The 115,370-nt window shown below is 41.4% G+C and overlaps 1 protein-coding gene and 1 long non-coding RNA gene across 4 annotated transcripts; one reads left to right on the top strand and one right to left on the bottom strand.

Annotated features, from left to right (window-relative positions):
• Positions 1-14,436: 14,436 nt before the first annotated feature.
• sun1b (Sad1 and UNC84 domain containing 1b) lies at positions 14,437-97,794 on the bottom strand. 3 transcript variants are annotated; one of them, XM_059979033.1, is made up of 23 exons: positions 97,343-97,771; positions 87,899-87,978; positions 65,380-65,580; positions 64,046-64,245; positions 51,421-51,450; positions 50,725-50,916; positions 44,393-44,512; positions 43,815-43,898; positions 43,574-43,690; positions 43,296-43,394; positions 42,867-42,960; positions 42,688-42,746; positions 40,949-41,097; positions 40,425-40,685; positions 33,119-33,205; positions 30,095-30,138; positions 29,864-30,005; positions 29,224-29,475; positions 26,619-26,703; positions 20,260-20,375; positions 16,633-16,800; positions 16,191-16,283; positions 14,437-15,291 (listed from the first exon to the last, which is right to left on the bottom strand). In XM_059979033.1, the coding sequence occupies exons 2-23, from the start codon at positions 87,973-87,975 to the stop codon at positions 15,175-15,177; spliced, it is 2,787 nt and encodes a 928-aa protein (XP_059835016.1). In that variant the 5' UTR covers positions 87,976-87,978; positions 97,343-97,771; the 3' UTR covers positions 14,437-15,174. The 3 variants fall into 3 exon arrangements, with proteins under 3 accessions (XP_059835016.1, XP_059835017.1, XP_059835018.1); XM_059979034.1 differs by having other exon boundaries at positions 97,356-97,771; XM_059979035.1 differs by lacking the exons at positions 14,437-15,291; positions 16,191-16,283; positions 16,633-16,800; positions 20,260-20,375 and adding an exon at positions 21,169-25,324 and having other exon boundaries at positions 97,343-97,794.
• LOC132399085 (uncharacterized) lies at positions 96,543-113,078 on the top strand. The gene is made up of 2 exons (XR_009513864.1): positions 96,543-97,218; positions 106,904-113,078. It is a non-coding gene; the product is annotated as an uncharacterized LOC132399085 (long non-coding RNA).
• The last annotated feature ends 2,292 nt before the right edge of the window (positions 113,079-115,370 follow it).

The following is a 115,370-nucleotide window of genomic DNA, read 5'->3' as shown; positions in this document are numbered from 1 at the left end:
TTTTACTGATCTAAGAGACAATTACTGATAACTGCAGGATAGAAGCTGCTTTCCAGCTATTGTAACTTCTGCCCAATGGCAGAGACCTTCCTGAGGCACAACCTCCTGAAGATGGCCTCGGTGATGGTGAGGGTTGTGCCCATGATGGAACTGAGTTTACAAGACCCTGCAGCCTCTTGCAATCCTGTTCATTCAAGGCACCATACCAGGCTATGATACAACCGCTCAGAAAGCTCTGCACTGTAGAAACTTGCAAAAGATTTAAAGTTATGTTGCTAACAGCAATAAAGATTTTGTCATTCGAGCACTGGAGTCTGAGTAGTGACCTCATAGAGGTGTATAAAATCTTAAAGGGTACAGATAGTCCAGAGATTCCCAAACTTTTTCATGCCAGGGACCAATACCATCAAGCAAGGGGCCCATGGACCCCAGGTTGGGAACCCCTAATAGGGTTCTTCCCAGGGTTGGGGAATCAAGAACCAGAGACATAGGTATAAGGTGAGAGGGGAGAGATTAAATAGGAACCTGAGGGGCAACTTTTATACACAGGGGTGGTATGTATATAGAGTAGCGGTAGGGGCATTAGAGTTCAATTCTGGCACTGTAAGGGGTTTTTACATTGACACATGGTTTTCCTCCCATAGTCCAAAGACATACTGATTAGTAGGTTAATTGGTCATTGTAAATTGTCCTTGGATCAATCTAGTGTTAATATGCTTGGCAGTGTGGCTCATTGGGCTGGAAAGGCCTGTGCCACGTTGTATCTCTAAATTATAAAAATATATAGAACGAACTGCCAGAGGAAGTGGTTGAAGAGGGTAGAATAATTTTTGAAAGGCAGTTGGGTGGTATATGGATAGTGCTTGGAGGAAAATATAGGGGAAAGTGAAAGGTTTTTTTTAATCAGAGGAGTCTGTGGAATGCACTGCCAGGGATGATGATAAAGTTCCAGTTTGAGCTTACTGTCATGCAACCATGCACATGTATACTGCTAAGCAAAACTTCTGTCCCTTCCTCAGGGACAAAAGTGCCAAACACATTATATATACCACAGTCAGCACATAAAACAATATGAACACAATAATATTAACAGAGAATAATAAAAAAAATCTGTAGATGGACAAGCTAACAAAGAGTGTATGCAACATATCGTTAAATATACAGAAGTATTACTGGCGCTGGGTGGTAGCAGGGTGTTTCAAAGTCTCACAGCCTGGGGCAAGAAGCTAGTTCCTAGACTAACAGTCCTAGTTATGTTACCACAATACCTCTGCCAGACAAGGTCAAAGAGATTGTGGGATGGATGGGACAATGTTGAGTGCTCTGTAAACTCAGGGCTTCTGGTGTATGTCCTGGGTGGTGGTGGAGAGATACCCCAGCAAATCTCTCAGCAGTCCTCACAATTGTTGCAGGGCGTTGCAGTCAAATGCTTGGCTATTCCCATCCATTAGAACGTTAGAAAGATTTTGACAAAAATAGGCCATTCAGCCCAACAAATCTTGCCAAATTCCTAGTCACATAGTGTGTTGAAAAAACCATCGAGTTTAGGTTTGGAAGTCTCTAAGGTACTTCTCTAAACTACGCAACTAGGTAGTTATTTTGTTCCATGTGTCCACAACTCACTGTATAAAGAGATGCTTCCTGATGTTAGTCTGAAATCTCCCAATAATCAGTCTCAACCTCATGTCCTTGATGACAAATTAATTTTGAAGTAGCAGGTGGCATCCACCTTACTTATACCCCAAATGACTTTGAACACTTCTATCATGTCCCTTCCAATTCCGCATCTACTTAGCCTAATAAGTATAGAATTCTTTCGATCTTTCTTCACAGCTCATACCCTGCAGAGCTGAATGAGTCACATCACCCTTCTCTGAACTGTCTCCAAAATATGGAGACCAAAATTGTGCACAGTACTCAAGGTGTGGCCTCACAAGCGCATTATACAGCTTAGGGAGAATGTCTTGAGACTTGAACTCCACTGAGTGCACTATATAGACCTACATTCTTTTAGCTTTCCCAATCACTTCTAAGCACTGTCCAGATGTTGATAATGATGAGTCTACCAGGACACCCAAATCCTTCTCATGCAGTGCACTTTCTAACTCAAGATCCCCCATTGTATATTTATATCTAATATTTCTGCTTCCTGTATGTAACATTTTACATTTACTTACATTAAATTTTACCTGCCATTTATCTGTTCACATCTGGATTTTGTTCAGATCTAACTGTATTTATTCTGCTGCCTGAATGTTAACAGCTTGTCCTCCTAATTTTGTGTCATCTGCAAACTTTACTAGTTTATTTGTTATATAAGTATCCAAATCATTGATGTAATTTAAAAACAGCAGTGGCCCCAAAACAGATCCCTGTGGACCCCACCTTTAACATCTTCTAAGTGTTAAAAAGATCCTCTCACCTTAACTCACTGTTTTCTATTTTTGAGTCAATTCAGCACCCATTCACAAACCTTACCCTGAATCCCTACCTCCTGCAATTTGATCATTAATCTCAAATGAGCTACTTTGTCAAAAACTTCTGAAAGTCTAAGTAAATATTAACCAGTCTATTGTTATGTGTTTTAGCTGTCTCTTCATAGAACTCCAGCATATTAGTAAAGCATGATTTCTGAACCCATGCTGGCTCTCTGCTAACATGCCTGTTCTTATCACTGCTTTTCCAACTCATTCTTTATTATTGTCTCCATTACCTTGCCTGCAATATATGTTAAGCTTACTGGTCTATAGTTACCATTCTTATATACTGGGACAACATTAGCCCATTTCCAGTCCTGAGAGATTTCACCAGTCTTCAATGACTTTTGAAAAATACATGTTAGGGTTTGTATATATAATTACAGACCTCTTTAAGTCCCCTTCAATATATGTCTGGCCCTGGGGATTTATTAACTTTCAGCCTTTTCAGCTGAAGCAGCACCTTTCTTCTAGACGGTGATGCAGCTAGTCACGACACTGTCGATGGCGCTCTGGTATGATGTCATTAGACTGGGAGTGGGGAATCTTGCCGCTATGCTTTCTTGACCAAAGTCGTGGTGTTGAGGGAAAAGGTGAGATCACCAATGATGTGCACTCCAAGAAGCTTGGTTCTGCTGACTCTCTCCACGAAGGAGCCATTGATACGCACTAGGGAGTGCTCAGCCTGAACCTTCCTGAAGTCAACAATCACCTTTTCAGTCTTGTCCACCTTGTCATTCAAGTTGTTGTGTTTGTACCGGTCCACAAGCCACTCTACCTCCTGTCTGTATGCTGACTCATTTTTGTTGCTGATAAGGCCAACCACTGTTGCATCAGCAGCAAAATTAATGATGTGGTTAGAGCTGGAACTAGCAGTACAGTTGTGCGTCAGTAGACTGAAAAGCAGTGGGCTGAGCACGCAACCCTGGGGGCACCAGTACTCAGCAAGACTGAACTAGAGCTGGTCCTCTCAACACAGACTGTCTGAGGTTTCTCCATCAAGAAGTCCACATTCAGTTACACATGGAGGGGTTGAGAGTTTGCCCACCAACTTCTGAGGAATGATTGTACTGATTGCCAAACTGAAGTCGATGAACAGTTCAGTATTCTGACACAGGAGACATTATTCTCCATGTGGGACAGGACTGAGTAGAAGGCAGAGGCTATTCCAGTATCAGTGGACTGATTTGGGTGACATGAAAACTGGTAGGGATCCAATGTAGAGGGAAGGCAAGATTTAATGCAGTTCACGGCCAGCCACCCAAAGCATTTTATTATTGAGGTCAGTGCCACTGGATGGTAGAAGTTAAGACAGGTTACCTTTGGCCTCTAGAAGAAGATAAACTGGCAGTAGATTTGCTAACTGGTTCTCTGTCATCCCAGCAGGAGAATATGATATATATTACCCAGCACCTATGCTCTGACCACAAGATGGTTAGCCACACCAAGGTTGATAAGTCACAAAGCTAAAACCCTAAAGCCCTCATCAACACAGAATGCTGTTCTTCTGAATTGCCTCGTCCCCATGCACCACAGCAGGAGATGTCACATAACCTGCCATCTAGTGGTCTTGACAAAAGTTATGAACACAAGGAAAAATGCTGCATCCAGCAGTCGTGGAGCATACAGATCTTGGACCTCCAGAGAATGTCCACAGATGTGTGATTGATAAGTTTGTGGCCTAAGGTAGAAGGAGATGTTATACAGCTCTCGTTAAGTGCACATGCAGCTCAACTATTTGGGTAATTATGCAGAAATTTTGAAGTTAATAACTCGTCGCCCTCCACCTTGGGCCACGAACTTATCAATCACCCCTGATGAGTATGCTCCACGACTGCTGGACTAAATGTGTAAATGTAGGACAAGTAAATGTGCTAGGTTTTCTAAAATTGACTCCTACTATCTTAGGCCACAAACTTATCAAGCACCCCTCGTATGTATAACACATGTCCTATCACAAAGGAAAAAATCTGTAGATGTTGGAAATCCAAGCGACATGCCTAAAATGCTGGAGGAACTCAACAAGTCAGACAATATGTCCTCCCCTAGAATGGTGAGTGGGTTTCCTCTGGGTGCTCAGGTTTCCCCCCACAGCACAAATACGTACCAGTTGGTAAGTTAATTGGTCATTGTAAATTGTCCCATGATTAGGCTATGGTTAAATTGGTGGGGGTGCTGGTAGTGTGGCTCAAAGTGCTGGAAGGTCCTGTTCTGCCCTTTATCTCTAAATAAATAAATATGCAGCCTTGGGATTCAACAGTATGTTTGTAGTCTTCTGCTGCTGTAGTCCATCCACTTCGAGTGTCAGTGTTGTGCAGTGACAGATGCTCTTCTGCACACCACTGTTGTAACATATGGTTACTTGAGTTATTGTTCCCTTCCTGTAACCTTGAACCTGTCTGGCCATTCTCCTCTGACCTCTCTCATTAATATGGCATTTTTACCCACAGAACTGCTGCTCACTAGATGTTTTTTGTGTTTTGCACCATTCTCTGTAAACTCTAGACTGTTCCACACAAAAATCCCAGATCAGCAGTTTCTGAGATTCTCAAAACACCCCATCCAGCACCAGGATTCATTCCAGAGTCAGTCAGTCAAATGACATTTCTTCCCCATTCTGATTTGGTCTGAATCTCTTGACCACGTCTGCATGCATTTATGCATTGAGTTGCAACTACATGATTGGCTGATTAGATACTTGCATTAACAAAAACAGGTGTACCTAATAAAGTGGCCACTGAGTACAGGTACACATTAATTTCATAGCTGCCCTTTCAGCCTCCTGGAGATGCAAGAGACTGCAGATGCTGGAATCTGGATCAACAATCTGGTGGAGAAACTCAGTGAGTCAAAGCAGCATAGACCTAATATTTATCAAAATAAAAACTTCAAAAACAATTACTTTCCCCAAGCAGTAAGGCTGATCATCACCTCCACCCACTAACTTGGGGCAGCACGGTAGCGTAGTGGGAGCACAGCACTTTACAGTACAGGTGACTGGTTTCAGTTCCCACTGCTGCCCATCAGGAGCTTGTACATTCTCCCCGTGATTGCATGGGTTTTCTCTGGGTGATCCAGTTTCCTTCCACAGTCCAAAGACATTCTGCTTGGTAGGTTAATTGGTTATTGTAAATTGTACCAGGATTAGGCTGGGGTTGAATCGGGTTTTGCTGGATGCCGTGGCTCGAAGGGCTGGGAGCTATTCCACACTGTATCACAATAATGAAACTCATTCCCCACCACCACTACTTTATCATTTCCAGTCAGTCACCTTATGTACAGACACTCCTGTGCCTAGCATCACTTCATGGACTTAAAATCTATGTATATAAGCTTTCGTATGTATTTATATTTATTGTTTTTTTAATTGTGTTCTTTATGTCTATTTTTGTGCTGCATCAGATCTCGAGTAACAATTATTTTGTTCTCCTTTACACTTGTGTACTGGAAATTATATTAAACAATCTTAATATGTTGTGGTGTCTGTGACCTCTCATCTCATGGAGAATTACAGGTTCAAGTCACATTACATAGAGTCATAGAGCAATACAACACAGATACTGGCTCTTTGACCTAGCTAATCCCAATTTCCTGATTTTGGCCAATTTCTCTCCAAGCACCACTGCTTCCATTTACCCATCCTATACTTCAAGTGATACTATTATACTTGCCTCAACCACTTCTTTGGGCAGCTCGTTCCATATACTCCTTGCCCTTTGCATGAAAAAGTCATCCCTTCACCATATTCAATTCTTACCATATAACAATAACAATCACAGCACGGAAACAGGCCATCTTGGCCCTCCTAGTCCGTGCCGAACCCTTAATCTCACTGCACACCCAGAATCTATGCCCCCTGGGTTTTCAACTCCACAAACCTTCAACCACTGATTTATGGATACCAAAAAAAAAACATTGGAAGAACTTAGCAAGCCAAGAATCATGAAGGTAATGAATAAAAAAAAATCCAGATGGATATTCCATTGCAAAGCTAGGGAATGGAGAGGGGTGGGAGGGAAAGATTCTATAGATGGTGTTTTGGATGAAACATTAGACCTATGGCCATAATTAATACAATCGACTCTTCTTGGTGCACAAATATATCAGTACAGTCCCAATTCTGCTCACCAGACCTGGAATATCTAGCAGTAAAGTGTCATCCTTTTTACCTACCACAGGAGTTCTCTGGGGTCATTCTGGTAGCAGTTTACATTCCACCTCAGGCCAATGTCAAGCAGGCTTTAGATGATCTGAGCAATGGGATCAATATGCACGAAACTACACACCCTAACAACTTCACCATCGTTTTGGGAGATTTTAACCAGGCCAATCTGAAAAAAAAATCACTAAGCAACCACCACCAACATATCACTTGCAAAACCAGAGGAAACAACACACTGGACCATTGCTACACCACCATCACGAATATCTACCATGCTATTTCACGCCCTCACTTTGTAAAGTCTGATCACCTGGCTGTACTACTCCTGAAGACTGAAGACTGCAGCACCAGCAGCGAGGACCGAGAAGGTATGGACAAAGGAAGCACAGGAGCGCCTACAGGATTGCTTTGAACTGGCGGACTGGACTGTATTCAGGGATTCATCTTCGAACCTGGATGAGTAAGCTGCAGTTATTACCAACTCCTTTAAAACCTGTGTGGATGTGTGCGTGCCTAAAAAGACTTACTATACATTCCCAAACCAAAAGCCGTGGATAAACCAAGTGGTACATTGTCTGCTGAAGGCTAGATCTGTGGCATTCAAGTCCGGCGACCAAGGCCTGTACCAGAAAAGCAGGTATGATTTGCAGAGGGCTATTTCAAGGTCAAAGAGACAATTTCAAACGAGGTTGGAGATAACATAAGATGCACGGCAACTTTGGTAGGGACAGCAAAACATTACCTCCTACAAAGCGAAACCCAGTAGCATGAATGGTAGCGATGCTTCACTACCAGATGAACTGTGTGGCTTGGCATAGCTCAAATACCATCAGCAAATAAATTTGCTGACAACTATTGCTCATAGAATTTAAGGTGGTGACGAGAGGGCATACAGGAGTGGGATATGCCAACTAGTGGGATGATGGTTCAGCAAAAATCTGGCACTCAAAGTCAGTAAGGAAGAAATGATTGTGGACTTCAGAAAGGGTAAGACGAAGGAACACATACCAATCCTCATTGAGGGATCAGGTGGAGAGAGTGAGCAGCTTCAAGTTCCTGGTGTCAAGATCTTTGAGGATCTAACCTGGTCCCAACATATCGATGTAGTTATAAAGAAGGCAAGACAGTGGCTACACATTATTAGGAGAGTTTTAAGGGATTTGGCATGTCAACAAATACACACAATAACTTCTATAGTTGTACCATGGAGAGCATTCTGACAGGCTGTATCATTGTCTGGTATGAAGAGGCAACTGCACAGGACCAAAAGAAGCTGCAGAAAGTTGTAAATCTAGTCAGCTCCATCTTGGGTACTAGCCTAAAAAGTACCTGGGACATCTTCAGGGAGCGGTGTCTCAGAAAGGCAGCGTCCATTGTTAACGACCTCCAGCACACAGAGCGTGCCCTTTTCTCACCATTACCATCAGGTAGGAGGTACAGAAGCCTGAAGGCACACACTCAGTGATTCAGGAACAGCTTTTTCCCTTCTGCTATCTGATTCCTAAATGGACATTGAATCTTTGGACACTACCTCACTTTTTTTTAAAAATATACAGTATTTCCATTTTTGCACATTTTAAAATCTATTCATGTAATTGATTTACTTTATTTTTTTTCTCGGCTGGATTATGTGTTGCATTGCTTCTGCTAAGTTAACAAATTTCACGTCACATGCCGGTGATAATAAAACTGATTCTGAAAGGTTTCATCGCATCATTTTGAAGAACAGATGTATCCTCGGGACACAAGAGTGTAAATTTTGTTATAGCTGTAGAAGTTTTATGAGCCCACAGATGAAGTACCTCATGTCGATTTATTTTACTTTCTCCCTGTGACTGCATGGGTTTCCAGCATCTCCTCCAGTTTTCTCCCACATTCCAAAGTCATCTGATTAGGGTTATTGGGTTCTGGGAATGCTTTGTTGGCAATGGAAGCATGCCAACGCTTGTAACCTGTCCAACACAATCCTTGCTGATTTGACTTGATGAAAACAACACATTTCACTGATGAAGTCTTGGTCTGAAATGTTGACACTGTTCCATGTATGCTACCTGAACTACTGAGTTCCTCCAGTATTTTGTGTATTGCTTTGATTTCCAGCATCTGCAGATTTTTTGTTTATAACACGTTTCAGTGTGTGTTTCAATGTAGACGGCAAATAAAGTTAATCTTTATGACATTTGATTAGAGCATATTTTACAGCTTACATCTTTTACAGGTACTATCAATGCTTTTATCACTATTATAAATCTTTATCATATGTCACTGTTTACAGTAGCATCAATCTATCAATTCTTAAATTCCAGGAGTTGCTCAATAAATGTTTTTCTCAACACCCTGGTTAATTTTTTTCCCCCCATTGCTATGCTGGAGGTATTTCATTTTAGCTGTTCTGCAAGAGCACTCTGCTCTGCTTTTAGCCTGTTTGTGTTTGAGCTAAAGATAAGGGGGCTATGTTGTTCAACTTAGGAATGTTGTGTCAGCCAGTCAGCAAGGTGGAATTGGGAGACGGTTCCAGAGAACGCTGGGCAAAGTTTTTTGTGAGGGACACTGGTGTGGGTCGAGGATATTTTGGTGGGAGTTGGGAGAAGGTAGGAGGGAAGGTGGCTGAGGATGCCTTCCTTGTTGCACAAGGTGCTTTGTGCAGGCGAATGGCTTCAAGGAGTAAGGACCAATACTCCTGCGGGGGAGCCCGTTTATTCGAGGTAGATTTCAAGTGGCATTTGGAAGGTGGTGTGTGCTTTCATGCAGACTGTGTTTCCAGTGCTGGAGTTAAACACAGTTTCAAGTTGAGCTCCATTTGCATATTTGGACTGGGTTAACTGTAATAGGCACTTTTAATTATTTTTCCTTTCTTTTTCCTAGTAACTGCTTTGATAAGCTGACATTTGTAAATATACTTTATAATTGTATGCCGTGTATGATCTGTTATTTTTTGCTGATGGCTAATTACACAGGGGCAGTATTTACACAGTAGTCAGGGCACTCCAACTTCCAGCTTTGGCGAGACCCAACCCTACAAATACAGAGTTTGGGAAAGGCAATTTTCTTACCACTGCATCCAGCGACTAAGGAGCCACATCTCTAGAAGTGCCTAGTAAAAAGGGGTTACATGATATTAGCAATACCTGCTCTTTGTTCTCAATCTCTACTGCTATGATTCTGATAACCATTGAGACCCCACCCCACTCCAGTAGTATCATCTTCTCACACATGCCAGGCTTGTTAGCACATTGGAAAACTTGCCTTGGATTAATTTGTACCTGTACTGTCTTCAGAAATCAGGAATTGATTCTTGCTGTAACACAGCAAATACTCGCTTGTTAAGAATCCACTGAAGGGCAAGGTGCAACACTTGCATAGCCCTCCAATCAACCACATGAAACCATGGGAGCAGGCAGATGGTGCCTTCACCAGGCAATCTCTGAAGAGTACTGATAATGGCTGGGATCACCCATCTTGTAAAAGACTTCATATTCAATGCCCTGACTACTGAATGACAGTGTCTAAGATTTACCAGAAATTTCATATTAGAAATATCATCCCTGTGGGATTTGAAGTTTACAGCTCATCTCCACTCTGGTAATCCAGAAGATAATGACAAAGGATTATGCTGGACATAAATGGAAAAATAAAACCTTAAGAGGAAAAAATACAGATAGAACTCAAGGACCAACTTAATTTCCATGTATTAGGAACTGGCTGTGGTGTGTTGGTACAACATGCAAAAAAACATTCAATTATAAAGATGACGAATCATATAATAATTAACTTATTTTTAATAAATTAGAGGTTAAAATATGGCAAAGGAATAAAATGCAGAAAAAAATTGCCAAGAGCAATCATGGTAAAGATGATCACCCACATCAAACGACACAGCACATGATAATGATCTTATATAGTATAAAATCATGAGGGACATAAATAAGATCAATACAATCTTTTTTCCCCATAATTAATGGGCATGGTTTAAGGTGAGAGGGGAAAGATTTAATAGAAACCCGAGGGGCAATGTTTGCACCAAGAGGGTAATCAGTATATAGAATAATTTACTCGAAAAAAATGCATTTGAAAGCTACTTGGACAGGTACACGCATAAGAAAAGGATTCCAAATGGGACTAGCTTATAGGGAATCTTGGTCAACATGAACCAGTTAGACCAAAGGGTCCTTTTCCATGACCTATGGTTGTCTGGAGGACAGAATGGTGAATATAGATTAAAATTATTACAGAAATAGCATTTTCATAACAAAAAAAAGTATGAAATTTGTGGGTGTTCATACATGATTATGCAGTTGGTCTCAACAAGCAAGCTATATATTTGAGCACATGGCCCAATACAGATTGGACTACTTGAGAGACAGCCAGTGATCTCCTGACCCAAAGTATTAAAAAAAGAGAGTATGTGTAGACATTGGAGCAAGAAATAAACAACTAATTGAAGTTTTTTTCGGGAGGAACTTGAATTTTGGTGGCATGGTAGTGTAATGGTTAGCATAGTTTACAACTCTAGCCATTGAGGTGCGAATTGTACCAGTCTGTAAAATGTTTGCACTTCTCCCCGTGACCGCATGGGTTTCCTCCCACATTCCAAAACGCATGTGTTAGTAGATTAGCAAGTTGCAGACATGCTATGTTGGTGCCTAAGGTGTAGCAACATTTGCAGCCTGCCCCAAGCCAGCACAATTTCCGCTGATTTGATGCATAAAGAATTTCACTGTATGTTTTGATGTACACGTGACAAATAAAGCCAATCTTTACCTTTATCATCTTTAACTGCTGCTTCCTTTTATTTATAAAATCAGAAACTAGAATGAGATCAAACAAAGATAATGGCCAGGCAACAATATAGTGTTATTTATGACTTTCAAACTTGGTTAAACTTCACCACAAATCTGCAGGACTTATGTCTAAAGTTGATTCAGCATTTTTTTTTCACCTTTCTCCTGCAGTCTGTTTAAAGGAGTAAATATCACAGTAATCCAGAGATGGGAGGATTCAACAGTCCAAGTTTACCGAGTCCAGTAGTAACCTGCTTCACAGAAGGGAAGACATCTAGGTCCATGGAGAATAAACAGCCATTTATGCAATAACTCTGGCATTAGTACATTTTCTTCAAGCATTGTGTAATCTCAAACACACTGTCTGGTAGTATCTGAATTGCTGCTCATACTTGGGTCCACGCCAACCTTTGGCGAATGCAATTAGGGGGACAGATATTTCAGATATGGAAGATGCAACTTATCCGGGTCTCAGGAGTCCCAAGATGCCAACAAATTGTTCTTTACCAAAAATTCACAATCAAAGTGGAACTTGAAGGAAAATCTCAACAAATGAGGGTGCTTCATCTTGCTTGCAAGGTCTCAGCTTCAACATAGAGCTGGAATGTGCTGTGTTCCTTAAGTTCTCAAATGTTTGATTCACTTGTGCAGTGGCAATTAGAAATTGTTTGTTATTTGGAAACAGACTAGACTTCATGCAGGGAAGCTTGCTGAATCACCCTGGGCATTTAGTTGTCCATCTTCTCTGAAGCAGGGACATCAATTCAATGAAGTTACACACAGGTCAAAGGACTTTGAAATGACCAGAGGCAGCGTCTGGCTACTTCTCTCTCCCCCCACAATCTCCTACCTTCCTTTCCAGTCCTGATGAAGAGTCTCAGCCCAAAATGTTGTCTGCTTGCTCCTCTCCATAGACACCGCCTAAGCTGAGTCCCCCATTATTTTATGTTGCTCTGGATTTCCAGTATCCATAGAATCTCTTATTTATACCACTATCCCTTTCAGCTTTCGTTGGACTTGCGTGACTTGGTGCACAAGCTTTCCAAGCACAGATCCAATTTTACCGGTAGCAAATAGCATTTGTATAAAATAGCTTTCAGGTACATCCTTATCCACAAGAATCTTGTAAACAACAATCAGAAAAGATATAATTTAGATGTGATTATATATTCTTGTACAAATCTTAGGCAAAAAGGATCAAGTTTCGTTTCAGTAGGTAACAACACAATTCAATGATCTGTATTATGGTAAAATGGACTGTTAAAGGTTCAACAGTGCTTACAGAAGTGGTGAGAATTGTGTGCATCTCAAAAGCAATCTTAGTCAAAGCTGGTTTTGGGAACACAGGAATGTACAAGTCCCAAGATAACTGCCTGGTCTACTTACTGAACATAATTAAAACATTGTGCTCCATTGATTTCTTGCAGAGATTTTCCCTAGTGACCTCCAAACTATACGCAAGGTGCTAGATATAACACCTAATTTTGCTCACACCAGCAAGCAGAGTTATTGAAAAACAACAGCCAAGGGCTCCTGCCATTTATCTCCAAGTAGAAAAGTACCAAAGCTCTTCTTACATTGTTTTTGAGTAGGCTGTTCCCTTCATCTCTCTGATGCACAAAATCTCACAGTACAGAATGCAGCCTATGCCAACTTGCTCATCCAAAGTATCCAGTTAGTCCCACTTTTGTCGTAGCCTTGCAATTCTTTTAAATCACCAATTCTGTGTTCTAAGTTATTGCAGAATCAGATTCTGCTACAGCCTTTCAAGGAGTGTGCTCAGTCACATTACAAACATTTCCTTAGTTCATTTGCCAATCATAGTGTCTTTTGGTTACTCTTCTGTCAGTTTCTTTATCTAAACCATTTAACTTTTGAACATCCCTGTCTCACTTCAATAAAAATCTCAGTTTCTTCAATCATTGTACAGAAACAATAGGGTCCAGTACTAGTGGACAGTCACAAGCCATGCAACCAACATCAGTAATTAATAATACACCAAGAGTGGGAAAAACTTATTTTTAAAAATTAAATTATTCCAACAATTCTACATCAGCTGAGCTCTGTCTGCAGTGTGGTCACTAGTGCTATCCACTTTTTATGTGCAGTTTTCATAATGGATAATAATATCTAATAGATACTTTGGTCATTATAAAAAGTACATGTAGTTTTAAGGCATATCAATTCACAATGTGGAAATAAGTCAAATTTGAACATTCTATCTGAACTATTTACTTAAATGATTCTCCTATTTGTATCCTCTCTGCCACTTTCTGATTCAAGTCATATCCATTTGTGCTATACAACCATGGTGCCTAAGCTCCATCTGGCTTACTGCAAAATTTATCCTCCTACTCAAGACATCATGAAAGAATATAACAAACTGGAGCATACACAAGTTAAACAGATGCTCAAACCTTCACTACTTACAATAGACTCAATCTTGACCATAACTCTACCTTCCTGCCTAATTCTGAAACATTCCATCTCCCTTGAGTCACAAAATCTATTTCAGACTTGAACCGATTCAATAAGTCACACTCACAGCTCTCGTGTAGAGAAGTTCTAGGAATCACAACCCTCAGAAGAGATTTATTGCTAATTGCAAAAGTATACCTCCAAGTATTAAAATATTTAAACCTCCTCAATCTTTTATTGTTCAATAATATTCTTCCAAACTCCACTCAGTTTCGGACCAACCTGCCTAATTGATCTACATTTTCTATGGACCCTCATGAAAATATAACACAAAAAACCTACCGTAAAAGAAAACTTATATTCATTGAACCTGTGCTGCTTATTCCTTAATCTTTTCCTGCATTCTTGAAGAATATTCCCAATTATTAGTAGAAATAGTCTTTGCTTTCACTTCTCTTTCAGGCAGCATACCAGGTGACAACTTTGAATTTTACTTAAGAGTTTATCCTCATTTTCAACCTCAATTTAGATTGTGCAGCCACCTAGAGCTGGCAACTAGTGGAAAGTTATTTGATCCAAGTAGAAATTCTGCACAGAAGTCTGTCTACTCTTTATTATGCATCTCAAGTACATGCAGCCTCTCAAAAAAAAATTAAATTCTTTATTTAAACATCTGAATAGCATCGCCAGTTTAGCGACAACTAAGGAAATAAAAACACCGAGACCAAGTGAAAAAATTTACAAAAATACATTGCACAAAGTCCTGTGTTGCTCTTGAAAAATAAATATAATTATTCACAAAGTTTCTCTCCCTAAATCCCCAATTCTGCTTTACAGGCAGAAGTATGACCAGTCTCTCATAGTTTACAAAGAGTGCATTTCATACTCCAAGTCTTTCAACATAGGCCACAAATTTTATGCCAATAGTTAAATATATGATTATATTGGTTAATATGTTTATATCTTTGAACTTTTCTCTTTACAAATACAAGGACTTTTGTGCAATATACAAATAAACATTATCCAATATCTAATAAAAATGGTCTGTACATCAATTTCCTTGCACCACCCCTTTCCGAATAGAAAGGCATTAGATACTCCAGTTACGCAACATGAACATCAGACATTCACCAAAATAAAATCGAGACAAAGAAATGCTCTAAAAATGATGATAAAGCCATTAACAGTTCAGCTGGCAGTTTTTTGAAAACATCTGATAGTAGGCGAGTCAACAATATATGTTATTCATGCCACAGTTCCCAAGAACAAACTCATGTCCAGAGTTAGCCCCAACCTTTCCAGTATATACAGCTGTAATATTAGCACAATCCACATTTCACTGATTTGAAGGGTTGCCGTGTACTCTGAACCGATAGAGACAGGTATACTCCGGATGTCCCCAGTTGGAGAATATTCGGATTTCAATTATTTGGTATTTCTTCAAGCTTTTCTCCTGGCGTGGAAAGAGGGAATAACAATACAGGAATAGTAACGTAGCAGACATCTACGTGATCATACATTAATAGCAACTTGGATTTACATAGCATCTTTTTATGTTGAAATACCCCAAGGTATTTCATAAGTAGCAGGAGTAGGAGTAGGCAACTGTGGCCAACAAGGGAGGTTAAGAACTGCATAAAAGCCAAGGAAAGGGCGTACTCGCAAAAGTGAGTGGGAAGGGGGATGATTGGCAAGCTTTTAAAATCCAACAAAAGGTGCAATAAGGGAAAAGATAAAATATGAGGTCAAACTAGCCAATAATATAAAGCAAGTCTGTAGGTATATTTACGGTGCAAGTTGATCGTTTCCTGATCACTCAGAGCATCAAAGGATATGGTGAGAAGGCAGGTGTATTGAGTTGAGTGGGATCCGGTATCAGCCATGACGGAATGGCAGAGCAGACTCGATGGACTGAATGGCCTAATTCTGCACCTATGTTTTATGGTCCAAGTCAGTTATCAAACAAAATATGACACCTAGTGATATGAAGTGTTACAAAAGATTACTAAAATCTTGGTCCAAGATAGTCTCAGGGGAAAGAGACAATTTGAGGAAGGAGATCCAAAATTTCAAATCTGGGTAGGGAAACATTTAAATTCTTAATATAAAACAGACATTCAATTATCTGATTACGTCTTACCACTGAGTGCAGATAGATAGCATTCTACTAGTTATAGTAATTTAAATCTTGAAAAGCCGCCAATACACTTGTTAAAATCCTCACAAACCAAGTTAATGGGGGTAAACCATGAACTACGGAACTGCAAACTCAATTTAAAAGACATGGAAGAAAAATTTAAAATTATTAAATCTAATGGAAGTAATGAAAGGTGAAATTTGAAACTAAGTTACCCTGACTAAGAAGGTTTGTATTGCCTCTCCATCTTGATTATATGTGTATTTCCCAAACATCATGCCTTCCTCTTGGTACTCATCCTCAAGCCCCTACAAAAAAAGAACACAAGATCAAAATACTCACCGAACAAAAAGAAGGCATTTCATCGCAACATTCTGAAGGCTTAAGATATTGCGACGAATGCCCATATTCTTTGGGGAAAAGTTACATTGGACTATATAATGCAACTTTTTTCACCTGGGTTTAAGGAGTCAGCACATAAACCACTTCAGAACAAAATGACAACCATCAGAACTATGTGAGCCTTCAATTCTCGACTCCTCTCCAATTACCAATCCAATGGTAGGTCAGTCTTCACAGTGACCATGGCTGACTTGAGATCACAGGCAACATTGACAGTGATGCTTTCTATCCACTGAAGGTCAGACTTGAACTTACATAAACACTGAAGTCTTTGGGTGCACTGCTAATATTGCCCGCTGGTGAAAGAGACTTTGGTATGTGCTCCAGAGTGAAAGCAGAAGGGTAGATCTCCACAGACAGGCGAATAACTAGATAACCCTGAGATCCTTTGAATGCCCAGCAGTTTCCAGGATAAACATCGGGCTGCAAAACAGGATTAAGAAACACTCAAAACACTGCAGTCTCCATTTCTTTCAACACTAGAAAACAAAGGTTTTTAAATTCTCAACTAATCCAACTAACATTCTGAAAATCTTTCAATTTCCATTAGACTTTTGCAGCACAACAAACATATTGACAAAAAATGTATTAGTTAGTTCAAGTGACAGTCAGATTTCTATCCTACATTGGTTCACCTCATCATAGTCTGTTAATTAGTATACAGGTTGAATATCCCTTAGCCAAAATTCCAAAACTTCTATTTTTTTTTGACAAGATGTCACCAATGGGAACTTTCACAAGGCTCTGGAAAGGCTCCCAGGTGAGACACAGGTTTCTGTGCCCCACAGACAGCTCTGAGAAGTGATCTCACATATGTAATGAATGGATATGAAAAATAAAAAACACTGCATAAAAGAGAAAGTGAATTATCTATCGATTGTGTATTGAAAGAGTGGATCTGTCAGCAGAGTGAACAATGTGGGCCAACTCCAGCACATTCTCAGACTGTGTTGGTCATAGATGAAACCAATGCATTTCACTGTATATTTCAATGTACATTTGACAAATGAAGTTTCTTTATATGCAGTTAAGGATTCCACCAGCAGGGGGAGATAGTTAACAAATGTTAAACCCAGGAAGACACTGTTGAACTCCACCAGACCCAAGCCCGGCTGCAAAAGGAGGAAGGATTGGCAGGGGCGACCAACCACATCCTGTAAAAATCCTAGAGCTACAGAAACTCCAAACACCTCATTCTTGGGGGAGAAAGGCCAAGAAGATGGGCAACTATAAAGACTGACCCAGGCCAGAGGACTCTGTGGGCACCCTACGCTCACCAAGTGGAATGCAAGTGGTCTGGGCAGGAAGGTTTATAACACAAGCAGCATGATAAACAAGCAGCAAAAGATGATGTTCCAAAAAGAAAATCAGCAATTACTAAGCCTCGTCATTATTCTTAGGTGCTCAGTTCTTCCACAAGGCAAACTTGAGGCAGATTTTTTTTGGAATGGATATTAAAATCTTCTGAATCCTGTTTTTTTATTAAAAATAGAGAGCTACAGTATGGTAACAGGTCCTTCTGGCCCAAGAAAACCGTGTTGCCCAATTACACCCATGTGACCAATAAACCTACCAACTCCGACTTCTTTGGAACTGTGCGCTCTAATCTATTCTTGCATGGATAACTTTTCGAGAATGGGGGTTTAATCTAGAAAGGGGGCAGAACACTTTACAGTGCCCATAATCAGGGCCATGGTTCAAGTCCCACCACAGTGTGTAAGGAGCTTGTACATTCTCCCATTACTATGTTGGTTTTCTTTGGGTACTCACGTCATCCCACATCCCAGAGAGGTTCAGGATAGGGTATTTGTGGGCGTGTTATGTTGGCACTGGAAAAAATGTAATATTTGCAGGTTGCCCCCAGTACATCCTTGAAATGTTGGTTTATTGACACAAACAACACATTTCACTATATTTATCTGTGAATATATGACAAATAAAGCTAATCTAATCTTTAAACATCATAATTATCAAAGGCATTCATATCAGGAGACAAGGCTATTAAGGTAAAATTATCACTTCAATTCTCTACACTAGCTCAACAGTAGCAGAGACTGTAGAAATGATCTAATGGGTAAAGTTGAAAGAACAGGCCAAGTCTCCCACTATGCAATTACCTCAACAGTAAATTGTGCATTTATTTTAACACCAGATGAGATTAGACTAAACCACAGATAAAAATATAAAAATGGAAGAAGCTGGAAATCAAAGCAATATACACCAAGTGCAGGAGGAACTCAGAGGGTCAGACGGCATCTATGGAAACGAAAGAACAGCTGACATTTTGGACTAAGACCCTTCTTCAGGACTGGAAAGGAAGGGGGAAGAAGCCAGATTAAGGCCGGGGGGTGGGGTGTGGAAAGGGGAGTACAAGTTGAGAGGTGAGACCAGGTAGAGGGGGTGGTGGGACCAAATTAACCTGGCCACAATCAGGCCACTTCCAGGGAGGAGAAGCAACACCCCATAACCCATCTAGGTAGTCCAGTAATTTATCCCCCATCCCCTTCCCTCTTCTACTCTCCACTCTGGACACTTATCTCTTCTCCTCTGCCTGTCACCTCCGTCCTTCCTTTTCTCCCATGGTACACTCTCCTCTCCCAACAGATTCCTTCACCAGCCCTTTACCTTTCCCACCCACGAAGCTTTGCCTTTCACCTTCTAGTTTGTCCTCCTTCCCCTCCCGCCCACCTTATTACTCTGGCGTTTTCCCCCTTCCTTCCAAGTCCTGAAGAAAGGCCTTGGCCTGAAGCTCGACTGTTTGTTTATTTCCATGCCTGCCTGACCTGCTGAGATCCTTCAGCATTTTGTGTGCATTGAAATAGTTACAAGTATCAAGCTCATTAACAGTCTCTCCTCAGAATGGCACACCCTGTCGATGGAAACCAAGGCCTTAAAACTGGAATTTTAAAGGGAAAAGTGTGAAGTGCTGGGAGTGTGAGGTGAAGTGCAGTGTTTCTTGGTAAGAATAGTGTACTTTGCTTGCATAATTTTAGAATGCCATTGGATGATTAGATTGTGACAAAAAGATCATATACAATGCCTACTGTTGGGCTGCTTTTGTGGACAGAGAAACAATTAAGGTTTTAGAACAATGACTTTGCATTAGAACCACAGACAGTGCCTCATCCAACAAACACTTGCAACATTTTGCACTTCAATTTCAAATTTAGAGCCACAGTATCCAATTTGCTGAAAATCAATGATCTTGGAATAACAGACTCAACAAGCTAGTATAATCTTTAATGTTTTACAGAGACCCTGGAAATTGCATTGCATTACGGCAAAGTACAATTCCAGGAGGAGTAAAGTTTTTCAATCACCTTGAAGAAGTTTGGTTCCTCTCTCCAAATGCAATGTTAGCATTCATTTTGAGAGGGCTAGAAAATAGAAGTATGCAATGCCCCTCAGCTTTGTAGGCATTGGTCAGACCGCATTCAGAGTACTGTGAGCAGCTTGCGCCCCATATCTACATAACAATGTGCAGAGGTTGGAGTGGGTCCAAGCAGGTTCATACGAATGATCCCGGGATTGAAAGGAACCTATCAGGAATACTGGATGACTCCTGGGCCTATGCACACTGGTTTAGAAGAATGAAGGGAGAATATTGTCAAAAACTATCAAATATTTAATATCAAATAGGCAAAGATAAACTGGATATGCAGAAGACACTTCTAAATGTGGGAGAATGTAGGATCAGAAGGCAAGGACTTCTCTTTAGAACACAGATGAGAAGGAATTTCTTTGCCCAGGGGCTGGTAAATCTGTGAATGTGTGAGATTCTCCAGATGCTGGAAATCCAGAATAAGAGACAAAATGCTAGAGAAACTCTACAGATCAGGCAGCATCTACGGAAAGCCTGTACTTAATTGGCAACCAACCTACCTGAATAACCACTCTAGGAGACTGAGAGAAATACCAAAGTGGAACTCCAAAGAGACTCATCACAGCAGTTGCAGTCTCATAAGTTTCAGAACAGCGGGTGCTCAAGATGCTGCCACCTGGAACAAAAGCAAATGCAGCTATCACTGAGGAACGCCACAATGGAAATACTACTTTGGAAAGGATTATTAACCTGTTATAGCAACCACTCCTCGAGCACACCTATTTATTGCAAGACTAGGAGAGAAGTCTCTTAAGTGGGTTCCAGAATCCTCCATCCCGGAGGCCTTGCTTAATCATCGAGTATATTCCACCAAAACTCAGATTTTAGGACTCAAGGGATAGAGGGATTGGGCAAGAAAGTGGGCAGAATGCAGGTCAAGTCATAAGGAACCCAATTCCAGTTTTTTTCTTTTAGGATCAAATATACAATGAAACCAACTGCAGACAGCCAATGAACAATGCATCAAAGGCATTAAAGAAAAAACACTATGGTTGTCCCTTAGGTACATTGGTAATGCTGATGGATATTTCACAACCGCAAAAAAAAAGATCTTTTATGATTTTCATCATGGTGGTTTAATTACTTTAAGAGCAACCCGAGGATGTTTGTGGCTCAATCCCGTGATTAAAATAGCCACATATGTATATTATCCAGAAAGACTGACTGGCTGCATCACTGCCTGGCAGGAAACACCACTGTCTTTGGATGGAAAATCCTACAAAAAAAAGTAGTGGATACAGCCCAGACCATTACAGATAAAGCCCTCCCTACCACTGAGCATGTAAACTCAGTGACGTTACAGGAAAGCAACATCCAACAGGGCAGTATTCACTGAGCTTGGCAATTAGCTTGCAGACGTTTCATCACTGGCTCACATATCTTTGGCTCTTAGGGCTACATAGATGGTGAAAGAGCCAAAGAAACTCATACCAATAGAATTCAAAGGTCAACTGAAGGAGTAGCCAATCAGAACTGTGTAAATGAATGGTGGGGGGAGGGGGGTTTATAACAATGATCACTCCCAGAGAAACTCCAACAACTGTGCACTGAGGATATCACTTCAACGGGTGATGAAGTGTCTGCCAGCTAAATGCCAAGCTCGGCAAACACTGCAAAATCAAACGCCTCAACTCAAACTACCAATATTCACCACAATCCTAGAAAACAGTGCTTTCCAAGTTATGCCAAGTGTCTATTAACAGCTCTTCTTTGGGAAATTTTAATCTCTTTTCCAGGTCAATCAATCAATGCCATCACAAATTCAGTGAAGTACAGTCCTAGACATCTCTTCGGAGAAATCCATCCCGTTCACACTTGTGTGCCCTTTGGACGAACCATTTATTCCAGTTTGATATTCCACACCTTACAATACAATGCCTGGCAGTTTCACTGCTCAGATAGTTGGTACATATCCCACTGTAACAGAATTGTCACACATTCAATATGAATACAGCAGCCAGAGTAAAACACTTCCTAAGTTGTATAAAGTTACACTTCAATAGGTTTGTAGTCATTACTATTTTCTACAGAATCTATTTATTTGGGATTGCCATGCATTATAGTTCTCTAGTAGTGTCAAGTGTCCAAAGTCGGCAAGACAAGAAGTACCTGTGCTATTCTTAATTTGTCAAGTCTATTTATCATCTATGCTTCTCCAAAATAGATTAGTAACTAAAATATCTCATCTTCTACACTACAACTGAAAAGTTTCATGACATACATCAAAAATAATAAACCCTGATTCAGATTTGCTTTTGTACTAAGTGCATTTTGTTGCAGAATGAAAGGAATTTGAACTGTAGAGTTACATCACTTCCTTTCATCAAGGGGTGAATCTGTTCAGGAAAGATCCCACAGAGAAGTCAGAAACCACAAGCAGCAATTTCATCATTTGTTAGTTTTAAATCTCTATACTTGCACAACCCTTGCACATGCCAGTCTCAAGTATATGGACTTGGTGTGCACTTCCATTTGAAAGAAGCCTAAAGCAAAGCTTGACAGAAAGTCAAACAGGGTAGATTCACATTTTTCAAACAACATACTGTAGAAGGCTGTTCAGCCCATCAAGTCTAGGCCAACTCAGAGCAATCCCATTTTCCCCACTTTCTCTACCACCCCCCCCCCCCACAAACTTTCTCTCTCTCTTTCACACAGGCACACACACAGTCACCAAATATCTACACTAGACAGAATTTGTAATTGTTAATTAAACTATTAGCAAGTCACTGGGTTGCAAGAGAACCATAAGACATAGGAGCAGAATTTGACCATTTGGCCCATCAAAGCCATTCCATCATGGCTGATTTATTATCCCTCACAAATCCATTCTCCTGCCTTCTTCCTGTAACTTTTGGCCCCTTGACTAATCAAAAGCCTTTCAACCTCCACTTTAAATATACTCAATGACTTGGCTTCCACAGCCCATCAGCAGTAATGAATTTCAGATTCACCTCCCTCTGGCTAAAGAAATTCCTCTTCATCTCTCTACTAAATGGACATCTGAGGCTGTGCCCTCTGATCCTAGACTCCCCCACTATAGAAAACATCCTCTCTGTGTCCACTCTAAACTTTTCAATATTTGAGGAACAGGGCACCTGAGAGGAAACCAGTATGCAAACACCACAACCAGCTGTGTACACAACTTGTCCGCCAGGTGGAAACTGTTTATTCTGGTTTCCAGTATGTAGCTGACGATCGTGCAAACTGGTATTATCTGTGGCATTTAAAATCTGTCCATATTTATCTAATAATTCACATTCAGGTGCACAAATATGAACTGCAATGATTTCTTTAAAGAGATATTAAGCTCTATTTCACTGTAATCAGTAACGGAATTTGAGAAGGTATTAGTTTGACCTAGAAAAGGGGTTGAAATTTCCCAGAAACAAAAGAGCTGTTAATAAGCATTTACACAAGCTTGGACAGCACCTTTAAATGGTCAGACGCAGATTCAAAGAGAAACAGAACTCAACTTTATACCCAGGAACCATGTATAGTGTTACGGAAAGTAACAGATCTGCAAGTTCAGAGTATTATTAGTATAGCAATTCATTTACCGTAAATTCTGGTGTATAAGCCAAGAATTTGACCCTAAATTTTGGTCCTAAAATTAGGGGGTCAGCTTATACAGAGGGTGCCAACTTTGGAAAGATGAATACATGGAAGACAGGTTGTATTTATTGGCTGTTTTTGAGTCAAATTCGTTCCACTGTCATCGCAGGAATTCTTTGAATGGTTTGTTTCAACTCACATCTAGTGGCTGGAGCTCGGACATCAAACCACTAGGGATGACTGCAATGTCTGTAGTTTCAGCTTTTGATGCTACTTTTGTCTCACCTGAGAAGTGTGCTTTGAACATGTCCCAGGCAAGTAGCGATTTTTCCTTCCTGAAACCTTCAGGATGTCGATGCCATACCTCTTTAACCTACTTCAAGCAACCCGCTTCGCCCACCCAGCAGTGTTCTTGAACGTAAACAACACCCCGCGGGAATTTTCTGAGCAAACTTTGTTTTTAAGTCTCAACACAAGATCACGTCTATTCATAAATCAGGTGCACCAACTTCATGTAACTTTGAAGTGCTCGCTAACCTCACTTTGTTTTTCGTCCCATTTCAACGCTTGAACTCGAATCATTTCTCTGGTAACAATGAATCCAGATGATCGTTGGTGATTCACCCACTCCAAAACTTTTTTTTCCAGTTCTGGCCACAGGCATGTTTTCCTGTGATTTGCACATTTCGTCTTTGGCATTTCCTTCAGCCTGTCTTCTGCCTTTCTCCACTCTCTCACTTGTTTCTCATTTACACTAAACTTCTTAGCAGCTGCAGAATTATTCGTTCCTTTAGCAAAATCAACAACCTTCAGCTTGAAGCCATCATATCCTATTCGTTTTAATCTTTGTACATGGTGGTCACAAACTCAATACTGAGTATGCATACTGATCCCACCACCCCGTGTTGTTTTAACGAGATTACGATGGGTGCTAAATGGTTTCACGTGGGTTACATTTCAGAGGATTCTTTTCCATTGGAAACGTAATCCAAAATTTCCCTCCCTGATTTATTTATTAAGAATTTGTTTATAACGCTCTACAATGTGTAGGCCTGTTTTCTTAGCAGGTACTGATTCACAAAATTTTCAGGTTCCGGATCTGGCAAAGCTGAGTACCGGCATGTGAGATCTTGTGATCTTTTCTGGTTAAATCAAAAACCTCTACAAAAAGGGTCGGCTTATACAAAGGTAACATGAAAAGGTGACTTTTTTAACCTTGAAAATTGGGGGGGGGGGGGGGGGGGTCCAGCTTATACACCGGAATTTACGGTATGCAGTTAAAAATTATACCACATTCCTGGTTGATGCAACACAAAGCTGATTATGAACTTGGCATTGCAACAGGACCTTTGCATATTGTTTACAGGAAGTTCTAACTATAATGAACATAATTGTCTGTTTCAACCTTCAAAAAGGTCACCCTTGTTCTTTAATAAAAATCTGTAGGAAACAATGTCAATAGGTTTTGTACTGATACATGGGTGAAAGTGTCAATGGTTGCTGTCATTCCATACTGAAACTGACATTTCTGAAATACTGTACACACTGTAAGTGCAGAAATCCAGAATCTGCAGATTCAGTTTCATTTATCATAAATACATCAAAGCAAACAGCAAAATACACCATATACATTAACAACCACTGCAGAGTTTTCCAGTGTAATCTTTAGACATTCCCCACTGACAAAAATTCTCCGTTATTTATGTAATAGACTTACTGTAAAACACCCTGAAAAATTAACCTTGCCACTTAGATATTTGTAATGGAGTACTAACCTATAATTATTACTAAGCACCTATGCCTTTACAAATCTAATTGTGTGTGTGTGTGTGCTTCATGACAAATAGCAAAGAAAAAATCGTAGTTTAAAAAAATTATGTGGAATACTTAGCTGTTGGAATTTCAAGAGCATATGTCAATCCATTTGGTTCTTACACCAACCAGCAAAACCCTCATCGCTGTAGTAACACACACACACAAAATGCTGGAGGAACTTAGTGGGTCAGGCAGCATCTATGGAAAAGATTAAACTGTTGACATTCTTCAGGACTGGAAAGGAAAGGGGACTCCAGAGTAAAAAGATGCAGTGGAAGGGGTGGATAGCTAGAAGATGATAGGTGAAGCCAGGTGAGTTTGAAAGATACAGGCCAGGAGAAGAAGGAATCTGATAGAAGAGAGTGGAACGTAGGAGAAAGGGAAGGAGGAGAGGACCTAGAGGAAGGTGACAGGCAGTGAGAAGAGTCAAGAGACTAGAGTGAGGAATAGAAGAGGGGAGGAAACACTTTTTTTCTTATATAACTGGAATGAAAAATCAATGTTCATGTCATCAGATAAGAGGCTATCCAGATGGAATACAAGCTGTTGCTCTTCCACCCTGAGGGTGGCCTCATTTTGGCACAAGAGGCATCCATGGTGGAACACATCGGAATAGAAATAGGATTCTGAATTAAAACGTGTTGCTAAACTATTGTGATTAAAATTAATTTCTACAGTTTAGCAACATTACGACCACTTTGCACTACAATAGTCTTTGTTCGAACTGTGATATTTCTTGTAAATATTTCATAAATTAATATTCAATATTTTGTGAATTAGGTTTATCTGATGGTGCTACAAGTACATACATGTGCATAAGACAGTACACTTGACTTTGAAACTTGCACATTTTATATCTGAATTTGCAGTGCTCAAGCATATTATTTTACAGGATACAACACACACAAAATGCTGGTGGAACACAGCAGGCCAGGCAGCATCTATAGGGGGAAGCGTTGTTGACGTTTTGGGCTGAAACCCTTTGTCAGGACTGTTCCACCAGCATTTTGTGTGTGTTGTTTGAATTTCTAGCATTTGCAGATTTCCTCATGTTTTATTTTTACAGGATGCTCTTATTACCCCAGAACTGATGCCTTACAACCAATGAAAAGAGGATTGCCTACTCCAGAGAGACTTCTTAAAAAAACTAAGATCAGCAGCAAGCACGGTCACTTTCCCATTGACAGCAAAATCTGGACAACTTACTCAAATAAATATGCTTCACAAAGTCCAACCCAATGCCTCATTATGACAGGCGGAAACAGGAAAGGGCACCGACCATGGCTCCGGTGAAGCTGTAAAAGGCAATCTCCTGTAGCGGATGCAATGGATTATAGAAACACTGATGAACTCCAATCATACCATTGACATTGGACAATGGAGACATGAGGTCATCAATGGTCTATGCTCCACTGGGAGACAAGGGTGCAAGAAGAATTCAAATAAATGGACACATTTCACATATTGTCCCCAAAATAAAACTGTCCCTTACCTCCAGATTCCAAAGCAAAGTCCACCATTCCAGTCCGATCTTCACTGTACAGTCTTAAAGCATTACCCACGATAACATGTACTTGCTGCAAGAGAAACCAGGAGATTTAAAAAAAATAGTAACCCACATTCTGAAAAACCTGCAAATTTTATGGAAATTTACCATACTTTGGCTCAAATATACTGAATGAAGTAAAACTTAATTACACAAAAATAAACTTCACCAAATCCCTTAAAGAAAATCCAAAGTTTAAAATACACAAGGACATTTAAAGTTAAACCACAAGAATACAAATTGTAAATAACTTGCTCCAGCAAAACCAGTCTTCAGAACACTTTCTTTATCAAATGATATAATGTCAGCACAAAATTATTTGGACTGAATATATTAGCAACATGGAAAGCTTTAACTCAAAACTCCCACTGTTACTATCTTAAAAATATATTTGAGACGCAATATAAAATTATACACGGCCATATCATCGAAAATTAGGATCCCATTTTAAGGATACAAAGTTTTAAGGAAAAAGATAAATTGCTGAAATGATTAGAAATAATACCTTTTAACATAGAAAACACTCAAGGTACAAAACAGGAGCACAAGTAAACAAACTGTGAGACTGAGCCACAAGACTATGTTAGGGCACTTTTTTTAAGGACCATCTGAAAATGAGTAGTGGAATGTTCTAGGAAGAGAATTCTGGGATTAGGCAGGAGGGAACAACTGCCAATTGAATAATTAAAATCTAGGATGCCAGAATTTGAAGTACAAGAAGTTGTAAGGCTGAAGCTGACTGACAGAGAATCTGAAAATAAAATTCAGAAATGCTGGAATTAAATTCTAGCAGGCAGTTCTAGTTTCCAAAGGAGCACCTACAGATAGTGAAAGAAGACTTTCAGAATTAACTATTTTTCAGACTGCTGAGCACTTTTTGAAGTTTAGCACTTACTCTAATGTAATGTTTTATTCATATAGAACAATCTTTCACAAACAACATGCAAATTATCGGTACTTTAATGGATTGGAGAAGAGATCAAAATGCTGGTCAACGAAAAAAAAGTAAAATACTCTTTAAAAGACACTGGAAAATGGTTGATGCATCTTAGTTTGAATTGACCCTCAGGCCAAAAGTATGACATATTCAGATTCACATGGCTGGGAAATGGGACGTTAAAAAAAATTGAAAAGAGAACACTAAAGTCTTCAAACTGATTTGTTTGTTCAAAAAGCCAGTGAAACGTAGAAGAGGTGATGAGATTCTATATGAATGGAAGGGGTGCATTGCTTTGGATTAGTTAGATTGTGCAAAAGGAGAATACAGGAGAAAATTTAGCTCTCTAAGAAACTATGGAATAGAATTTGACTGCAGAGATGGAAGCCAAAAAATAGCAGTATGTAGAGAAAGTTCAGGGAGAGCTGCCATGCATTGTACAAAGCCTTGCAATGTTTCTTAGATATTACGAAATTCAAATATTTTTAAATAAGTTCCCAATATTTTGAGAGAAGTTTGGAACAATGAATGTAGTTCTACATGGACCAGGGCTGCCCCGAGAATGGAAATTAGAAACATAGAACACTACAGCACAAAAACAGGCCCTTCGACCTACCTAGTACAGGCGAACAATTATTCTGCCTAGTCCCATTGACTTGCACCCAAGCGATAGACCCCACAGCCCCATACCCGTCATCCAAGTACCTATTCAAATTTCTCAAATGTTGAAATCACACCTGCATTTTGCCAGCAATTCGCTCCACCATTCTGCAGAAATTCCCACTCAGTCTCCTTAAACAATTCACCTTGCACTTTAACCTATGACCTCTAGAGCTAGCCTCACGCCGCCTCAGTGGAAAAAGGCTGTTTGTATTTATCCTATCTAGAGCCCTGAATTACTCTTATCAAATCTCCCCTCATTCTACTACACGCTAGGGAATAAAGAGATAACCTATTCAACCCTTCCCTATAACTGCAGTCCTCATGCCCCGGCAAAATTCTCTCTGTACTCTTTCAATTTAATTGATATCTTTCCTGTAGGTAGATTATTGTCGTTATTTATTGGGGAAGGAGATCGTGTAATCAATAGTAAATGAGCTTTAAAACAATCCAATGGGAGAGAATAAAAACCTGTATTGCGGGGATATGCAAACTGACTATTATTGGAGTATAAAAGTTGCATTATTTGCTGTATAACCAAAACTATATAGTCAGCTTTGAAGCTTGCTATTTGCTATGCATGTATCCAGAATGAAATCTTAAGAATGTAGAAGACAATGCTGTGTTAATGAGAGGTAGCTAAGAGATGTAGATTAGAACACAATTAAGTCAATGGGTAGAAACAATAGTGGCGGATGTACTTGTGATATGCAACTACAGACTGATTGGATATGCTAATGCAACTAAACCAGGAGATTGCTATAAAAAATGCTATGTCCAAGGATCAGTGGGCAGTCAGCGACTAGCTCAATGACTGTCTCAGCTTTGATTTGCAAATTAAAAGTTTAACCCTTCTTGAAGAATCTTCTGCGCCTCCTGGTCGTTTGTGGGGCACGAGAAACCACGACACTATATAGACCTCCACAGAGGAATGACAACTCAAACCATACTCACTTCCTCAGAGATTCCACTTATTCCAGCATTATTAATCGCACATGCAGTCATCTGTGCGTCGGGGGGTCTTTTTGTTTCGATCCAGTGTTGAGTAAGATTTTTAAGGATTTTCATTTCCAAATCTTTCAAGAGGATCTGAAGTTCAGTTTGGCTGGCAAATTCAGAGGAGAGCCATTCCCTGAAGGATTCGGATGAAGTGTGTCTGCTCCCAAAAACAAGCAAGTTGACCAGTTCTCTAACCTGATTGTCTACCTGGGAAAACAACAAACTGTAATTTTAAAAACAGAAATAATGCAGATTATACTGGATGCTTGCAACATTACAAACATGTTTATTCCTTACTGAACAATATAGCATGGTAGTGCAGCAGTTAATATAACGCTATTACAGTGCAAGTGACACATGCTCAATTCCCAGATCTCTGAAAGGAGTTTGTATGTTCTCTGTGTCTGAGTGGGTTTTCTCTGGGTGCTCAGGTTCTCCCCGCATTCAAAAGATTTGTGGGTTAATAAGTCACATGGGGGTAACTGAGCAGCACAAGCTCGTTGGGTCGAATGGGTCAATGTTCCTGTGCTGCATCTCTAATAAAAATAATACAAAAATATCCAAATAATTTTGCAATGTGAAACTTCACACTTACATTTCCTTGAATTCCATCTATCTTTGCACAGGATGCTTTTAGTTCTTGCATACTTGAAAGTTCGGACTTGATTGTGGACAGCTCTATTTCTAATCTTTTCAGTTCAGATTCAAGATGCTGGTACTGTTCTTCATTCTCATTGCTTGAAGAGAAAAATAATAAAACTGGATATGGTATATATACACTGAGAAACCACTGCACATTTGTCAAGAGCAGTACAGTGTACTATACCTTGTAGTGCTGTGCTTGGCTAATTCCACTTCTTGATATACTTCCTGTAGATGTTAAACAAAGAAAATTTACTTTTAGAGATAGCTTTCCAGTCATGTACAGTAGTCCATCAAGTAGTAAAAAACATTAGGAAGAAACAACAAATCTCTCTTCTTGAGTAACACACACAAAATGCTGGATGAACTCAGCAGGTCAGGCAGCATCTATGAAAGAAATAAAAGTTGACACTTTAGGCTGAGACATGAAACGACGACTCTTTATTCCTCTCCATAGATGCTGCCTGTCTTGCTGAGTTCCTCCAGCATTTTGTGTGCGTTACTTTGGATTTGCAGAATCTGTTGCATTTATTAACTTTTCTTAACTTCAAGTGAAACACTCATTTAAAATATTGGACTAGGCTCATTAACATGCCTTCTATGTATTTGCCTAGATACTATGATTTTCAAATCTTTAGGTAGTTTTGTTTTGTTTTCCAGCTCACTCCTTTACCTGTCAAATTACCAAAGCACAAATGCTGAATCTAGCTGCACTTTGTTTGCAGGGCTCATGGGAGTGTCTTTGAATAGCGCTAATCAAGGTATTGTTGTGCTGGATTACAAACCAGAACCTCACAATTAACTTACTGCACCACCCTGAATCAGGGCCGTTCTGTAGTCATCCACTGAAATTTAATGAGTTATTTAAATTATTGTCACAACAGATGGTGTGCCAGATTCACAAGCTCTGCACCTTGTGCAACAATGAAGCTCCAGATGGACAATGCTTCAATAGCAGTACAAAAAAACTATTCCAATTCACTTAGATGGAGGCATCAAATTTATAAAGCACTTAACAGTTAGCTTTTGAAGGTAAACAATGCAGTGCATTGTGTTCAACATTGCATGAAGAATAACTATATGTAATCAAATGCCTTCATATGCATAAAATAATTTCCAATGAATAATGTGAAAGAAACCCAGCGTAATTGATCGGCTGTCCAGTGATGACTGGATAATTAATGTCAGAGAGACTTGTGACAAATTTTTCTGAAGCAGTGGAAGCTGAAGGGAGATCTGATAGAGGTTTATAAAATTATAGATACAGGTGTCCCCTGCTTTATGAATGTTCACTTTACATCGCCTTGCTTTTACAAAAGACCTACATTAATGACCTGTTTTCGCATTACGAAGAGGATTTTCGCTTTTATGAAGATTTTTCACATATAAATTAATGGTTCTTCACTTTACACCATTTTGGTTTAAGAAAGGTTTCATAGGAATTTTACCTTTGTAAAGGGGGGGAGGAACACCTGTAGATAGAGTGGACGGGGTGGGGGGGGGGGGGGGGATGTGAAAGGCAAGGTTTTTTTAAGCTCAGAGTAGTGGATGCCTGGGATGCATTGCTTGGTATGATGGCAGAGGCCAAAATATTAGAGACTTGCAAGAGACGTTTGGATGGCTACATGGATGTAAGGAAAATGGAGGGAGATGAATCTTGCGTAGATAGGAGAGATTAGTGTTTTGGTGTTTTTGACTTGCTTTTTAGCTGGCTTGGGACAACATTGTGGGCTGAATGGCCTGGAGATGGAGCAGGGGGAATCAGAGGTCAGTGTCCGAGCAGAAGTCTGGTGTGTCGTAGGAGGATGGACGATCTAAGGTTGTGTGCCCAGAGACCCAAGATCTTGGGGTGCAGAGCTTGGAAAAAGCAACTCAATAGACTTTTAACATCGTAAACTAACGAGTTGATTGTTACGTCTCCCCTTTTGGTGTGAAATGGAGACACCTCTTTCTCCCTTATTGGGGGGGAGAGAGCCTGTAGTAGTATGTCGAATGCTGGGTGAACAATGTAGTCTTTTGAGTACTGCAAGTCTGTGTCCTTGCTGTTGCTTGAGTGCTTGGTGGCGTGTTTTTTTTTGCCCGGGGGGGGGTGGAAGAGGGGGGATTGTTGCTTGCTGCCACTTACTTGCAGGAAGGAGAGGAGCTGTGGGGGGGGGGACAGTCTTTGGGGTTCTAACATTAAACTGTCATTCATTCTTTGGGGGTACTCTTCTGCTTTTGTGGATGGTTGCAAAAAAAAAAGCATTTCCGAATGTGTACACATTTCCTCTGACATTATATGTACCTTTGAAACCTTTGAAGTCCTTGCATCAGGACTGAGAGCAGTGAGAGAGATTGTAGATATGTAAGCACAAGGGATGCTACAGATCCAGAGCAACACACACAAAATGTGGCAGGAACTCAGCAGGTTATGCGGCATCTATGAAGGGGAATAAACAGTTGGTGTTTCGGGCTGAGACCCTTTATCAGGTTTGGAAAGGAAGGGGAAAGCATAGATACATGAGAGAAAAAGGTGACACAGAGGCTGCAACTAGCTTGGAGAGGGAAAACAAAATTAATAGGCAGATGGAGCCGGGTGGTGAAGTGGGGGTAGGAAGGACTGTAGAGACTATTCAATAAACTGAATAGGTTTTAAGTGCAATTTTAAAAATGAACAAGTTTACTAATTATAGAATTTTATAAGCAACACATCCACTGCTGATGCAACTGCAAACGAATGGCAAAGAAACCTCTTTCAGAAGCATTACTGGCTCCCTTATGCTACATAATTCCTTTGCCGATACTCAAATAAAGAGATCGAGTACAAGTTTCTGTCTACTTTCCAGATATTTACAGTTGCATCCATTTGCACTTTCACTCTACAATCAACACCATGATTATTTTAATAAATCCAAATTGCCAGGGATCACATTATAATTTCACTCAAACTAAAATTACAAGATTAACCAGAAAATTAGACTGATTGAAGTCTACAAGCATCAACAATTCCAAAGTTTTGATTTTTCTTCTCCCAAGAACATCTTATGTTGGGATATTGCAAACTGCTTCTTTTCAATTAGTCATTTACAGTCTGCTTTTACAAGCTGTTTCAGAATTAAGCCTAACCCAAAGCATTCACTGGGGATTTTGAGACAGGAAGTGTCCAAATATTCTACAATTATGTGTCATATTATGAACTAGCAGGTGTGTAATTACCAAGTTACAGTACCTCTGATCTGTTAGACAAACTCTGAAGCATAAGCTCCAGTTCAGCGATTCTTAACTCGTGCTTCTGTTGTAAAGCCAAAAACTGGTCCTGGTAAAGAGAAAAGAAAAATTGCTAAAATTTGTCTGTTAGGAAGTGGTTGATGTGACCAAATGTGCATATAATCCAATTTAAAGCATTCCAAGAAATTGTTACCACTTTATGAAAGATGTTGCCATCGTAAGGCACTAAGTTAGTTTATTATCAAAGCACACGTGTCATCCGATACAAACTTGAGATTCATTTCCTTGTGGGCATACTCAATAAATCTATAGAATAATAACCACAACAGAATCAGTAAAAGACTGCCCAACTTGGGCATTCAACCAGAGCACAGAAGACAACAAAGTGGGGAAATACTAAAAAGTAGTAATAACTAAATATTGAGAGCATGAGATGAAGAGTCCTTTAAAGCGAATCCATTGTTTGTGGGAACATTTCAATGACGGAGCAAGCAAAGTTGAGTGGTGCTTGGGGGGGTGGGGGGAATGGGTTTTCTAAGAGTAAGTAAATCTCAGCTGTTGAGTTTAAATATAATGTAAACAAGTTATCACAGTGGCAAAGGCAATATAGCCACATTAGTAAAAGGGCAGATATCAAAATATCCAAAAGCCTCTACTCCAAGCCTATCTTATCACTGGTCAGCAGCACCATTTATTTTCAAAGTGGTCTAAGGTCTAGCATAATACTATAACATAGCAGTTCAGCAACAAAACAAAGTTCAAAGTAAATTTATTAACAAAATACATGCATGTCACTATATACATCATCTTGAGATTCATTTTCTTGCATGTATTCATAATTAATCAAAGAAATACCATAGAATCAATGAAAAATTATAACACAAATTACAAAAATCAAGCTGCCATAGTAACTTAGCAGCTAGCACAACACTACTACAGATCAGGGTATCAGTGATCAGTGGTGTCAGTTTTGGCATCCTCCAAGAAAATTTGTACATTCTTCCCATGTGCATGTGGGTTTCCTCCCACAGTCTAAAGATATACTGGTTAGTAGGTGAATTGGTCATTGTAAATCGTCCTTAATTAGGTCAAGATTAAATCAGTGGGTTGCTGGGCCAAAAGGCTTTATCTCTAAATAAATAAATGAAACAGACTGATAAGTATCCAATGTGTAAAAAGACAATCTGAGCAAATACAATAAACAAACAAATCCTGAGAACATGAGAAGTACAGTCTTCGAAAGTGAGTCCATAGATTGTAGAATCAGTTCAGAGTTGAGGAGACTGAAGATACCACAGTGGTTCAGGAGCTGATGTTTCATCCTTTGGCCCATCACTTTCTTGTTCACCATGTTGCCAATTTAAACTGTACATCTGCCTGTACGTTGTCTATATCTCTTAATTCCTTACCTGCTTGTCCAAATACCTCTTAAACTTTGCTATTACTGTAGGCCAAGGTAGAACAAATGACCCTATGTCCTGGCAATTCTGGACAATGTTTCTCACCCTCTGCATGCCACCTTGGCTGAACAGAGAAGCCCTTTTAGTAACAGACTAAGACAACTGCACTGCTTCAGAGTGCCAAATGAGGCCATTCTTACCCTCAGCCATTAGGCTCTATAAATGAGTCAACCTATAGCTGGGGAAGTGATGACCTCCACCTCTTAAAGACTGTTTATGGTAACTTATTTTTTATTCTTTCCATTTCTCTACTAATATTTGTATATCTGTGCACTTGTAATGCTACTGTGGCACTGTAATTTCCTTTGGGATCAATAAAGCATCCATCTGCAGACTCATTTTCAAGGACTCTACCAATCAGTGTTAATTATCTTTATATTTATTTTCACTTGCATGATTTGTCTTTTGTGCATTGGTTGTTTGACAGTCTGTGTTATTTATAGCTTTACATAAATTCTATTACATTTCTTTATTTTCCCAAAAATGCCTGCAAGAAATCAAATCTCAAGGTAGCATGTAGTGAAATGTATTTTGATAATAAATTTACTTTGAACTTTTGAAATCAGTCAAGCCATTTCCCAAACTCTCAGGTTTCTAATGTTGGAATTTTACTGATGTTCCATCTGTAAAGAATCACACTCTTGCAACTTATTTCCAGCATGTTCTAACAGGGTCATTCTCTCTGCCAGTTGTTCAAGGTACTGCTCACTTCTTTCATAGAGGCAGCTTCATTCTCCGTATAAAGTCCGAAGCATCCAGGCAACTAAATGATATTGGAGAGTACAAAACCACCATCATATTCACCCAACAATGATTCTAACAGAATTCAAAAGATTTTTTTGAATCTAATGTTCTTGCATTTCCCAATAAGTCCCAATACCAACTCAAGTCTCAGCCAGCTCGTTTAGCAAAGACATAATTCCATAAAAGAAAAATCTTTTCATCTTTTTCCAAAAGCCTTTTACTGAAACACGCTCCCTGAAGGGTTTAGATACAAAGTGTGCGAACTGATGGCAAGTGCAAAAATTCTATTTGCACATAGCATGCAGTACAGCCCTTCAATTCTTTAAACCCCACCCCCTAATGAAAAGCTGCACAATTATCTTTACTGCAAAATGAAGCAGCAAATAATTACTACCTAAGAGCAGTGAAATATTTTCATAGGAAATGTTTCACACTGGCTTCTCACCAGCTAGACGGCTACGAGAACACACGATGTAGGATTGTACATTTTGAAACCCTCACCGTGTGGGTGTACACATCAGTTGTAGATAGAACACTGTTACAATAACAATACTATTTGGAAATGTTGTTACTTTTTAAATGTGTTTAAAAGATTAATAATGTTAAAAGTTTTCCAAAATGCTTCATTTATTTCCATGTCTCTGTTACACTCTTAAAACAATGAACACATAAATAAGCAACAGAACTTAATACTTTTCCTTTAAGTCTATAACTAGGTCATTTTTCTTTAACTTTTGTTGCTAATCTTGAAATTCAGCTACAGGTTGGCAAGTATGACATGGTGGCCATCTCTGAAACTTGGCTAAAGGATGGCTGCCATTGGGAGCTGAATGTCCAAGGATACATGGTGTATCAGAAAGATAGGTTAGTAGGCAGAGGGGATGGTGTGGCCCTGTGTCTAAGAAATATTAAATTATTAGAAAGGGATGACATAGGATCAAAAGGTGGAGAGTTAAGAAATGGCAAGGGTAAAAGGACCCTAATGGCAGTTGTATACAGGCTTCCAAACAGCAGCTGGAACGTGGATTACAAATTACAGCAGGAGACACAAAAGGCATGTCAGAAGGGCAATGTCATGATGTTCGTTGGGGATTTTAACATGAAAGTGGATTGGAAAAACCGCTACTGGACCTCAAGAGAAAGAATTTCTAGAATATCTAAGGGTTGGCTTTTTAGAACAGCTTGTAATTGAGCCCACTAGCCGTGCTGGATTGGGTGTTGTACCATGATTTGAAGGTGATAAGAGAGCTTAAGGAACCCTGAGGGAACGGTGATCACAATATGATCGAGTTCACTTTGAAATTTGAGAAGAAGAAACTAAATTCCAATGTGTCAGTATTTCAGTGGAATAAAAGGAAATTACAATAGCATGAGGGGGGAGCTGGCCAAGGTTGACTGGAAAAGGACACTAGCAGGAAGGGCAGCATAGCAGCAATGGCTGGAGTTACTGTGAAAAATGACTGAAGTGCAAGATAGATATATTCCAAATAAGAAGAAATTTTCGAATGGAAGGAGGTCAGTACCGTGGCTGACAAGTGAATTCAAAGCAAAAGAGGGCATACAAGGAAACCAAAGTTAAAAGGAAGATAGAGGATTGAAAAGCTTTTAAAAACTTGCAGAAGGAAACCAATGTCAATAGGAAGGAAAAGATGAATTATGAGAGGAAGCTAGCAACTAATATCAAAGAAGATACTAAAAGCTTTTTAAGAATATAAAAAGTAAAAGAGTTAAGCATAGATCTCCAGCGCCAATACAAAGTGACGCTGTAGATATTGTAATGAGAGACGCAGAGATGGCAGAGGAACTGAATGCATATTTTGCATCAGTCTTCACAGTGGAAGACATCAGCACTATACCAAACATTCAAGAGTGTTAGGGAAGTGAAGTATATGCAGTGAAAATTATGACTGAGAATGTGTTCAGGAAGCTTAATGGCCTGAGGGTGGATAAATCTCCTGGACCTAATGGAATGCACCCTCAGGTTCTGAAGGAAGTAGCTGGAGAGACTGCGGGGGCATTAACAATATTCTTTCAAGAATCAATAGATTCTGTCATTGTACCGGATGACTGGAAAATTGCAAATGTTACTCCGCTATTTAAGAAGGGTGGGAGGCAGCAGAAAGGAAATTATAGACCTGTTAGCCTGACATCAGTGGTTGGGAAGTTGTTTGAATCGATTGTTATGGATGAGATTACGGAATACCTGGAGGCACATGACAAGATAGACCAAAGCCAGCATGGTTTTCTGAAAGTCCTGCCTGACTAACCTACTGCAATCTTTTGAGGAAATTACAAGTAGGGTAGACAAAGGAGATGCAGTAGATATGGTGTACTTGGATTTTCACAAGACTTTTGACAAGGTGCTGCACGTGAGGCTGCTTTGCAAGATAAGAGCCCATGGAACTACAGGGAAGTTACTAGCATGGGTGGAACATTGGCTAATGGGCAGAAAACAGAGTGGGAATAAAGGGGTTCTTTTCTGGCTGGTTGCCAGTTACCAGTGGAGTTCCACAGGGGTCGATCGGTGTTGGGACCACTGCCTTTTATGATGTATGTCAATAATTTGGACTATGGGGTTAATGGATTTGTGGCTAAATTTGCCGATGATACAAAGATAGGTGGAAGAGCTGGTACTGTTGAGGAAACAGAGAGACTTGGATAGTCTAGGGAATGAGCAAAGAAGAGGCAAGTGAAATACAATGTTGAAAAGTGTATGGTCATGCACTTTAGTGGAAGAAATAAATGGACAGACTATTATTTAGATAGGGAGATGCTTCAAAATGCAGAGATGCAAAGAGACTTGGGAGTTCTTGTGTAGGATACCCTAAAGGTTAACCTTCAGGTCGAGTCGGTGGTGAAGAGCAGGGATGTAATGTTGAGGCTCTATAAGGAACTCATGAGACCACATTTGGGAGTATTGTGTGCAGTTTTGGGCTCCTTATTTTAGAAATGTCAGAGAAGATTCACAAGAATGATTCTAGGAATGAAAGGGTTACCCCATATGAGGAATGTCTGGCAGCTCTAGGGCTATATTCCTTGGAGTTCAGGAGAATCGGGGGAAGGGGAAGGTGGAAAGGTGAATCTCAGAGATGTTCAGAATGTTAAAAGGCCTGAACAGATTAGATATGGCAAAGTTATTTCCCATGATAGGGGAGTCTAAGGCAAGAGGACTCGACTTCAGGAATGAAGGACGTCCATTTTGAACAGAGATGTGGAGGCCAAGTCATTAGATACGTTTCGATAGAGATAGATAAGTTCCTGATTAACCAGGGCATCAAAGGGTATGGGGAGAAGGCAAGGGAATGGGGATGACTGGAAGAATTGGATCAGCCCTTGGTTGAATGACAGAGCAGACTCAATGGGCTGAATGGCCTGCTTCTGCTGCTTTATCTTATGGTCTTAATTTATTAATCAATGTTAATCTCTGCTCAAAATTACAATGGGACACAGGAGAATTTTTACGGATGATTATTGCCAATTTGGGCCTCAAAAAGATTTGCCACCCTGAGCTTAAAAATTTCAGAAGCATAATGGACCAAAGGGCCTGTTTCTGTGCTTTAGTGCTCTTTGACTATTCATTCATTATGCGCTGTCTTGTATGATGTAGGCAATCATGTCTTTCCATGACCATGACTGTTCTTGGCAAATTTTCTATGAAAGTGGTTTGCCATTGCGTACTTCTGGGCAGTATCCCCAGCCATGATCAATACTCTTCAGAGATTGTCTGTCTGGCATCAGTGGACACATAGCCAGGACTTGTGGTATACACTGACTCTCATGGTTTCAAGTGATCCTGATCCCGGGTGGTGCAGGTGCTATAGCTGGCTCAGGGTAACCCGGAGGCTAGTGAAGGGAAGGGGCACTTTACATCATTTTGGTAGAGATGCATCTCCACCCTGCCACCAACTCTTTAAATACTTAAAGGGTTTTATTACAATTCAAAGTGGTACATAAAGTTCATGTCTAAAGACAAGCTCTCTAGTTTCTACGCAGATATTTCCCTTTACTGTGATAAATGTACTAATAGAGTGGCCACACTAATTCATATGTTTTGGACATGTCCAAGCCTTGAAAAATTTTGGAAAGATAAATTTCAAACTTTTTCTATACTTTTCAATGTTAGTTTTAAGCCCAATCCCTTGACTGCCATGTTTCGTATTGTTGAGGATAGTATTATAAAACTGAAGCCATCTAATTTGCGGTTATTGGCCTTTATGTCTCTTATGGCCAGGAGGGCAATCTTGCTCAAATGGAAGGAGGCTGCCCCACCCACTCATGTTCAATGGCTATCTGAAATTCTGTTGTGCCTTGATCTAGAGAAGATTCGTTGTTCGATTTCTGATTCTAAACATGATTTTCTAATGTTATGGGAACCCTTTCTGAGTTATTTTCATAATCTTTGAACTGTTATTAAAGTATGGGTCTGAGCCATTATTAATATAATATTATATGGTAAGGTTTTTTTTTCTTTCTTTCTCTTTTTTTTTCCCCACCAACCAGCTCATTTTGGTAGTGGGGGTAGATTTTTTTTTAATAAATTACAATTATTTTATTTCATTCCATTTCATGATTCAATCTTTTTTCCTACATGATTGATTTGGAATATGGGATACTGTGATCATATTACTGTGATTTAAATGTAATTTGTATTACTTGTATCCTTATGAATTTTGTCTTTGTATTCATGCAATTTATATATTATTAATAAAAATTTTGAAAGAAAAAATACTGTCCTCTGGAGAGTTAAGACCAATTCAGAAAGTTGCCCCTGCAGTCACCTTGTATCAACCATGCACACTGATGGTTATGGTTATTCAAAAAATATATTTGCAGATAAAAGGGCCCAGTAACATAACAGGTTGACACAATCATTGTTCAAGTCCAGGTGCACCCTGATGTATGTAAAGCAGCCCAAAGATGCAACTCATAACTAAAAATAATTGCACTGTTTGGTTCACCTCAGGCTTTACAAACCAAAACCTAGTTGGAAACAGTTCTCAGACCCACAGATGAGACTGCTGTTAAACTCCATAGTAAACTGAATATATTAGAATATGCTACCTCAGAAGTGGCTTCCTCTAATGTTTAACTGCAGTAACATACCTGGGAATGGTCAGTCCTTTCCCACTTTATATCCTCCCACAGCACGTTTGAATGCTGGCTGATCAGATTTCGGACAAGGATAGAGATTTTTTCTTTGTCGCTCATCTCTCTGACCTGCTCCTGCAGCTTCTCTAACAAGCCAACAAGCTGACCATGACGAACATCTGAAGTGTGGGCAGTCTGACTACATTTGTCATTCAGAAGAGCAACCTGCTTTTCCAACTCTGCCACACGGCTCCAGTCAAAATGGTGTCCAGTATCCTAAAACAAACAACCACACAGTGGAATAACAGCACTTCAAATCCTGAACAATGCCACACAAACTTAATTGTAGTAAAATGCCTCCCCAGAGGGCCACGACAGCCAGCAATGTTATTGATGTGCAGGAAGGTGCAGAAAAAACTCTATGGAAAGCATTAACCATGAGTGTAAAGAATGAAAAGGCACTGCACAGTTTATTCTTGTACTTTTAAAATTATGAATAAAGTTTATTTTGATAATAAAAAATATGCTGGAAGCATTACCAGTGGAATTTGTGGAGAAACTGGAATCTCCTCATTTGTCTGAATATTTGGTACAATTTCCTTTGAACGTTGCGTTGTTTGTAATGCTGTCCCATTGAAGATTGGCAATAACGACCACAAACCTGCCAGACCATAGTACCGCAAACCAACTGAAGAAATAAAAGGGATTTTATGGAATAAAATTACAACAGTGCACTAAAGATAGTGATCAATGATTTGCTACAGATTGATGTAATTTCTGTCTGAATATATAGCACAGCAAAATGGATTAAATCTCTACAAGTTTTTTGTCTCATTGTCCACTGGAATTTGTTAACAGCAACAAATCCATGCATATTCTAACATTTTAGAAACATAATAACTTGATCAGCTATATATGCAAACCGAAACATTAAATACTTGAAAATTTATCCAAAGTAGCTTTTGGTTCCTTTCATCAGTATCAGGTTAATCTTAAAAGCTTCTTTAGCAAACCACTAGATGACACTGTTTTAAGAATTGAAACAACCCAAGAGTTGAACGCTAAAATAATTAAATCATGTGATTTCTTTTTGCATACAATATGCAAGAAAGCAGGATGGTTATCAATGCTAAAAGGAGCAGAGAATGAATATCATCATTACAACATGGGAGAATACAAAAGACTGAAAAGCACAAACAGATTGTGGTATAAAACAAAATAGATATAATAATTTAGAAGCCATCAACATCGGCAAAATCTTTTGGATCTATAACTTAGAACAATGATAATTTGACCATTTGGATGCCAGTTACCATTTCTAACAAATATAGGGAATCTTATTTAAATTCATATCTGAAGGCATAAATTCCATTGGAAACAACCTTTTCCCCACCCAAATAGTTCAGTTACAAACTACTTTAGTGAATTAGTAAATTTTGTGACTGGTCTCATCATCTCTTCCCAAAATTTAATTCTCCCTAAAAAAAAATAAACATTTCGCATCAATATATGCATGTTAATTACTTGAATAAATTTTGGTATAGAATCTGTTGGATAGTCACAGGATGCTATTGGTTTCGAGGCCAGTTTTGAGAGGCTTGGCCACAAGGAAACAGCACATCACTTGCTATGATTAGCTTTGTTTATCACACATACAATGTAGCTTAAAATAGAAGACCACAACAGCTTGGGACTGCATCTTGTTTGAATATGCAACAATCATCCTTAATGTACTACACAAATATTATGCTGTCATTTCTCCTCTTATGACATCATCCAAGATGTGTACCACTGCTTTGTCAGGTTGTTGACTGTTGCGAAAGGAGGATTGGGCATGGGGGCTAGCAATCTTGTTCCATAAAAATCCAGAGCTACAGAAACACTAGCAGAAGCTCCAAAGACTTCATCTTTGGAAAAGGGAAGATCTTAAGGTGGGTTACATCCAAGGGACATTTGAAAGACTGGCACAGGTCGGAAGACCCTGGTGAACTGTTGTTGGCAACCTTTATCCCGGTAGGGGTTTTGGGTTCAGTGGTGGTATGATCAATTGAATTGAGTACAATGTCCTCCTAAAAAATTGTCTATTGGTGGCTCCTCAGGTGACTGTAGAGGCCGATATGGGATCTACATTCACTGGTGCAGTGTAGCAGGAGTATTACTTATAGAACTGAATCATTGACTGCCTACACTAGGCACTTGAGGATAATACCAATACCTGAGCCCTGGAACAATACCACCACAGATACAATTAAAGTGCAAACACACTGCGTTCACTTACCAAATAAAAGAAGAAATGGAATCAGTAAGAACAGCCATCTAAGCAATCTGGAAAGACACCTATAAAGACAACAAGTCCCAAGCTAAATTAAATCCAGTCAGTTGTAAAACTTCTGATAAATTTAGCACTCCTATTTTGCAAAGTAGAGGAAAGTGCTGAACTATGTCAGTGAAACATACCTGGTGAGCAAAAATACGTCAAGAAGGGACATTAAAGTAATCAACTGGTACCATCCAGTCCCAAGCCACCAAAATGCTCCAGTGGCAGCCTTTCCTAAAAACAAATGCAAAAGAATAATGTACAACCAAATAATCATGTGTTCACCCTGAGAAACAGCTGGGCACTAGTGCAACTACAAGAAGCGTACTGTACGAAACACCCTACTTACATATCCGAGAAAATAGAAACAAACATGAATCCAAGCTGCAAAAATGGTAAAGGAAACTAAGACAGACTCAAGAAGCCATCACAGTTATATTAGTCGTGGGCAAAATCAAAGCTTGCAGCACCCTTAATTATGTGCAGAACAAACAAAACAGACCTAGGTGACCAAGCGTGCAAAAGTGGAACAAATGCGGAACAAAAAAGAAAAAGAAAAATTAAATAACCTGGAGATACAATGGCCAACCACAGAATAGACAAGACCTTCCTGGATACAAACCAGGCAACAGTACCAGCGGCCTGGATCATTTGCAGCAACAATGAACCTACAAATATAAAACAAATCAAGCTGCAAATCAACTTAGTAACTGTAGATCATTTCTTTTGGGTGTAAATATTTTATTAAATATACCGCACAGAATTAGTAAACCAAATATTCTATTCATGCACTAAGTTTCACCTTTCAAAAAGTTAAGACAGTGGAAGAATTTTTTGTAAAAACAACCTGCATAAGAAAAGACCAGCCAGATAGTCCGTGTAATTCGTGTATGCTTCATGTATTTTATGGACTGCACCTCAGTGGATTTGTGTGTTTCGTGTTGCATCCCCTTACAGTCATCACCTGTTGATTGTGGTAGTACAATCCGTTAGTAAAGTGCACAACATGAACTGGTGGTCAAGCATTTTGGCTCCACAAGCACTGTGGAACAAGGCAGCAACATCCCGAAGCAAACTAAAATACTTACACAAAGACTCCCCATTTATATTCAGATGTCCATCCCCAGTAATCAATTCTTTTACATTCATTTGTCCACAGTAACTTGAATGGGCTGCAACACAGAAACCAATCCTTAGCTGACTTGGTTCAATATTTTGTCGAGAAAAATCTCGCTCCCAAATCAATTGGAAATTATTTATCATATTTGCATGTAGCCAAGACAATGCCCATGCATGCAAATGAGCAAGCTAAGCAGTATTTCCCTAAATAAAAATCAGGGAAAGTAAATGCTGAAAAAATTGCTACTTAAATCTTGTATGGCCAGTTGCAACCATAAGCTGGTTGAATTTTGTTCTCCAAAACAGTAAATAATCACATGCAGTCTAAATCAAATATGAACTAGACCTAGACAAACAATAAACACATGCAGAAGCAATTCCATTTTGTTTGGATTCCAAAACAATGATTTGTGAAGATTCTAAATGTTTGGAGAAGCACAAAACCATCAAAATAATGCGACAAGTGTAATGAAGGCACAAAACAACTGGCTCATTTAGATAGGAACAGATTTTATACGTGCAAGCATGTGCTTCTTCCAGCATGTACCTCGGGAGCAAAACCCTGTCTTCAGCAAAACTGTCTGATAAAGTTGTAAAAGCCATGCGGCTGCAGTGGATAAAGTATACTTTGCCATTCGGTGTGCATGACTTGTGAACAACTTCACTCCTAAAAAAAAGTAAATGAATACAACCAATTTTTAAAACTTGAATACATTTTAGGCTTTGCAACACTTGAGGTTACACTTTTATTTCACATACACTAACAATTCTACTGTAGAAAAAAATCAGCTACTTTGGAGTTTTACTGACTAAATTAAAACTTAATTAAAAATTGAACTAGTAAAATGAATTCAAGCCATTAAATCACACACAATTACCTAAATGCTCATCACCCACATACTCCCACTGGTTTTCTTCCCCAGTATTCTCATCTGTCCTCCCCAACTTCCACTTTCAGATCCCATCTTCAGTCCTAAGACACTTCCACCTATATCTCCCAGCTCATCCCACTCTCCTCTATCTGCCTATCACCCAGCTCACTGAGATGCATGTATCATTATCCCAACTCTTGCCCTTTCCTCCTTATATTGGGCATCTCCCCTGTATCATTCTGTCCAGATGATGTTTTTGGGCCCGGAGGAAAGCTGTCTCATTCAGCTGTATCCATGATTTGAATGACAATTAAACTTGATTTAATTCTCAACCCAAAACTGTCTACTTCCCTACATTGATGCTGCCCACCTTGTTGAGATCCTTCAGCATGTGTTGCAACAAATAAGAAGGTAGATTTAAAAAGCAAGCAGGGCCTATCAGGACTTTCTGCTGTGTTTAAATTCAATTGGGTTTTTAGGCAATTGACAAGGACTAAAGGTTAGATTTAAGCAGATTATCACTGTGAGAGCAGCCATTGTTATAGTGCACAGAGTAAGAATGAGGAACAGGCATTGACTTAAGAGTCTTCGAGAAGAGGAAGCAACCAAGATCCCAGAGGCCGTTTTAGAGCTACCATTATGTGAGTGGGCCACTGTCGGAGTCTGAAGCCTGAGGCTTTGGCAAGGAGGCGCAGGTGAAGAGCAACTAAGAAAAGTTAAGGACTTTTTTTTTGTCACAGTAATTAACTTAAAGATACCAAGTTACAACTAAAGAAGGATCAGGTGATATGTTGTAGCTGCATGATGTGGGAAATGGTGAACCCCATAGTGGCTTCTGGTGACCACATCTTCAGAAAGTGTTAGTTGCTCAAGGAACTCTGACTCAAAGTTATGCCATGGAATCTGAGCTTCAAGCACTTTGATGAATCTGAGTTCCAGGGCACTGTTTCAAGAGACAGTCACACCTGTTAAAATTACTTAAAATTCAGTATGGCCAGGAACAAAAGGACATGAGTGCCAGTGAGGCAGGTAAGGGGATCCAAGATGTAGTGCTGGAGGAGGCCCAACCCTTGAACTTGCCCAACAGGCCTGAGGAAGTGAAGCTACAGGAACCAAACTGTGGCACTATGGTTCAAAAGATGACAAATTTGCAAATAAAAAAATAAGAAAATAAGATCGAGAATATGAATTTCAAAGTCTTTGAAAGTAAGTCCATAGACTATGGAATCAGTTCAGAGTTAAAGTGAGTAAGGTTATTAATGTTGAGTTTCAGGGTACTTGGAGGCAGACAACAAAATGGGCCAAAGTCAGCACAGTTTCCTTAAGGGGAAATCTTGCCTGACAAATCTGTTGGAATTCTTTGAGAAATAACAAGCAGGATAGACGAAGGAGAGCCCATGGATGTTGCTTATCTGAGTTCTTGAAGGCCTTTGAGAAGGTACCACACATGACATTGCTATAGATAAAGAAGAAACCATGGTATTACAGGAAAGATGCTAGCAAGGAAAGAAGATTGGCTGACTGGCAGAAGACAAAATGGCAATAAAGGGGACCGTTTCTGGTTGACTGTCAGTGACTAGCAGTGTTCCGCAGGGGTTCAATGATTTGGATGACGGAATTGATGACTAATTTATAGAAAAGAGGAGAAACTGGTAGTGTTAAAGAAACAGGGAGCCTGCCGAAGGACTTAGATTGGGAGAATATGCAAAGAAGGGAGATGGAACACAGTAACAGGAAGTATATGATCATGCATTTTGGTAGAAGGAATAAAAGTGTAGACTATTTTCTAAATGGAGAGAGTTCAAAAATCAGAGGTGTAAAGGGACATGTCAGTCCTGGGAAAGATTCCCTAAAAGTTAACTTGCAGGTTGAGTCGGTAGTAAGGCAGGCAAATGCAATGTTAGCATTCAAGAGGACTAGCATATAAAAGGAAGGATGTAATGCTGAGGTTTGATATAGAATTGGTTAGACAACATTTGGATCATTGTGAGCAGTTTTGGGCTCCATATCTAAGAAACAATGTGCTGGCATTGGAGCAGATCCAGATGAGGTTGATAAAAATGATCCTGGGAAAGCCTAGGTAGCATGGTTGTGGAGGGGATGTTTCCTACAGTAAAAGTCTAGGACTGGAGAGCACAGCCTCAGAAGGATGTCCCTTTAGAACAGATTAGGAGGAATTTTATTCTGCATTGTTACTGTTTTACCTTATTCCAGCTCAAAGCACTGTGTAATGATAACAGTATGTAAGACAAGCTTTACACTGTATCTTGGTAGATGTGACAATGATAACAATTTCCTTAGCCAGCAGGTGGTGAATCTGTGGAATTCATTGCCATAGATGGTTGTGGAGGCCAAGATATTGGTTCATTTAACGCAGGTTAATAGGCTCTTGATTAATAATTATGTCAAAAGTTACAGGGAGAAGGCAGGAGAATGGGGTCAAATGGAAAAATAAACCAGTCATGATCAAATGGCAGAGCAAACTCGGTGGGCCAATTGGCCTAATTCTGCTGTGTCTTATGGTCTAATTAAAACTGGTCATTCACATAACATACACATTCCACAAATAGTACACTTCAATCCATGATCAATTATAGCTCTTTACATACACTATTCTTCATAGTTCATATCTGCCCTTCATCAAAAACAAAATGAGTCTGCAGTTCAAACAAAAACCAGTCTAGCAAGCACCTCTAAAGTAGCAGAATTACCATCTGTCCCACAGTAACATTCAGAAATCTTGTCAATAAAATTATACAGCACAGGCCAAAATTCCTTAGCAAATTAAAATTTGGATAGAACACAGAATAGTACAGCACATTACAGTCCCTTCGACCCACAATGCTGTGCCGATCCTCAAACCCTGCCTCCCATACAACCGCCTACCTTAAATTCCTCCAGATACCTGTCTAGTAGTCTCTTAAACTTCACTAGTGTATCTGCCTCCACCACTGACTCAGGCAGTGCATTCCACGCACCAACCACCCTCTGAGTGAAAAACCTTCCTCTAATATCCCCCTTGAACTTCCCTCCCCTTACCTTAAAGCCAAGTCCTCTTGTACTGAGCAGTGGTGCCCTGGGGAAGAGGCGCTGGCTGTCCACTCTGTCTATTTCTCTTAATATCTTGCACACCCTCTATCATGTCTCCTCTCATCCTCCTTCTCTCCAAAGAGAGAAGCCCTAGCTCCCTTAATCTCTGATCATAATCCATACTCTCTAAACCAGGCAGCATCCTGGTAAATCTCCTCTGTACCCTTTCCAATGTTTCCACATCCTTCCTATAGAGAGGTGACTAGAACTGGACACAGTACTCCAAGTGTGGCCAAACCAGAGTTTTATAGAGCTGCATCATTACATCGTGTCTCTTAAACTCTATCCCTTGACTTATGAAAGCTAACACCCCACAAGCTTTCTTAACTACCTTATCTACCTGAGAGGCAATTTTCAGGGATCTGTGGACATGTAGCCCCAGATCCCTCTGCTCCTCCACACTACCAAGTATCCTGACATTTACTTTGTACTCTGCCTTGGAGTTTGTCCTTCCAAGTGTACCACCTCACATTTCTCCGGGTTGAACTCCATCTGCCACTTCTCAGCCCACTTCTGCATCCTATCAATGTCTCTCTGCAATCTTCAACAATCTCCTACATATATGAAATTAGGTTGCATTTGCAAATCAATGATTCAGTATAGAGCAAACATGTTAACAATTTATTTGTTAAAAGCTCTGATAAACAAAATCATAGTTGAACACAGATCTAAGTAAAGTTAAGAATGAAATTCATCTCTCTTAACATGTATAAACTTAGGCATCAAAGGAAGTTTTTCCTTGGCTTTGGATAATGACACGCACAGAACAAAGTCTTCCTATTCCTCCTTCTTCCAAACAGGCACAGGTTCCAAGATGCCGTCTTGTGTGATTGGAAATGCCATTCATTTAAATATATTTTTATAAGTGAAATTTTTATTTCCAACTTAACATTTGATCTTTGCATAATGTCCTTCTCTGTGAATACCTACATGTGCTGATGAAGAATGACTGACTTTCATTAACTCAAGCAAGCTGATACAGCACAGATTTCCATTTAGTTCTGACTCTTAAAGAACAATCCATTGGAGCAGTCTCTGATCCTACCAAGTATCATGATGACTTGTACACAAACGTCCTCATTCTTAGATCTATTTAGTTTTAAATCTGTACAGCCTATTCCCATCACAGATCCTAGACCTTTGAGCAAAAGCATAACAATTCATTCAAAGTGAATACATACTTTGTAGATACAGGCAGTCCCTCGGTTATGAATGAGTTCTATTCCTGAGTCCGTCTTTAAGTCAGATTTGTACGCAAGTCAGAACAAGTACATCCAGTATTATTTAGCGTCAGTTAGTCAAACTTTTGTCTAAGTATATAGTATATATTTTACATTTCTACGCATATAAAACACTTAAGAAACATATACATTCCAATAATTAAACCACTGTGTTGCTTAGTAATAATTGTATCTTTCATCGGGGCAGGGCCTTTCACATGCTCCATTATTCTCACTTAATCTTTTATCCTTTAAAATTGTTCCAACTGTTGACCGATTGTAGCCTAATGCTTTTCCAATGACTGATCACGTTTCACCTCTTTCCAAACACTTTATTGTTTCCACTTTATTTTCCAATCGTGATCGCTTCCCATCAATGGAACAGAAACACTGCGGGCGGGGGGGTCCCGAGCTCTGCCAGCTCCCGAGCACCGCTAGGTCCTAAGGACCACCACAATGAATTCCGCAGGTCCTAAAGTCCACTGCACTGAGACAGGTTAAATGGAACAAATGGGGGTGGTGCTGGGTTTGGGTATTTGATCCTCCACAATATTCCGTGAGGGAATTTAAACTGGAGGTTGCAGTGTTGTTTTACAAGGTGGAGTTGCGAGCTCAACATCAATCTGGCACAGATGGACAGCGCGCTTGGGAGCAGTCAGCCACTGGATCGAACTTTGGAACCTCCATTCTCGAGCCCGGCACTGATCTCACTGCGCACAGTGTCAACGGCAACGACTTAAAATGGTGGTTGGCACTCTCCTTTCTCGGTTCGTAAGTCAGGCATTCCTAACTCGAGGACCACCTGTGCCTGTATTTTTTTTAAATTAACTCTGCTCAGAGGGCAGAATCTCTAGCATATCCAATTAAATATACACTCAGTGGCCACTTTATTAGATACAGGAGTGGAACCTGATGTGGTCTTCTGCTACTATAGCCCACCCACTTCAAGGTCTGACATGTTGTGCATTCAGATGCTCTTCTGCATACCACTGTTGTAACACATGGTTATTATACATGACCTCCCTGTCAGCTTGAACTAGTCTGTTTTCTCCTGACTTCTCTCATTAACAAGATGTTTTCACCCACAAAACTGCTGTGCCTGGGGGGTTTTTTGTTTATCTCACCAATCTCTGTAAACTCTATAGAGATTGTTGTGTGTGAAAATCCCAGGAAATCAGCAGTTTCTGAGATATTCAAAACACCCTGCCTGGCACCAATAAGAATTCCACAAAGTCACTTAGATAATATTCATTCTCCATTTTGTTTAGTCTGAACAAGTGAACCTCTTGACCATATCTGAATGCTTTTATGCACAGAATTGTTGCAACACGATTGGCTGATCAGATATTTGCATTAACAAGAAGTGGCCACTGAATAATCTCTAATTCATGAAAGCCATTCTGGTTACTCTCTTCCATACGCTCCCTCCAAAGCTTTAACATCACTTCTAAAGCCTTGGATGCAGAAATGATAATATTCCAACTGTGGTCTTGGTCTCTATGACATGGCTGGCACAGCAACTGTCAGAGATAAACCAAAGCTTTCCTCATTGGATAGTCAAATATAGCTGCAGCTGATAGAAGAATAAGTATAATAAAGTCTCAAATTATTTTCACACACAGAAAGCTCCTGGTGTGTGCAGCCATACCTCTGCCTGCGTATCACTTTCTTAAGTCAGCTTTACATTAGTGACTTACTTGACTTGTCTTTGTTTCTGCTCCGGGAGTATACCGTAGAAGTGGGTGCATGGGATGTACAGTACGCAGTCAGAACATCTTTTCGCTCAGAAAGGATGCTGCAGTCAGCACAAGTGTAACCATTGTACATGGCCATCTGCATTTCGCCTGTTAGTATGTCCCCATTTGCTTGGGTCAAAGTTGTATTTCCTCCTACATGACAAGAGGAGAAAAACAAAATGGACTATTGACACTACCAACACACTATATTAAGAACAGAACTTGGACTCACTTTACACCACATGCTGTCGGAGTAGTGCTGCCAGGATAATCAAGGACAAGACCCACCCAGCCAACACACTTTTTGTCCCACTTCCCTCTGGGAGAAGGTTCAGGAGCATGAAGATTTGTACTGCCAGATTTGGGAACAGCTTCTTTCCAACTGTGATAAGACTGCTGAACGGATCCTGACCCGGATCTGGGCCATACCTTCCAAATATCCAGACCTGACTTGCACTACCTTACTTTCCCTTTTCTATTTTTTTATTATGATTTATAATTTAAATTTTTTATTATATTTACTTTGATTTGTATTTCAGGGAGCACGAAACGCAGAAACAATTATCACTGTGATGATTGTACGCCCTAGTTTCAATTGTTTGGAGACAGTAAAGTGTAAGAACTTCTAAGCATCAGATGAACAAAAACATTCCTTACCTTTGCTGTCTGCATCCTCCTCATCCAGTCCTACAAAACAGATCAATTTTGAAATCAATTTCACAGTATGCTGCTAAATTATCTCCAACAAGTTCAACACCATTTCTATGGAGCTAATTAATGGTCTCAGAATTACATTTCAGGTTAAACACTGGAACAAAAGCAAGACGATACTAAAAACAGCAACATGACAAGGTTTTGGCACTGGTTCAGAAAATTTAATTAACATATAGTGCAATACACACAATGCTGGAGGAACTCAGCAGGTCAGGCAGCATCTGTGAAGTGGGAATAACCAGTCGACATTTCAGGCCAAGACCCTTCATCAAGACAGCAAAGGTAGTGGAGAAGTCAGAATAAAAAGGTGAGGGAGGGGGTCAAATGAAGAGCTGGGAAATTAGTTGGTGAAAGAGATAGTGCTGGAGAAAGAATTTGATAGGAGAGGACAGAAGACCATGGAAGAAAGGAAATGGAGAAGTACACCAGAGGAAAAATTGTTGTGAAAAGGCAACAAGAATGGGGAATGGTGGGGCGGGGGAGAAGATGGGCAATTACCGAAAATAGTGAGATATATCTAAACACAATAATTAAACACCAGTTACAGTCAGAGCATAACAAAAACTGTTCCAATGGCTATAAAGCACACTGGAAAGTCAAAATCAGAGGAATTAAATATAACCAAGTTTCTTTCTGTTCAGAAGATTCTGATCCACATCACAAAATTATGAACAAACCACGGAATAATTGCTCCCATCAACTAATGTGTGAAAAATTGTACTTGGGATATTAATGTATTTAGTGTGCTGAAGAAATTTCTACCATTTCCGAGTCGATGTTAAATACTATCTTACATGACTATCAACCATCTATTCAGCACAAGGTATCACAACTAAGTCCCAACCCATTCTCTCATACAAAAACCTTGCAGAAGTCAATAGCTATCAGCAGCATCACAACTAAGTAATCAAACCAAACCACAATATATTGAAAACTGTCTCAATGCCACAGTTCACTCATTGGCGAGGTAAAGATCCAGTAGTTTGTACAACCCAGTTTAGCAATGAATGTTGAATTGACCTATTTAATTACAAACCCATTTCCAGAAAAGTTGGGATATTTTCCAAAATGCAATAAAAACAAAAATCTGTGATATGTTAATTCACGTGAACCTTTATTTAACTGACAAAAGTACAAAAGATTTTCAATAGCTTACTGACCAACTTAATTGTCTTTTGTAAATATACACAAATTTAGAATTTGATGGCTGCAACACAATAAAAGTTGGGACAGAGGCATGTTTACCATTATGTTACATCACCTCTCCTTTTAATAACACTTTTTAATCGTTTTGGAACTGAGGATACTAATTGTAGTAGATTTGCAATTGGAAATTTTGTCCATTCTTGCTTGATATAAGACTTCAGCTGCTCAACAGTCCTTGGTCTCCGTTGTCTGATTCTCCTCTTCATGATGCGCCATACATTTTCAATAGGAGATAGATCTGGACTGGCAGCAGGCCAATCAAGCACACGCACTCTGTTGTAGCCCGTGCAGAATGTGGTCTGGCATTGTCCTGCTGAAATAAGCATGGACGTCCCGGGAAGAGACTTTGCCTTGATGGCAACGTATGTCTCTCTAAGATCCTAATATATGCCTCAGAGTCAATGGTACCTTCACATACATGCAACTCACCCATGCCATGGGCACTGATGCACCCCCATACCATCACAGATGCTGGCTTTTGCACCTTTCGCTGGTAACAATCAGGATGGTTGTTTTCATCTTTGGCACAGAGAACTTGACACCTGTTTTTTCCGAAAACTAGCTGAAATGTGGACTCATCTGACCCCAGCACACGGTTCCACAGTCTTTCGGTCCATCTGAGATAAGCTCGGGCCCAGAGAACTCACTGGCATTTCTGCATAGAGTTGATGTATTGTTACGAACCCTGTAACTGGGTATCTTACCAGCAAAGATAGGAGTATCCGTTGAAGTCTGATGATACTATTTTTTTTTTTAACAGTATTTATTAGTAAAAATACACAAAAATAATATCAATGCAAATATACAGAAAATATACATCATCAATACTAAACCTAAAAGTGTGGGTATAACCATATAACAATCACAGCACGGAAACAGGCCATCTTGGCCCTCCTAGTCCGTGCCGAACCCTTAATCTCACCTAGTCCCACCTACCCGCACTCAGCCCATAACCCTCCACTCCTTTCCTGTCCATATACCTATCCAATTTTACCTTAAATGACACAACTGAACTGGCCTCTACTACTTCTACAGGAAGCTCATTCCACACAGCTATCACTCTTTGAGTAAAGAAATACCCCTCGTGTTTCCCTTAAACTTCTGCCCCCTAACTCTCAAATCATGTCCTCTAGTTTGAATCTCCCCACTCTCAATGGAAACAGCCTGTTCACGTCAACTCTATCTATCCCTCTCAAAATTTTAAATACCTCGATCAAATCCCCCCTCAACCTTCTACGCTCCAATGAATAGAGACCTAACTTGTTCAACCTTTCTCTGTAACTTAATTGCTGAAACTCAGGTAACATCCTAGTAAATCGTCTCTGCACTCTCTCTAATTTATTGATATCTTTCCTATAATTCGGTGACCAGAACTGCACACAATATTCCAAATTTGGCCTTACCAATGCCTTGTACAACTTTAGCATTACATCCCAACTTCTGTACTCAATGATTTGATTTATAAAGGCCAGCGTTCCAAAAGCCCTCTTCACCACCCTATCTACATGAGACTCCACTTTCAGGGAACTATGCACAGTTATTCCTAGATCTCTCTGTTCCTCTGCATTCCTCAATGCCCTACCATTTACTCTGTATGTTCTATTTGGATTATTCCTGCCAAAATGTAGAACCTCACACTTCTCAGCATTAAACTCCATCTGCCAACGTTCAGCCCATTCTTCTAACCGGCATAAATCTCCCTGCAAGCTTTGAAAATCCACCTCATTATCCACAACACCTCCTACCTTAGTATCATCGGCATACTTACTAATCCAATTTACCACCCCATCATCCAGATCATTTATGTATATTACAAACAACATTGGGCCCAAAACAGATCCCTGAGGCACCCCGCTAGTCACCGACCTCCATCCCGATAAACAATTATCCATCACTACTCTCTGGCATCTCCCATCTAGCCACTGTTGAATCCATTTTATTACTCCAGCATTAATACCTAACGACTGAACCTTCTTAACTAACCTTCCATGTGGAACTTTGTCAAAGGCTTTGCTGAAGTCCATATAGACTACATCCACTGCCTTACCCTCGTCAACATTCCTCGTAACTTCTTCAAAAAATTCAATAAGGTTTGTCAAACATGACCTTCCACGCACAAATCCATGCTGGCTACTTCTAATCAGATCCCGTCTATCCAGATAATTATAAATACTATCTCTAAGAATACTTTCCATTAATTTACCCACCACTGATGTCAAACTGATAGGTCTATAATTGCTAGGCTTCCTTCTAGAACCCTTTTTAAACAATGGAACCACATGAGCAATACGCCAATCCTCCGGCACAATCCCCGTTTCTAATGACATATTAAAGATCTCCGTCAGAGCTCCTGCTATTTCTACACAAACTTCCCTCAAGGTCCTGGGGAATATCCTGTCAGGACCCGGAGATTTATCCACTTTTAAATTTCTTAAAAGCGCCAGTACCTCCACCTCTTTAATTGTCATAGGTTCTATAACTTCCTTACTTGTTTCCCACACCTTAGACAATTCAATATCCTTCTCCTTAGTGAATACGGAAGAGAAGAAATCTTACAAAATCTCTCCCATCTCCTTCGGTTCCACACATAGCTGACCACTCTGATTCTCTAAGGGGCCAATTTTATCCCTCACTATCCTCTTGCTTTTAATATAACTGTAGAAACCTTTCAGATTTACTTTCACCTTATTTGCCAAACCAACCTCGTATCTTCTTTTAGCTTTTCTAATCTCTTTCTTAAGATTCCTTTTACATTCTTTATATTCCTCGAGCAATTCCTTTACTCCATGCTGCCTATATCTATTGTAGACATCCCTCTTTTTCTGAACCAAATTTCTAATATCCCTTGAAAACCATGGTGCTCTCAAACCTTTAACCTTTCCTTTCACCCTAACAGGAACATAAAGATTCTGTACCCTCATAATTTCACCCTTAAATGACCTCCATTTCTCTATTACATCCTTCCCATAAAACAACTTGACCCAATCCACTCTCTCTAAATCCCTTCGCATCCCCTCAAAGTTAGCCTTTCTCCAATCAAAAATCTCAACTCTAGGTCCAGTCCTGTCCTTCTCCATAATTATATTGAAGCTAATGCTATTGTAATCACTGGACCCGAAGTGCTCCCCAACACATACATCTGTCAGCTGACCTATTGCATTCCCTAACAGGAGATCCAACACTGCCCCATCTCTAGTCGGTACTTCTATGTATTGTTGCAAAAAACTATCCTGCACACATTTCACAAACTCTAAACCATCCAGCCCTTTTACAGAATGAGCTTCCCAGTCTACGTGTGGAAAATTAAAATCTCCCACAATCACCACCTTGTGTTTACTACAAATATCTGCTATCTCCTTACACATTTGCTCTTCCAACTCATGCGCCCCATTAGGTGGTCTATAATACACTTCTATCAGTGTTACTGCACCTTTCCCATTCTTCAATTCCACCCAAATGGCCTCCCTAGAGGAGCTCTCTAATCTATCCTTCCAAAGCACCGCCATAAGATTTTCTCGGACAAGCAATGCAACACCTCCTCCTCTGGCCCCTCCTACTCTATCACACCTGAAGCAACAAAATCCAGGAATATTTAGTTGCCAATCACACCCTTCCTGCAACCATGTTTCACTAATAGCTACATCATCATAATTCCAGGTATCAATCCACGCTTTAAGCTCATCCACCTTTCTTACAATGCTCCTAGCCTTAAAATAGATACATTTAAGATACTCTCCATCTCCTCCTCTCTTTCCATCCCTAACAATGCATTCAAATTTATTATCCTTTTATTATCCTTTTCTTTCTTCTCCCCTACATCTTCGGGCGCATCCCTTCTCCATCACCTGCCTTTCCTCCCTCACACACTGTCTATTTACTTGCTCCACTGGTGAACTAACCTCCTCTCCCATAGTCTCCTCAAATAGTCTCCCGCCCCCCCCCCATCTTACTAGTTTAAAGTCCGCCCTGTAGCCCTAGCAAACCTCCCCGCTAGGATATTGGTCCCCCCATGATTCAAGTGTAACCCGTCCTTCTTGAACAGGTCACTCCTGCCCCAGAAGAGGTCCCAATGATCCAGAAACTTGAATCCCTGCCCCCTGCTCCAATCCCACAGCCACGCATTCATCCTCCACCTAATTCTATTCCTACTCTCACTGTCGCGTGGCACAGGCAGTAATCCCGAGATTACTACCTTTGCGGTCCTTCTTCTTAACTGCCTTCCTAACTCCCTATACTCTCGTTTCAGGACCTCTTCCCCTTTCCTTCCTATGTCATTGGTACTTACAGGTACCACGACCTCTGGCTCTTCACCCTCCCACTTCAGGATATCTTGGACGCGATCAGAAACGTCCCGTACCCTGGCACCAGGCAGGCAAATTACCATCCGGGACTCCCGGTCACCTCCACAGAAACGCCTGTCTGAGCCCCTGACTATTGAGTCCCCTATTACTATGGACCTCTTTCTTCTAACCCTACCCTTCTGAGCTACAGGGCAGTCCTCTGTGCCGGAGGCTCGGCCACTGTCACTCCCACCAGGTAGGCTGTCCCCCCCAACAGTACTCAAACATGAGTACTTATTGTCAAGGGGTACAGCCACTAGGGTACTCTCTAGTACCTGCCTCTTCCCCTTCCTGACTGTAACCCACCTATCTGCCTCCCGTGGTCCCGGAGTGACCACCTGCCTGTAACTCCTCTCTATCACCTCCTCACTCTCCCTGACCAGGCGAAGGTCATCGAGCTGCAGCTCCAGTTCCCTAACTCGGTCCCTCAGGAGCTGCAGTTCGGCGCACCTGGCGCAGATGTGGACGTCCGGGAGGCTCAGAGACTCCAGGATCTCCCACATCCGACACCGAGAACAAGAAGCTGCCCTCACACTCATACCTCCCAAATAACTGAAAAATACAAGAACTAAAAGATAAGCCTACTGTGCCCTCTTCCGCCTAAGCCCTCTGAGCCAAGCCCTACACTCTGCGCCCGGCTCACTCCGCTGCCCGCAAACGAAGCTGCCCGCTTCTTAAGGCGGCGTTCTTTATATATCTTCCCTCCTTCCTGGGCCTCCTTCACGCGCCTGCGCAGTCCCGCCTCTCAGAACTCCGATCTGAGAAGCAATTGGACAATTTGAAAATGGCCGCCGCCACACTTCCTCTCAAGCCTCGCTGTCCTCTTCCAAAAGAGAACTACCTCACTCAGTATCTCCTTTATATATCTTCCCTCCTTCCCGGGCCTCCTTCACGCGCCTGCGCAGTCCCGCCTCTCAGAACTCCGATCTGAGAAGCAACTGGACAATTTGAAAATGGCCGCCGCCGCACTTCCTCTCAAGCCTCGCTGTCCTCTTCAAAAGAGTATAATAATCATCAATAAGAAATAAGCTCTATCGTTGTCTAGGGGATTATGAATTGTCCGATGGAAAATAAAGTTCAGTTCAGGCAGGCTGCGGTGGGGAGGGGGAGAGGGGTGAGAGGGGGAGAGGGGGAGAGGGGGGGAGGGGAGAGGGGGGAGGGGGGGAGGGGGGGAGGGGGGAGAGGGGGAGAGGGGGGAGAGGGGGGAGAGGGGGAGAGGGGGGGAGGGGGGGAGGGGGGGAGGGGGGGAGGGGGGGGAGGGGGGGAGGGGGGAGGGGGAGGGGGGAGGGGGAGGGGGGAGAGGGGGAGAGGGGGGAGAGGGGGGAGAGGGGAGAGGGGAGGGGGAGAGGGGAGAGGGGGAGGGGGGAGGGGGAGAGGGGGAGAGGGGGAGAGCGGGAGAGCGGGAGAGGGGGAGAGGGGGAGAGGGGGAGAGGGGGAGAGGGGGAGAGCGGGAGAGCGGGAGAGCGGGGAGAGCGGGAGAGCGGGAGAGCGGGAGAGCGGGAGAGAGGGAGAGAGGGAGAGAGGGAGAGAGGGAGAGCGGGAGAGAGGGAGAGAGGGAGAGAGGGAGAGAGAAAAAGCAGTAACAGCTATTAACTTGCTGACTTTCCTTTTACGATCTTGATCCTTCGATGCTTTACTGTGGTGGCCATTTACAGATGACCCCTCCGTCCTTGAGCTAGACCATTCCGTGGAGGTCTCGTTACCCAGGCAAGGGTCGGACACACACACAAGCCCCCACTGGTCTCGTAGCATCTCCACTGGTGTGTCTGAGGGGTGTTCCCAGACCCCTACTTTTATCCCCACTCACAGGGTCTCAGATGTCAATCAGGTTGGGATGATGCAATCCCTCAACCAGACCACTCTGGTTGCCCCCTGAGGGGTTTCAATGAATAGAACAGTACTCAATACACGATTCCTTCTCCAAGAGACAATAGCAGTAATCTCTCTTTGCCAATAGGAGACATTCCAACCTGTGCTGTGCCCCTCTCAAAAATTTGTATGAGCTGTCTATCTCTCTCATTTCCTTTGATAACAGCATTGGAATAGTAGCAATTTGCGATTCTCCAAAAAAAAAAGGGTGGGGGGGGCATTGGCGATTCTGTACCCTTCTGCCATCAGAGTTGCTTCTCATTCATAACAGTATACAGTTCCTCCTTGCGTAATACAGTTTCAAGTTGCATTTCTGAATGCAGCGACGGACTGTGTTAAGTGACAATGGTTTTCTGAAGTACTCCCGAGCCCAGGTGGCTATAATTGTCACAGCAGCATGACGGTTTCTTAGGCAGTACCGTCTGAAGGCTCAAAGATCACATGCATTCAACAGTGGTTTCCGACCTTGCCCTTTACGCACTGAGATGTCGCTGAATTCTCTGAATCTTTTCACAATATTATAGATTATAGTACTGTAGATGTTGAAAAACCTAAATTCTCTGCAATCTTGTGTTGGGAAATGTTCCTTCTGAACTGACTAACAATTCTCTCACGAATTTTGGCACAAAGGGGTGAGCCACGACCCATCCTTGCTTGCAAAGACTAAGCCTTTAAAAGGACGCTACTTTTATACCCAGTCATGATACCTCACCTGCTACCAATTAGCCTGCTTAATGTGGAGCCTTCCAAACCAGTGTTACTTGAATATTCTGTGCTCTTTTCAATCTATTTTAACTCTGTCCCATTAAGTTGGTCAGTAAAACTATTGAAAATCTTTTCTTTGTACTTTTGTCAGTTAAATAAGGTTCATGTGAATTAACATATCACAGATTTTTGTTTTTATTGCATTTTAGAAAATATCCCAACTTTTCTGGAAATGGGGTTTGTATTAAGAAGACTGATTACAGTTCAGTTTTTAAATTAAATATTAGTTATTCATTTCATATTCAGGTTTCTGATGGCATTCATAAAGATTGAAAGGAAGGAAGCAGGCTGCACTGATTAAGTGCACTCTGATAAAGTGTGAGACGTTACATACATGTGAATAAAATATTAGTTGAACAGCATCCAGAGCAGGGGTTCCTAACCTGGGGTCCACAGACCCCTCAATTAATGGTAAGGCTCACTAGCATAAAAAAAATTTGGGAAGTGCTGAATTCTAGAGGATAGTGTACAATTCTGGTCATCGTATACAGGAAGGATGAGATATCAATTGAAAGGGGCAGAAGAGATTCAACAGGATGTTCTCTGAATGGTGGGATGTAGTTATAAAGCTCATGTTATTCTGAGTGGAATTTAGGCTGAGGATTGAGCTCAAGGATGCATAGAATTGCATTAACTTTATTACTTACATCCTTCATATACATGAGTAAAAATCTTTACATTACGTCTCCATCTAAATGTGCAGTGTGCAATTTACAGTAATTTATAATAAATAGTATGTACAACAATATAACAGAAATACAGTTGAATTAATCAATCTGATTGCCTGATGGAAGAAGCTATCATGGAGCCTATTCTTCCCAGCTTTTATGCTGCAGCACGATTTTCCAAATGGTAGGTGCCGGAATAGTTTGTGGTTGGGTTGACTCGGGTCCCCCATTATCCTTCAGGCCACTCTTACACATCTGCCTTTGTAAACATCCTGAATAATGGGAACTTCACATCTACAAATACGCTGGGCTGTCTGTACCACTCTTTGGTCAATCCCCTCTTAATTGTTCTTGAATATCGTCCACCAAAAATAAAAATTTTATTACTCAATTTTCGGACTTCCTCTCAAACACTATGCCCAACTTTGATCGAGTTCTGATTCTTGATGATTTTAATATTCATGTTTGCTGTCCCGCTAAGCCTCTCATAAGTGATATTATGCATCTGGCTGAGTCTTTTAATCTTGCTCTGCATATCACTGGACCCACTCATAAGCTGGGCCATACACTCAACGTGGTCTTATCATCTGGTTTTCCAATCTGCAATGCAATAATAATTAATGCTCGTCTGTTGGATCATAGCGCTGTTATGTTCAATGTAAAAATGTATCTCCGCCTTTTTCCTTTATTAAATCTCATCTTCCTGTACGTTATTCTCACTGTATTAACTCTTCGACTGCCAATAAATTCTCTGAGGCTCTCATAGCTGCTCCCAACACTTGCACTATTGAGGCTTCTCCACCCCATCTCAGCACTGACGAACTTTCTTCCTTATTTAATACCACCTGTTCTTCTATTCTGAATACTGTTGCTCCCCTTAAAATTGAAAATGCCTAAGCCTAAAGGTTTGCCGTGGCTTAATGGCACTACCTGAGCCCTCAGTAGGGGGCGCAGAATATCTGAACAAAAGTGGAAGTGTGATGAGCTTCAAATTTCTTTTGAAATTCTGAGAAACAATCTTAATAAATAATCAGGAAGTAGTTAAAGCTGCGAGAGCAAAATACTTTTCTGACCTAATTTCTAACAACTATTATTATCCCAAGGTCTTATTCAGTACCATAAATTCTGTCATTTAGCCTGCCCCTAGTATCAGTTTAGATGTGCCCCCTGCTAAGTGCAAAGAATTTTTAAAATACTTCATTAGCAAAGTTGAGGACATTAGAATGAACATTCCCCCCCACCCACCCGTGACCTAGCTGTCTCTTCGGTTTATTCATCTAAACTGGATTGTTTCCAACCCATCACACTTCCCTTCCTACAAAGATTGTGTCCACCATGAAACCTGCAACCTGCCCCCTTGACATTGTTCCCACTGACCTCTTGAAGGATGGTCTTTGACATAGCCGGTCCCAACATCCTCTCTATTATTAACAGCTCCCTGGCCACTGGTACCGTTCCAACCTGCTTCAAAAGCACGTCGTGGTCCAGCCCCTCCTGAAAAAAACCAACTTAGACCCTACCTTACCTAGTAACTACAGACCTATTTCTAAACTTCCATTCCTGTCAAAGGTTCTCAAAAAGGTTCTCAGTCCATTGCTACCCTACTTACACCAAAACAACATCTTGAAAAGATTTCAGTCAGGTTTTAAGGCTTATCATAGCACAGAGTCTGCCTGCTGAAAGTGTACAATGACCTCTCCCCTCTCTATCAACTCAGGTGACTCTGCCATTCTAATGAGCAAGACCATATTAAGAGCATAAAAAGATAGAGTCAGTATCTTTTTTTCTCGGGGTAGTGGAGTCTAAATCAAGAGGGGACAGGTTTAAGGTGAAAGAAGCTTAAAGGAGATGCGAAGGTTAATGTTTTTTCCACATACAAGGTGTAATGAATGCTTGGAACAAGCTCTCAGAAGAGATAGAAGCAGAAACGATTATAACATTTCAAAACATTACAACACTTTGAACAGGAAAATAGAGGAATACGGGCTTAATGTCAGCAAATGGGATTAGTGTAGATAGGCATCACAGCTGGCATGGGCACTTTTTTTGTGAGGTATCAGTAATTCACTGTTTCTTACATTTTAATATTTCTGGAAGTAGATACAGGAAGAGACTGCATTACTTTACTAACAATATCAAAAGATAACTTTTATTCCAAGAAAAAAAATTCACAAAGAACCAATTCTTTAGATTCAAATTGTATTCTCGAATGGAGTGTTAATTAGAGTGGACCTAATCGCAAGCCTTGATGTAAAATTGAATAACGGAATACCTGGACTGCTGAAATATTTGAAAGTCAGTATGATTTGTTTGAAGAACTGGCTAAGTGTTAATCAGCAACACTAAATAGGTTTTTGCTTGCTTCTCTTAATGCGGTTCAAGTGGTTTCCTTTTAAAAAACCGTATTGGTGGTTTTAAGATTACATCTTAAAATACCACACGTTTCACTTTCTATTAATGTGAAACTTCTAGATAAGGGATAAAAAAAACTTCAGAAAAGCATTTTTGGGTTTTTTTTGGTATCTTTCGATGAGGATTTTTTTTTTTTGACTTTACTACTTAACTGAGTCCTGAAGAAGGGACTGGCCCAAAATGACAATGGATGCTGGCAGACCTGCTGAGTTCCTCCAGCATTTTGTTTGCATTCTTTGGATTTCCAGAATTTCTTGCAACTAAAAATTCAGTAATTTTACACAAAGGAAACGACCAAAACTAGACCGATTCTTCAATTAATCTGACACTGTCAAATTCCATATTCAAAAATTAAATAAAACCTAATTGAGAACTTTCCTCAGAATGCTCATCAAGAATCTCAAAATGGATAAATACATTTGCAGGAAGAATTTCATGCTTGTGCATGTATCAACTTCCTGTTCAAAGAATTTTAAAGTCTTTCCAGCTACTCAAAGAAATCTATTTGAGAACAGCCTTATGTATGCTCAAAATACAACCGTGAGATAACTCCCACGCTCAATAATCAGTCATTCTACAATTGAAGAGTTGCAGGAATATTAATAAAATTTTACAAGTCCTTCTCTCAGGGACTTCAGGGAAACGTTTACATCAACATTGGAGCTCTTTTTCAAACTGGCAACAAAGTTGTGAATTACTAGATTTAACACCAAACACAATATCTTCTGAGAGCTTGGCAAAAAAAAAGTCACATGCAGAAGGCCAACAAGGATGCAATTATAGTTTAGAGGGATTACCCAATAAATGACTGGCTAGCAAAGGCAATAGTGATGTCATATCAAAGCTAAAGATGATTCAGGAGTTATTTAACTAGTCCTTTAAATAAGGGATTTCCAAATATGACAATATGTCATATATTCATGCATCATGATACTGTGACAAAATTATTTGAGCAAACTTGAACCTAAAAGTGTTATCTAGCAGCACAATGGATCAGATTGCTTTGCAAATGTTGTTTTCTTTTGCTGATCATCCCCTGCAAATCCCTAGGGAAAAAAAAGCTGTCATACTAAACTGAGTTTATTCAGAATTTCAACATTTTAGTTTTTAAAACTTAATAACAATAAACGAGATTTAAAATTTGTGAAGGCAACACGAGGATGCCCCCCCTCGACCATCCCAAGTTACTTCACTCCTGATGAAGGGTTTCGGCCCAAAACGTCGTCACTACCTCCTCCCATAGATGCTGTCTGGCCTGCTGAGTTCTGCCAGCATTATGTGTTTTTAAAATTTGTTAATCTTGCTTACCCCAGAAATGATCTAATTCTGTGTTTTCTCGTATTGAAGACTCATCCAACACTGTAGACATCATTGAGGCATCACTTGCATAGCTCAGGATGCTACTTTGACTGGAAACCGAGGAGTCTACCATGCTTTTCCTTGGAGTACGGGACACAGCTGTCATCTGCTTGGACAAGCTTCTGTGATTCTGCTGCTGTTTTGCACTTCTGGAAAAGAAAGCTATGGTTTTTAAAAAAAAAAATCAACAAATGCAAATGTCTTCCATAACTGAATAAAACATATTGCAACATATTCAAGATGTCGATGCCAATGCCAACATGAAACAAAGGACACCAGACAACCCAGTTCTGCCATCACATATTTGGCAGCTAACAAACAGAGGCTGAAGTAGATTTCCTGTTTATACATTTAAAAAAAAAGTGCAAAATTAAAGCCAAAAATAACCAAAACACTTCTCACTGGAAAACACCCCAGTTAAAGCAAACATCACTAAATAACCTTAATGTAGTTTTTTTAGCATTTCAAGTTGCATAAATATATAGGTGTAATGCCTTTGAAAGGCTAAGGCCAATGTAAGGTCACAGGTAGAAATGACAAATGTTTCTCCACAGATCAGCATGACCTGCTGAGTAACTCCAGTATTTCCTTGTTGTGATTTAATGATTTGACAGGATGCCAATGACACCAGACTACTGCATTTAATCTCAATTGATTATTGTGAACAAAAAAATATAGCAGCTATATTGCAGAATAAAGAACCATCTATGCCTAAAATGTTGCCACTGTTATATCTTTTGATGTTGAAATCTATTCAATAATTTCCAATTTTTCTTTGCAAATCAAGAACTTTAAACTTTGTCAAGTAGTAGATGGCTGAATTGTTGCCTTCAATGCTATAGTGATTTAATTTAGTTAGAAACTTGATTTTTATTTTATTGAGATTCACAACGGAGAACAGGTCCTTTCAGCCAAATGAGCTCTGCCGTCCAGCAATCCACCCATTTAACCCTAGCCCAATCACAGGACAATTTACAGTGACTAACCTACTAACCAGTACATCTTTGGACTATGGAAGGAAACCCATGCGGTCACAGAGAGAACAAACAAACTCTTTACTGATGGCACCGGAATTGAACTCCGAACTCTGACACCCCTAGATGTAATAGCGTTGCACTAGCACTAGGCTAATGTGGTGCTTATTCTGGATAGGACAGCAGGATCAAATAGATTGCCCTACAGCATTAAATACTAATACATGATATCATTAAGAAATTTAATTCACGATCTTGAGAATATGCTACAATTCTAAACTCCTACTTCCAATCAATAAATAGACTTGCCTTATTGAAGTTTCTTTATAGGACAAGACACTCCCCGTAAAAGAGTGATTGCTGCCAATGCTCTCATTATGCATGCTTTCTGTAGAATAGTATTCAGTAGTAATAGGTCGTAGTCTGCGTCGAGACATCCTTGGTGAATCATACACTGGATGCAACTGATGTGTGTTCTCAAAGTCCACTGCCTCTGTAGAATAGCTGGAACTGTAATAAAGCATGAAAATTTCAATCCAATATTTCTAACACCAAACTGGACAAATTATTAATTCAGAATGATCTGAACAGTGCCTTTAGGTTTCCATAAAACCTGCACTAACCAGCAAGCAGGTTGATGTGTAGTGGATATAGTGAAGTGCCGTTTCAGTCACAAATTCAATTAATGCAAGAGATCTCCAACACAACCTAGTGAGTACCGTTCTGTTTTTCAAAATCATTTATTGATGATCAAAGTTACTGACGTAAAAAATCCAAGAGCATACAAAATTTCAGAGCAATATTACTACCAACTTAATAGTTAAGAATATTGTTAGATTAGCAAAACCTATTAGACAAGAAAACACTAGCTTTCATTATGAGCATGTACTGAGGAATCATAAAATAAACTCTTTCATGTTATGTCCAGCCTTTGTTTCTTTAAAAATCCAAAGCAATAAACTTGCATGTTTATTTGTATTTTCAACAATGTGCGAGTTATTTTAAAAGATTTTAATCTCAATAAATGGAAATGAAAACAATGCTAGAAATCCAAAATAAAAACAGCATTTTCAGAGAAAATTCTCAGGTTGGTAACATTAAATGTTTTTCTTCCTGCAGATGTTGTCTGATGTGCTCTGTTCCAGCTTTATTTTTAAATTTAAATCACAAATTTGATTTACAACTTTTCTCCTGTTGCTGCTATTGCTACTGAATTGAGGCATTAGCAACCAGTCTATTCCTTGCTCAGTTCCAGCACGGCAACAGTCAACAACTCAGTACTCAACTATTTTTCTCTTTAAGTAGAAATAGTAAAAGAAATACTATAAAGAGACAAAACATAGAACATTATTCTTCTGGACTTCGAATGGTTTTGCCATTTATTTTTATAAGTTACAGAAATACAAAAGTATATTGTATGCTCCTTATCTACTGCAAAGCAATGTCCATCATCTTTAACCACCAAACACATCTCTACATCCTCCCCCAACCCACTCTCTGCAGGGATCGCTCTCTCAATGAATCCCCTGTCCATTCATCCCTCCCTACTAATCTCCCTCCTGGCATTTAGCACTGCAAGCAGAAGTGCTTAACCTGCCGATTTACCTCCTCCATGACTTCCATTCAGGGCACCAAACAGTCCTCCCAGCTAGGCAACACTCCACCCACAAATCTGTTGGGGTCATCTACTATACCCAGTATACCCTCTACATGAGAGACATACTTTGGGGAAAATCACTTTGTTGAGCACATTCGCTCCATCTGCAACAAAGATTTCCCATTGGCCAACATGTTATTTCCCATCACCATTCCGGTTCTGACCTGCCAGTCCATGGCCTCCTCCACTGCAATGATGTGGTCAACCCTAGGTTGGAGGAGTAACACCTTATATTCTCCCTAGGTAACCACCAACCTGATGGCACAAACATTGATTTCTCTTTCCAGTAATTTTCACCTCCCCCTTCCTTCCTTTATTGCTCACTCTGGTCTCTTACCTCTCCTCATCTGCCCATCACCTCCTCCTGGTGGCCCTCCTCCTTTCCTTACTCCCATGGTCCACCTCTCCTCTATCAGATACCTTATTCTGCCCTTTCCCTCTTCCAACTATCACCTCTCAATTTTTCACTTTGTTCCCCCCCCCCCCAGCTTCACCTATCACCCTATCACTTTCTAGTTGTACTTCTTCCCCTCCCTTCTCCACCACCACTCCGCCCCCAGGCTTCTTGTTCTGGCTTCTTTCCCTTCCCCTCCAGTCCCGATGAGAACTCTCAGCCCAAAATGTCGACTGTTTATTAATTTCCATAGATGCTACCTGACCTGCTGACTAACATTGTGTGTGTTGCATTAGGTTCCCAGCATCAGCAGAATCTTGGGTTTTAATTGGTAGTTTATGTAGAATCTAGTTAAAAAAAAAATATAAAATCTCTTACACTGAAAAGGTTACTCTAAAAGCAATGTTTTTTAAAGCATTTTGTGTTTTTATTTATTTCCAGCATCTGCAGATTCACTTGTGTTGCCTTAATATTCCAAAGTTATCAGTTCCTACTAGTTAAAAATGTACCTACTTAAGAGCTTTGGACACATAAATGTTGAAAGACACACAAGCAGCTAATAATGCCCTCAAGTTCATAGAGGGGAAAATTCACAACATGGTTCCAAATTTATCCTGCAGTGAATCTTAACCATTAGTATCTTCCTGCTGGGAGATGACAGGAGCTGGTATTTATCTCTTTCATCAAAAATGTGAAGGACAGGGACAAACAGATTTATGCACATCCTAGAGAATGACAATATATTCAAAAAGCCATAACTTAATTGTGCAGACAGCTTATGACAGTTGGGAAACTCAATGGATCAAAAGAACCAAATAAGTTTGGTGAAATGTTTTAAAATGCAACAGTATGTATCATTTGTAAAGCCAATTGGATATAGCAAAAATACAGACTGAGGAATTGGAAAATACTGAAATAACCTGCAAATGGAAATAAGAGGCCACTTCAAATTGTGGCTAATATTTATCTTAATTCCCAAAATAAGTGTCAACTTTGAAACACTGAATTTGCCTCCAACCTCTAAACCTATAGGAAATTCTATGCTTCACCAATTGTTGCAAGGACCCCTGCCCTATCACTATGAAAAAACAACTTGATGCTAACCTAAAGATAAATGAACAGTATAATCCTGTCATGCATTCTTTTGTAACCTGCAGCATCTCAAGAGAGATTAATGCTGCTATACTAAATACAAGGAATGCAAATTTAAGTGAAAATCAGACTGCTTAAGGAATACGATTTGTAATTATCTAGATTTTTTTTTAAAAAACCAGCTAAATGAAAAGATTACAATGAAATTACCCATATTTCAACAGGACTGTCTGCGAGACCACTTAGAAAACGTCTCAGACTAAAAGCTCAAAAATTCATAAACCATGCAACATTTACAAATTCCTGGAAAGCATATTCAGATACTTGTCCACCTTGTGCTGATTTTGCTGTGGATTTAAAGAGCTTCAATTCATTCAAATTGCTTTCAGCTTTGTTATGTCATTCAATTGTCAGTTATCAGTTCACAATCACCTAGAGATATAGGGAGTATTGGATAATTTATTTGAAGCCCTTGGACCAAAGTTTAATGAACAGAAATTATGTTATACCAGTTGATTAAGCAAAGACACACAAAGTTGAAAGAACATTTTTTCAGTTTTAAGTTTTATTCCTTTTTATAAGGCAGCTCTTTTGCACTGAAACTTCAGCTTCCTATCCTACTTTCCCAAGTTCTGTATCAAAAGCTGCACTCTGCAATTTACTTAAGATATCTACCTGCACAGCTCACAAATTAGTTCTGAAACTCAATCGTAACATTAACTGCTTGCCATCTGGGTCTGACAAAGCAAATCTACAGGTGGCAATGATTAGAGTTGAGAATTTGGAAGTTGTACCCAGAGTTTGAAATTGAAGAATTATTATATAGAGTCCTATCATATCAATATTTTTATCAGTAAAATTTTCATTGGATTTAAATTGAAAACAAAAATTGCCTGATACAAAACTCAAATCCTTCATGGACCCAATTCTGTAAATCTCAATTTGTCTCCAAATATCTTTTACAGATATTCTTGAGTAAGAATTTGATATTATCCCATTGCTGTTAAAGGCAATATGAAACATGAGATTTCAATCTTATTCTATTGTTTCTGTACCTTATGTTGTTGCCAATGCAACAAACTTTAATTGCAATGAATATTAAGTAAAAATCACTTGTTTGCAATTACATATATTGTAAATGTTGTGACAGAGTAGCTCTCACTCTTTATATAAACTTAGATTGCCCATCATGGGTCTCCTTAAAGTTAATTCAGTAAAAAATTCCTCTACTGTCTCTTCTTGGATCATTCTCTTCTTTTTCAGCAAATAAAATAACATAACATAATTGTTAAGCAAACTTTAAGGATTGGGTCTCAATTTAGGAAATTTTCTGGTTTAGCGAATTTTTCATTATCATCTCCTATTCTCATTTTTTTTTATCCCTTCCATGACTGACAAAGTCTTTAAGGATTGAGGTGAACTAGGTATTAAGTGTTTTTGGAACCTGTTTATCTCAGGATCTCTTGCTTCATTTGACCAATTGTCAACTAAATTTGCATTCCCAAAAACACACTTTTACAGATACCTTCAAATTAGAGATTCCTTACGTTTCCAATTAACTACTTTTCCTATAGGTCCTGATAAAAATTTACTGGACGATCTTTTAAATTTAAAATCTTTTGTTAATGGTTCTATTACTGGTATCTATAACTTGTTGATTGATTCTAGACAAGAGTTTTTAGATAAAATAAAAAAAGCTTGGGAGGATGACCTAAAGTGTCAGATTTCTGATGATAGGTGGAATAAAATTCTTAAACGGGTTAATAAATCATCTTTCTGTGCTCATCATTCTCTTCTACAATTTAAAGTGGTTCATAGAGCTGTTTCTAACCATTAGTCTGGATTAATAATTTAGAAAGAAAAGTTTGCATTTATTTCCTTTAGGTGGCCCAATGGATTTCTGGGCCACTAAAAACTTAAATAATGTGATGTAACTAACCTACGCACAACGAGAAGCTACCGACAGCAATAACAGAAAAAAATTATTTCATTTTATCTAATTTGGGAATGTAGATTAATCATGTCATTGTTGAAGGAAGCCACAGATCACTTTAGTTTGACTGACATTTTTTATTTGAGAGGAACTTCAATCCTTAAAGAAACACCATGAGTCCTGATGAAGGGTCTCAGCCCAAAATGTTGACTTGTAGCGGTGTGCTACATGCAGCGCAAAAATTACGACACGGAGTCGGTAACTGCAGTCGAAGGAAAAACTTTATTCGAAATCCTCAGCCTCACTTTTAAGCCTCCCTCAACCTGCCCCCCGTGGCGCAGAGGATCCAAAGCTCTGTGCTCACAAACCCCTGTAGGCTATCTCCCTTAGCCAGAAAGCTGGCTAATTGTGAGCCGGTTCGGATGTGCCAGGAAATGGGTCGCCACATAACACCCCCCCCCCCCCCCCAGAACCGGCGATACACCCCCCAATGTCCACAGTCTGGGCTGGAACCTGCCTGGGAGGTCGGCCTCTGCGCCGAGGTGCCGGAAACTTGACCGGTTGCGCCAGGTCCACATGGGCCGGTTTGAGTTGGTCCACCGTGAAAACCTCCTCTTCCCCCCCAACGTCCAGCACGAACGTGGACCCGATGTTCCGGAGCACCATAAACGGCCCCTCGTATGGCCGCTGCAGCGGTGGCCGATGCCCGCCCCTTCGTACAAACACAAACTTACAGTTCTGCAGGTCTTTGGGTACGCAGGTCAGGTTCCGCCCGTGCTGTGAAGTGGGTATGGGGGCCAGGTTACCGAGCTTCTCGCGTAGTCTGCCCAGGACTGCTGCGGGATCTTCCTCTTGCCCCCGTGGGGCTGGTAGGAACTCCCCGGGGACAACCAGGGGCGCGCCGTATATCAACTCGGCTGACGAGGCGTGCAGGTCGTCTTTGGGTGCTGTGCGGATGCCGAGTAGGACCCAGAGAAGCTCGTCCGCCCAGTTGGCTCCTCGCAGGTGGGCCATGAGGGCCAACTTCAGGTGACGGTGGAAACGCTCCACTAGCCCATTCGACTGTGGGTGGTAGGCAGTTGTGTGGTGCAGCTGAGTCCCCAAAAGGCTGGCCATAGCTGACCACAGGCTGGAGGTGAACTGGGCGCCTCTGTCGGAGGTAATGTGGGCCGGTACACCAAAGTGAGATATCCAGGTGGTGATCAGGGCTTGGGCGCAAGATTCGGAGGTGGTGTCGGTGAGCGGGACCGCCTCTGGCCATTTTGTGAACCGGTCCACAATAGTCAGGAGGTGCCGCGCTCCGCGCGACACTGGCAGGGGGCCCACGATATCTACATGAATGTGGTCGAAACGCCGGTGGGCGGGATGGAACTGTTGTGGTGGGGCTTTGGTGTGCCGCTGCACCTTGGCCGTCTGGCAGTGCATGCACGTTTTGGCCCATTCACTGACCTGTTTGCGGAGTCCGTGCCAAACGAACCTGCTGGAAACCATCCGGACAGTCGTCCGGATGGAGGGATGCGCCAAGTTATGAATGGAGTTGAAAACGCAGCGCCGCCAGGCTGTCGGGACGACGGGACGGGGCTGGCCGGTGGCCACGTCACAGAGTAGGGTCCTCTCATCCGGGCCTACCAGGAGGTCCTGGAGCTGCAAACCGGAGACTGCGGTTCTGTAACTCAGAATCTCCTCATCTGCCTGCTGTGCCTCTGCCAGTGCCTCAAAGTCTACCCCTTGGGAAAGGGCATGAACGGTAGGGCGAGAGAGCGCATCCGCCACGACATTGTCCTTACCCGAGACGTGCCGGACATCCATCGTGTATTCAGAGATGTAGGACAGGTGGCGTTGCTGGCGGGATGACCAGGGGTCGGACGCTTTCGTAAACGCAAAGGTAAGCGGTTTGTGGTCCGTGAACGCGGTGAAGGACCGACCTTCTAGGAAGTACCTGAAATGCCTGATTGCCTGATTGCCAACAGTTCCCGGTCGAAAGCACTGTACTTGAGCTCGGGTGGCCGCAGGTGTTTGCTGAAAAACGCCAGGGGTTGCCAGTGACCTGCGATGAGTTGCTCCAGCACCCCACCGACTGCCATGTTAGATGCGTCCACTGTGAGGGCGGTAGGGGTGTCCATTCTGGGATGTACTAGCATTGCAGCGTTCGCCAAAGCTTCCTTCATTTGAATGAAAGCGGCGGTGGACTCCTCGTCCCAGGTAATGTCCTTGCTCAGACCCGACATCAGGGAGAACAGGGGGCGCATGATCCGGGCAGCTGAAGGGAGGAAGCGGCGGTAGAAATTGACCATACCTACGAATTCCTGAAGGCCTTTGATCGTGGTGGGTCGGGGGAAGTGGCGGACCGCATCTACCTTAGCGGACAGAGGGGTTGCCCCGTCTTTAGTAATCCTGTGACCCAGGAAGTCAATGGTATCGAGTCCGAACTGGCATTTGGCGGGGTTGATTGTAAGACCGTACTCACTCAGTCGGGCGCAGAGTTGACGGAGGTGGGACAGATGCTCCTGACGACTGCTGCTGGCTATGAGGATGTCGTCCAAATAAATGAACGCGAAGTCCAGGTCCCGTCCCACCGCGTCCATTAACCGCTGGAACGTCTGTGCGGCATTCTTCAGGCCGAACGGCATGCGGAGGAACTCGAAAAGGCCAAACGGGGTGATGAGAGCCATTTTGGGGACGTCGTCAGGATGCATCGGGATTTGATGGTACCCTCGGACGAGGTCTACCTTGGAGAAGATCCGTGCGCCGTGCAGGTTTGCTGCAAAGTCCTGAATGTGCGGCACAGGGTAGCGGTCCGGTGTGGTAGCCTCGTTCAGCCTGCGGTAGTCGCCGCACGGTCTCCAGCCTCCCGTCGCTTTGGGCACCATGTGCAGGGGGGAGGCCCATGGGCTGTCGGACCGCCGGATGATCCCCAATTCCTCCATCCTCTGGAACTCCTCCTTCGCCAGTCGGAGCTTGTCCGGGGGAAGCCGCCGAGCGCGGGCGTGGAGAGGTGGTCCCTGGGTCGGGATGTGGTGCTGTACGCCGTGTCGGGGCATGGCCGCTGTGAACTGCGGTGCCAGAACCGATGGGAAATCCGCCAGGACCCTGGTGAAGTCGTTGTCGGACAGCGTGATGGAGCCGAGGTGAGGGGCTGGCAACTGGGCTGCACCCAGGGAGAACGTCTGAAAGGTCTCGGCGTGTACCAGTCTCTTCCTGGGCAGGTCGACCAGTAGGCTGAGAGCCCGCAAAAAATCCGCACCCAGAAGCGGTTGGGCTACGGCGACCAGTGTAAAGTCCCACGTGAACTGGCTGGAGCCGAACTGTAGCTGCACCTGACGGGTGCCATAGGTCCTTACTGTGCTGCTGTTCACGGCCCTCAAGGGGGGCCCCGGTGCCCTGCTGCAGGTGTCGTAACTCGTCAGAGGTAAAACGCTGATCTCGGCACCAGTGTTGACCAAAAACCGGCGTCCCGACCTTCTGTCCCACACATACAGGAGGCTATCCCGATGGCCAGCCGCCATAGCCATCAGCGGTGGCTGTTCCTGGCGTTTCCCGGGAACTTGCAGGGCGGGCGACAACGGCGGGCTTCTGCGCCCCACCGCTGGTGGTAGAAGCACCAGTGTTCACTGGGCCGGGGGGTTGGCGGGCTCTGCGGCCGGGCCTGGACTGGTTTGCTGCTGGGAGCGTGGCTGGGAGATCTGTGCGATGGACGCCCCGCTCACCTTTTTGGCGTTCCACAGCAAATCCGCCCGGGCTGCTACCTTCTGGGGACAGCAGCAGGCGTATGTCCTCGGGCAGCTGCTCCAGGAATGCCTGCTCAAACATGAGGCAGGGTGTGTGTCCGTAGGCCAGAGACAACATCTCATTCATTAAAGCCGAAGGAGGTCTGTTGCCCAAGCCATCCAGGTGCAGTAAATGGGCAGCTTGTTCGCGCCGTGAGAGTCCAAAAGTCCTGAGGAGCAGGGCTTTGAATTCCGTGTACTTGCTGTCTGCCGGGGGCGACTGTACGAACTCCGCAACCTGGGCCGGTGTGTCCTGGTCGAGGGAGCTCACCACGTAGTAGTAGCAGGTGTCTTCTGAGGTGATCTGGCGAACATGGAATTGGGCTTCGGCTTGCTGGAACCATAGGTTCGGTCGCTGTGTCCAGAAACCCAGCAGTTTAAACGAAACCGCATGAACAGAGGCGGCGTCAGTAATTTCCGGTCCAAAAATCATTTGAACCGTCAGGGTCACCAATTGTAGCGGTGTGCTACATGCAGCGCTAAAATTACGACACGGAGTCAGTAACTGCAGTTGAAGGAAAAACTTTATTGGAAATCCTCAGTTTCACTTTTAAGCCTCCCTCAACCTGCCCCCCCCGTGGCGCAGAGGCTCCAAAGCTCTGTGCTCGCAAACCCCCGTAGGCTATCTCCCTTAGCCGGAAAGCTGGCTAATTGTGAGCCGGTTCGGATGTGCCAGGAAATGGGTCGCCACAGACTGTTCATTTCCATAGATGCTGCCTGACCTGTGTTCCTCCAGCTTTAGATTTCCAGCATCTGCATATTTTCTTGTGTTTTTTTAAATGCTGTTAGTTGAGAGTTAACGATTGCCCAGATGATTGGAAGAAGTACTAGAAGATGGTTTTAAGGAAATTCTTAAGTTTTAGAAGGTTGGAAGTATCAGATGTAAATAGAACCAGTGAATATGGGGATCTTGAGGTATGCAAGACATCATAACAAGAACTTTGCTAATGTTTTGAGTAGTTGGGGGGGGGGGGGAAGACAACTGAAAGATAACATGCTAGTAAAATAGGGCATTTTAAAAATAGAGCTGAAAATTAAGCACAAGTCTAAGAATGGACTTAAACATCAGGAAGATAATTTCTGAAGTTAAAGGACCAGGGATCTATCATGTACCAAATGGTCCTCTTATGTCAGACTTCAGTTAACCTGGTGGGCAGCAGACAAAAAAAAATCTCTATGATCAGATACATCCAGTTAGTTGATTTTGCCCACCTTATGTGCAATGAATCAAAGAACAAATTTCCAGAAGTTTCAAAGCTTCAATATAGAGTATCCAAATCAAAAATATTCCTTTTTCACTTTCCATCACATTTAAAGTCAGAATTCAACTAGTACTAGCACCATACAGAATGGACCAGACAAATTCAAAATAACCAATTATATTTATTACAACTGTCAAGCAGAACAACCCTGCCATCAGCAAGCTGTTCATTATTCCTAAATGACAATACCTGCAAATGGACTATCACTAGAAATTTTGGGAAAAATACATTACATTGGCTTTTCTACAGAGGGCTGTATTGGTTCTCTTCCTGTTTACCTGTACCCGAGACTTCAGATAGAGAACTGAGTTATGTCATCTGCAGAAATTCTTTGATGACTCAGCAACAGTTGTGTGTATAAAGGAGGACAGGGTCCTGGCGGAGGACTTTGTCAACTGGTGCAAGCTGAATCATCTGCAATTCAACACTAGTAAGACAAAGGAGATGGTGATGGACTTTAGGAAAATTAAGCCTGCACTGCTGTTACTATTGATGGGGAAGACAGTGAGGACCTACAAGTACCTAGGGGTGCACCCGGATGAGACTTGAGTGGAGCACCAACATCAAGACTGTACACAAGGGCCAGAGTCGCCTCTACTTCCTGAGGAGGCCGAGGTCCTTTGGAGTATACAGGCCTCTCCTTCACATGCTTTACCAGACTGTTGTTGCCAGTACAATTTTCTATGCAATGGTGTACTGGGACAATGGCATCAACACAGATAATGCCAACCGGCTCAATAAACTGATCTGAAAGGATGGCACTGTTATAGGACTCAAACTGGACACACTGGAGGCTGTGGAAGAGCAAAGGATCCTATGGAAAATCCTGGCAATTGTGGACGTTTCTCACCTTCTGCATGTTAAATTAGCTGAGAGAGGAGCACTTTTAGTACTAAGCTAAGACAATGGCGCTGCTCCAAAGAGTGCTATACGAGGTCATTCTTATCCTCAGCCATTATGCTCTTATAATGAGTTAACCTATAGCTGGGGAAGTGATGACCCCTCCTGTTAAAGACTGTTTGAAGTAACATTTTTTATTCTAAGCAACACGTACAACACGCTGGAGGAACTCAGTAGGTCGGGCAGCATCCGTGGAAACCAGCAGTCAATGTTTTGGGCCGAGACCCTTCATCAGGACTGAAGAGCAAGGGGACAGGGGCCCTATGAAGAGGGTGGGAAAGAGAAGGCTGGTATATGCCAGGTGAAAAACCAATAAGAGGAAAGATCAAGGGGGTGAGGAAGGGGAAGCAGGGAGGGGATAGGCAGGAAAGGTGAAGAAGGAATCTAAGGGGAAAGCACTATGCGTAGTAGAAGGCGGCAGAATCATGAGAGAGGTGATAGGCAGCTGGAGGAGGAGGCAGAGTGAAACTGGGATGGGGGAAGGGAGGGGGGGGGGGAAATTACCAGAAGTTGGAGAATTCAATGTTCATGCCAAGGGGGTGGAGACTACCCAGAGGGTATATGAGGTGCTGCTCCTCCAACCTGAGTTTGGCCTCATCATGGCAGTACAGGAGGCCAGGTATGGACGTATCCGAATGGGAATGTAAAGCAGAATTGAGGTGGGTGGCAAATGGGAGATCTTACTTACCCCTGGATCAGTACCCTACCAAAAAACATCAAACCATTGTCTCCCGTACCATCACTGCTCTTATCAACTCCGGAGACCTTCCATCCTCAGACAAAAAACTCATAATTCCCACACCCCGCACTGCTCAGTTTTACCTCCTCCCCAAGATTCACAAGCCTGACTGTCCAGCAGACCCATAGTTTCAGTCTGCTCCTGCCCCACAGAACTTTTATCTGCCTACCTGGATTTCATTTTGTCACCCATAGTTCAGTCCCTCCACACCTACATCCAGGATACATCCCATACCCTCCACCTCCAATAACTTCCAGTTCCCCGGTCCCGACTGTTTCATTTTCACTATGGATGTCCAATCTTTATACACTTCCATTCCCCATCAAGAAGGCCTCAAAGCACTCCGCTACTTTCTTGACAATAGACCTCACTAGTTCCCCAACACCAACACACTCCTCCGGTTGGTGGAACTGGTACTCACGCTTAACTTCTCTTTTGGCTCTTCCCACTTTCTTCAGACCAAGGGTGTAGCTATGGGCACTCGCATGGGCCCCAGCTATGCCTGTCTCTTCGTTGGTCATGTGGAATAGTTTATGTTCCAAATCTATACTGGTACTACTCCCCAACTTTTCCTTCGCTACATCGACGACTACATTGGTGCTGCTTCCTGCACCCATGCTGATCTCATCAATTTCATCGACTTTGCCTCTAACTTCCACTCAGCCCTCAAATTCACTTGATCCATCTCGGACACTTCTCTCCCCTTTCTCAATCTCTTGGTCTCGGAGACAGACTGTCCACTGACATCTTCTATAAACCCACTGACTCTCATAAGTATCTCGACTATACCTCTTCCCACCCTGCCAAATGCAAAAATGCTATTCCCAGTTCCTCTGTCTCCACCGCATCTGCTCTCAGGACGAGGCTTTCCATTCCAGGACATCTCAAATGTCCTTTCTTTAAAGATTGTGGTTTCCCTTCTGCCGTCATCAATGATGCCTTCACCCGCATCTCCTCCATTTCCTGCACTTTGGCCCTCACCCCATCCTCCTGTCACCACTACAGGGACCGAATTCCCCTTGTCCTCACCTACCACCCCACCAGCCTCCAGATTCAGCATATTATCCTCCGCCACTTCCGCCACCTTCAACAGGACCCCACCACTAAGCACATCTTTCCCTCTCTACTTTCCGCAGGGTTCATTCCCTCTGCAACCCCCTGGTCCACACGTCCCACCCCACGGATCTCCCAGGTGGCACTTACCCCTGCAAGCATAAGAGCTACACCTGTCCCTACACCTCCTCTCTTACCACCATTCAGGGCCCCAAACAGTCCTCCCAGGTGAGGCAACACTTCACTTGAGTCTGTTGGGGTCATCTATTGCATCCGGTGCGGCCTCCTCGACATTGGCGAGACCCGACGCAGATTGGGGGACCACTTCTTTGAGCACCTCCGCTCCATCCGCCACATCAGACAGGATCTCCCAGTTGCCACCCATTTCAACTCTACTTCACATTCCCATTCGGATACATCCATACATGGCCTCATGTACTGCCATGAGGCCAAACTCATGTTGGAGGAGCAACACCTCATATACCATCTGGATAGTCTCCAGCCATTTGGCATGAATATTGAATTCTCCAACTTCTGGTAATTCCCCCCTCTCCCTTCCCACATCCCAGTTTCACTCTGCCTCCTCCTCCAGCTGCCTATCACCTCTCTCATGATTCTGTCACCTTCTACTACACAGTGCTTTCCCCTTAGAATCCTTCTTCACCTTTCCTGCCTATCCCCTCCCTGCTTCCCCTCCCCCAACCCCCAATCTTTCCTCTGATTGGTTTTTCACCTGGCACCTACCAGCCTTCTTCCCACCCTCTTTATAGGGCCCCTGCTCCCTCCCTCTTCAGTCCTGACAAAGGGTCTCGGCCCAAAACATTGACTGCTCGTTTCCATGGATGCTGCCCAACCTGCCAAGTTCCTCCAGCGTGTTGCTTTGACCACAGCATCTGCAGTGTACTTTGTGTTTATTTTTTTATTCTTTACTTCTCTTTTAAGACTTGTATATTTGTATATCTGTGCACTTGTAATGCTACTATGACATTAATTTCCTTTGGGATCAATAAAGTATCTATCTATAGGACTTTTCAGTTCCTTCAGGCACAGTCACTTGTGTAACATAGGAAATGTAGAAGCCAATTAGGGGACAGGCTCAAACTCCCACAAATAGCAATGTGTCTATAATGGTTTTTGTGACTTTAACATTCAACCTTGGCTCAGAGGTCAAGGATAACTCTCTCTTCTTCAATATATGTGCCACAACATAACTTCTGTTCACTAATGAAGGGACATTGATTTAACATTTTGTGTAAAGGCTGACATCTCCAATAAATTGGCTCTTCTACAGGACCAACCTAAGGATTCCAATGCCAGTCCTCTTTCAGCATTTAAACAGGATCATTTCCTTTGCTTCTACCTAAACCACTCTTCCATCTCTCAGAGCTGCTATATAACCACAGAACAGGTTGTTTTAAGAGAAAAGTGTCATTTTGCCTTTTCCCTTCTCAGAATGCAGGGCCCTAGGTGAAGCTTACACCAGTGTGGACAAAGTGTTCGCACTGTGGCTTCCTCACCACTAAACAAATCAAACACAAGCAAGGTACCATTTGTGAAGCACCACCCATTTTTAGCTTTGAGACAAACATCAGCTTTCTGCTGCTCCCATGCCGCTCCCACTGTGACCTGCCTGTAACCTTCTGCATTATCATAATGAGGCCCAATACAACAAATTTGAGAAAGTGCCTCCTCTTCCATTTCTGTAAATTGTAGCTTTTGAATATTGAATTGTACAACCTCAATTTTAACTGTGATGATATCCGCTTAATGTCACCTGTCTGTGAAATTAGGTAAGTTTACCCCTTCCCCCATCAACAGAGTTGCATTTCCCATCACTCTATCTACAGCCATTAACAACGTGGTCTTATCCTATCCCATCCATCCTTCCTCCAACCCGCTCTTCCATCTTAAAGCTGTTTTCTCTTACCCAATTCTGATGCAGGTCTTCACCTGAAACAAACTGTCTGGCTCCACAGCTGCCGACTCATGCTGGGCACTCACCGTTTGTTTTTTTTTGTTAAGGGAGTTAAAAATTTTAACTTCGTACCTATTGCTATTAATCTCCTATCTCTTTGTGTATATCTTACATTACATCCTACAAACTCTCCATTATACTTTCAAATCGATACAGCTGACCAAATATAGTTCTTCGAGTATTCCACCGAATCCATTACTCCAGGTGGGCCTTCTCTACATTAGTGAGACCCAACATATTGGGGGAACTACTTTGTCGACCACCTTCACACTGTCTGCCACGAGGCAGAATTTCACAGAGCCACCCATTTCGAGTTCCCATTCCAAACATGTCTGTTCATGACCTCCTTCCTCAATGCTGTTCAGTTGGACAAGCAATACCTCATATTCCACCTGAGTAGCTTCCAACCCGAAGGCATAAATATCAATTTTTCTAACTTCCAGTAATTTCTTCCCCCTCTTCTTTCCATTTACCATTTTGGTTCCCATCTTACCCCTTTTTCTCCAGACCTTTCTATCGCCTCACTCTAGTGCCCCTCCTCCATCCCTTTCGCCAATGATCCACTGTCCTCTTGTATTATATTATTCTTCAGCCACTTACCTTCTTCCACCTTACCCGACTTCACCCTTTCTCCTCCACCCACATTCCCTCTTCATCTGTTTTCACCCATCAGCTGCCTGCTTATACTCCCCTCTCTCCCTCTCTTCTTCTTCAGCCTACTGGGTTATAGGCTACTGACAGCAGCTAGCAAGAGTTGTCTGTCCTGGGCTAGTCTTTCAAGTTGTCCCAACTTTCATGCAGTTCGAAGTTTCTGCTGGTGCTTCTATAGCTCTGGGTTTTTACAGAATGGGGTTACTAGCCCCAAGCTAATTCCTCCTCCTTTTGCAGTCGAGATTGGGACAGTCCATAGAAAAGCCCCATCCACCTCCCCGCCTTTTCATTCTGGCTTCCGTGCTCTGCCTTTCCAGCCCTCAAGGAGTCTCTCAGTGCAAAATAGTGTTTATTTGCTCCCTTCCATAGATGCTGCCTGATTTGCTAAGTTCCTCCAGCATTTTGTGTTTGTTGCTCAAGTACTTCCTTTTCCTTTCAAACACATGATATAAAAAACATAAATGAAATATGATGTTTTAATCAATTCAAATATCATTTCAAACTTTTTGGACAAAGTAGGTGATCTCTTCCATATATATTAAAGAACTTGAAAATTTCATCTTGTTGACACAAGTAAATTTTGAATAAAGGACAGTGACCCTTGCATACATCTTTGATACACCATAAATCCTCAATTCACCCTGTAGGATTATGCTGGCTCAAAAGCCAATTATCAGCTCAGAATTTCTGAGCACATGACAGTCTGCTTTCTATGTTAACTATCCATAACACTTGTGAAGAGCCTGCACTTATCCCATACTAACAAGTATTGGTAGTGTTAGAAAGAACATCTGAAGTACAAATTCAAAGATGACAGCTGCAAATTTGCAGTAAACATACATACTGCAACTGCTCACTAAACAACTGGGACATTTTCTAATAGGCCCCTTCATTCTTGAAGAAAAGCAAGAACTAGAAGGAGAGTAGTGTTTGTATTAACATGTTTCCGTGCCTGTTTGAATCTGCATGCCCATCCCAAATTCCACTTTGGCATTGTTCAAAGCAATACCCTCTTCTCATTGCTACCATCAAGGTGGTAATACAGGAGCCTAAAGACATACACACATATTTTAAGAACAGATTCTTCCTTTCCATCATCAGATATCTGAATGGAAAATGAAGCCATGTACACTACCTGTTTTCTTTGCTCTTTTTGCACTTTTCTGAGTTATTCTATATACGTGTATACATACATTTTTCATTTCAATTTATAGTTTTTTTTATGTATTGCACTGTACTGCTGTTGGCAAGACAATAAATTTCATGACATATGCCACTGATATTAAATCTTATTCTGAACGCAGTTTGGGGTGGTGGAACTAGCAAATGATGTTTACAATACTGCAATCAGGATATGGGATCTTTAGAGATCCATGCACTTAATTAGTCGAATTCTAGCTGAGCAAATTATTTTAGAAAAGAGGAAAGTAGATCGTTTGATTTCAAAGGAAATGTATTAAAAGCTGAATCCCAGAAAGGCAGATAAAATTACCTCCACTTTTTACAGATGTGCTCCAATGACATAGGCAAAGAAAAATTGGTCAAGCAATATGCTAATAGAATGCTAATCACAATATCAAAGAATGGTTATAGCTCAGCAGATAGAGTTCATGATGGCTTCTTACCAGTTCTATTTCTCAGTCCTTCTCCCACTATTCACTACACTGATCTGAGGAATACCTCCATTTTAAATCCCACATAAAGAAAGTAACCAGAACAGCACATGTACACTTCAGAAATATTGTAAAGGCATGTCTGTTGCTGTCCTGTAATGTTGCTGAAAAACTAATTTACATCTTTATATTGAATAGACTAGATTGTTGCAATGTATATTTTTACCTGGCCTTCCACAACAAATTTATTGGCAAACTTTAAATAATTCAGAAGGCTGCTGCTAGACTTTTAACTAAAACCAAAATGAAGCAGCACATCATTCCCAACTTAACTATTACATTGGCTTTCTGTACCTTTGATCTTTAAAGCTCTTACTGGTCTGGGACCAGAGCACATCACAGATTCACTTTTGTTTAATAATCCTGCTTGACCTCTCAGGTCTTCTTCTGTCAGTTTTTTAAATTTAAAAGTTGGCAGGTCAGCTTTTTAAAAGAAACCACACTAAATTGTGGAATTTAATACCTAAATCTATAAGGTATAGAGACTCAGCTGACACTTAAAAAAAAGCTCAAAACCTGCTCAATTAGTATGCGTGTGCACTTTATCCTATTGTAAAACATTTTGAACTACACTGCTTGTATGAATAATTATAACTGTTTACCTCATTCCTACATTCAACATTCAATTCCCTCTTAATGACTAATGTCTACAATGGAGCCTGTCACATCTGCAGATCCCAGCCACATGCAACCCAAGACCATTCTTTGCTCTCTTCCCATTTATTTTACTTTTACAAAAGGGAACAGCCTTGCACCGTCCACTCCACTTATCATCTGCCAGCTTGTGCTCCTTTGCCTCCACCTGCCTTATTCTGATTCTCCCCCCCCCCCTTCAGCCTGAAACAATGACTGTTTTTTTTCTCATAGATGCTCCCTAACCTGCTGAGTTCCTCCAAATTTTGTGTGTGTTATTCAAGATGTCCAGCATCTGTAGAATCTCCTGTGTTTTATGATGCACTCCATCTATTGATTTTACATCCTTCATTAAATCTCCCCTCAACTTCCCATTCAGATGACAGTCCAAGCCTTGAATTTGGCTCTGCCTCCCAGGAAAGATGAAGCATAGTGGTGCAGCAGTTACTGCTGCTGCCTCAACTCCAGCAACCTGGGCTGCATCATGATGCCAGGTATTGTCTGTCTAGGGACTGTACAGGATTCTCCATGTGACCACGTGGGTTTATCCAAGCACACAATACATGTCACATGCCAAATGTAGGTGAACAGCAGGATAATTAGAGGTGGGAGAAGGAGAATGGCAATGATTAGCGTGCTCTGCGAGCTAGATTCAATATGAAGGGTTTAATAGCCTCCTTCAAGATCATAAAGAAATACATGAAATATTTTCCAACCTTTTTCTGGACCATATTTATACCTCATCTTTCCTATTGAACACAACATTCCGGCTGAAGCCAAGGTACCAAAGGTTCAACAGAACTTCCCTGCTTTTTTTTAATTCAATGAGTATACTGATAAATCACAGGATTGTGTACGCCTTGACACGTGCACCTTGGTATGTACGCAGCTATTAATACTTCTAAATCCCTCTATTTCTACACCCTTTTTTCTCTCATTCTTAAAATACATTGCCTCACATTTCTTCATAATTTTCATCTGTTAAAAGATTCCATCAATCATTTATACATGGATATGACCCATCACTACACCTCTCATGTTTCAGATTTTCAAATTTAGAAATTCAACTTCTGAAGTCTAGGTCATCGGGTGAGATGCAAAAAATAAATAAGGTTAAAAAGGACACTAAAGGCCCTCAACTAGGGTACAAATATTCCCTTTTCGTCTGATTAGGAAAATGTACCAATCCTCACTGTCCCATGTTACTGCCAACTTCATATCCACGCTGATAAGTCTGTTAGTTGCTACCTTACCAAAAGTCTGTGTACATCTAAGTGCTTAACCCTCAACAACTCGAGTTCATTACAAAATATAATTCTATCAAATTAAGGAAACTCTATTTACATTTAAATTGCCTTAATCCATTTTCCTCCAGTGACTATTAGCAATCCCATTGTGGAGCATTAATTTTAAAAAGCCTTTCCACCTCTACAAGGTTCAATTGGCTGGCTTGTAGTTGTATTATATCTTATTTCCCCTTTCCCCTTTCCTTAGCCTCTCTCTCCATACCCAAAGTATATTGGAAGACAATGGTTAGTGATCCCATACCTTATTCCCATACTTTCCACAAACTCCAAGAATGCAAGCTATTCAATCCTGATAATTGTAAAATCAACCAACAGTTGGACAGTTGGTGAAGATGAGCTACTAAATACTTAACTATCTGAATAATATCCCAGAATCCATGTGCAACTTCCCATTTATACCCTTAATGAGACCCATTCATCAGGAGTTAATCTTTTATATTTGTAAATCACCAGAACAAATAAAATTATGAAGTGCAAATCCAATTCAGGATGATAAAATTTAATAATGAGAACTATAAACAAGACTTGAACAGAGGAACGAGGGATAAGTAGGAACAATGATAAACAAGATTGATGAAGACAGAGTAACCTCAAGGTCAGGTCCACTTGAAGACGAGAATCAAACATGCATATGTTAAGGGACATACTTTGACTCATACTATAATGGAAAACTGTTAGGAAAACATTTTTCTGACTACAAAGAGCAGAAACAACACAGGCAGTTCACTGCCAGCAGCAAGAACACTTCAAAACATTGTTTTTCAGTAAGCATTAAGCTCTTTTTTTCTGCTTTCATCAACATCCAACACATGGTCTTAAATTTAGCAAATTGGTCTAAGTTCAACGGTTCAGCACTCTTAGAGATTGGGACTGAACTAGAACCACAAGAGCTGTTGGAGTGGTTTAAACTAAAATATGGCACGGGGATGGGAACCAGCAGAGAGCTGAGAATGAGCCAGCAAGTATACAAATAGATGATGGGTGTAACATGAAGGTTAGGAAGGACAAGCCAATGATTGGGTACAGATGCAGACAGTAAAGAGCTAAATTGTAATACAAAGGTAAAATTCAAAAGGGCAAAGAATGCAGGATTGAAGGTGCTGTATTTAAATATATCATTTGGAATAAAGTGGACAAACTCATGGTGCAATTAGATATTGGTCATTATGACATTGTGGATATTACTGAGTCACGGCTGAAAAAAAAGACCATAGTTGGGAGCTTAACATCAAAGAATATACTTTGTATCCATTAGTGGTGGTTGGCTCTTTTGGTAAGAGATGGAATTACATCTTTAGAAACAGGTGACAGGGTGCAACAGAATGTTGAAACTTTGTGGGTGGAATTAATAAACCGCAAGGGTAAAAAAAAAGGGTATCATAGAGGCCCCCAAATAGTAGCCAAGATGTGGGGTTGAGTGAGATTGCAAAGGGAGCTGGAAAAGTCATGTAATAAGGGTAATGACACAATAGTAGTGGGAGACTTCAATATGCAAGGGGATCAGGAAAATCTGATTGGTGTCAGATGGCAACAGGAAATTTGTTGAACACCAACAGCAGGTTGTGCTTGAGCCTACTATCTTAGACTATCTTAGACTGGGTGTTGTGCAATAACACGCAATATGGACTGGAAAATTGCAAATGTCACTACTCTTTAAGAGATGAAGGCAAAAGGAAGGAAATTATAGGCCAGTTAGCCTAATCTCAGTGGTTGGGAAAGTTCTGGCGTCTATTATTAAGGACAAGGATTCTGGGTACTTTGAGACTAATAATGATAAATTAAGTCAAAGTCAGCATGGCTTCTGAAAGGGAAATCTTGCCTGACAAATCTGTTACAATTCTTTGAAGGAGTAACAAGCAAGGTGGTCAAAGGAGAGGCAGTGGATGTCATTCATTTGGATTTTCAGAAGGCATTTGATAAGGTGCCACACATGAAGCTGCTTTACATGATAAAATCCTATGGCGTTACAGGAAATATTCTGGCACATATAGAGTAATTGCTGACAGCAAGTAGGAATAAGGGGGCCTTTTCTGCTTGGCTAGTGGTGTTCCTCAAGTGACAGAATTGGGACCGCTACTTTTCACATTGTTCATTAGTGATTTAGATAATGTAATAGATGGCTTTGTGGCAAAGTTTACAGATGATACAAAGATAGGTGGAGGGGTAGGTAGTACTGAGGAAGCAACTTGATTGCAGCAGGATTTGGACAAATTGCAAGAATGGGCAAAAAAGTGGCAGATGGAATACAATTTGGGAAACGTAATGCATTTGGTAAAATGAACAAAAATACAAATCATATCAAAATGGGGAGAAAGTTCAAGCATCAGAGGTACAGAGGGACTTAGAAAGCCTCGTTCAAGACTCTCAGATGGTTAATTTACATGACGAGTCTGTGGTAAAGGCGGCAAATCCCTTCTGCCACCAGCGTGGGATGGCGAGCCTGTCGGGACCCTGGGGACTTGTGGAAACTGTGTGGTGATTTCTTTTGAACTTATAGTCTTTTAACATCTTTGGACTATTTTTACTGTGCCCATGGTCTGCTATTTTTTAAATCAATTATGCTATTGTTTGCAGTTATAACTATGTGGATTTGTGCAGGTCTTGTAGCTTTAGTTTTTGGTCTTGTTTTTGTCTGGTGGATTTGGAGATCCTTTCCAGGGAACGCGCTAAGACGGTAGCGCGACATTAATACGCAGCAGCCTCTCCGGACTCTGGATTGGGGATTGCCAAACTTTATGTGGATTTTCTGGTGTAGTCTGTTTTGTCATATGCTTTTGTGATATCATTCTGGAGGAACACTCTCATTTTTTAAACTGCATTGCATTTGTGGTTTCTAAATGACAAATAAACTGAATCTGAATCTGAAATGCAACTTTCGCATTTATTTCAAGGTGAATAGAATATAAAAGCAAGAGATAATGCTAGCCTTTACAAGACACTAGTCCGGCTACACTCAAGAGTATTGTCAACATCTTTGGGCCCCCTATCTCAGATGGATGTGTTGTCATCCACAGGTTCACGAGGATGATTCCAGGAATGAAGGAATTAACATATGAGGAGCGTTTGGTAGCTTTGGGCCTGTACTCACTGGAATTTAGAAAAATTCGGGGGGTTCTCATTGAAACCTACGGAATGTTGAAAGGACTAGATAAAGGTGGATGTGAAGAGAATGTTTCCTATGGTAGGGGCATCCAGAACTAGAGTGCATAGTCTCAAAGTTGAGGGGTGACCTTTTAGAACAGAGGTAAGGGGAAATGTTTTTAGCCAGGGCGTAGCGAATCTGTGGAATACTCTGCCACAGACTGCAGCAGAGGCCAAATCCACCGGTACACTTAAGGAAGAAGTTGATATTTATCTGATCGATCATGGCATCTCAGGATATGGTGAGAAGGTATATGGGGTTGAGTGGGATCTGGGATCAGCCATGATGGAATGGCAAAGCAGACTCGATGGGCTGAATGGCCTAATTCTGCTATGTTTTATGGTCTTAAATGCCTTTCCTTCCCTTCACAGTAGCAGCTCCACAGTTCAAAACATGCCTTTTTACTCCAGAAAATAATTTCAATTGAAGTTAGGCTAAGTTTCAGTTGTCTAGTTTTAGGATTATTTACCATGATTAGCTCCAAGCATTATGGTTTGCGAATAAAATATTCAAACCCAAGTATTTCATCATCATTTTCTAGAAAAAAAGATTTGATCATTTAACCTTTGAAACAGCCATCAAGTATCAAGTTGAATTAATCACTGTACGCATCTGTTTACAACACCATGCATCTTAACTGGGAGTCTCACCTGAGTGCATAAGTATAGCCAGTGTTCTCTGGCACATATTGAGGAGGAGTGTATGTGTGTAGTCGGGAAAAATCCATGTCCTACAGCAAAGGTGAAAAATAACATGATGCAATACTTCCAAGAGATACGATGCCATCTATATTCAGTTTAATATTTAAAAATTGTACCTGTGTTCAACCCGTTTACCTGGTACAAGCAAGAAAAAAAATGGTGAAGTGCAGAACATGTTCATTAACTACACCACAACCAGATCTTGGAAACTGGTAATAGATAAGTGAACGTTTGGAAGTTTGAGACAATTTAAATTCTATTTCTTAAAGCAGCACTCAGAATTGTTTACAACGTATATCATGAAAAGCAGGTGATCTTCTTAGAACAAACATTCAAGGACAGCTTTGGACACCCTGACAGCATTCACTGGAGAGTTCTATTGATCACATCATCTACACACCTGTGTTCATGTCACAAGATTCAGTCTTTAAAATTCTGTCTGTATTCAACTTAATCAGCAATATACCTGTTATTATGAAAACACAAATAAAACATGATCTTTCTGGGCAGTTGATGCTGCTGTCCTGTTCAGTTTTCAAAAAAAATGTACAGCTGTGTGGGAGGGAAGGGCTAGGCTGATCTTGGAGTAGGTTAAAAGGGTGGCATTGTAGCATAGCGGTTAGCATAACACTATTACAGTACCAGTGATCCTCAAGTTCAATTCCCACCATCGTCTCTAAAGAGTTTGTATGTTTATCCATGACCACATGGGTTTCATCTCAATGATCTGGTTTCTCCCCACATTCCAAAGTTCAGAGCAAACTTATTTGGGGCACCATGGCAGTGTAGTGATTAGCATGATGCTATTACACCTCAAAACATTCCAGAGTTCAATTTCAACACCATCTGTAAAGAGTTTGTATGTTCTCCCTATGACCGCTTGAGCTTCCTCCAGGTGCTCCGGTTTTCTCCCATAGCTCAAAGATATACAGGTTAGTAGGTTAACTGGTCATTGTAAACTAGCCTAGTGCAAATGGGTGAGTTGCTGAGCAGTGTGGTTCTTTGGGAAGGAAGGGCCCATTCTGCAGTGTATCTCTAAACAAACAAACATCGTGGATTGAATGGCCTGTACTGTTCCATGTTCAGCTTGGAAAATAGATTGCAGCAGAAGTACATGGTAAAACCAATCTAATTCATTGATAAAACAGGCATGGTCTTGATTCTTCTCTCTCAAAATCTATGATTAATGTATCTGGGGCATTTATATTATGCCATTTTAGTGAATAAATCAATAGTACTCCGCACCTTCCTATTCTGGCTTCTGTCCCCTTCCCTTCTAGTCCTGATGAAAGATCTTAGTCCAAATCACAACTGTTTATTCCTCTCCACAGATGCTGTGATTTGCTAAGTTCCTCCAGCATTTTATGTAAATCAATATTAATATGGATTCATAAGGGGTTTTGTATTCAATAGCAAAGCACAAAGAATTTTTTTGGTGAGGCGCTATTCCAGGCTGATCGTATTGTTGCTTCAATGGGCATCTCTGAGCAAATATACTAGAGTTGTGAACTCAATTTACACCAAAGTTCTCACTTTTTAGAACAGTCTGAATTTTTATTAATATTGGAATTAAAGTATTTCTGTGGTTGGGCCACCCAGGAACAGTAATGCAAACTAAATCACCTTATGCCATTATCTTGTCCTACTTTAAGTATGATCTTGTTATTGAGAGTTTTAGATCACAATATTAAGAAATACTTTAACACAATAACTAAAAAATCCATTTTAGTTTACATTAACAACAAATAATTTGGAAATTACTTGTAATGCATTATACAAAAATGTAATGTTATTAGATCAGTCTTGAAACAAAAAGTTAGCTTTGCACCACACTATTCAAAGACCCCATTACAGCAGTCAGAAAAATACAGCACAGAAATAGGCATCTGACCCATCTAATCTGTGCCAAGTCATTTAAACTGCCTACCCTCATCAACCTGCACCGAAACCATAGCCCTCCATACTTCTGCCATTAACTACCTATCCAAACTTCTCTGAAATATTGAAATTGAGCTTGCAGGCACCATTTGTGCTGGTAGCTCGTTCCACACTCTCACGATCATCTCAGTGAAAAAGTTTCCCCTCATGTTCCCTTAAACCTTTCATCCTTAACCCATGACCTCTAGTTGCAGTCCCACCCAACCGCAATGGAAAAAGCATCCCTGCATTTACCATATCTATACTCAATTTTGTATACCTCCAAATCTCCCGTCAATCTTCTACATTCTAAAAAAATGTTCAAAATAATTTAGAAAATACCAATCACAATCCTTTAGGACCTTATAAATTCCAAATCTCAAGTGCAGCTCTTATCAGATTTAATTTCCAGATAAGGGAGGTTGTAAAAATTCCATCTGTTGTTAAGTTATCCATGCAAAATCTTCCAGAAGTCAAGACCCTGATTTCTAAATTATCATAATCATGAAGAAAATTTATCCAGTGCAGGCAGGTCCCAGGTGCTACTTTGTTCTACACTAGCCATTTGACTTATCTCTTGTAATAACAATCTCACTACAATGTTAGATTCTCTGACAATTTAATCTTGGTCTCAGTGAAATTTTAGGCTTCATACGACTCAAATGTAGGCTCAGCTTCTATTTTCAGGATGACAACACCCATATTCCTGAAAATCTTTCTGCGGTGAAGCTTGATTTAGGAGTTGCCAATCTGACATGCAGAAAATGTGGCTCAGAGCTTTTTGAGCATGATTAAAGGCTTGATACTGGGATTGCTGGCACAGGGGACAATGCTAATGTTTATTTATTCATTTTTAATTTCATTTTTATATTGGCTCTCCTCTCTTGAACAATCATTTTATGAAAAATGCTGGTAGCATGTCTGCAGAGATTTTTGGTGCCTGGTACAGTCTGTATTGAATACTCATACATTATTGTACAGCATTATTGTAGTTGTGGGGGCAGCAATTAGGGAAAGGGTCAAGTCTCTGCTGCTCAGTGAACCTTGACCACTTAATGAGTCAATCATGGCTTAGAGTTCAGTCTTCCAATGACACAAAAGTGAGGAATCCTCATCTCCATGTGCAAATCAATGACTGAGATGGGCTGATGTTGGAGATGAAAACTGCTTAGTTTCCTCTTTATTCAATTACAACCACTCCAAATGGGAGTTTGTTGGAGGCACAATACAGTATTACAACAACAGGGACTGAGAAGAGGATTGGAATGATGATACAGCTTGCTTGACCTCAAACCTCAAAGAATAGCAGACAGCACAAAGCTATTACAGCCCGATAGCCCAGAGTTCAATTCTGGCACCGTTTTAGAATGAGTCTCTGTACATTCCCTGTGGAATGCATGTTCCCCACCCCCCCCCACCATAGTTCAAAGACAACCAGGAAGGTTAATTGATCATTGTAAATTGCCTTGCGATTAGGATAGAGTTACTTGGGGATGTCAGGGGTAGCATGGCTCAAAGGAGCAGAAGGGTCTACTCCACGCTATATGGTTAAATAAATAAAATGAACATGCACGTTAGTTGGGTGCACGCAAGATCCACCATTTAATATCAAAGCTTGCAGGAGGTGAAGATAAATAATGAACGTCTGAGAAAACCCAAATTAGCAGATTCAGTTAGTTGATTGCGTTTATCTTTCACATGTCACGAGTAAAGGTCATTAAATTGCAAGGTATACTATCCATATTGCATCTCTGGGAAGAACTCCTCAGCTATCGAAGGGTGCTTGAGGAGCAGCATTGCGATCAATTTCCGACGGTGATCACAAGGAGTGTACAGGTGTCCCCTCCCCTTTACAAAGGTACAGCATTCCTATGAAACCTTTCTTAAACTGAAAAGATATAAAGCCAAGAACCATTAATTTATATGGAAAAAATTTTCATAAAAGCGAAAATCCTCTTTGTAATGCAAAAACACGTTACTAATGTAGGTCTTTTGTAAAAGCAAAGTAGTGTAAAACAAACATTCGTAAAGTGGGGGACACCTGTACCATTTTATCACCACACACAGATGGTCAACATCAAAAAGCACATCAACAATTCTTTGTCAGGTTTCGCTTTCTCCCAGATGAAGTCATGAACTCACACAGATCAGGCAGGAAGATTATTTGGGTTCATACAGCAGTCATTAGTACTAGAAGAGGGCAGCATCTGAGAAGCAGCAGATAAAAAGGGAGGACACTGAACAGTTAAGATCGTGAATGTAGAGAGGGTGAGCGGCTGGAGTCAGCCTCACAGTAGTCGCAAAATCAGAGCAAAGAATGGAAAACTGAAAGAAGCGTGCTGGTTAGGGAAAGAAATAATCAAGGCAGATACTCAAGCAAAGAGTTAGGGACAATGAGAAGCAGGAATGAAGGGACATAAGCCATGTCTGTGCAGGAATCAATTCTGATCATCTTGGAACTTGGTACCAATATGCCAGGGCATACACGAGGAAATCTGCAGATGCTAGAAATTCAAACAACAACACACACAGAATGCTGGTGGAACACAGCAGGCCAGGCAGCATCTATAGGGAGAAGCACTGTTGACGTTTCGGGCCGAGACCCTTCGTCAGGACTAACTGAAAGGAAAGATAGTAAGAGATTTGAAAGTAGTGGGGGGAGGGGGAAATGCGAAATGATAGGAGAAGACCGGAGGGGGTGGGATGAAGCTAAGAGCTGGAAAGGTGATTGAGGAAAGTGATACAGAGCTGGAAAAGGGAAAGGATCATAGGACGGGAGGCCTCAGGAGAAAGAAGGGGGGAGGAAGCACCAGAGGGAGATGGAAAACAGGCAAACAACTAAATATGTCAGGGATGGGGTAAGAAGGGGAGGAGGGGCATTAACAGAAGTTAGAGAAGTCAATGTTCATGCCATCAGGTTGGAGGCTACCCAGCCGGTACATAAGGTGTTGTTCCTCCAACCTGAATTTGGATTCATTTTGACAATAGAGGAGGCCATGGATAGACATATCAGAATGGGAATGGGACGTGGAATTAAAATGTGTGGCCACACTGTATTAATGTTCCTCATTGTGATTTGGGTTTTTTTTAAAATTGTAAAATGTATTAAAAAAATTAATTTAAAAAAATAAAAAAAAATGTGTGGCTACTGGGAGACCCTGCTTTTTCTGGCAGACCAAGCGTAGGTGTTCAGCTAAACGGTCTTCCGGTCTGCGTCGGGTCTCACCAATATATAAAAGGCCACACCGGGAGCACCGGACACAGTATACCACACCAGCGGACTCACAGGTGAAGTGTCGCCTCACCTGGAAGGACTGTCTGGGGGGCCCTGAATGGTGGTGAGGGAGGAAGTGTAAGGGCAGGTGTAGCACTTGTTCCATTTACAAGGATAAGTGCCAGGAGGGAAATTGGTGGGAAGGAATGGGTGGGATGAGTGGACAAGGGTGTTGCGAAAAGCAGAAGGGGGGGGGGGGGGAGGGAAAAATGCGTTTGGAAGTGGGATCCCGTTGAAGGAGGCGGAAGTTACGGAGAATTATACGTTGGACCTGGAGGCTGGTGGAGTGGTAGGTAAGGACAAGGGGAACCTTATCCCGAGTGGGGTGGCAGGTAGATGGGGTGAGGGCAGATGTGCGGGAAATGGGAGAGATGCGTTTGAGAGCAGAGTTGATGGTGGACGAAGGGAAGCCCCTTTCTTTAAAAAAGGAAGACATCTCCTTTGTCCTGGAATGAAAAACCTCATCCTGAGAGCAGATGCGGCGGAGACGGAGGAATTGTGAGAAAGGGATAGCATTTTTGCAAGAGACAGGGTGGGAAGAGGAATAGTCCAGGTAGCTGTGAGATATCAGTAGATAGACCGTCTCCAGAGATAGATGGAGGTGTCGGAAATGGACCAGGTAAATTTGAGGGCAGGGTGAAAGTTGGAGGCAAAGTTAATATAGTCGATGAGCTCAGCATGCGTGCAAGAGGCAGCACCAATGCAGTCGTCGATGTAGTGAAGGAAAAGAGGGGGATGGATATACTTGTATTATCCAAGTAATACATATATATCCAAGTATAGACTTGGAACATGGACTGTTCCACAAAGCCAACAAAAAGGGAGGCATAACTGGGACCCATACGGGTGCCCATGGTTTCACCCTTCGTTTGGAGGAAGTGGGAAGAGCCAAAGGAGAAATTATTGAGAGCAAGAACTAATTCCGCTAGACGGAGGAGAGTGGTGGCAGAGGGAAATTGGTTAGGTCTGGAATCCAAACAAAAGCGAAGAGCTTCGAGACCATCTCGGTGGGGGCTGGACATCCATGGTGAAAATAAGACATGCCTCCTTAAAGCTATTTATACAATGATGTGGAGCACCAAATGGCCTGTTTATAACCTGAGTATGTATAAAGGGCTGATTTGTAGATTTTTCCTTCCCTGCACCCAAAGAACAATTGAATTCAACTGAGCTCCCATTACTGCAGTATAGTATCCCTAGTCTAAATTCTCTTTGCCTCTGGGTTTGGATTTTGCTAAAGCTACGAAATATTAAGCCTTCAATTTTATCAAGACTGAATAAAAGAATTGCCCAAAATTATGAATTACAACACTATGTCAAAGGTGCTAAATTACCATTTTAAAATCTGAAAGTTATGCATTCTACTAGAAATTAGTTCTTTTTTTTCCACTTTCCAGTATTTAAAGCTATCTTCATTTTGCAGTAACATGAACATTATTATTGAGAGACTTCGGATTGTCCAGTCCTGCATTTAAATATTTGGGTCCAAGATCTCACAACACAAGTTCCAGATTTTAAGTACCCCAGTTGGAACATCTGTCACCAGCTAACTGCCTTCAACTGAATGGGTGAACTACTATTCAAAAGAAATGTGGCCAGCCAGCTGCCCGCCTCCTAATGCGTCCTTTTCAAAATCAGACACACCCAAAAACGTTGCAAAACAATATACTTCAGCAACATCATACAATGCAATTGTCGTACTAGTCCTGTTTATATCTCCATTTTCAGATATGGCCAAAAGTATTTAAGAGATCAGTGAGGTACAGATTCTATTTAAATCTTTCTTGAATATTTTCTTAAAAGCTTAAAATTAAAGCCACAAATTTAAAAAAAAAATTGATTGCAAAGAAAGTGAAAATAAAGCTGTGAATAAAAGCAAATGGAAGAGCAGAGTTAAAAAACACAAATTTAGTCTCTCGCTAGAGAGGTTTAATGTTATTTTGTAGTGTTTAGCAAACTTTAGATCAACACCCAATTATCTCTCCAAGTTAAGGAGAGTGACATATTCCTTAAGTATGAATTTACTAATTCTTTCCATCCCCTTTTCCAAAGAATTAAATCTCTTTCCAAATGTTATAAAGTGTAAATCCAAATATCTCAATATGGATTATCTACATACAAAATGATCAATGAAAATCTCTCTCATTACCACCTTCAATATACTGTGAATAACATGAATACGTACTTATCAAACACCCAAAACATCAATGTGATCACTCAGCATTACCCATTTCTTAAAATGTATTTTCCTCCCTTCCATCATACAATTACATAAAGAAGCTGAATGAGTAACCAGTTTTCAGTGGAGCAATTTAAATTACCTCAAAAACAGAACACACTGTGGGGCGCAATATGTACAGAATTACAGAAAATGGCAAAACCTCAAGCATGGTAATGTAGGAATCAGTCATGTAGCATGGGAACTAGCTCTTTCAGACCAAATTTGTGTTGACCATTAAGCATCCATTCACACCAACCCTATAAGTCCCATTTTATTCTCCCCTCAATGCAAATCAGCCACCACCCTCAGTTTTTGTCAGATTCTACCCCTACCTAGCCACTAGAGGCAACCTAGTGGCCAATTAACCTACTAACTTGCATATCTTAACATGTGGAAGAAAATCCATACCATCACAGGGAGAACATGCAAACTCCAGTACTGGATGTCACAACATTCTAAATTATATTACTTTTAGAAGATTTAACAACCCCGACTTCCCATCTGTCTGTCACTATCTTACATGCATCCTTGCAGTCCATTGTCTATCCATATCAAAGACTATCAGATTTAAGCCTAGACTGGAGCTGTTAAAAAGGTCTTCTGTCACCAGCAGCCCTAGTATTTATACTGAGAGTGTAAAAGAACATTTGAACTTTTACTGACCTCTTTCTTTGGGACACTGGTATTCATTTCAATTAGATTCCTAGCCAACCTGAAAATCTGGCAGTCCTTCAGCAGAGCAGCAGCATGGTGAATCACTACAGAATGACACCGTAAAATGGATGTAAAACACAGTTTCTCCTCAAAAAGAGTGAATGCCAGAGGAAGCCACTTTAACATATGTAGGAACCAGTCCCACCACGTGTTCTTCACATACACAGACAGTGAACGAGTATGACTGATTATCAATGTGTCTTTTCTCTACAATTATTTAAAGCAATGATCCAAATTTGATATTATCCAATTATTTTGGTCCATTGTTGAATTTGATCAATTCATAAGTGCATTATATCGTATGTACAACACAATGAATCAGTAACTTGGCAACATTCTGATCCTAGTACTGAACCTGAGGATAATTCAATAACAGTAATATTTTTTAAAAAGGATTTATTTTCCTGAAGCCAATGCTGGTCATCTTAAACAATTTTCATTATTCATGCTAAATTTCTAATTGCTAAATTTCAAAAAAAAATGGCAGAAAATAGTTCTGATAAACTATAACAAGTATGCTACTGCTTCAAATTCAATTGCTGGTTGTGAACATGGGACAGGAAAGTTGGGACAGTTGATAAACAATTAGAAATTGCAACAGTTATTTATTATCTGCATTTGTACTGCACCTTATGGCAGAAAATAAGCCACCAGCAGACAACTCTTCTCAGAAATTCTATTAAGGAATATACAATCTGACATTGCTATACATCCTGAAAAATCCCCATCAAAACTGAAACCTATTGCAAATGTCAGAAGATATTTTAAATTACTTTTTCTGCAATAATCCAATGCAACATCCTTTACCACATTCATAAGGTCAGTAAAATGTCTGGAGATTCTGGATTAAGGATCTTGTACCTCTCATTTGTTTCAACATCTCTCCAACCAAAGACCCAAATGACAAACAAATTTTACCCAATTTTCATTAAATTAATTCAGCGGCCAATAACAGGTTAACAGGATGAACACAGTACATCATTAAGCAGTGAGGACATAAAAACATTCATAAATCTACATTTAAATGATTAACAAGATATATGTAAATTTAAATTATTTCCTCATGCAGAGCAGGGACAACATGGGAACATCTGCTTGCTACGTTGAACAGCGCATGCAACTATCAGATTAAACCTGTAACTGGTAAGTAAATTATGAATAATATTTCACAATTTATGCATCAACCGATAGGCTAAAAATCAGTTAACATTCAAGTATAGTGAACAGTTCTTATCCAGAGGATTTTCCCATGTAGCAATCACAGAACCTGTCAGTATAACCTCCTGACGCAAATCCACAAGGCAGAAAATCCAAGTTTCCTCGTTCACTGATCAGCTTTTCATCTTTAGACATATGGGGGTTTTCTCATTGAATACATCCTTATAATCCACCGATTTAAACGATGTTTACTGCTGACTGATTCGAAACTTGCACAACTTGCTCTATGTATTTCTTAACCAACAACAACAGTATTCCAAAATGGCCTCCCTGTTTCCACAAAGCACGAAGGATTGCGAATCTGATCCACCTACTACTAATTAATGCTGTCAGTCAGGAACAACCTTTAAAGCTATTGGCCACTAGAATGCCACTTCAGACAACTGGAAAGACAATTAACTCTTTACGATTCCAACCTATTGCAAGAGACTAATCTGAATGAGAAAAAGAAACAAACTACCGATTGCAGTGAGAATGCCCAACTACTTAATTGCTGTATTCTGCTGATTAGCACCAGATGTTTAAATAACCTAATACTCAATTGCATTAATTGATTACATATTACATCCAGTAATGTATACACTCATGAAGAATTCAGCCATCATCCAAAGGTAAATTTAACTTTGGAGAAGGTAAATTTAAACTTTAATTAAACTACCCCAGTTTAATTTTTGTACATTAAACATAAATAAACGTTAATTATATCATTTCTTAATAATCTAGTTAGGACTGATACGCTCCAACTCTTAATATGCTAAAAATCAAAAAATTGTGTTACATTAATTTTATATTCATAATATCAAATTTACTTTCAGCCTAAGTATAGGGGTAATTGGAGTAGGGGACAGAAGATAAGGAAGTAACAAAAATAAACAATTACTGTGGATAATTCTTCACCTAATGCAAAATGACTGCGAAAGATACAAAAGAAACTCTGAAGAATGAGGGAGCAAACAATATTACATTGTTTAAAAGAGAGAGTGCTGATCATACAGGGTTAACTGGGTGGATTCAGGGAGAATATTTTCCATGGCCTGGTTCTTTAAAATCAGGGGTCAAAGACTCTGTACGGGATGGGGGGGGGGGGGGGGGGATATACAATTTACAGTCAGAGCCATACAACATGGAAACCACAACACACACAAAATGCTGGAGGAACTCAGCAGGCCAGGCAGCATCTAAGGAACAGAGTACAGTCAACGTTTCAGGATGAAACGGTTTGGCAGGACTGGGGACGGGGTAAATAGATTTAAAAGGTAGGGGAGGGGAGAGAAACACAAGGTGATAGGTGAAACCTAAGAAGGAGGAATGAAGTAATTGATTGGTGAAAGAGACAGAAGGCATGGAAGAAAGAAAAGGGGGAGGAGCACCAGAGGGAGGCAATGGTCAGGCAAGGAGATAAGGTGAGGGAGAGAAGGGGATGGGAAATGGTGAAGGGGGGGAGATAGGGGGCATTACTGGAAATGTTGAGAAATCAATGTTCATGTGTCAGGCTGGAGGCTACCCAAACGGAAAACGAAGTGTTGTTACTCCAACCTATGCCTATGCATGACCTCATTACAACAGTGGAGGAGGCCATGGGTAAATATATCGAAATGGGAATGGGAAGTGGAATTAAAGTGGGTGGCCACTGGGAGATCCCACTTTTTGAATTGAATTGTAGGCGCTTGGCAAAGCGGTCTCCCAATCTTGTATACAGGTGTCCCCCGGCCCCCTTTACAAAGGTAGAGCATTCCTATGAAACCTTTCTTAAGCCGAAATAGCATAAAGCGAAGAACCATTAATTTGTATGGGAGAAATTTTCATAAAAGCGAAAATCCTCTTTGTAATGCGAAAACTGGTTGTTAATGCAGGTCTTCTGTAAAAGTGAAGTGGCATAAAGCGAACATTAGTAAAGCAAGGGACACCTGTATTGGCAAGACCCAATGTCTCTTGCAGCGAGACCGCTTCACCGATCACCTAAGTTCCATCCGCCAGAAAAAGTGGGATCTCCCAGTGGCCACCTATTTTAATTTCACCTCCCATTCCGATAGGTCCATCCATGGCCTCCTCCACTATTGTGATGGGCCACACTTGGGTTGGAGGAACAACACCTTATATTCCATTCGGGTAGCCTCCAGCCTGATGGCATGAACATCGATTTCTCAAATTTCCGGTAATGCCCCCTTCATCATTTCCCTCTCTCACCTTGTCCGCCCATCGCCTCCCTCTAGTGCTCCTCCCCACCCCACCCCCTTTTCCTTCTTCCATGGTCTTCTGTCTCTTTCATCAATCAACTTCACAGCTCTTTACTTCATCACTCACCATTAAGATGATAGGTGAAACCTCCTTTACAACAAACTACAACCACAATGACTGCTTCACAGTTAATGTGGCCTGTATGGCAAGTGCAGCTTTGAAACTTGAAATTATACACATCCACTCCATTCATGAACACAGCCATCTAATTCTACATTGACTTTATAGTAGGTTTTAAAATTTCTTCTCCCCTGCTTTGAAAGTATTTGCTCCTCAGTGTGGGTAACACCTATTGGGTTCCAAATACTATTCACAACCCATATAGCTATCTAAATTTCCCTTAAATGTTGAAATGGAACCCACATGCAGCACTTACCATATAACAATCACAGCACGGAAACAGGCCATCTTGGCCCTCCTAGTCCGTGCCGAACCCTTAATCTCACCTAGTCCCACCTACCCGCACTCAGCCCATAACCCTCCACTCCTTTCCTGTCCATATACCTATCCAATTTTACCTTAAATGACACAACTGAACTGGCCTCTACTACTTCTACAGGAAGCTCATTCCACACAGCTATCACTCTTTGAGTAAAGAAATACCCCTCGTGTTTCCCTTAAACTTCTGCCCCCTAACTCTCAAATCATGTCCTCTAGTTTGAATCTCCCCACTCTCAATGGAAACAGCCTGTTCACGTCAACTCTATCTATCCCTCTCAAAATTTTAAATACCTCGATCAAATCCCCCCTCAACCTTCTACGCTCCAATGAATAGAGACCTAACTTGTTCAACCTTTCTCTGTAACTTAATTGCTGAAACCCAGGTAACATCCTAGTAAATCGTCTCTGCACTCTCTCTAATTTATTGATATCTTTCCTATAATTCGGTGACCAGAACTGCACACAATATTCCAAATTTGGCCTTACCAATGCCTTGTACAACTTTAGCATTACATCCCAACTTCTGTACTCAATGATTTGATTTATAAAGGCCAGCGTTCCAAAAGCCCTCTTCACCACCCTATCTACATGAGACTCCACTTTCAGGGAACTATGCACAGTTATACCTAGATCTCTCTGTTCCTCTGCATTCCTCAATGCCCTACCATTTACTCTGTATGTTCTATTTGGATTATTCCTGCCAAAATGTAGAACCTCACACTTCTCAGCATTAAACTCCATCTGCCAACGTTCAGCCCATTCTTCTAACCGGCATAAATCTCCCTGCAAGCTTTGAAAATCCACCTCATTATCCACAACACCTCCTACCTTAGTATCATCGGCATACTTACTAATCCAATTTACCACCCCATCATCCAGATCATTTATGTATATTACAAACAACATTGGGCCCAAAACAGATCCCTGAGGCACCCCGCTAGTCACCGGCCTCCATCCCGATAAACAATTATCCACCACTACTCTCTGGCATCTCCCATCTAGCCACTGTTGAATCCATTTTATTACTCCAGCATTAATACCTAACGACTGAACCTTCTTAACTAACCTTCCATGTGGAACTTTGTCAAAGGCTTTGCTGAAGTCCATATAGACTACATCCACTGCCTTACCCTCGTCAACATTCCTCGTAACTTCTTCAAAAAATTCAATAAGGTTTGTCAAACATGACCTTCCACGCACAAATCCATGCTGGCTACTTCTAATCAGATCCCGTCTATCCAGATAATTATAAATACTATCTCTAAGAATACTTTCCATTAATTTACCCACCACTGATGTCAAACTGATAGGTCTATAATTGCTAGGCTTCCTTCTAGAACCCTTTTTAAACAATGGAACCACATGAGCAATACGCCAATCCTCCGGCACAATCCCCGTTTCTAATGACATATTAAAGATCTCCGTCAGAGCTCCTGCTATTTCTACACAAACTTCCCTCAAGGTCCTGGGGAATATCCTGTCAGGACCCGGAGATTTATCCACTTTTAAATTTCTTAAAAGCGCCAGTACCTCCACCTCTTTAATTGTCATAGGTTCCATAACTTCCTTACTTGTTTCCCACACCTTAGACAATTCAATTGCTCTGGCAGCTCATTCCACACTTTCAATACCCTCTGAAAAAAGGAATTACCCTCATGTTCCCCTTAAACATTTCACCCTTAACCCATTACTCTAGTTCTAGTCTCAACCAACCTCAGTTGAAAAAGCCTTCATACTTTTGTATACCCTTATCAAATCTCCCCTCAACCTTCTAAATTCTAGGGAATAAAGTCCTAACCCATTCAACCATTCCCTATGACTCAGGTGCTCATCCCAGCAACATCCTTGTAAATTTTCTCTGCCCTCTTTCAATCTTATTTACATCTTTCCTGCAGGTAGGTGCCCAAAATAGTCCTCAAAACTCCAATTTAGGCCTCCCAACATCTTACACAACTTAACAATGCCAATTCCTGTACTCAATACATTAATTTATGAAGGCCAATTTGCCAAACACTTTCTTTACGACCCCAACTACCCATGATGCCACTTTCAACAAATTATGGACCTGTATTCTGATTCTAATAAACCTGATTCTTCAGTACCCTACAGCTCAGTTTGTAAGACCTATCCTGGTTGGTCTTCCCGAAGTTCACAACTTAACAACCATCTTCATTAAATTTCATCAGCTATTTTTCAGCTGATCCAGATTTTGCTACAAACTCTAACAGTCTTCCTTGCTGTCCACTACACCCCCAATCTTGGTGTTACCTGCAAAGTTGCTGATCCAGTTAAACACATTATCTTCCAAATCACTGTTATAGATGGCAAACAACAAACCCAGCCCCAATCTCTGTGGCACACCACTAGTCACAAGCCTCCAGTCGAGAGGCAAGCATGTACTACCACTGGCTTCTCCCACGAAGGCAATATCTAACCCTTCCTGCTGAGATATTAGACCCCTCAAGTTCAGGTGCAAACTGTTCTTTCAGTACACGTCCCACCTTCCCAGGAAGAACCCAATTATCTAAATTCTGAAGTCTATCCTGCACCAACTCATTAGCCACGTTAAATTATATGATCTTACTATTTCTGGCCTCACCAGCACACGGCATGGGTTGTAATCCTGAGATCACAACCCTAGAGGTCATGTCCTTTAACTTAACTCCCTGAACTCACTTTGCAGGACCTTGCCACTCTTTCTACTTAAGTCAATGGTACTGGCATGGACAAAGACCTCTGGCTGCTCACCCTCCCACTAAAGAATGATGTGGACTCGATCCAAGATCTGCAGCAGACAATATACCATCCTGAAATTTCAATCTTCTTCACAGAACCTTTCTGTTCCTCTAACCAAAAAATCCCCTATCATTACAGCTTGCCGCTGCTCTCTGTCCCATCCCCCATCTTGCCTTCTGAGCCGCAGAGCCAGACTCAGTGATAGAGACCTGATTGCTGTGGCTTTCCTCTGCTAGGTCATCTCTTCCCACCCCCAGCAGTATTCAAACCTGTTGTGAGGATTGGCCACATGGGCTCTCTACATTGGTTGCCTGTCCCCTTTTCTCTTCCTGACAGTCACCCATTTTACCTGTACATCCTGTCTATCTGCCCCACAGCCTCCTGAATGACCTGGAGTTCACCCAGCTCCAATGTCTTAACAGTATCTGTTAGAAGCTGCAGCTGGATGCACTTATTGCAGGTTTAGTGATTCTGCTATGACTGGAGGTGAGGTCTCCCTGTCTTCAGATATCCTACAAAAGGAGCCTTCCACTGACCAACCTGGCATCCTTATTGCTCTATACTGTACGTGCAATAAAAATGAAAAAGTAATGAAAAATAATCTACCTACAGCCTATGCCTCTCCTCACTGAAGCCTTGATGAGCCAAAACCTCAATTTCCCATTGGCCTCTCCAGTGAAACTTAACTTGTTATTGGACTTTGCCAAATGCCTAATTAAGCATGATGCTACATCTCCACTGCAACTGGCATGCAAAATTTGATTCCCTTGATTCTCCTGATGAAGGCCTTTGGTTTCCTCCTCCTGTAGTTAATAATTGGCTCTTTTTTTATATTAAACAAAATATACTTTATTCAAAAATAAAATTATATACAATAACCATTCAATGACTTTCAATTCTTTACAGTTGTTTCCTATACTGTCTTTACATTTTCAAAATTCTCGCCACCAACGTGGCACTCTGTTCTTTCATATTTACATTCAGGGGGTATACCCCCAACCCCTCTACCCCTCAACTCCCGCAGGAGAAGAACCCTAGACTATGGTCCTTCCCCACCGGGACCCTGCAGTCGCTGCACCGAGTTTGAGTGCGTCCCTCAGCACGTACTCCTGCAGCCAAGAATGTGCCAGTCTGCAGCATTCCCCCACGGACATCTCCGTGTGCTGGTAGACCATCAAGTTTCGGGCCAACCAAAGAATGTCTTTGACCGAGTTGATGATCTGCCAGCAGCACTGGATGTTGGTCTCTGTGTGCATCCCCAGGAACAGCCCATAGATCAGAGAGTCCTCTGTTACGCAGCTGCTGGGGATGAACCTTGATACTGCCCCTTCCATCCTTCTCCACGAACCCACAATCTACAAAGAGGTGGGTCACCGACTCCTCCTCACTGCAGTCCTCCCGTGGGCAGAGGAGTGTGGAGTCAACGTTCCAGGCATACAGGAGGGATCGGACTGGGAGGGCCCCCCTCATCGCCAGCCAGGCGAGGTCTTGGTGCCTGTTGGTGAGGTCTGGCGATGAGGTATTTTGCCAGATGAACTGGACGGTCTGCTCAGGGAACCACCCCACCGTGTCCATCAAGTCCTTCTCCTGCAGTGCCTGCAGGACCTTACATGCTGACCACTGCCTGATGGCCCTGTGGTCAAAGGCATTGACCTGAAAGAACTTCTCTACGAAGGACAGGTATGGCGGCAACGACCAGCTGACGGGGTTTTGGGCGGGAAAGAGGCCAGACCCATCCTTCGTAGCCAGGGCGACAAGTAGAACTTGGGCACATAGTGGTACTTGGTGCCCACGTACCTGGGATCCACACACAACCTGATACAGCCACACATGAAGCTGGCCATCAGGGTGAGGGTGACATTGGGGACATTTTTGCCCCCGTTGTCCAGGGACTTGTGCGTGGTGGTCCGTCTGACCCACTCCATCTTGGACCCCCAGACAAATCTGAAGACAGCTCGGGTGATTTCCAAGCTGAAGGAGCGGGGGACTGGCCACACCTGAGCCAAGTACAGCAGCCCTGAGAGCACCTCACACCTGATGACCAGGTTCTTGCCCGCTATCGATAGGGAGCGCCCTCCCCACAGCCCCGGTTTCTGTTTCACCTTGGCAGTCCACTCCTGTCAGTTCTTGTTGCACACCTCGGCCCCTCCGAACCAGATCCCCAACACCTTCATGTGATCAGCCCTGATGGTGAAGGGGACGCTGGATCGGTCGGGCCAGTTGCCGAAGAGCACGGCTTCGCTCTTCGTGCAGTTGACCCTGGCCCCCAACGCCTGCTCAAACTGTTCAGAGATGCTGATCAGCCTGTGAACTGACCTCGGATCAGAGCAGAAGACGGTGACGTCGTCCATATACAGGGAGGTTTTGACTTGGGTCCCTCCACTGCCTGGCAGTGTCACCCCTCTTATGCCCCCATCCCGCCTGATGGCTTCGGCAAAGAGTTCTATGCAGCACATGAACAAGACAGGGGAGAGAGAGCAGCCCTGCCTGACTCCAGATCTGATGGGGAAGCTGTCTGTTTCCCACCTGTTGACCTGTACTGCACTACAGATGTCCGTGTAGAGCAGTTTTATCCAATTCCGGATTTCCTCCCCAAATCCCATTTTGGAGAGTACCTCCGTTGTGTACGTGTGCGATATCCAGTCGAAGGCTTTCTCCTGGTCCAAGCTGACCAGGCAGGCCTCCACCCACCCCACTGTCCTGCACGTAGGCAATGGTGTCCCTCAGCAGCACGAGGCTGTCTGAGATCTTCCTGCCTGTCTTGCTGACATTAAGTGAGAGGTCACTGTGTAACCACTCAACCAGAAGTTCAATCTCCTCCCTGCCGATTCGTTAGCATCTTTGACTTGTGGACACTCTTAACAGTTGGTGAGATTAATGATCTGGGAGCCGATAAAGGTATCACTATTGACCCTGCAGTAAGAGGGGAAAGGGTACTGACAGAAGAAAACATTGACCAACAAGAAACTTCTGCAACTGTAAACTTAAATCAATCCCGCCAGTGGTGAAAGAGATAGCTGTGTTTGTATACTGAACATGTAATCTTCCTGTTTGATATGCATGGCTTACTCATTGAATTAACTCACTTGAGCTGTCAAAGGGTGGTGGAAGACCTTAATTTCTTATCATCTCCAACTAAAATAAAAAGATTAAATTAAGAATTGCACAGCTAAGTTACACACAAGGTAACATATTTAAAAATTCCTTTATAAACTAGAGATTGCATTATTGGTAAATTTGATCTGTCTGTCTGAATGTGATCTTTCAACTCCCCATTGTATGTTAATATTGTTTAACAAATGTTCTTAACATTGTTAGTCATAGGTGCCAAGAGCTCTCAATCTCAGGTTTCATTAAAGTATACATCAGGAAATATTATACAATTGGTACATTCTCAAAATCTATTTGAATCATTTTTAATTATGGCCAGTTGTTTCTGTATGGGAAAAAAAAGTCATTTTCTTAAGAAAATAAATTTTCTGCCAAGTGACTCCATGCAAGGGCAGGCTGATATCCATGATAGGGGAGGTAACCATTTTTCACTGTGAACCTCAAGGTAACTGACATTATAATGAGCAGGTAAAACACAAAATAAGGCCATCTGTCATCAACAGACTATCAAAATTCCCCAAAGGGTAAAATTAAAACAATGCATGTTATGTATGCACTCACTTACCACAGTATTGTTTGACCAATTTTTAATTTAACATATACGATTATCCATGAAATTTATCTTACAAATAAAATGAAATGGTTTCCTTAAGGTTTCAAGATCCACATGAGCATTTACTTATAAACTGATCCTGGATTTCTGTAACTTAACGCCATAATTTAATTATGCCATTAATTTCCAATTCTGTGCATTGTATCAATCTCCTGCCAATTCATGTACCTCAGTATCAAGAACTGCCAACAGCCATGGATGAGGCTACCTGTCCATTTTTTTAGTCTACCTACATTGCGCAGTATAAACACTAGTTCTAACCCAAATAAGGCAACACTGAGTTTATTCTTTCAGACAACAAAAAACAATTCACCACAGTGAAAATAATTCAAATGTCCATTATAAATAAAATCTCCACAGTAAAGCGGCTTCCCTTTGACCTATCCATCCCTCCCCCAATCTCTGCAATTTAAAATTTACTGTTTTTGCGTTCTGTTTTGAAGTAGTGCTTCATTCTCTTTCTCTTTGCAGATGCTGTGCATCAATTCAAAACAAAATTCTGTTCTGCTGAGTAAAATGGTGATGCCAATTGCTGCCCTATGACACCGTATTCCATGACCTAAGGAAGTAGATGCCTCCAGGCTCCTTGTCTTCCCCTTTTCTTACAAAAGCCTTTCTAATTCCATCTGATCTACTATACAGAAAGTGCAGAACATAATTTCTGCCATTTCCAGGACATCGGCTCATTCCAGACAGAAAACACATCTCTTCAGACACTCCCAATATATTTGTATCTTTTACCACAAGTGGACTTATTTGCTTACTCCAATGCTTCTCTTCCTACCTGCAGTTGAGATTTGTTTGCATACTCATCCTCCGCATGAATAGTTAGATTTTCCACTTCAGGAAATGTAGTACAGGCAGTCTCCAGGTTACGCAAGGATTCCATTCCTGAGAACATCCATTGTCTATAGCTACCCATCTTGTATCGTTCTACATGCACCTGCTAAATTCTTCCATTTCATTGAATAATCACCCCAACAGTACTCACGTTTAAACCACTGGAAACTACACTGTATCCCATCATTAATGAACACCATGAATCATTATTACTTGCTTGAAAACACTTTTTTAAAAAATGCATGGGACAAATTGCACAAAGTAGGATTTCCATAAATCAGGTCAAGGAGGTCCTGTATTCTAAGCACTCAATTAGACAAAAAAGGGTTTGTTCCCAAGTTTCGCTACACCAGCTACAATATCTCCCATATCACTTTGATTTGCTATCTCATCTCCTCCAACAATTCACCTTATCAATAAAACATTGGCATTCTTCTACTTCTGGCTTCTTGAATAACTCCAGTACAGACAGACCATGGCTTCAGCACCTAAACACAAAGATGGAGAATTCCCTAATTAAGCTTTCAACATTCTGCATCTTTAAAAGATGCTCTTTAGAGCATTTTTCAAATTACCTGCCCATGAACCTCATTGAGTGCCTTGGTGCCAATTCTTGTTGGAACACACTGTGGGACTTCTGGATACCTTAATGCAACATAAATCTTTACATTTTATAATTGCAACAAACAAGATGGAATTCAACTTTCTTATGAGATGTGGATTATTCACCTCATTATGATCTTGCACTTTATTTACTTTTTGATAGCTTTTATACTTTATTCTGCACTGGGGTTTTTTGTGCTACCTCAATACACATTTTTTATGATCTGATCTGTATAGGAAGTAAGCAAGGCGGGCTTTTCACAGTATCTTGATGTATGTAATTATACCAATTACAGGAATTATAACAGTACAGGTGAGGCTCTGTGTGGTCCACCATGTTGTGCTGTCCAGTTACCTACTCCACGTAGCTCTCCCACATTCCCCTCAATTTTTCTATTATCTATGTGCCTATCTAAGAGACTCTTAGATGTACCTAATATATATACCTCTGTCACCACCCCCAGCAGTGTGTGTTCCATACACCCAATACTCAAGTGTAAAAAAAAAATCAGTCCTTTCTCTGACATCTCCTTTCCTCTATTCACCTTAAAATTATACCCCCTCATAATAGCCATTTCCACCCTGGGCTAAAAACTCTGGCTGTCCACTCAATCTATGGCTGTTATCACCTTATACAACTCTATAAAAGGTTCAAAGTGTGTATATAGTATGCCAACTTGAGATTCGTCCTCCTGCAGGCAACCACGAAACAAAAAAAACGCCATGGAACTCTTTCAAAGAAAATGTCAAACACCCAACGCACATGAACAAAAAACAAAAAGCAAGTTAATAACACAATACTAAAAATCAAACCTTAAATGTCTTAGAGTATTTGGTTTAGCTTGGCGCTGTGTGGCTCACTGACTACAGGCACGAGGCCACTCCATGCCGAAGCACTCCAATCAAATCACGCAAAATAGCAATTTTTAAAAACATGGTGGGTATCTGCTGTGGTCTGGCAGGGTGTCAGATACAATTGTGTCATTCAAGGGGCCCATGAAAATGGGCAAGGAGAGACCTGAAAGTTTATAAGATTATGAGAGGCACAGATAGAGTAGACAAACAGTGCTTCTATCCCCAGGGTGGAAATATCCAATACATTTTAAATTGAAAGGGGTTAATTTCAAAGGAGATGTGAGGCTCCCCACCACCACACAGACAGTGGTGGGTTCCTGGAACACTCTGCCAGGAGTGGTGGTGGAGGCAGATACATTGGGGACTTTTTAAGAGACATTCACTAATGTGAGGAAAATGGAAGGATATGGACATTGTGTGGGCTGAAGGGTCTGTTCCTGTGCTGTACTGTTCTTTGTACCAAGCTGACAGCTGCATAAAATACTAAATTGCTACCAACTAAGAAGATTTAACATGTTTGCACTGTTCAAGTAGAAAGAGTACTAAAATTGAGATTCTGAGCCACAATCTGGCCTCACATTTTGGCAAGAATACTGCTTTTCACTGTAACAATGTAAATCTAGACCCACAATGAGCAGTAGCCAACACGAAACAAGGGCTGCCAGGCACAACTGACTATATCCGACTGCAACAGATGTCAGCGTCTACTCTGAGAAAGCCCATAGATCCTTTCCCGCTTTCAAACAAATGCTTGGCTGGCATGATTACATTATTCACCAACACCAAACAGTTGGTGCTTTAATTAGGACTCATTTTAAGCACAAGCTGAATAATTCAGCAGCATATTATGTGTTTACTTTTGGGGTCATGGAATAAGGCATAAGGGGATGGGGGTGAGGGTGGGGGGAGAAGCTCGGCAAAGATTCACATGCCCAAAAGTAAATAAATTTCAAGATTCAAACTTGATAAAGGGATGTAATCACTGCAAGCAGATGTACTAAATTTATTAAAACACACTGCTTGTTTTTCAATGTCTGCCAAAAAAGAACTTTTCTTTACCCACTGTTAGTAGAAATGCAATTAAAAGAACCATTCGACAAGCCACCTGACGCTGCACATCAAAATCACAACGGCAATTTCCACGTGACAAGCAAAACAAAGTGTAATAACAACTCAGATTGATCCGAAAAGGATCCAGTTCAAGTCATGGAAAAACAGAAGAACTATTGATTTTATTGAAAATGATTGAGACCTGATGTTAAAAGACATTTCAAAACTAGTTTCACAGTACTTCTGCTATTAAAGTTTTTATGTTCCCATTTCGGCAGTTAGATTCCAGACAGGAACAGTATTTTTTGCTTCACCCTGAACAGTTAAAAATGATTCATAGAGGAACTCTTTCCAATTGTTAAAGATGCCCAAGAGGGGAACCGCCCATGTAAAATACTTGGCTTCTAATTTATTCCACATTTGTCCTACAATAACCTTTGTAAACTGTTTTGAAAAAGTAGAATTAGCTTTTAGGTTGAAAAAGATTAATATTGATCCATGGGTGCCACTTCTAACTTATTTTGTGAGATCACTCCCCCCCCCCCCCCCCCAAATCAGTCATATTTCATATTCAACTTCAGACATTATGATTAAGGCAAATGAAACAAATAGTTACATTTTATTATGTTGTTATTCCCTTCATGACACCAATGCAAATTGGTGTCCCATCATCAGCATCCGACAGGTTAAAGTTTATGTATTTGGAGATATTGCGCAGAATAGGCCTTCCTACCCCATCAAGCCACACAGCCCAGCAACCCAACTATTTAACCCTAGCCTAATCACAGGGCAATTTGGGTTACGGTTAACTGGTAGGTGTTTAGACTGTGGGAGGAAACCCATGTGCTCATGGAAAGAATGCACAAATTTTCTTACACAATGTACCAGAATTGAACTCTGAACTCCAAATCCCTAAGCTGTAATAGTGTCATGCTAGTCGCTAAACTGTGGCATCCACAAGCTGGAATCTTGTCAGGCCATTTTGAAGAAACTAAAATAGGGACATGATAAAACCTGTTCAGTAGTCTGCAGAAACCAAGGCAGAATTTGCCTTTTCAACAATTTTGAGTACATCAAGTCTTTGTTACACACTTTTGAAAGACTGAAAATGAAACATTGGAAGAAGCAAAACTTACAGCGAAAGTGCAATTTGCAATCAACAGGCTTGCCTAGTCGTGATCTACAATGAGGTGTGAGGAAAGGTGTACAACATAGATAGACCTAAATAACCAAGACACTTTCCTGATGCATGCTACCTCTGTGGTACACTGCAACTCCATCATATTTCCAGCAGCACTATTTTCTCTCTCCACCCTACAAATATTCCCTCAAAGTAACCCTTTACAATCACATCCTCATTGATCTTGATATTGTGATGGATCCAAACAAAATGATTGAAGCATTCATTGCTACTTTTCACTTTTTTTTAAAGTGGTTTTACTACCATTGGAGCTTGTGATCTACATTCTGGTACTGTGTTTGGGCCAACTGAGCGATCTCAAGCTTTGCTGGCTCCAAGGGCTTGAGGCCAAGAAGCCTAGAAATAAGGGTGCAAGCCCATGATTGACTCCATTTCTTGCCAATCACAGATTAAGGCATCAAGGTGAGAGCATAATGCAAGCAGGTGATCAGCACCATCTACCAGCCTCTTGCTCTCTGCTGCCAGAGGAAGGAGTCTGTAAGTGATGTCCTTGCTTGCTGCTTCCAGGAGGGCCCTGCATTCGAATGATCTCTCTCACCCCGGCAATGCTGTCGGAGGATGGCTCTGAAGTCCTAGGTCTTGGGCAAGGTTTAGTTGATGTTATGGATTGGTCTCTGTAGTTCATGCTGTGATGTTTCTGGTCCTGGAGATCATCTAACAATAGAATCCATGGAATCCTGCTACAGAACTCCGTAGGTGGGATTGTCCAGAAACTGTCGGACTTTCCTGTGGTATTTTTGAAAGACATCAGAACTGTTACACTTCCTTTGTCTGCTGGTAAAATTCAGTCAGCTACATCATGGGCACTAGCCTCCATAGCGTTGAGGGCAATGCCCCCAAAAGGCAATGCCTCAAAAAAGCAGCATTCATCATTAAGGATCCCTATCACCCAAGTCATGCCCTCTTATCGTCAAGGAGGTCGTACAAGAGCCTGAAAACACACTCAACATATCTGGAACAGCTTCTTTCCCTTGCCATCAGATTTCTGTATGGACAACAAAGTCTTGAACACTACCGCACTATTTTTCTCCCTCTCTTTTTGCACTATGTATTCAATTTCTTTTTTATATATTATTGTAATTTGTAGCTTTTTAATTATATATTTCAATATTCTGTTGCCACAAAACAACAAATTTCACAACATATGCCTGTGATATTAAACCTGATTCTGATTTGGGAAATGACCAGACAAGAGATTGCAAAAAACAGCAACTGCAAAACACTACAGAAGTAAATTTTATATGAATCATTTCAAAAAATATTCATAACTTAGTTTAAAATCAAGTGCACTAAACCAAACTTGTATTTCATAGCTCATCACGGTAAAATATCAGATGGAACCCTGATAGTGATGTTCTGCTGTGCTTTGAATATTTCTCAAATATGCATACGGATGCTAATTGTCCATTTATATTCAATTTTAAATGTGAGGATAATTATCCTAAACTGATAAGTGTGCTTTGCATAAACACACAAGTAGCATGTCAGCTTTGAAAATAAAAGCTGAATAACCCACCATACTGAAATATTAAATACTATACATCGGTATAATGCTCCTGAAACACACACCCACCACCACTCCAGAGTAAACACTAACTTGAAAGGGGAGCGGTGGGGTGGCAAAAGTTAAATTCAGAAACAGACAGCTAAGCAGTTTCCAAATGTATTCAACATTTGACAAGTTTCAGTCAAGAGACAAGTAACTTACAAGAATTTTCAAAGCCAAGTCCCACATGACACAAGTGAAGTCTGTAAATATTTGCAAAGGTTGTGAAGGATGCGACATGCACGTAAATACACAGAGGGTGCTTGATCTCTGTATGTTAATTTTACATAAAATTAGTCTTTCTCACAGAAATCTTTTCAGAACATCTGGTCTCCCAGAAGACACTATTGTAACAACCAGGAGTATTATCTCCAGTGACCTTCCTAATCCTTCAACAAACTTTGCTAAAAGTAACAGATTGTCCTGTCACATCGCATGTGGCTTAAGAGATTGGCGGTGCAAAACTGTCCAAGTTTTCAAGAATAGGGTAGCAGTTATAAACTGATTTGGTATGTCGATACACTATATTACAACATTTATATCTTTCCATACTCCTTGGTGTCTTCTTACAGAAAATTGCTGATACACACATTCTTTTATTGACAGTAGGGATAAACCTTCCAGCAAAGGAATGCAAACACTGACAAGCAAACATATTACCACATGGCCAGTGGCACAGAACTGGGAGGAGACTCTGCTTGTAGAGGGAGGGACGATGGGGCGAAAGGGAGGGGGCAGTCAGGGGTGGGAGAAGATGGTAACCAACTGATAATTTGGCTGGAGACCGGGGGGGGGGGGGGTGGGGGTGGTAGAAGAATCAGGGATACTCCCATCCTGGGGTTATAGTGGCGAGGGGAGCCCGGTGAACCCTGGGGCTGGTGGAGGGGTGTGGAATGGGGGGGGGAGATGGTCTGGATACCCCCGGGGGGGTGGCCGGCTGGAAGGGCCCCGGGAACTCCTGATTACAGGAGAACTAACCCCGGAGACCTCCCGGGGAGGGGGGGGTGGAATGAGTAGAGAGAAGGCACCCAGAAGAAGAGATCCCGAAGACCCTCTAAGGGGACCCCGACGAACCCCTCTCCCAAAGGGACTGGAGTGGAAAGAAGGGACCCCAAAGCAGGGTGGGGAACAGGCCCTGGAGATCGCAGGTTGGTGGGTGGAGACCCGTAGACTCCTGAGGCTAAATTGGTGGACCTCCCCCTCCCATCATCCGACAACGGGCATTACCGTTCCAGGGGTGGAGTGGCGGAGGAAAGGGACGACGATTACCCCACTCTAGCCCCCGGTTTCCCTACCTGAGTCCTGCGCCTCACCGCTCCGCTCCGCTCCCGCCCCGGGATGTCCCGTTTGAAAAGTTCCCGCTCGTGTCTGCCCGCCCGTTACTCACGCCACTGCGCATGCGGCCCCCTGTCCGTGGGAGGGTGGGGGGGGGCGGAGCCACCTGACCAGTGCCCAAGCGGGGTCGGCCCGGGAAACGGCACGTGGAGCTGTCAGTCAAGGTGCCCGGGAACCGCACCGGGTGCTGTCAATCACGCTGTCCGGCCGCCGCACGTGAGCACGCTGCAGGACGATCGGGTCGGCGGTGGTGAGGCTTCTGGAACAATCGTTGGCAGCCTTTTCCCAAATGCACGGTTGCTTGAAATAAAAGTAGAGGCAAAGTCTGCAAAGTGAACGTTTGTATTTTTTTTTCGCGGATGGTCTCCTCCTCCTCCCCGCCCTTTCTAGTAATGGCGCACCAAACGGACTGGAAAAAATGATTTAGCTCGAACAAACAGGCGGGGTTGGGAAGAGGAATGGAATTTGCAGTAGTCCCAGAACAGCAGCAGAGGATTTTGCTCAGCAATCCCAACCAATCTGGCTTCTTATCTCCAAAATGGAACTACACCCTACAACCCAGTCTGACTGGAGTTTCCTCTGCGTGGTTTCTATAATCAGGACAAATATTCCACGTTCTGGAAAACTGGACAACTTGTGGAAAATTATTACCAGTTTTGCCCACAGCAATTTAAAAAAAACAACCAATAAGGGTCTGGCTAGATGGTCTCCTGAAGTAAATCAGTTTCACCTTTAATTTGTTGGCAGGGGAAACTTCTTGATGCCATACCACTTAATTTCCTAACTCGAGTGAATCTGGTCATTGTTGGGATCTGGACCACTTGAGCTGTAATGTAAATGAACTTGCCATTGGTGACATTCTCAACCATCTCCACCTCAGTATCTACCAGATAACGGACAGACCTAGACAATGCAGATGTGGTGAAAATGTTTTCAGTAGTGGGAGAATTATAGATCACATTAGCATTGAGTCCAAGAGGGCACAATCTCAGAATTAGAAGGACTTCCCTTTAGAACAGAGATGAGGAGGAATTTCTTTAGCCAGAGGGTGGTGAATTTGTTGAATTCTTTGCCACTGACAGCTGTGGAGGCCAAATCAATGGGTATATTTAAAACAGGTTGATATGCATTTAATTCGGGTGTCAAAGAGTACATGTAGAAGGCAGAAGAATGGGGTTGAAAGGGAAAATGAATCAACCATGATTGAATGGCAAAACAGACTCAATGGGCTGAATGGCCTAATTCTGCTCCTATATCTCAAAGTCTAGACAGGGATGTGCTTCACCCCGTTTCCTGAAGTCAGTGATATTATAATTTATAACACAATACTACAGGTGGAGATACGTCTCTACCAAAGGAGGTGCAAGGCATTCTTTCCATCTGCGAGCCTCTAGGTCACCCTTGGGCAAGTTGAGCCCCTGATCAGGGTCACGTGAAGCCATGGGAACAGATGGTGCATATCACAAGTGGTGATGGTGCGATAACTGAAGCCAGGCAAGCAATCTCAG

Source organism: Hypanus sabinus, chromosome 9 (assembly GCF_030144855.1).
Source record: "Hypanus sabinus isolate sHypSab1 chromosome 9, sHypSab1.hap1, whole genome shotgun sequence".
NCBI lineage: Eukaryota > Metazoa > Chordata > Chondrichthyes > Myliobatiformes > Dasyatidae > Hypanus > Hypanus sabinus.
The sequence above is the reverse complement of the archived record's forward strand: the minus strand, read 5'-3'. Positions and strand labels throughout refer to the sequence as shown.

Excerpts from the sequence above, each read along its gene's own strand:
- sun1b (XM_059979033.1), bottom strand. The coding sequence starts at position 87,975 with ATGGATTTTTCCCGACTACACACATACACTCCTCCTCAATATGTGCCA. Across the intron at positions 43,899-44,392 it reads GACAGGGTTTTGCTCCCGAG|CCCATTCAAGTTACTGTGGA; the intron begins GTACATGCTGGA and ends TCTGTGTTGCAG. Across the intron at positions 16,801-20,259 it reads CTCCTAGAGTGGTTATTCAG|CCCGATGTTTATCCTGGAAA; the intron begins GTAGGTTGGTTG and ends CCTGTTTTGCAG.